At 43.4% G+C, this 121,896-nt stretch overlaps 1 protein-coding gene across 1 annotated transcript; it reads right to left on the minus strand.

Annotated features, from left to right (window-relative positions):
• Positions 1-19,597: 19,597 nt before the first annotated feature.
• SNX3 (sorting nexin 3) lies at positions 19,598-115,938 on the minus strand. The gene is made up of 4 exons (XM_029595308.1): positions 115,651-115,938; positions 37,357-37,452; positions 34,522-34,646; positions 19,598-20,352 (listed from the first exon to the last, which is right to left on the minus strand). The coding sequence occupies exons 1-4, from the start codon at positions 115,810-115,812 to the stop codon at positions 20,247-20,249; spliced, it is 489 nt and encodes a 162-aa protein (XP_029451168.1). The 5' UTR covers positions 115,813-115,938; the 3' UTR covers positions 19,598-20,246.
• Positions 115,939-121,896: the final 5,958 nt, after the last annotated feature.

Consider the following 121,896-nt stretch of genomic DNA (forward strand, 5'->3'; position numbering starts at 1 on the left):
AGAACGTCTGAGAGAACGCAGAGGATGCCCAGTGGCCAACAGAGGAGAGCCAGAGATCAACTGGGGTCCATGGTATTACACCAGAAATGCACTAAACTAGATGGGCCTGATGTGTTGTCATTCTCTATTACAGCAGTAGGAACAGGGTTGGGAGATTGCAGTATGGCAAACAATTCTCTTTATTCACTTTACAAAGGAAGCACAACCTAGAGCTTTACCTGCAGGCCATGGGGTAGCCAAGCTGGTACAAGCGGAAAGACAGAATAAAAATGGGAATATCACTATGCCACACTTTGTGTGAGTATCGTGCACAGTTCTGGTCACCTCATCTCAAAAACAGATAACAGAACTAGAAAAGGTGCAGAGGAGTACAACAAAAATGGTACAGGGGATAGAGGGGCTACCTTAGGAAGAAAGGCTAAACAGATTTGTGCTCGTCGGATTGGAAAAGAAACAGCAGAGAAGGCTGTTAGAGGTTTACAAAATCATGAGTGATGTCGAACAAGTTACACAGTAACACAGGACTGGAACTGGGTGACATTTCATGAAACTAACTAGTAGCATATTTAAAACAAATTTTAGAACGTATTTTTTTCAGTCCGTGCGCAGTTGAGCTATGGAATTTGTTGCTGGAGGATGTAGTCAAGGTTAATAGCACAGCTGGGTTTAAAACACATGGGGGTAGATTTTTAAAAACAGTGCGATCGCGTACTTTTGTTTGCGCAGCAGGCGCAAACAAAAGTACGCTGGATTTTATAAGATACGCGCATAGCCGCGCGTCTCCTCTAAAATCCTGGATCGGCGCGTGCAAGGCTGCCGATTTTGGGCAGCTGGCGTGCGCCGAGCCGCGCAGCTTGCCTCCGTTCCCTCCGAGGCCGCTCCGAAATCGGAGCGGCCTCGGAGGGAACTCTCTTTCGCCCTCCCCTCACCTTCCCCTCCCTTCCTCTACCTAACCCCCCCCCCGGCCCTATCTAACCCCCCCCTTACCTTTGTCCGTAGATTTACGCCTGCGAGAAGCAGACGTAAATCTACACGCGGCAGCGGACTGCTGGCGCGCCGTCCTCCAACCCGGGGGCTGGTCCGGAGGCCTGGACCACGCCCCTGGGCCAGCACCACGCCCCCGGTCCCGCCCCCGAAACGCGTCATCGGGTTCCGCCCCCGGCGCGCCCCCTTCCAAAACCCCAGGACCTACGCGCGTCCCGGGGCTCTGCGCGCGCCGGCGGCCTATGGAAAATAGGCGCGCCGGCGCACAAGGCCCTGCTCGCGTAAATCCAGGCAGATTTACGCGAGCAAGGCTTTTAAAATCCGCCCGATGTTGTACAATTAAACAAATGCTGAGATCTGCACTGCAGAAAGAACCAAACTAGGTTAAAAAAATTTCTTTATCTCTGTTTGGTTGACAGCTTCAGCTGTCAAATCTGACCACTCACTGCCTCTGTTTTGACAGCTTCACTCTTTCCAGTTTTGACACTTCTACTATTTCCTGCCAGCAGATTGCCCCTTGCAGTCATGTGAGCTTATTTCTGATTGGTCCCTCCTGCTTGCTTGGCACGAAAGCTTCTTTAAATACCTCCTTTAAATGGATTACTGTAGGCACTCCTAATCCTGTTGCACTACTTTAAGATATGCATTGTCACTCCATTAGCTGCTTTTATAGTGTATACATATACCTGTCCTTATTCTGTTATGCTACTCTTCATGTTTTTTAAATAATTCTATTAATCTGCAGGCGTTTTTGATTTACTACGGTTCCCAATGTGAATTTGATTCATCCCTCCTGACACAGCCTTTGGGCAAAACATGGAACCGTGTTGGGGGGACTTGAATGCCATATGAATTATACTATTTTGAACATTTGGAGCTTCTTGCAATAATAAAATAATTTTGTCACTTACGTTATCAGTACTTACTGAAAAGACCAATAGTTTCTCTACGCTATCATTCTGGGTAATAAAAAAAAAACAAAAAACCTATCTGCCCCATTCACTTATGGAGGAATGGTATGAAGGAGGACCAGATGAGGGCTATGAAATTAAGACTCCCCCACTTTACCTCTCTGTGCTTCAGTTGTGATCCCATCTCTCACACCAACTCTTCACAACAGTATTTCCCAACCCTTTCCTGGATGCACACTTAACCAGACTGGTTTCAGGTTATATATTTCAAGCTTATTTCTTACGGATTTCATAAAAACCAGACTGGTTAAGCAGAAAAATGTAAGGTTTCTGAACTTTTCTTGATCACTTATGATCCTTCATTCTGCCCCCCCATCCCAGATAGGTTCAAGAGAGAAATATCAGTGAGATTCTGAAAGTATCTGCAGAAACTGTGCCACCAATTTACAGGGCATGCTTGTTACCAGAGGACAGACACAGGAGATGTGAAGAAGAAATATCCCCAGTAAGTCAATTCTCATTGGGTAGATTAAGTTTGATTCAATTTCTAGAAACTGCCTTGGAGGAAGAAATCACTATGGCAACCTTGAATGTATATTTCCAGCCAGAGCTGGATCACAATGTTATGGTTATTGATGTTTGGGTGGATCCTTGGACACTGTGGCAGCTGACCACGCTCACAGGGGGCAGTCCCATGAGGGACCACAGTGTCAGGCTAGACTCTGAACACACAAACACAGATTTGAATCTTTTATTAAACAGTTTTGGAAACCACCAGAGGTGGCAGTAGTGAGTAGTAGATGTTGAGCCCAGCTGAGCAGGTCTCCCACAGAATGCTGGAACAGCGAATCCTCTGCTAGGTTGTGATGTAGTGGAAAGAGACTGAGAGTTATAAGTACACGATAAGAAGCATTCAGAGTCCCAGATAGAATTAGGAGAAGCACCGAGACAGGGAGAGCAGGTTCTCGAGGAGCGAGTACCTGATCCCTTAGAGCAGAGAGACTTAGTTGTATTGTACTCACGTAGCAGTAACAGAGATTCCACTAGACGAGAGGTCTGGCAATGGAACAGAGGGCAGGCCCTCGATGAACGAGTACCTGGTTCCAGTGAAGCAGTACTGTGGAATAGATGGTAGTTGTACTCACAGATGGAAACTGTTCGTGAAGTCTTCCAAGTAGAAGGGTTTGAAGATGCAGGCAGCGACTCAGGGATCATGGGCCCTCGAGGAGCGAGTACCGATTTCCTGATAGCACCTGAAAGAAGCAGAAGAGGCCCCCGCGGAGCAGGTACCCCGTTAGTAACCCTGAAGGGTGGAAGAGTTCCAGATAGCACTGGAGTGGCAGAGCAGCTTCGGTACAGAGAGCGAATTCCATCCGTAGAGTTACCGCTGCTAACTTGATCAGCTAGCAAATACTGTAGGCTTAAATATCCGGGCAACGTGACGTCATATCAGAGGGACGCCTCTGAGGCAAAAACTCATAATAAAAACTTTTTAAAATATATCCAAAGCAAGAAACCTGTGAGGGAGTTGGTTGGACCATTAGATGATCTAGGGGTTAAAGGGGCTCTTAGGGAAGATAAGGCCATTGCAGAAAGACTAAATGAATTTTTTGCTTCCGTGTTTACTAATGAAGATGTTGGGGAGATACTAGTTCCAGAGATGATTTTTAGGGGTGATGAGTAAGACGAACTGAATGAAATCACTGTGAACCTGGAAGATGTAGTAGGCCAGATTGACAAACTAAAGAGTAACAAATCAACTGGACCGGATGGTATGTATCCTATGGTACTGCAGGAACTCAAAAATGAAATTTCTGATCTATTAGTTACAATTTGTAACCTTTCATTAAAATCATCCATTGTACCTGAAGACTGGAGGGTGGCCAATGTAACCCCAATATTTAAAAAAGGCTCCAGAGGCGATCCGGGTAACTATAGACCAGTAAGCTTGACTTCAGTGCCGGGAAAAATAGTGGAAACTATTCTCAAGATCAAAATTGTAGAGCATATAGAAAGACATGGTTTAATGGAACACAGTCAACATGGATTTACCCAAGGGAAGTCTTGCCTAACAAATCTGCTTCATTTTTTTGAAGGGGTTAATAAACATGTGGATAAAGGTGAACTGGTAGATGTAGTGTATTTGGATTTTCAGAAGGCATTTGACAAAGTCCCTCATGAGAGGCTTCTACGAAAACTAAAAAGTCATGGGATAGAAGGCGATGCCCTTTCGTGGATTACAAACTGGTTAAGAGACAGGAAACAGAGAGTAGAATTAAATGGTCAATTTTCTCAGTGGAAAAGGGTAAACAGTGGAGTGCCTCAGGGATCTGTACTTGGACCAGTGCTTTTCAATATATATATATATAAATGATCTGGAAAGGAATATGAGTGAGGTTATTAAATTTGCAGATACAAAATTATTCAGAGTAGTTAAATCACAAATGGACTGTGATACATTACAGGAGGACCTTGCAAGACTGGAAGATTGGGCATCCAAATGGCAGATGAAATTTAATGTGCACAAGTGCAAGGTGTTGCATATAGGGAAAAATAACCCTTGCTGTAGTTACACGATGTTAGGTTCCATATTAGGAGCTACCACCCAGGAAAAAGATCTAGGCATCATAGTGGATAATACTTTAAAATCATCAGCTCAGTGTGCTGAGGCAGTCAAAAAAGCAAACAATGTTAGGAATTATTAGGAAGGGAATGGTTAATAAACAGAAAATGTAATAATGCCTTTATATCGCTCCATGGTGAGACCGTACCTTGAATACTGTGTACAATTCTGATCGCTGCATCTCAAAAAAGATATAGTTGCGATTGAGAAGGTACAGAGAAGGGCAACCAAAATGATAAAGGGGGTGAAACAGCTCCCTTATGAGGAAAGGCTGAAGAGGTTAGAACTGTTCAGCTTGGAGAAGAGGGGCTGAGGGGGGATATAGAGGTCTTTAAGATCATGAGAGGTCTTGAACGAGTAGATGTGACTCGGTTATTTACACTTTCGAATAATAGAAGGACTAGGGGGCATTCCATGAAGTTAGCAAGTAGCACATTTAAGACTAATCGGAGAAAATTATTTTTCACTCACGCACAATAAAGCTCTGGAATTTATTGTCAGAGGATGTGGTTAGTACAGTTAGTGTAGCTAGGTTCAAAATAGGTTTGGATAAGTTCTTGGAGGAGAAGTCCATTAACTGCTATTAATCAAGTTTACTTAGGGAATAGCCACTGCTATTAATTGCATCAGTAGCATGGGATCTTCTTAGTGTTTGGGTAATTGCCAGGTTCTTGTGGCCTGGTTTGGCCTTTGTTGGAAACAGGATGCTGGGCTTGATGGACCCTTGGTCTGATCCAGCATGGCAATTTCTTATGTTCTTGTGAGATGAAGAAACTAATCAAGAAAGCAAAAGTCAGGCGGAAGAAAGGATTGCAATAGAGGTAAAGAGAGGGGACAAAACATTTTTCATACACATCAGAGAAAGCTCCAAAATGGTATAGTGAAATTGAACGTGACAAGGATAAATGTGTGGAGAGAGACGAAGAAATAGCGGAAATATTTTTAAAAAAATACTTCAGTTCAGTATTCACTAAAGAAGACTCTGGAGAAGGACCATCGCTAGTTGACAAGACAGTGGATGACTGTGGAGTTGACGAAAATCCATTTACAGAAGAAAATGAATGGGAAGAACTAGGAAAACAAAGTGGACAAGGCCATGCGGCCGGATGAGGTATATCCCAGGATACCGAGGGAGCGCAGAGATGTGCTGGCGGGTCCACTGAAGGACCTGTTCAATAGATCCCTGGAAACGGGAGTAGTGCCGCATGATTGGAGAAGAATGGTGGTGGTCCCACTTCACAAGAGTGGGAGCAAAGAGGAGACTGGAATCTACAGGCCGGTTAGCCTCACCCCTGTGGTGGTAAAATTAGGGGAGACTCTGTTGAAGGAAAGAATAGTGAACTATCTACAATCTGGTGGGTTGCTCGACCCGAGGCATCATGGATTCACTAGGGGAAGGTCCTGTCAGATGAATCTGATTGATTTGATGTCTAGAGAATTGGATCAGGGAAGAGTACTCAATGTGATTTACTTGGATTTTAGTAAAGTGTTTCATATGGTCCTATATAGGAGACTTGTGAACAAAATGAGAAGCTTGGGAGTGGGTGCCAAGATACTAGCATGGATTGCAAACTGGTTGACTGATAGGAGACAGCGTGTAATGGTAAATGGAACCTACTCAGAAGAAAGAACAATGTTAAGCAGAGTGTCAACAGGGATTGGTTTTGGGACAGATTCTGTCCCAAAACAAAAAAAAAAAAAAAAAGCCTCGAAATAAAAAAATATCATTGGGGGCAACCTGGTGGAAGGATAAAAGGTAAAGTTTGTCTATTTGCAGATGATACTAAGATATGCAACAGAGTGGACACGTCTGAAGCAGTAGAGAGAATGAAAAGTGAATTAAGAAAACTTGGAGAGTGGTCAAAGATTTGGCAGCTGGGATTCAATGCCAAGAAGTGCAGGGTCATGCATCTGGGGTGCAACAATCCAAGAGCTTTATGTGATGAACAGTGAAAGACTAATGCGCATGGACTGGGAGATGGACCTTGGTGTGATAGTGTCTGATGACCTGAAGATGGCGAAGCAATGTGACAAGGCGATAGCTAAAGCCAGAAGAATGCTGGGTTGCATAGAGAGAGGAATAACCAGTAAGAAAAAGAGGTGTTAATGCTCTTGTATACAGGTCCTTGGTGAGGCCTCACCTGGAGTACTGCATTCAATACTGGTGCCTTTATCTAAAAAAAGAGGTTAGAGGTGGTCCAAACAAAAGCGACCAAAATGGTGAGGGGTCAGCAGCTTTGGAAGTCTTATAAAAGGCTGAAGGATCTGAACATGTTCACCCTGGAAGAAAGGAGGTGCAGGGGAGATAAAATACAGACCTTCAGATATCTGAAATGTTTTAATGATGCACAATCAAACCTTTTTCGTTGGAGAGAAATCAATAGAACTAGGGGTCATGAAATGAAACTCCAGTGAGGATGACTCAGAATCAATGTCAGGAAATATTTCTTCACAAGGAGGGTGGTGGATGCCTGGAATGCCCTTTCGGAAGAGGTGATGAAGATGAAAACAGTGAAGGAATTAAAGAGGCATGGGATAAACACTGTGGATCCCTAAAGGCTAGAGGTTATAAATAAAGAAAAGAGTGCGTGGGGGTAACTTGCTGGGGTGGCAGTTGATACCCTTAACAAAGAAGCCTTGATACTCCTAAAGCAACTCCATCATTGCTCTCCGCTGCAACTGCAATGAGAAGAGAGGAATTGGATTCAGCCAGCAACCAACGAGGGCCACGACTTTCACGGTTGGGGAACAAATAAACATGGGGTAACTTGCTGATGTGGCGCTTACTGCCCTTAATCACTAAACCTGATACTTTTGATGCAACTCCAACATTGCTCTCCTGTTTCACTTCAACAGTTAAGGGAAATTGGATTCAAACAGCATCTGAGGGCCCTGACTATTTCAGTCTGGGAAACTGATAAGCAAGGGGTAACCTGTTTAGTGCAGCAGATACTGGTATAAGCTTGCTGGGCAGACCGGGTGGATCATTTGGTCCTTTTCTGCCATTTATATTTGAGTACCCTCTGATTTGAAACTGACAATTTACATGTATTATAAAATTAAAAAAAAAAAAAAAAAAGATTTTATATATAAAAAAAACAAACAATAAGATTTCACATCAAAAACTGTACATAAATATTGCTAGGCACAGCTATATAGCAGGTGCCTAGATACTGCGCATTAGAGATAGCCAACAAGGCATTAACACCCTTTTTTTTTGTGATTTATTCATAGAGGGGCTGTTTATAAGAGACAGAATCATTTTTTGCAGTATATAATAAAGTTAATAAAAAGCACATTTCATAAAACACACGTACATTGCCAAACAACTTTAGACTTGTCAATGTCATGGGTATGAAAACCCCCTGTAAGATGAGGCAATCCTCTACTGAGCAGACTGGTGGGACAATGATGTAGAATTTACATCAGGGCTTATAGGTCTCCATGATTTTGTATTATTATCCTGTCAAATGCTATTGATAATAATGTTGCTTCTATAGAACTGAACAGGTCTGGTTAGAATGCACAGTAGAGGGATTTTGGAAGTTCTGTGATCATGGCCCGAGTTTTTTTTGTAATTAGGCTCCAACATTTTATGTTCACATGCAGGACCCAGTGTCACTTTTTAAGTACACCTGATGGAGTGAAACTTTCTAAGAGAAGAGAAAAAAGAAGCAATATTAAAGCAACAGCAAACAAAAAAAAAAGCCAGTGAAGGTTTTCTTATAGCCCCTGAATTCCATTGACAGTAATGTTTCTTCGACAGCAGATGCGTTTCTCATTTGCTGTCGGTAACAGGATAGCCTTTATCTGGGTGGCTGAATATTCTGGGGAACCGTCCCGGGTAGCCACATTCCAACCCCTCAGATTTGCACAAATCCATCCTAGCGGGCTGCTGTTTGGAGGAGTTCCCTGAGCACATTAAACAGATTGCAGACAATTGGTGCAGTGGAGGGGGTGAAGGGGGGAAGGCTGGGGGCATTGAGATGCCTTGGACTGGATTTGTATTTAAAGTTTAAGAATAGGATTTAAACTGACACTTCACCGTGTTCACACGACTTTTCTGCCTAAGGAGATTGAAGGATTTACATATTTACTCCACTGGAGTCACAAATGCTGTCGATTCCTGGAAACGGCCAGGGTTACAATATAGGAGAAAGGGAAAAGCCAGGGACATGCAGAACTCTCTAACAATCTGGACCATGGAATCCAAATCAAGGACATCAGAACATGCATAAAGATGTAGATCAACTTGACTTTTCCAATGCCCAAGGAGCCTGGGCTTTTTTTTTTTTTTTTTTTTTTTTTTTAAACACATCTGATTTTCTTGTTTTCATCACTAAAATCTGCCTCAATTGCTTTAATCCAGAATCATGTTAAAATGCACCTGCCACAAAGCATTGAACAGAAAGCACAGCCAGAGGGCATGTGAACCATCACTGCAACGCCACAAACCTTTCTTTAATATAGCCGAAAATGGCCCAGCATGGCACTACAAAGAAGAGACTATAAAGGGTGCTAAGTCTATAAAGAGCTTTACTGAGAAAATGTCAAATGGCAACACAGAGAACAGAGTCCCCAGGATGGTGATATGACATTAAAAGCCATGCAATGTCTGAAGTGCTGGGGATACCGTGCACAGAGAACACCAGGTATGCAGGCTACAATGACGACACTCTAGATCATGTGCATAGTGAGCTCAGGATGGTCTAGATGCCATGAATATGCTATGCCATGTCTAGAGAGATCAGGGCCTATGGAAGGCAGCAGGAGAGGACCGGAAGGCTCATCTGCATATTCTACCCAGCAGCCCCCGGGAGAGGACTCCAGAGATCACAGCAAGCAATCCAAGCTTTGAACTCCACAGCCCAGCTCCCAGAGGCCCTACAGAAGAGGACTGGAAGTACACCTCAAACTATCTTCCTTATTATACTCTATACATTTATCTTGCAATACTTTCTCTGTTTACTAAACCTTATCTGTTTTTATCTCTTTTGATCTTTCATGATAATTGTTTGGTAGGAGTAATTTATTGTAGATTTTATACATAAGGAATCTAAGTGAAAACAGGAGTCAATAGGTTTGGTTACTAGAAAGATATAGGTAGATTAATTGTAGTGTTTTGAGAGTCATTACCACAAATAAAAACAAATTCAAAGAGTAAAAGTACTTTAGGTTAAACTTTACATCCTTGCTCCTTAGACATTTTAACTCGATAACAAATCAACTAAATTAAGATGCAGAAAGTCCAGCAGCCAGAGGGAAGCTTTCCAGTCTTTTGCACAGAGTGCCACATGGACACATGTATGATTATCTCCCAGCTGGCAAAAGGTCATGTGTGTGCTCTAAGTGCAAAGAGCGCCAAGCCCTCAGAGAACGAGTCCAATCTCTGGAGGCCAGAGTGGCAGACCTGGAGGAACTAAAGGAGAAAGAGAGGTATATAGAGGAGACCTTCAGGGACAGAGTAGAGAAGTCCTATCTCCAATCTCTTAGGCCCTGTGCTGCTTTGGAGGAGAAAGGTCACATGGAAGGAGATCATCAGCTTGATGAGGCAAAGAAGCAGTCCTGTAGTTAGGACCTGCCCTCAAGGTGATGTAGCATCCTCTCGCACAGAGGATAGGTCTCCAGGGGCACGTGCCTAGGAGGGAAGGGTTAGGACGGTCATTACAGTTGGTGATTCAATTATTAGGAAGGTTGATAGCTGCATGGCTGGTGGATGTGAGGATTGCTTGGTAACTTGCCTGCCTGGTGCAAAGGTGGCGGACCTCATGCATCACATAGATAGGATTTTAGATGGTGCTGGGGAGGAATCGGCTCTCTTGGTACATGTGGGTACCAATAACATAGGAAAGTACAGGACTGAGGTACGGGAAGCTAAATTTAGGGTTTTAGGTAGAAAACTGAAATCCAGAACCTCCCGGGTAGCATTCTCAGACATATTCCCTGTTCCATGTGCAGGACCCCAGAGGCAGGCAGAGCTCCAGAGTCTCAATGCATGGATGAGACAATGGTACAGGGAAAAGGGTTATAGATTTGTTAGCAATTGGACTTCATTTTGGGGAAGGGGGGGGGGGGGGGGTGGCTTTTCCGATAGGTTGGGCTCCACCTTAACCAGAGTGGAACCAGGCTGCTGGCACTAACCTTTAAAAAGAAGATAGCACAGCTTTTAAACTTTATGATGGGGAAAGCCAACAGTTGTTCAGAGGTGCATGGCTCAGAATGATGTATCTTAGGACACTAAGAGAACAGGGAAAATAGGGAATTCCAGGAGAGAGGTTGCAATAAGTGCTAAAGGGGATCAGGCGCCTTTAAGTAAAGAGCAGAAAGATTCCAAAATTACCCCATCAACTGGCGAGCAGGCTGTTAATACAAAGAAAAAAATACGTTGACATGTCTGTTTACAAATGTTAGAAGTCTAAATAATAAGATGGGAGAGTTGGAGTGTAAAGCACTGGATGAAGAGGTAGATATAATTGGCATCTCAGAGACCTGGAGGAAGGAGGATAACTAATGGACACTGATACCGGGGTACAAATTATATCAAAATGATAGGAGGGATGGCACTATATGTTAGAGAGAGCATTGAGTCAAACAGGATAAAAGCTCTGCAGGAAATAAAATGAAATGTTTAATCTTTATGGATAGAAATTCCAGGTGAAAAGGGGAGTAAAATAGTAAGGGGGGGGGGGGGAGTCAGTGCCCCTAGTGTTCCCCTATTTTCCTGTGCAGGACCCGACTAGGCATCTGGTCCACCTTAAATGCCTCAAGGAGGCTATGCTCTGTGGGCAGGATCCTGCGGGGCAGGTGGGGCTCAGAGAGCGTGACCAGAGACTGGGGAATAATATCCAGGATCCAGGTGGGGATAACCAGACCAGCCCTGGTCTCCACCAGGAAGGCTGCTCCTGTATGCAATATTGTCCAGACCCTGAGCTGAGACGAAGCAACACACTGTAAGTAAAGAGACTACCCTGTCTGAGGAGAAGACAGTCTATGGTTGTGCATGTGTGAAGTTATAATAAAGAGGTACTGTCTTAAGAAGGCTGGAGTCAGTCTAGTTTGTCTCCAGGTATGTGGGAATTGCCGCTCGTTCCCACATATGGTGTCATGTGAGGATTTTTCTAAGCTTTGCACAGAAAAAAAAGTGCAGAGGGCTGTGAAGAGGACCTGTGGTTCTAAATGTTGTACAGAACCGAGGGGGGCCTGTGGCTCTAAAACTAAATACAGAGTACAGGAGTGCACAGTTGTTTGTGAAAGGTTGTGGCTGAAGCTGCACTGAAGGAAAAAAGAACACACAAAGTTTAAAGTTTCAGCTAGGGAGGGAACTGTGTATGGGCCTGGTTGCAGGGACAGCCAGGAAATTTTAGGGGTGAACCAGATAAAGGGAGAAGCCCTGCTGGGAGAGAGAGAGAGATTTAACAGTAAGTTATCGCTGGTCAAGCAGGGTTTTTTTAAAAAACTTTTTTTTGCCTTGAAAAGAAAAGTAAAAAACACCAGTGCAGCAGGGCTGAGCTGAGCAGGGCGCGGCCCTGGAAATGCTGCCAGAGTGGGCTGAGAGTGTTGTAAATGGAAGCCCGGCAGGACCCTCTTCCAACAAGCAAGCCACTCTGCAAGGGAAGTGTGCAGCCACAGGAAAACCCGGAGTGGAGCAGCCAGCGTATTGCAGCCCAGAAGACAGCAGTCTGAGAACATGAAGGAAGGAAGATGGCAGGCCTGATCCAGAATCTCCAGGAGGGAGATAGGAGGTTACAAGAAAGCATGGCAAGAAGTCAGTGTGACTGGGCTGAGCAAATACAGAACCAGGAAGCACATTGGGCCACCATCAACTTATGTGGAGTGGAGCTTCGTGGCCTTGTCAAGAACTGGCGACACAGAGTGCCCAGGAGGGGGCACTACCGAGAGGCATGGGCTGGACAAGAAATACCAGCAGCTCATGAAGGAATTGGATGAATGGTCAGCAAAGGTGTCCAGTAAGCAGACTGAGTTGTGGCAACAGTGAGTCTGGCACTACAGATGGTCGTGAAGAAGATGCTGTAGGGTGCCCAAACACTACCAGGAGACAAGAGACTGCTCCTGTGAGAAGCACAAAGAAGGGAGCTGTGAAGAACCCTGAGAGGGGGGTCACAGAGTGCCCTAAAGAGAGTAACAGACTGCCCAGGAGGAAGCAGCAGCAAGAAGCTGTGAGTCGGCGCTACAGGTGGTCCGAATGAAGACCCTGTAGGGCGCCCAAACACTACCGGGAGCCTCAAGAGAACTCCCATGAGAAGCCCAGAGGGAGAGAGGGCATGGAAAGGCAAGTGAGAACTGTCATGGAGAGCCCAGAGGGTGGCACTGCAGAGACCCCAGTGAGTGAGGCTGCAGAGGAGCCAGCAACTGGCATGGGCAAGTGGCCAGAGTGTACAGACAAGGAGACTGCAGAGAGCCCAGAGGGAGGTGCTGTGAAGAATTTAGCAACAGAGGATATAGAGGAGCCAAGAAGGTGCTCTACAGCAGAGATACCAGATGCCAGGAAGCGGGCGCAGCTGGTGATAGAGGAACCAGAACTTGTGATTCCCCAGTCAGTCCTTATAGCTCATTCAGGCTGGAATTCGAACCTGGGGCCAGCAAAGGACTGGGGATGTGCACAGCATGAACAGCACACTGGGTGGTGGTTGTGATGCTGTCAAGGGTAACCCTACGAGAAGGGGATTGGCACGTCTCAGACTCTCCTGGATGGGATCCAGGAGGGAGTAGGAATGCTTGGCCCGACAGGTCCAAACTGAGGGGAGGGGGTATGTGAGGCAACGCCCCTAGTGTTCCCCTATTTTCCTTTGCAGGACCAGGCTAGAGGCCCAGTCTACCTTAAATGCCTTAAGGAAAGTATGCTCTATGGGTGGAATCCTGCAGGGCAGGTGGGGCTCAGAGGGGGTTACCAGAGAATGGGGAGTAAGAGCTGGGATGCAGGTGGGAATAGGCAGACCAGGCCCAGGTCTCCAGGAGGAAAGCAGCGCCTGTGCGTAACACTGTCCAAACCCTGAGATGAGATAAAGCAACACTAAGTAAAGAGTGTACACCATCTAAGGAGAAAAGACAGTCTGTTTCTGCATGTGTGAAATTATAATAAGAGTTACTGTTTTAAGAAGGCTGGAGTCAAGACTGGTTTGTCTCCAGGCCTGTGGGAATCGTTGCTCATTCACAAAGGGTATATTACAGTCCACCTGGCCAGAATGAACTGACAATGAAATGCTAATAGTAATTAGGGAAGCTAACAAAATCAGCAGCACAGTAATAATGGGTGAATCAATTTCCCCAGTATTGGCTGGGTGAATGTTATATCAGGACATTCTAGAGAAGTAAAGCTCCTAGATGAAATAAATGACTGCTTCATGGAGCAGCTGGTACAAGAACCAACGAGAGGGGAGGCTATTTTAGACTTAGTCCTTAGTGGAACACAGGATTTGGTGCGAGAGGTAACAGTTTTGGAGCCACTTGGCAACAGTGATCACAACATAACTCAATAACTGGAGGGAGGACACTTAAGAAATCTGTGACAGCATTTAACTTTGAAAAAGGTAACAATGATAAAATGAGGAAAATGATTAGGAAAAAAAACTGAAATGAGCAACTGCAAAGGTTAAGAGTTTAGCTCAGGCATGGATGTTTAAAAATACCATCTTGGAAGCCCAGAAGGGATGTATTCCATGCATTAGAAAAGGTGGAAAACAAAACGGCTACCTGCATGGTTGAAAGGTGAAGAGAGAGAGGCTATAATATCTAAAAGAACATATTTCAAGAAATGGGAAAGGGATCCGAATGAAGAAAACAAGGAACTGCATAAGCACTAGCATGCCAGATGCAAAGCATTGATAAGGAAAGGCAAAGAGAATTTGAAAAGAAGCTTGCTGTGAAAGCAAAAACTCATAATAAAAACTTTTCAAGGTACATTAGAGGTATATATGAGCAAGGGGTAAAAGGGGCACTTAGGGATGAAAAAGCCATAGCAGAGAGACTAAATTAATTCTTTGTTTCAGTATTCACTGAGGAAGATGTTAGACATATACCCCTATCTAAGAAAAAAAAATCCTGCAATCAACTGTTCAGTATCCAAATCAAAAATAGAAAAAGGATCAGCATATAAATAAATCTAATAGTGGTGAACAATTCTTTTACATGCAGAGTCGTTAGTATATGGGTCTCAGCAAGCTGGGAACCAGTGTAAGACCATCTCAAAAGGTTCACCCAAATACATATAAGCTGTGAACTGTGTTCTAGCAAAGATTTATTTATATGTTGATCCTTTTTCTATTTTTGAGACATATACCTATGACAGAAATTATATTCAGAGGAACTGAAACAAGTCTCAGTGAACCTGGAAGATATACTAGGGCAAATTGACAAACTAAAGAAGAGCAAATCACCTGGACCAGATGGTATGTATCCCAGAGTGCTGAAATAACTGATAAATGAAATTGCAAACCTATTAGAAATTTGTAAACTATCAATATCATCATCTATGGTACCTTGCCAATTTTTAAAAAGGGATCAAGGAGTGATCCAGGAAAATACAAACCAGTGAATCTAACATCCGTGCCAGGCAAAATGGTAGAAACTATCATAAGGAACAAAATTGCTGAACATATAGAGAGGCATAGCCAAGGGAAGTCTTGCCTCAAGTTTGCTACATTTTTTTTTTGAGTATGTAAAACATGTGGATAAAGATGTGTCAGTTGATATAGTGTATCTGGATTTCCAGAAAGCATGTGACAAATTCCCTCATGAGAGACTTCTTAGGAATTTAGAAAGTCATGGGGATAGGGGGCACAGTCCTATTGTGGATTGCCACTGGTTAAAAGATAGAAAACAGAGCTAAATGATAAATTTTCCCAGTAGGGAAAGGTGAATAGTGGAGTGCCCCAGGGATCTGTTCTGGGACCACTGCTTTTTAATATATTTATAAATTACCTAGAAATGGGAACAAGTGAGGTGATCAAATTTGCCAGACAAAATTATTCTTGTCAAATCATAAGAAGATTGTGAGAAATTGCAAGAGGACATTGCAAAACTGGGAGACTGGGCATGCAAATGGAAAATTAAATTTAATGTAGACAAGTATAAAGTGATGCACTTAGGGAACAGTAACAAATTATAGTGACAAAATGTAAAGTTACACATTAGGAGTCACCACTCAGGAAAAGGATCTAGGTATCATCGTTTAAAATACATTGAAATCTGCTCAGTGTGCAGCTGCAGCCAAGAAAGCAAATAGATTGCTGGGAATTATTAGGAAAGGAATGGAGAATAAAACAGAGAATATTATAATGCCTCTGCATCACTCCATGGTGTGACCTCATCTTGAGTATTGTGTTCAGTTCTGGTCACATCTCAAGAAAGATATAGCAGAATTAGAAAAGGTACAGAGAAGGGTGACCAAGATAAAGGGGATGGAACAATTCTCCTATGAAGAAAAGCTAAAGAAGTTAGGACTCTTCAGCTTGGAGAAGAAAGGACTGAGGGGAGATATGGTAGAGGTCTATAAAAGAATAAGTGGAATGGAATGAGCAAACAATCAGTTTACTCTTTTGAAAAGTACAAAGACCGGGGACCCACAATGAAGTTACTGGGTGATACATCTAAAATTAATAAGAAAATATTTTTTTTCACTCAATGCATAATTAAGCTCTGGAATTTGTTGCCGGAGGATGTGGTGAAAGCTATTAATATAGCCGCGTTTAAAAAGGTTTGGACACGTTCCTGGAGGAAGAGTCCATTAACTATTATTAAGGTACAGGTACAGAAATCCACTGCTGGGCTTGATGGAACCTTGGTCTGACCCAGTATAGCAAGCCTGATGTTCTTATGAAGGTGGAGGGTAGGGATGCTGTCATGGAGGGTAGGAAATTCTGTATGCTGTGCCTGGTGGGCAGGGATACTGAAGATGTCATGTGCAGAGGGAAGGAACTGTATGGATTTCGTGTCTAGAAGGTGGGAGATACTATGGATACCATGTCTACAGAGCTGGAGATGCTGCACCTGGAGGAAAGGAGGGTATTAATGCTAGGTCTGGAGGGCTGGGGATGCGCTGTGCAGAGGGCTGAACATACCTTTGTCTGAAGGGCAGGAGATGCTGGGGATGCCATGAGTGAAGGGTGAGGGATGCTTGGGAGATTGTGTATCTTTCCTCCTAAATTCAAGAGAGTAATGGTGGGACCCCCTCCTCAAGCATCTTCTGGTTCTCATCACAGTTATAAAAGGATCATATCTGTTTCTGACCCCATAAGGCCAGTTTCCCTGTAGGAAATCTTCCTATAAGGAAAAGCTTCAGAGCAGTGAAGATAAAAATTAAGACTATCACAGTGGTGAAAGCGGTCTAAGAGGACAGCATTGGTTTCATGCTTGTGTCACTTGGGTGACTTCTGCAAAAGATAGCTCTAACTGTACAAGCGTGGAGACTGAGCTCGCAGCTGCCCTTCAATGTGAGCAGCATGTGCCGAAGCTTACTGACGCACAATACCTGAATGGTTACACCTTCCATTATGCTGTTTGTACCATTAATCAGTTTTGCATATCCCCATTTAAATCACAGTACTCAGTGGAATGATAATCACTATCATTTACTTTTATACAATATGATTTGCTTAAACATGAGACTGACCCATATAATTAACCTTCGACTTTTTTCGCCATCTTCCCTGCTGACAGATATGCAGAGTCCCTTTGTAAGTTAGTGCATCTTGCAGGCAGGTACCTCTTACTGTAGAAGTGCTGTGTTATGGAGAGATCTGAATGATAATCACAACAGAAAAATGGAAACTTTGCCCATAACTTGTTACAAAGCAGTCCAGCCACTACTGCTCATTATCCAGTTTTGAATGCAGCCTTTCCACAGTAAAATCCCTTCCAAAAATGCTTCTGAAGAAGGGACCTGTGAATCTTCAGTTCACGTACTACAGACCATTACATCTTTTTTTTTTAAAACAGTAACAACCTACAAAGACTCCAGTTTTATCCAGAACCCAGTAAAGCTCTACACTGTTCACAGAAGGAAATATCTCTTTGTAGAGTGGTAGGTATATGGAACAGCTTCCCAGGGGAGGTGGTGGTGGTGGTCAAACCAGCAAAAGAACTCGAGGTGGCCTGGAAGAAGCAGGGCCAATACTGTGGCAAGCTGTACCCAACAATTGTTATTACGAGATTCTAAGTCCCTCTGGAAACAGCTGAAAGCTCTTATTTCAAGAAGTCTCTAATACTATTTTGTAATTGTTATGTACCTGTATTTATTTGTTTTTATATCTAATTGCGTTTTATGTGATTTTGTACACCGCTTAGATCAATTGTTTTGCCATAAGTAGTTTATGAGAAGCTCTAAATAAATAAGTCAGAAGCTACGTCGATGCAGGGAAGAGAGGGTACAGCCTGAGAATGGGCAGGCTCTGGGGTATTGCATCAACAAGCAAACTAGATGTGCATCTGCAGTCATTTCTCAATTTCCAACTCAAAAGGGAAACCAAGAGCAGTGTTAATTTATTTATATTCCGCTTTTCAGCACTTCAAAGCAGATGCCATTCAGGTACTGAAGGGATTTCCTCACAGTCTAAGTTTGTACCTGAGGCAATAGATGGTGAAGTAACTTGCCCGTGGTCACAAAGAGCAGCAGTGGCATTTGAAACTTGGCTTCCTACCCCGCTGCTCTAACCACTAGGCCACTCTCGATGGTGTCATGATGCAATAAAGTCAAAGAAAAATCTCAGCAAAAGACAATTTGATCTTTACAGCCAGGGGGTGGGATGGAGGGGACTGTGCTTTAGTTATGCATTTCTTACTCCTAGGGGGAGTTCCGCATTACTGCACAGCGCAGAATGTGTGTAGAATGTGTATTTTTAGCACAGAATTTATAGAAAGGCTTGCGGGCCACGAGCAGAGTACATCCCGCTCAAAGCAGGAAGAGGTGGCTGCCAGGCCGCAAGCGGAGCCCATCCCGCTTGCCGCAAAAGTGGGAGGCTGCCGTGCCATGAGTGGAGCCCATCCCACTCACAGCCAAAAAAAAAAAAAAAAAAGAGAAGCAAGAAAGGCCTGAGAGTCAGAGGTGTGGTACTGTGCACGTTGCTAATGGCAAATGTGGGTGCCAGACAGGGACCCTGTGTCAGGGAGTGTGTATGTAAGTGAGAAATTAGGAGCCTGTATGTGTTGAGAGGGATTGGGTGTGTGTATGTGCACGTGTGAGGGCAGGCAGATACATGTTTGTGTGTAAGAGGGGGAGCCTATGTGCAGGGGTGTGTGTTTAAGAGAGAGGTAGCCTGTATAAGGATGGGTGTGTTTACAAGAGAGAGGGTGCCCCCGTGTGTGTGTGAGACGGAGGGCACCTGTATGAGGGAGTGTGAAGGGCTGTATGAGAGAGGGGTCAAACTGGGGGGGGGGGGGGGGGAGATAGAGGGGAAGATTTTGAGTGTGAAGAAGAACGGGAGAGCTAGCGGAGAGCAAAAGAGTTGGGGCCCGTGAGGGCAGAACGAAAGGGACCTGACCAGGGGAGTAAGGAGAGAGTTGGAAGGGACACTTACAGTGTACTTTTAGGGGGAATTCTGCTCTAAATATTTAACACTCTGCTTCTTCAGTAATTTTTATGCATTACATTTTAAATTAAATATTTTGACCAACATAAAAATATGCAGAAGTTTGCAGAATTTTTAATTTTTGTGGACAAAATTCCCACAGGAATAATTTCTATTTTATATGGTGTAAAACAAAGTAGTTAAATGTAGGCGCAAACAGAAAATGATGTAAAGAGAACAAAAAGCCTAAAAGTTCTGTTATTGGTGCTCCAAATACCTTTGTTTTAAGCAGCAGTTTCTTGCTGGTTTCTCTTGACCCAGAGTCTGGAGGTCTGATTTTTTAACATGAAATCTTCACCCCCATACTTCTTACTGGCTATTTTTCTATGCTGAATCTGTCTGCATTTGGACTTTAGAAGGCTTTTGTCTAGCGTGTCTCCAGAGTGATATTCATTTCAGTTTGCAAAGCAAAAATGAGGTTCTCTTTCCCCCAGAACGTCGATTTCCTTGCGAATGGCTGCATGTAAATGGTACAAAGACTGAAAACCCAGTCTGCGCATGAACTCACATTTTTCAGTTTTATTTGAAAACAAGTACATTTTTAGACAAATGGTATTAGTATATAAATTTGGTTTTGTTTATACACAATATAAAGACATTTCCTTCATTACTTTTCAGTTATAAAGGCTTGAAGGAAGATACATAAGCAGGATAGAATTGTCTCGGGCACAGGAATAATTAAAACTCATATAAATGCTTCAATACACACATCAGAACGGGTGACCCATGTTAGTCACAAGGACAGATACTTTCATTACCAGGGAATCATAAGCAAAAAGCAAATCCATTCTATTAGAGAAATGCAGACATGCATCTAATGGAAGGTCAGCTCGATAACTAGAATTCAGCATGCCAGAAGAGGCGGCGTAGGTGTGCACACGCCACAGCTACACAGAGCTGCGGACCAGCTTAAGATAGCGGTTTGAGAGGGTCTTACTGAAGCCCATCCAACTATTCTCATCATTCTCATTTTAATTGCCCAAAAGTAAACGCAAAATCATTTGCAGTGAATGAGGTTGTTAGTTCCCAGGATGCTTAGTGTTTGCCAGGTTATATGATGCATGCTGAAATTACAGCGGAACAGGCTTAAACCAAGTTTCATAAATCCGCGTTTATGCCCGGCGCTCGAGTTCATTTCTGCAGCACTCAGGCATGCCTGATTTTGGATGGGGTGTAGTTCTTATCTATCACTTCGTCTTGTAAAAACATGTGAAGACATCGCTCATTCTGTGCCAATGGATGGCCAGCAACTCTGGGAAGAAAACCAGAAAAACTTCAATTAGTATTTTGGAAAAGTTGTGCTCCTATTTCTGGAGATTTGCTTGTGTGACCTGGTAGCAATTAAGACAGCCATTTTAACAATATTTAACAATATTCTTTCACAAGTGCTTGATGACAAAGAAATCCTTATTACCGCCTTTCTCCACTCCACCCCCAAGGCAATTCAAACCAAAGGGACACTGCATAGCTGAAATCCAAAACTGGCCAATCCTCTCATCCAAGTCAGAGTGGCACAAAATATGCAGAAAAATACTGACTCTCCAGTATCCTTAACTTAATTGCAGAAGTCTGGTTTTTGTAGCTAAAGAGTGTTTGCTTTTCAATAACGGACCACCACCTCGTACTTATTCTCTGTGTCAAGTCAGGTTCATTCCTTCTTGTTTTTGAAGCTGGGGCTCCATGTCAGGTCTTGAAATCTCTAAATCAAGGTGTTCTGTATGAAGGAGACAGTTACTGCCATTCTTTGCAATTCTGCTTGCATATATTGTTATTTCCTCAACAAGAAAACATGGATATTACAGACATCTTGACCTTATAGTGGCTCTGGATTTTCTGTATATTGAAAGGTGAAAATGAGCTAATGTTAACATTACTTCGTCTCCCCCGCAAAAAAAAAAAAAAAAAAAAAAAGATCACAGAATCCCCTATTTAGGCTGCTTTTTCAAACATTATCCCCCCTGTTTCAGTCTGTTACTTAGAAAAGTCAAAGTACAAGTAAGGAGTTCTTTAAGAAACTTTCCAGATACTGCTTCTTTCCTTATATTTCTACAGCAAGATACTTTCCAATACAATCTAAGTTCATGGAGAGAATTCTGCAGGTGAGCTGTCATTTTTGGGTTTGCTGTGTATTATCTGTGCCAGGAAGACATGAATAAATTAATTTCCATTAATGATTTACTTTACCATTTCTCAAAACTCATTAATAAATATAAACAGCACAGTATGGCCAGAAATAGAGTTGCTTACCTGTAACAGGTGTTCTCCTAGGACAGCAGGATGTTAGTCTTCACAGTTGGGTGACATCTGATGGAGCCCAGCACGGAAAGCTTTAGTCAAAGTTTCTAGAACTTTGAATGGCACACTGAGCATGCCCAGCATGCCACTATCAACATGGGGTCCCCTCTTCAGTCTTCTAACATAGAATTCAGAAGCAAAAAAATAAAAAACTGCAGGACCACCCAACTCCGTGGGGTGGTGGGCGGGTTTCCTGAGGACTAACATCCTGCTGTCCTAGAACACTTGTTACAGGTAAGCAACTCTGCTTTCTCCTAAAACAAGCAGGATGGTAGTCCTCACACATGGGTGAATATCAAGCTACAAGCTGCTCCCGGCAAAAACCATGACCAACAGGCACCAAACTGGGTGCCAATGGGTACAAAAATAACTGTGGTGCTGTTGGTTAACATAGGGAGGCAGCCTGATCCCAAATAATGGGCCCTAGCCAGGAGAGTTGGGTTTAAGCCTGGAAGAGTTTGCAAAGCACAGATTGGCCAACCATCACTGTCCAAGCAGTAGTGGGCAGCAAATGTGTGTAAGGAACTCCACATTGTGGCCTTGCAGATTTTGCAATGGGAACCACTTGTAAGTGGGTAACTGATGCCGCCATGGCTCTCACAGAGTGAGATTTTACGCGGCCTCCAAGCTGAAGGCCTGCCTGTGCATAGCAGAAGGAGACACAATCCGCCAGCTAGTTGGACAGAGTTTGCTTGCCCACTGCAATGCCCACCTGTTCCTGTCAAAGGATATATAGAGCTGTGAGGACTGCCTGTGGCCTGCTGTGCATTTGAGATATAAAGCTAAAGCCCTCTTGCAGTCCAAACTGTGCAGAGCCCATTCGCCCTAGTGAGAATGAGGCCTCAGAAAAAAGGTGGGCAGAATGATGGACTGATTAAGATGAAAATCAGTCACCACCTTAGGTAGGAATTTAGGTTGCATATGCAGGACCACCATATCATGAAAAAGGTTTCCTGTAGGGTGGATATGTAACCAACGCCTGAAGCTCACTAACCGTGTGCGCCGAAGTGACCGCTACCAGGAAGAGAACCTTCCAGGTCATAAACTTAAGATCGCAGGAGCGCAAAGGCTTAAAAGGGTCACACATGAGCCACACTGAAGGGAAAGCTTCAGCTGAAGCAAGCCCCATAGAAACCACCCCACAGTGGGTTGCACAGAGATGGATGTATCATCAACACCCTGATGGCATTCAGGTGCACTTGGACAGATTGTTTTCTAACCCAGCCTCCGAGAGGTTCCACAGATAGTCATGCAACATTGGAGTAGGGCAGGCAAAAGGATCCAAACCATGACCCTTGCATCAGACGGAGAACCTCTATTTCAGTTGATAAGACTTCCTGGTGGAAGGCATCTTGGAAACTACCAACACCTGAGACATGTCATCGGAGAGGTCAAGGGACTGCAGTTCTAGGCACTCAAAATCCAGGCCACCAAGGCTAATAATGCCCGGAGGTTTGAATGGCACAGTCTGCCCTGATCCTGTGTGATTAGATCAGGAGAGGTCCCTAGATGGATGGGTTCCTCTGACTGACAGGTTCTGAAGAAACGGGAACCAGATCTGTCTGGGTCAATAAGGGTCCGCGAGAATCATGGTCCCCTGGTCCTGCTGGAGCTTCAAAAGAGTCTTCATGACCAGCAGAAGAGGAGGTTACATGTACAGGAGACCCATGCCCCAATGTCGGGCAGAGACGTCCGAGTCTGGAAGACCATCTGTCCTGAACAGGGAGCAGAATTTGCTCACTTTGTAGTTGTAGGGGGGGAGGCAAAGAGATCCACATCTGGAGTTCCCCACCAGTGGAAGAGCCAAACTGCCACTGCTGGATCCAGTGGCCACTCGTGTGGGCGGAACACTCAACCCAGAAGGTCTGCCACCAAGTTCTCTGTTCTGGCTAAGTACATCGGTCTCAGAAACATGCCCTGCGACAGAGCCCAGGACCAAATCTGTACCACCTCTTGATAGAGGAGGAATGACCCAATTCCTCCCTGTTTGTTTATGTACCACATTGCTACCTGATTGTCTGTTCGAATCAGGACTGCCTTGTGGGACAAACTGCCTTGAAACTCCCAAAGGGCATAGCGAATTACTTGAAGCTCCAGGAAGTTGATCTATCATAGAGCTTCCTGAGCTATCCACCGACCTTGCGTACAGAAGTCATCCATATTCACCCCTCAACCCAAGGGGGAGGCATTGGTAGTGAGTACTACCTGAGTCGGGGAAACCTGAAAAGGGACACCTTGCTCCAGATTGGATAGATCCTCCCACCAGGACAGAGAGACTCAGAGAGGCAATGAGATGTGGCCAATGTGACCGCAAGATCCATTGCGCCATGCACAGGCAGGCCAAGGGGGTGACATGGACAGACGCAGCTATGAGACCCAGAAGACAAAGCAGCTGACTAGCATAAACCTGTTGACGGCTGTGGACCAACCTCGTCAGCTATGACAGGGCAAGAGCTCGATTGCGGGGCAGAAATGCCTTGGCCTGAACCACGTCCAGCCTGGCCCTGAAGAAGCCCAAGTATGGCGATGGGCTGAAGTGGAACTTGGGGTAATTGATGACAAACCCCAGAGATTTCAGTGCCTGGATGGTCAGATGTAAGCAGCAAAGCACCAGAGTGGCGCTTTTGATCAGTTGACCAAGTAGGGGAACACGTGCACTCCCTGACGTCAGAGGTGTGCCCCCACCACCACCAGCCACTTGGTGAAGACCTGGGGGGGGGGGGGGGGGGCTGGCACGAGGCCAAATGGCATCACTCGATACTGGAAGTGATCCTTTCCCACCACAAAGCAAAGATATTTCCTGTGACCTGGGAAGATCGCAATGTGGGCATAGGAATCTTTCAGGTCAAGGAAGCAGAGCCAATTTCCTTTTCTTAGCAACGGGAACAGGATGCCCAAAGAGACCATCTTGAACCTTTCTTTTTGAAAGAATTTGTTCAAAGCTCTCAGGTCGAGAATAGGGCGTAGGCCCTCAATTCTCTTTGGTATTAGGAAATACAGAGAGTAGAACCCTCTGCCCCGTTGGTGGAGGGGGAAGGGTTCCACCGCTCCAGCCATTAGAAGGGCAGAGTGCTCCATTAGAAGTATTTCCTGAGCTGCAGATGAAGCCCATGATGGATGTGGGGGAGAGTCCGCAGGGACATCCCTAAAGTTCAGCCTGCATCCTTGGCGAACGATACTGAAAACCCACTGGCACGACGTAACATGGGGCCAGCGGTAAGCAAAATGATGCAGCCTGCCTCCGGAGGGCAGGATGCAGAGGATACAATAATCTGACTCATGTTCCCTTGCTCCCAGTCAAAACCCTGTGGCAGGGCTCTGCTGACGGGAACGACTCCTGGAACCAGCACGGGGTTGGCGAGCCCAAGAGGCAGGAGGATAGTATTTCCTCTGGTGATAGAATGATTTCCTTGAGCTTTGTCTCAAGGATTTCCTGACCGAGGATGGCAGGTCGGAAGCACTAGCTGACAGATGTTGAAGGGTCTCATAGTGGCCCTTCAACTGAGCCACTGTGTCCCTGACTTTATCCCCAAAGAGATTCTCACCCATAAAGGGTAGATTTGCCAGCTTTTCTTGGACCTCCATCCGAAGGTCCGCTGCATGGAGCCAGTTCATCCTGCAGGCACAGATATCCGCTGCAGCCACTCTTGCTGTTTTGAAAACATCGTAGATGGATCCCACCTCGTGTTTTCCTGCCTCCAGACCCTGCTGTATTACTGTTGAGAACGTATCTTGTTGCTATCAAAGCAGGCACTCTGACAGTTCCTGGCCTGCTTCCACAGGTTCTGGTTGTACTGGGTCATATATAGTTGGCAGGAGGTGATATGGACGATGAGCATAGCACCCTGAAAAACCTTCCTACCCAGGGCATCCAAAACCCTGTGCTCTCTCCCTGGAGGGGCAGAGGTGTGAGTGCAACAGCTTGGCCTTTTTAAGGGCAGACTCCACTACAACAGGCTGGTGTGGAAGATGATGCTTCTCAAAACCCAACACTTGTTGGATCAGGTAGATTGCATCCGCTTTCAGATTAACCGGAGGGATGGACATGGGATGTTCCCAGATCCTGAGAAATTCCTTACAAATATCATGGGTCAGCTATTTCTTTTGGAGCATCTACAAACTGGAGGACCTCCAGTATTTTGTGACTGGCATCCTCTTCCATGAGGAGCTGAAATGGAATGGCTTCAGCCATGGCCCGGACAAAGCCCGCAAAGGAAAGATCCTCCGGAGAAGATCTATGCCTCTCATCCAGAGGAGAAGACTCTGAAAAAATCTCAGGAGTCCTCAGAAGAGGATTCCAAGATATCATCTCCCCAGGGGTCATACAGGACCTCTTCCTCATTAAGGTCCTCTGGGGGCTGGCATGGATAGTCCCTGCCCAAGCCTCTTGGTTTGGTAACCAAGGGCATTGATGGCACCGGAATCCCCAATGGCCCAGGAACGGGAAACTCTGGCTGTGGGCCCTGTAGCACCGACGGCCATGTTAAGTCTTCCTCGGAGGAGGAACCAATAATGAGTATCGCTTCAGAGGGGGGCATCCAAGATCGCTGAGGAACAGATGGTCCTCCTGGCACCAGCTGCGTCAGGATGCCTAGGACGACATCCAGATGCTCTAGCAGGGGCACCAAAAGAGACGGCGCAGGCTCCAGCATGAGGACAGATGCTGGTGGCAGTTCAATACCCTGCAGGGCTCGGAGCACCGCCATCTGAACCCTGTGGTCCAACTCCTGAAAGTCTGGTGAAGTTAGGACAGGAGGAGGAGGAGGAGGCAGCGTCACCAGAGCTTCCTCAGAGCCCTGAGGAGGCTCTGTGACCAGCATCATTATCGGTGAGGGAACACCTGGGACTCCCAGGTTTGAAAAAGGACAATGCCTCTTCCCCATGGGGTTGCTTCAGTGGCGGTACGGTGGCCACCAATGTCGTATCGGTTCTGGGGCTGTGCGTCGATGGCAACAGGAGACTGTTTGTGGCAGTGCTTGGCCCAGTCTTTCCCTGGCACCGAGGAAGTTGAAGATCCTGTCTTGGAATGCGACAATATCGGAGATGGCCTATCTCTGGCTCCTCTCGAGAGAGATGGGCTCACTGGAGAGTGGAAAGGGATGGTGTATCCAACAGCTCCCCTCAGCCTCTAGGTGTCAACACCCCCGACACTGGAGTGGATGGATCAGACTTTTTGGCTCCAAAAAGCTTTTCCATCTTATCCAGCCAGGCACAACGACCCTTGGGGGTCACCTGATCTGTGTTGTGCATTGTGCAACACCCCCAGGCAGAGGATACAGACCTCGTGCAGATCAGTAATAGACATTGTCCATAGGCACTGGGGGCACCATCGAAAAACAGACGCCATGCGAGCGGTCAATGGATGGTGGCCACTGAGGAGCGACATGCCGTGAATCGACCACAACGAAGGGAAAAACAGCACTTACCATGCCGCTGGAAAAGCAAAGACCAGAGAAGAGGGATCTGGAACAGAAAAAAGTTGAAAAACGACCGGGACCACTTTGAAGAAGATACGAAGAGCAGAGCTCCAGAACCCCAAGGCAACTACTTCGCGGGAAAAAAGACCGAAGAGAGACCCCACGTGGGGTTCTAGAAACTTTGACAAAAGTTTTCCCGTGCTGGACTCCATCTGATGTCACCCATCTGTGAGGGTTACCAACCTGCTTGTCCTAGGAGAAATAAAGATCATCAGATGTGAACAAATGCCATAGATCACGGACAATCACCAGGGATTTAAAAAAATAAAAATAAGATATTACAAACAATTAACTCTTGCTCAGAGAAAAAGAAAAGAGCATACACATGAATTTTAAGTAATATCTTCAGCTTTTTTTTTGTGCAAACATTATGGATCCAGCTGTACATATCTGGTCTAGAAACAGTCTGACAGGGGGTCTCAGCTCTCTACTTTGTGCTATGGAACATGCACTGCTCCTATCACTTGATAGGAAACTTGGTTCTCACACCTCTTATGCACAGCTGAATTTTGCTAAGTGCTCTGAGAGATACCCAGAATCTCTAAACACACTGTAGAAGCTTAAAATGTTTCAGTTTTTGAAATGGTAGATTTTGCTGACTTCTTTATATTTCTGGCTCAGTCAGAGCCAGGACTCAGATCTGCCATCAAGTCTTCACTTGCAATTAATTAGGGAATTTTACCTCCCTTTCTCTCACTTATGCCAGCCATTGTGGTGACAGCCCTCAGTCTGGGATCATACAAACATGTCCTAGAGTCTGGCCTCTAGATGCAATTGCTATGTGCTTACAGAGACTTCTCTTGCCCTGGGGAGTGTGAATGTGGCCTTCGCAGCAACTCCAGTCCCAGATGGTGGGAGAGTAACAGAATCCTAGCCCAGGAATCACACCCAGGTCCTTTTTAAGGCAGTGTAAAACACTGCCACTGAGTCACTGATTTCAAAGTTTCTAAAACATTTTGGGCATGCTCTACTGGGTATGGCCAGCATACTATACTACCATATGTCTATACAGGGGCCCCTTTGCTCTATAGTTTAGCTTCAATTTGGAGAAACCAGCTCCAAGAGGAGGTGGGCAAGCTTTGTGAGGTCTGGTAAACTGCTGTCCTGAGAACATCTGTAAAAGATACCAACTTTGCTTTCTCCGAGAACAAGCAGGTTGGTAGTTCTCATACATCTGGAATCCCTAGCTACAGATTGCCCCCAGAGAAAAAAGGGAAAAACCTAATGGGTAAAAACTAGCCATTTTTTAAATTTTCTGTCATTTTTTTCATAGGGACCTGAAACCAAAATAATAGGCTCAAGAGGAAAATGGAGTTGGGTTGTATACTTCAAAGAGAAGCCTCAGGACAGACTGGCCAAACCTATGTCTCATCAGGAATCCCTGTCCAAGCAACAGTGTGATGTGAATGTGTGGAAAGAACTCCATGTCATAGCCTTGCAGATTTTCTCCATGGAGGCTGATCTAAGGTGGGTTCCTACCATACCATCTGATTTAAATATTTATTTTGGAAGCTGCATATTACATCAAGGTTGCTACATTAATTCAGTGGAAAGTTACACAGGGGCAGGCAAAGAGGCCTGCAAAAAAAAAAAAAAAAGAGGAGTTTGAGGAGTGATGGGGGTAAGACCAGAGGAGGAACTTTTGTCGGTCTTTTTTGGAAGGGGGTGGGGCTTTTTTTGCTTTAGTTCTAATTGACTGGCACATTTAGTCTTAAAAACAGGGTTGCAGCCGCCAAAGAGGCAGCTACTAATTGCAAAGACAAAGGAAATTTCCAAGCATGCATCCAAGATGCCATACGATTAAGTTCTGTAATAATAATATCCCAAAAGATAGCGGGAAAAGCTTGAATCAAGGAAATAGTAAAAAATATTGCGCTATATGTGAAGGCTCTTATTGTACATGAAGAATGACCATCATACAGCGCCCTTGCAACTGGTGGCTTAAGTGTGTAAGCCTTTATGAGCGCTGGGGCTTTATCATCATAGGTCACTTCTTAAGTTCAGCATGTATGCTGATACTTCCTCTGCTGAAGCTAGTCCTCCTACACAGGATGCTTCCACTCGTAATTTGCTGGCATTATGGCATATGCATTAGAGCCATGACTTAAGTAGAGCATCCACTGTGAGAGATGCCAGCTAATAAGATTCCCTCAGGAAGCAGGTAAAGGAACTCCAGGCGGTAGCCAGATTGAGGAACAACTAGAGGAGAAAGGTTTAATTTGACAGGCTAAGGTTTCAAGTTGCAAGCAAGCATGATGATAGTTTCTTCTGGCAGCAGACAGCCCACCACCAGTGTCCCTATCAGTTCAATAAAGAATGGATGCAAAGTCCTAGAATCGCACTCCACAGATGAGGGTAAGCTGAGCACTTCCTGATGTCACAATGAAGGGGAAGAGGATTGCTGTTAGTGTCTGTGTTCTATGTTGCATTTAGTCCAATGTGTCGAGCCCAATTTGAGACATAATGGTAAGAATGCTGAAACTCATTGGGCCATCTGATTACTGCTGCATGCTTTTCATCTATGTTGGAATCACTAACAGTCAGGTATGATTCCTGAGCGAACCAACAAGACAATGTAGGGCTTCTGATTTTAGGGTTAACTGAAAACCCCCCAATAAAACACCCATGATGCAAATAAAAAATGACAGGTGTTTATTAGATAAAACACCACTTCCCCTAGCACTATCACCCCTCCTTCGGATGTTCTGCTTGGTTTTTGTGTCTTTTTCATGCTAATGACTCCTCAGCTGTACAAATGTTATATATTTAATTCAACAGGAAAAAGTACCCTACAATACGTGCGCTACAAACACACCAATTTTTAGTACCCCCAAAGAATCCCCACTTAACTAGAAAAAAAATACCTAAGTTTACAATTTATAAACATCTAAAATCAGAAACCCTAACTATATGGTTGAAAGAGGCATTCCAGCACAGGTGATGCGTGTCTATCTTTCTAGTCAAGGATAAAGGCATGGCAAGGGAAAGCAGAGTTTACCATCTGTAACAGGCATTCTAGGACAGCAGGATGTCCGTCCTTACACATGAGTGACATAATCTGACGGAGCCTGGCACGAAAAACTTGTGTCAAAAGTTTCTAGAACTTTGACTGAGCCTCACTGAGCATGCTCATGTATGCAATACAGCATGCATCCATGCAGCGATCCCCTCAGTCTTATAACACAGAATTCAAGAGAATAAAATAAAGGAGAAAAATCCTACATAGTGGAATCAAACTCTGTGGGGTGGCAGGCGGGTTTGCTGAGGACTGACATACTGCTGTGCTCAAACACCACCTATTACACGTAAGCAACTCTGCTTTTGCAGAGGACAAGCAGGATAGCAGTCTTCAACACATGGGTGAATCCCTAGCTAGAGGCTGTCCAACCCCCCCCCCCCCCCCAAAACATAAAAGACTACAAACAAAACACTAAATAATTGTCAAGAGGCACAACCACCACCAGTTTTGTTGTTAATGGGGGTGGGGGGGGAAAGCTTGAAGAAAAACAACAGGTCCTAGGCGGGAACAGAGTTGGGTTCTATACCTCAAACAAGTTCCCAAAGACAGATTGGCCAAACCTACTATCATGTTGGCCATCCCTATCCAAACAATATCATGATGTAAATGTGTGGAGAGAAAGCCACGCCATAGCTCTGAAGATCTCCTCCATAGGAACTGCTCACAAGTGGGCCACAGACACTGCCATTGCTCAAACAGAGTGAGCCTAGGCATGACCCCCAAGATGCAGTCCCACCTGGGTATAACAGAAGGAGATGAAGTCTGCCAGCAATTGGAAAGAGTCTGCTTATTCCTATCAAAAGAAAAAAAAAGTTGGGGAACTGTCTATGGGCTTCTGTCCACTCCAAATACAAGGCTAAGACTTTTATAGTCCAAATTTTGCACAGATTGTTCACCTTGGTGTGAATGGGGCCTGGGAAAAAATGTTGGCAGGACAATGGACTGATTAAGATGGAAATCTGACACTTAGGGTGCATATGTAAGACCACTTTGTCATGAAAAAATTTTGTGTAAAGTGGATAAGTCACCAAGGCCTGGAATTCGCTGACCCTGCGTGCTGAAGTGGCCACCACCAAAAATATGACTTTCCAGGTCAGGTACTTCAGGTCATAGGAGCGTAGCAGCTCAAAGAGAGCTTTCATCAGCTGAGCCGAAATCAAGCTAAGGTCCCAAAACACAGCAGGAAGACTTACAGAAGGCTTCAATTGAATCAGGCCCTGCATTAAGCATACAACTATAGGCTGTACAGAGATGGGCGTTATCATCTATACCATGGCAATAGGCGCCAATTGCATTTAGATGAACTCTAATGGAGTTGGTCTTCAAATCAGCTTCCAGTAAGTGTGGAAGGCAGTCTAGCAGTTTTTATGTGGAACAGAAGAAGGAATCTAGGGACTTCTGCTCACACCACACAGAAAACCTTTTCCACTTCAGTTTATAGGACTGTCTAGTGGAAGGCTTTCTGGAAGCCACTAGAACCCAAGGCACATTATCTGAGAGATCAAGTGGTTGCAATATCAACTGTTCAACATCCAGGCTGTCAGCGACAGTCTGTAGGTTGGGATGGCGCAACCTGCCTCGATACTGGGTGATGAGATCTGGGGAAGTCCCCAGCCTGATCCGTTTCCGGATGGACATCGCCCTGAGGAGTGGAAACCAGAACTATCATGGCCAATGTGTGGCTATGAGGATTATAGTGCCTCTGTCCTCACAAAGCTTCAAGACTATACTCATACAGGAGACCCTCACCCTAGTTGTAGGTGAAAGCATCTGAGGCTGGTTTGCCACATGTCCTGTACAGGGAGCAGAACTGAGGAACCTTCCTGTTCCAAGGCGCTACAAAGAGATCCACATCTGGGCTTTCCCAAAGGCAGACAATCAGATTTACAACTCCTTTGTCCAGAGACCAATCATGGGTCTGAAGGTGCGATTCAGTCTGTACGCTATCACATTCACCAATCCAGCCAGGTACATGGTTCTGAATACCTTACTATGGAAAAGGGCCCATGACAAGATCTGGACTGCTTACTGACAGGAGTTATGATCCTTTATCTCCCTGCTGGTTGACCTACCTCACTGCCACTTGGTTATCAGTCTATATCAGAACAAATGTTGTTGGACAGTCAATCTCTGAAAGCCCACAGTGCATACCTGATAGCCCAGAGATCCAGGAAATTGATTTAATAGAAACAGTCCTGGGCAGACCAAACACCATGGATGCTGAACCCATCTACATGAGCTGCCCAGGGTGGATGCATCTGTGGTTAAGACAATTTGGGTGAGAGAACTTTCGAAAGACATCCCCCTCTCCAGATTTAAAATGTCCCACTGTGACTCAGATGTAGTCCTGGAGGTCCTGGGTAACTTGTTGCACTGAGACCACTGGATCAATTGGACTGATTGCATGTATAGACATATCAAGAGTGATGAACTTTTGTGGACATATGGCTCAATAGCCTAAACATGTGCTAAGTGAACACCTGCTGGCTCTGTTAAATCCCACCACGATGGTCATCAGATTGATGGCCCTTTGCTGGGGCAGGAAGGCCTTGGCCTGAGCCATGTTTAGCAGGGCTCCAATTAAGTCTAATTGCAATGAGAGGCTGAGATGGGATTTTGGGTAGTTAAACCCTAGTGTCTCCAGCACCCAGATAGTCAAGTGCATAGACCAGTCAAGCCCCTGCCCAGCAAGTGCTCTTGAGCAGCCAATCATCCAGATACGAGAAAACGTGAACTTCCAGTCTGCGAAGGTGCGCCACCATCACACCTAGGCATGTTGTAAACATACGTGTGACTCTCGCAAGCCCAAGTGGCAGCATGCGATACTGGAAGTGCTGCTTTCTCACCACAAATCTAATACTCTTCCGGTGACTTGGGAAGAACTCAAGGTGAGCAGACATGTCAGATCCAGGGAGGATAGCCAATCCCATTTTTGCAAGGGGGGGGGGGGAAATCAAGGTATCCAGGGAAACCATCTTGAACTTTTCTCTTTTGAGGAATTTGTTCAAGGCCCTCAGAGTCCCTCTGTTTTCTTTGGTATCAGTAAGTACTGGGAGTAAAATCTCCGCCCTCTTTGCCCTGGTGGAATGAATTCAACCACTCTGGTTGTTAAGAAAGGAGAAGAGCTCTGCTATTAGTATTTCCTGATGTGCTAACGGGCCTCAGAATGGGCTTTGGGGGCAGTTTGGTGGGGTACCGAATAGATTCAATCTGTTTCCTTCACAAACAATAGAGAAAACTTACTGGTCTTAGGTTACACTGGGCCATTGATTTGCAAAGAATCAAAGCCTTCCCCCCACCAGCAGGCCAATTAATCCAGGTACAGGAGACTTGGCTATGTGCCAAGTGATCCAGTCAAAAATCCATCCCTGGAGTTAACTGAGATGCCGGCTAGGGCTTCAGGGCTCTTTGTTGCATGGGACGGCCATGAGATCCCTCATGTAACCGATGGGAAAGAAGAGGTGGAGGATAGTACTTCCTAGGCCCGGACCGCAATGACATCCTGGCTGAGGAGAGGTCCTGAGTGCCAGTGGTGGTCCCAGATTTGGGTCACCGCATCCTGACTATCACTGAAGACATTCTCACCTGAACACAGCAAGTCTTTTTTTTTTTTTTTATTGGCCTTTCCAAATCCAAGCTCAAGGTGAGTTACAAATAAGATACAACAGAGTATTTCCTTGTCTCAGAGAACTTACATTCTTTGTATCTGAGGCAACGGATGGTGAAAATTTGTCCCAGTCAGAAGGAGCATTAGTTGGATTTGAATTCTGGCGTTCCTTGGTTTTAGCCCCCTCTAACCACCAGGCTACTCTTCCGCTCCAATATGTTTTGCTGTTTTTCTAGGAATACAGATCGCTATTTTTTTTTTCTTTCTATAGAAGTGTACCTTCACACAACAAATGTCAATAATAGCTGCTTCTGCAATCAATCTAAATAAGAAGCACAATTCAGATGGAGCCTACCTTAAAATCAAAAAGCAGCTTCAACCTAACATCTTCCCACTAAACGCTGTAATTTCAGTGATAATTTGCATAAATTATCTAAGCAAAACAAATACAAAACTCGGGTCAACATCAGGATATGCTCTTGTTGACATCATTCCAGAAAATATGTTAATCTGTAATGTTCATGTAATCTCAAGCATGTAGTATGTGGGATAGCAAAGCAAACCCTATAACGATATTTTTCTTGTTGGCAGGAGAGACAAGAGACTGTGCATTGCTGCAAGGAGGATTGTTTGATGTCCAAGATCCAGCACTGTGAGAGCACGCATGGGGCACCTGGGTCTGATTTCTAGGACAGAATTCATCTTGGGTACCAAGGCACAGCCATAGCCACTGGCGTACTCCAGAACATGCTGCTGTCTGGACTCTTATGCTGCAGCTGCTCAAGCCAAATAAGTTGGGAGGTAGAAATTAACAGGGCAAAATACCGAGCGGCTGAGATGAAAGCTCCAAGCACCTCACGTACAAGTCTCTCATCAAAACGGTGACAAACAGGACAAAAGCCATGGAGTTGAAGGATGCTGGTTGGTGAGACATTTAAATATTGTGTGTGTGTAATTCAAGAGGCATTTTTGATAGTCAGCTGGAAGGTTTAGTACCTGTAGTCAAGCACTGGGAATACTTACTTGTTAATAAACTGCTCAAGCCCTTGCTTCCTTTCCTCTATAAATGCATCATCAAATATTCCATCATCTCCCCTGAAAGGGAGCTGCCGTAAAAAAGCTTTTCCGGGTAAGGGCGGTACTACCACCTAGAGAAAACCAACAATGAACAAACACACAGTTAGAATCCTTAACCATCTTTAGCACATTTTTGCAATGACGACACAATGGGACTCAATTGTTATTTAACTCCCTGTACTTTTCTCGAAATATCCCAAATCCCTCTATTCTAGTCACTAGGCCATAAGAAGCTTTTTGATGCTCTTCTGTTGAATCCTTCACTTAATAGAAAGATAAACACCTTTACTAGACATACCTTTGCCTTGGCTATTGACCTAATTTAACCACCTGTTTACTTGTACACATCCTTTGCTTTTTTCTAACTTGGATTAAAAATACTGCGGTCAATATTCAAATGGTTTGTCCAGCTAAGTTTGGGACTTAGCCAGTCAAACCAACAACTTTCAAAATCTCATGTTCTGACTGCCTCCATGTTATTTGGCTAAGTAGTTAGCCAGATAAATCTTATCTGGATAACTTGGAAATGGTCTGGGGGCATTCCAGGGCCAAGTTGCGTTGGCTGGATAAGTTATCTGGCTAACACCAATATTCAGAGTTATCCAAATAAGTTATCTGACTAACTTTAGGACCAGGGTTTTGGGGGAGGGGGGGGGAAAGGAAGAAGAAAGATCACTTTGATTCCCATGTATAGGAGGATCTTGCACAAACAAGCGAGACGGCAGAAAAGAACTGATGCAGCAGGACCTGTCTGCAGTGCTACACCTTTACTTTCAGGTTTGTTGGCTGTACCAGGCTGCTGCCTCCTTCTCTCCCTCCTCCAGGGGGGCTGTTTGCAACCACCCAGAGACTTCAGGGTTGTGGCACTGCCTTATTGCATCCGAGGGAGGGGAATGGATGACACCTCCCCCCTCCCCGAACTCCGGTGGGGAGGGATCTGCTCAGTCTTACTTGCCCCAAGCTCTGCAGCCCCATAGGGAGAGTCCTGTTTAGGACTGCTGGACAGCAGGTGTAGAGCTAACTCGGCCTTTATCCAGGTATATTCAGCGGAGGGCTTAATCGGCAGTGCTCGACTGAATATTCCAGACAAGTTATCTGGCTGTCTGCTGCCAGTGCTGCCGAATATTGAGCTCACCAGGTTTACAAGCAAACAATACTGCTGTCTCTTCCTCCCACACATTGGAATAACCAGTTTACTCATTCTGCCCTGCACATCCTCATCTGTGATCATTCATCCGATAAGCTCTGCAGCTTCCTTCACAATCGTGCTCTACTCCATGTTCAGTAACCTTCTGCTCCCCACTGAAGTCTCCCCTCTCACTATGTCCCTTAACCTCCTCCAGCTCACACTTAAAGACTGCTAGCAGTAGCCCTGTGGATTATTTGTGCAGCACTGTGTACACTGATCACCGTACAAGATTATAAATATCATAATTATAAAGAGAAAGTGCTACAGTTTCATAAGATGCTCTTTCATGCTTTTCTTTTTAATAGCTATTTCTAATTGTGATTAAAGCTTGCAGATCTCTCTCTCTGGTTTCTTACTAATTCATCAGAAAAGGGGTAAAAAGAAAAGAATTCTCTGCCTGCAGGCACCGTCAGGTCATTGTCACTAGGAGAGCTGCCAGCATTCTCCCAGGCCGTTTGTTATTTTGGGGCTCTGCTCCATCCAGTGAAAGAAAGCTTCTGGGAGAGGGTCATGCTGGGGCTCACAGTTGGCACCAGCAGCGGAGAGCAAGCCACCTTGGTGGCATACATTAATAATTCACAGGAATGTGTAGATGGAGAAAAATGGACTGAAAGTTTGGCTGCTAACAGCACACCTGGAATGTGGACTTAAAAAGTAGATTTCCTGGCAAATACACTACGAACAAAGCCCTAAAACATTACATTCAGAATTTTGAGAGACAAGCTGCCATTGTCATGTATTGCTACTAAAACATATAATATAATTCATCCTTGAAGGGATGGGACTGAAAGCACGTTCGGCTGAAAGGTACTTTTGAAGCTCCATGAGGAAATGATGGCAGAAAAAGACCAAACTGGTCCAATCAATCTGCCCAGTTGAGATTCTTCTACTTGGTAGATGAGCATATATATATATATTCCCATATGCACCCCAAACACCAGCCCCTCTCCCACATATTGTCTTTTATTTGAACTTTTAACCCTTTATCTAGCACTGCCTTCCATATCAGTCCCACGCAAGCCTCCATCACCTTAACTGGTAAGCTATTTCAGACCTGGTCTTCTTCCTCTAGGATTTTTACATGACATTAAATCCAATACCCAGTTTTCTAATTATACACACAACCACTGAAACTAGCAAAGCCATTGTCCAAAACATTCAGCCCCATGCTCACTAAAGTTTGGTTTTAACCATGGTTGCTCCATGCAAGCTACCCCACTGCCTTCCTGGAAGCCCAATGCAGCCATACCACTGCTGTGACGATCTTAATTGCTGCTCCATGCAGGTTACCCCAATACTTTCCTTGAAACATAGGCTGTTAGGGTCACAACTTGATCACAAGTACTGAAACAGAAAAATAGCAAAGAGCGAATAGAAAATTCAAAGTCAATATTCCACATGGCTCTCAGTGGTGTTGGGGAAAATGGTTTGGGGCCATCAGATAAGAGATCCAATTAGCTGGTTAACCCCCCATCTCTCCTGCAGCCTCCCTGCTTTAAAATCTTCATTGTGGTGCCTTCAATGGAAGACACCTACAAGTTTCTTACCAATAGAACACCTGGTGTGTCACTTACTCTGGAAAATAGCCTCACCTTGCTTTCTCTCTCTAGTTCACTTCGCAACCACTCAAAATCACTGTATCTTCTTCTGACACAAGACTCCTTCAGCTTGAAAATTGGAAGATTGGTCTGAGAAAGAGAGATTTCAAAGTTACTCTTTTTAGTTTAAGCATAAAAAATTAAGTATGAACACCACCACATTTTCACAAATAGATACATTGATCAAGTCTCTTATTTCTCTGTCACATCTTCTAAAGCAGAGGAATGACGACTTACAAGAGGAAAGAAGGAGATCTGTCAATCTTATATCACCATGTCACATCAGAATTGGTAATACTTATGTTATACATCCATCTTTTGAGTTTTTTTTGCTTGCTTTTATATAAACAGGCAAAAGATGCCACAGAAAGGAAAAGAGATGGAGTAATGGTGAAGGGGTGCTTTTCTACATACAGCACACTTACATTTCATCCAAATATAAGCGGGACAGCTATGCTCATTATTCAGAGGCAAGTTATTGCAGAGCAAAGAAAGCATCACATGCAAGAACTGGGATCTACAGCATTGCACCAGGAAATAAATTGGGCAGACTAGATGAGCCTTACAGTCCTTATATGCAGTCATTACTCGCTGTTTAAAATGAGACTTATCCATGGTCACAGAGCAGAGGGGCATCAAACTCATGTCTCAAGAAGTGTCTTGAATCTTAGTTCAATACTCTAACCAAGAGATTCCACATTTACTCTGATTTTATCAAGGGACAAATTTTTTTTTATTAAGTGTCTAGTAAAGTAAAAAATGTTTCCACAGAGAAAGCAGAGTTGCTTACCTGTAACAGGTATTCTCCAAGGACAGCAGGATTTCAGTCCTCATGCATGGGTGACATCATCAGAAGCAGCCCGGCATGGAAAACTTTTGTAAAAGTTTCTAGAAACTTTGACAGACACACTGAGCATGCCCAGCATGCTGCTATCCACATGGGGTCCCTCTTCAGTCTTATAATATAGAATTCACGAAAAATAAAACAAACCTAAAGAAACCCAACTCTGCGGGGTGGCGGATGGGTTTTGAGAGGACTAAACTCCTGCTGTCCTTGAAGAACACCTGTTACAGGTAAGCAACTCTACTTTCTCCAAGGACAAACAGAATGGAAGTCCTCACACATGGGTGAATATGTAGTTAAATGCTGCTTCCAAACATAGGCAGCATTTAACAGGTGCAAACATGCACAACAGCTAGTGCTGCTAAAACACAGGGAGAAAACCTGCACGAAGAAAGGGCCAGAGGCAGGAAGAGTTGGGTTTTTATGGCTGAAAATGATAACAGAGGACTGAGTGACCGAACTGTCATGTCGTCCATCTTTGCCCAAACAATAATGAGAGGCGAAGGTGTGGAGGGAACTCCAGGTCGCCGCCCTGCAGAATACCACACAAGTGAGCCACCGAAGCTGAAATGCCTCGAACCGAATGAGCCTTGATATGGCCCTCAAGCTGCAGTCCCTCTTGTGCATAGCAGAAAGAAATACAGTCCGCTAGTCAATTGGATAAGGTCTGTTTGGACACTGTGACTCCTAACCTGTTCTTGTCAAAGGAGACAAAGTTGAGTGGACTGGCGGTGAGTTGCTGTCTGTTCCAGGTAAAAGGCCAGGGCCCATTTACAATCCAGAGTGTGCAAGAGACACCTTGGTAGGTGTGTGGTCTTGAAGAAAAAAAAAAAGGTGGGCAGGACAAAGGATTTATTGAGATGGAACTCCGTGACCACCTTTGGAAGAAACTTCGGATGTGTACGCAAAACCACCTTATGAAAAGATTTTGTATAAGGTGGATTCGACACCAAAGCCTGAAGCTCACTGACCCTTCGTGCTGAGGTGACCGCCACCAAAAAGATGACCTTCCAGGATAGATACTTCAGGTCACAAGATCTCAGGGGCTCAAATGGTGCCCTCATGAGATGGGTGAAGACGACACTGAGGTCCTAGAAGACCATTGGGAGTTGTATCGGAGGCTTAAGCTGCAGGAAATCTAACATTAAATGCCCTACGAGCGGATGGATGGAAATGGAGGCACCATCCATCTCCTGATAATATGCTCTGATGGCACTAAGGTGAACTCTCTCAGAGGTGGTCTTCAAGCCAGCCTCGGCAAGATGCAACAGGTAGCCCCAAAAGCCTTGGTGTGGAACATGAGAATTGGTCCAAACCGTTCTCACACCAAACCAAGAACCTCTTACTTGAAATTGTAAGATTTCCTCATGGAAGGCTTCCTGGACTCCACCAGGACTTGAGACACGTCGTTCAAAAGGTCTAGGGTCTGCAAGGTTACCTGGTCGACATCCATGCTGTGAGGGACAAAGCTCAGAGGTTGGGGTGGCACAGCCTGCCCTGATCCTGCATGATCAGGTCTGGAGCAGTCCCGAGCTGGATTGGAGGACAGGTCCTGCATAAGTGGGAACCAGATCTGGCATGGCCAAAAAGGTGCAATCAGGACCATGGTGCCTCAGTCCTGTTGGAGTTTTTGAAGTGTCTGAGACTAATGGCAGCGGAGGATAAGCATACAGGAGGCCAGTGCCCCAGTGATGCGAGAAGGCATCTGACACTGACCCTTCGCCCTCCCGGACCAGAGAGAAGAAGCAATCCACTTTTGTGTTGTCCGGGGAAGCGAACAGATCTATGTCTGGGGTTCCCCATAGGCAAAAGATGCGGTTCACGACTTCCTGCTTCAGGGACCATTCGTGGGGCTAGAAGGTCCACCTCAACGAATCTGCCAGGATGTTGTTCATCCCTGGGAGGTACATGGCTCGGAGAAAAATGACCTGTGAGAACGCCTAGAATCAAATCTGCACTGCTTCTTGGCAGGAGGAATGATCCCATTGCCCCCTGTTTGTTCAAGTACCACATTGCCACTTGATTGTCTGTTTGAACTAGGACTATCTTGTTGGTCAAGTGATCCCGGAATGCCCATAGGATGTATCGGATCACCCAGAGCTCCAAGAAATTTATCTGGAGATGGTGCTGCTGCTGCACGGACCAGTAGTCCTGGGTACTGAGGCCCGCAAAATGGGCCCCCCCCCCAAACCCATGTGAGACGCATCTGTGTTGAGAACGAACTGGGGTTGAGCGACCTCGAAAGGCATAGCCGTCTCCAGGTTGGACAGGATCTCCTACCACACAAGGTATTGTCGAAGTGAAGTGGTGACTAAGATGCGAGCCTGAAGGTCCTGGGTGGCTTGGCACCACAGAGCACAATGTCCACTGCACCCTGCGCATGTAGCTGAGCAAAGGGCGTGATGTGAACCGTTGCCAGCATATGGCTCAAAAGGCACAGAATCTGGTGTGCCAAGATACAAGGACAGCATGAGATTACCCTCGCCAAAGAAATGAGGGTTAGCGCTCTGTCCCAGGGTAAGAAGGCCTTCCTCTTGGCAATATCAAACCTGACTCCGATGATGAAGTCCAACTGTAGTGACAGCTGAAGGTGGGATTTCGGGTAGTTGATTAGAAATCCCAGGCCCTCCACAACACGTATGGTGGAATGCAGGGAATGCAACACCCCCTGCCTGGAGTCGCTCTTGATGAGCCAATCGTCGAGCTAGGGGGAAAACATGTACCAGTTGCCTCTTGAGATAAGCCCCCACCACCACCAGGCATTTTGTGAAGACACAGGGTGCCAATGCAAGGCAGAAGGGCAGCACTCAATACGGATAGTGTTCCCCTTCTACCATGAAGAGAAAGTACTTCCAATGTTCGGGAGAAATGGAAATATGGGTGTATGTGGCTGAGATCGAGGGAGCAGAGCCAGTCTACAGCCCTGAGGAGAGGGATCAGAGTTCCCAACGAGACCATCTTGAATTTTTCTCTGATAAGAAAGCAGTTTAATGCTCTTAGATCCAGTATGGGGCAAAGGCCACCTGTTTTCTTGGGAATCAGGAAATACATACAGTAGAACCTGTCTCCCTACTGATTTGGCAGCACTGGTTTGACCACTCAAGCCATTAAGTGGGTGAAGAGCTCTAATCAAAGTATTTGCTGGTTCTCTTAACATCTCCACCAAGAACTCGGAGGAGAATGTGGAGGAGTCCGCTGGAAATGCAACCTGTATCCCCCACTGAAGGATGGATAGGACCCATTGGTCTGAGGCGACGGAAATCCACTGGTTGGCGAAGAGCTGCAGGTGACCCCTAAAACGGGCATTTTGTGTATTGCCGGGGCGCCATCTTGCCCGAGAACTGGGGGTCTGAGGTGCTGGCCGATAACTGTTGAAGGGTTTCGTGATAGTCCTTCAGTTGTGCTACCGCCTTTGATTTTGTCCCCAGAGATTCTCCCGGTACAGGATGGGTCTGCTAGATGAACCTGTACTTTGTGTCAGAGGTCTGAAGCGTGAAGCCAGACCATACGACGAGCCCAGATGCCGGCCGTTGAAACTCTCGATGCAGTCTCAAACATGTCATATGCAGAGCAGACTTCGTGTTTGTCATATTCCAGGCCCTGTTGAATTACCTTCTGGAAATCATCCTGAAACTGTTGTGGGAGGTGTTTCACCATATTCTGGACTTGCTTCCAGAGGTTTCTGGAGTATTGGCTCATATAAAGCTGATAGCAAGCAATCCTGGCTGCCAACACTGAGCCCTGGAATACCTGCATTCTGAGAGAGTCCAGGGCTCTGTGCTCACGACCAGGAGGAGCCGATGCATGAGTACATAACCTCTTTGCTTTCTTTAACGCAGATTCCACCACTACCAACTGGTGTGGAAGTTGATGGCATTCAAAATTTGTGGTGGGTTGGACTAGTTAGACAGCATCAGTCTTCCAGTTCACTGGCGGGATGGAGATGGGATGTTGTGCACCGGCACAGCTACCACTTCTTTAGGAGCATCAAATTGTAGGACCTCCAACATTTTATGCCTAGAATCCTGTTCTGTTAAGAGCTGGAAAGGCACTGACTCAGGCATGGCCTTTATAAATCCAGCAAAGATCAAATCCTCTGGCAGGGACTTATTCCTCTCCTCTGGTGGAGAGGGTTTGGAGGGAAAGTCCTCACATTCTTCTGTCGAGGAAAAGGATGCCTCTCCCTCCCAAGGAACATAAGGGGCATCCTCTTCACTCTGAATGCTCAGAGACACTTGAGATGGAGCCCCCAATGGGGTTTTGTGCCAAGACCCCGGTCTCGGGGGCATCAGTGGAACCAGTGTAGGCACTGAAGGCACCAGTGGGAGATGGGGGCACATTGGCACCATAGACATCAGGAGCACCAGGGGAACTCAGCAGCTCTGGAGGCATCGGGCCTGAAGGCCCTAGGAGGGCTAGCGCTGGCTGGGGTGCCTTGCACAGCAGGGGTGCCATCGACCCTGGACCTTCCTCAGAGGAATCACTCACCAGGATAGGCACCGGTGGCAGCCGCATCGATGCCCCTTTCAGTAAGGAAGGGGCTCAGGGCATTTAATACCCTTATTCAACAAACACACACGGTTAATGTGACTACAACATTGCTCTATGCTTCAAAGGCAAGAGGAAATGTGGAAAAAAGGATTTGCATTCACAAATAAGCGGGGGAGTAGCTTGCTTGTTGTGACGGTTACTACCCCAAACTAAATAAGCCTGGTACTTCACTTGGAATACATATCCAGTGCAGCTCTCTGCTTCAACGGGGGAGGGGGGGATGAAGATAAGAGGATTTACATTGACAACCAACAAGGACTGGATTACATAGTCTGGGTAAACAAATAGTAGTGGGAATAGCTTGCTTGTTGCGGCGGTTACTACACCGAATCAATTAAGCCTGATACTTCACTTGGAATACATATCCAGCGCAGCTCACTGCTTCAACGGCAAGGGGAAATGAATAAGAGGATTTATATTCAGACAACAACCAACAAGGACTGAATTGCACAGGCTGGGTAAACAAATAGGAGTGGGAGTAGCTTGCTTATTGTGGCGGTTACTACCCCTAACCAATTAAGCTGGATACTTTACTTTGATACAGCTCCAGCACTGCTCTCTGCATCAATGGCAGGGGGGAAGGAAATTAGAACCAAAAAGTTACCAATAAGTGCCAAGAGTAACAGATAAGTATGAGAAAAATAAGAGTGAAAGCTTGCTGGGCAGACTGGATGGGCCATTTGGTCTTCTGCCATCGTTTCTATGTTTGGGCAGGCTGCGTGGTAAGACACCGAGCAACAGGTCCAGCTGCACCAAAGGCGCAAGCACTGATGGAGCTGGCTCCTGTGGTGGTGGCGGTCCCGGTGGAACCAGAGGCAGATGTGTGCAGAGCCCGGCCGATCGCCAGCTGCACACATCTCTCCAGCGTCTCTCTCAAAGGCTGCTGAGGACAGGACAGCTTGAGAAGGCAGCAAAATCGGGGGGGGGGGGGGGGGGGGGGGGGGTTTGTACCCTTCACCAGTATTTGAGGGGATCATCATGGTTCATTGGGTTGTTTGGAGAGCAGAACGTCCTCATCTCGGAACTGCTTCGGGGAAGCATGGATGATGATTGTGCTTTCCCATGGTCAGATGCCCGCAAAGACAAGGACTGGTGACTGTTTCCTGGACTTTTCCCGGTGCTCAGCCTGGTCCCTCCACCGGAGCCGAGGGCGATGGTGAGGAACTCGACCTGGAACAGGACGACTTCAATCTTGGACGGGCCCCACCCTTATTTCTAGACCAGGAGCCGGTAGAGGCAGGTACACCGAGGGGGTCGTGACAGATTTTCTTACCCTTGGTGTTGAAGTCCCAGATGCCGATGTCAACTGTTCCAATCTCTTGGTGCCAAAAAATGTCTATATTTTATCCAGGCACGCCTGACAACCCTTGGGGCACAAAGGTTGCAGCCATGGACATCATGCAATGCCCCCAGGCACAGAACACAGACCTTGATGGACATAGTCCAGGGGCACTGGGGGCAACGGCAGAAGTCAGGTGATGCCATGGGAAAGAACATGGCGCACGGTCAATGCCCGGCAGCTACCAGGAGGTGACAGTCTGTAATCAATCACAAACCACAAGAGAAGCTTACCACAGATGTAGAAAAACCACAAAAAAATGCAGAGTGACCCAATGGGACTCAGGAAGAAAAGGAAGATAGTTTTCCCACAGCTGCAAGGCTTCAGCTTTACAGAAAAAGAAAGACTGAAGAGGGACCCCACATGGACACATGGATAGTGGCATGCTAGGCATGCTCAGTATGTCTGTCAAAGTTTCTAGAAACTTTTGTCAAGTTTTCTGTGATGATGTCACCCATGTGAGAGGACTACCATCCTTGCTTGACCTTGGAGAAATGGTGTATTTGCAGATAGCCTTTGTAACAGCAATACTAAAGGCTCAACAGAATGTTTTGCTTGTTTGTGAGCTGTCCTGCTTCTTCAGGACCTTTTATTTTCAAAATTCTTATATTCCATCTAAGCAAATTGAATTGAGAACACCACACCACAAATATTTACATCAAAACAAAGCTAACAAAATTTAAAAATTCTAAAAAGTACAATCAGAGATAAAACAGCATCTGTTATCCTTAGACTTTCTGGTCAATATCACTACATCAGTAGTCTAAACAAAAGCCTCCTGGCAATAAAAACACCTTAAATTTATAATCAAGTTCCTGAAGATCCTTGGGAAATGAATTCCACAGTGCTGGAGAATGCTTGCCTGCAAGCGTGCACATCCTTAATAGAAGAAAGTTAGAAGACTTGTGTCCAGAATGCAGTGCCCATCCAGGTATCTCTCTAATACCTCAGCTAAATATCTGGGACCATCTGAATGCAGTATTTTAAAAATTAAAGTCACAATCTTGAACTTGGCGCTATACTCGACTGGCAATTCATACAGGCCCTTAGATTGAAGGGGAAATTTTTCCCAAGGAGGATAAGATGTAATGCAGCAAGCTGATGCATTCTGTATTCACTTTGTAGTGCTCTGACCTGGTTTCTTAGGTAAGCCATCTTCTCAGTTTTCCTCCGTTCCTTTCCTGTTTTGTCCCAGTTCATTTAATTTGTAATAGCTTTTTGGAATAAAGTCTATACACATAATATAGTCACACCTTCGTGGTTTAAGTAACCCTCTCCATTGAGCAGGTACATTTTTCCCAAATTGTTGACCGCAAAATATTTACCCATATGAAAAAAAAAAGGAGGGGCTGCAGGCATTCTCAGAGCATAGAAAACTTTAGCCAGTCAGTGTTATCCAGCTAAGGTTATGCAAGTAAGCTTGGTTGAGCTGAAAGGCTGTCCTAAAGTTATCCAGACTCGTCTGGCTTGCTGAATATCAGACACTTTTCCTGAATCCACTCTTCAGCTGTCTGTGCTGTATTCATGTTGCATACCTATTGGTGGGATGCCTGCATAGCGTTATGATGAAGATCAGTACAGTACCGCCCCTGACTTACATTCATTGAACTAGACAGCAGGAGCTGCCAAAAAACTTTCAACACCAATAGCTCCCTGGGCATGAAACATAAATCAGAATGCTAATGACTTAACTGCCAACAGACTTTTCTCAACAAAGTTGATACTTATTGCAGCTTGAAGAGCATTAAAATACTACAGGCTAGTCCCGTGGTTTGATCGATTTCATGTCTCCAGCCTAGAGCCACAACACATGGTGTGAAAAATCTCTAGGACTTGGCTTATCACTGGGCCTACCATAGTTATTTCATCATAGATATAGCACTACAGAGGTGCAAACTCCAATAATGACAAGGCTGAGTGTTTGCCTTCTATTCACTGCTGGGAATCTCTGCAACCAACCAGAAAATCCACAAAGGCTGCATACCCTGTCCTCCCTCTCTTCTGCTCAGTATTGTTGCACAATACCCATGCAGTCATCAGTCATTTAACAGCAACTTTCCAATGTCACAGTGGGCCAGTGCTCAAATATCATCACTTGTCTGCCAGGACAATTACTAGCCCTAGACAATGGTGCCTAGGATTTTTCACACTCTGTTAGCACTAATTTCAGTCTTTTCTGGCAAGCATTTTTTATTCTCATGCTTCCATTTTTTTTTAAAGAGCATTCTGCCCTGAACATGAATATATTAACCTCTTGTTTTTAACAGGTCAAGAGATCCTTGTGTGTGACCAGTAATCAGGGGCATTAATTTATGGTAAACTAACCAATTAAATTATGGCCCCATGACTTTAAATTCCAGCCTGGCAGAACTGATTTTGATTCCTAGTCCCACTTATGAAAATTCTGTCATTCTGTATGGAAATACACTAAAAGATGGCTGACTCACGTAAAATTAAACAAGAGCGCAGGAAATAATTCACAGCAGAATACAGGGAAAAGCCATGAGCAATTTGAGGCTTTCTATTGGTTTGCAGGCAGTTGAATTACTTGTGTATGCGCGTGGGGGGATGTAAACACCATAAACCTAATTCTACATGCTATGTTTTGCTTTAACTTAAAGAAGTGAAGGACAATAAATGCAAACTGTCACTGCAATTCAAAACCAGTGAATATCCCTAAATAAACTATGTGAAACTAATAATTTATGAAGATGGTACAAGATAATAAAGTGCTTCCAAATCATACTTGACACTAAAATCACCAATGTAGGGAGAACCTCCACCAGATTAGACTTCAAGCGCAATAACTTAGTTTCCATCATTCATGCTTTAATCACCAGTCAGCTAGATTACTGGAATTCCCTACCTCATGGTATTCAAGACCAACTTGCAACGTCTACCAACTCATACAAAACACCGCTGCCAGATTCTTGGTAGACACCAAAACCTCAGACCATAGGAGGCCCATCCTATATGACCTACACTCGCTCCCCCTGGAAGCCGGGATAAAATTCCAAGATTCTCTCACCCCTTCCAGAAGAAAGTGAAAGCATGGCTGTTCAACCAGAGATCTTCCTTCAGTCTGATCCTAAATGAAACCAATCCTACCAGCTAGAACCCCTATCGAAAGGAATTTAACCCATCCACCCTGCGTGACAGCAAATCTACTCAGAGAGAAGACATGTAGTAGATATTCTTTTCGGCACCACTCAATCACACCTAATCTCTTTCCAATTGGGGAGCTTGTTTTAGGACGGTGAATATCAAATTTCAACTGCAAATGAATAGAAGGCTTCAGAACTCACAAGTCCTCCTAATCTGTCTCAGTGCTAACCAACATCATATGGCTTCTACACGACTACATTACTTGTCCTGCTTTTTAACCCTTGTTTTATGGTTTCTTTTAATAGTTCTTCCAGTTTGATGTCTTCATGTTCTATCTGATGGACATCGCGCTTTGAGAGATTTACTGTAATCTGTAAGGCGATTCATAAGTGTTCCTAAATAAATAAAACAAACAGCACCAAGATATAATCTACCATGTCTTAATCATTGCCTTGTTTTGTAATTTTGATTTTCAGTTGCATCTAAAATAGTCCATATATAACAAAATACTTTGGAAAAATGGCTACAATAATATTCAAAAATAGGGAGCAAGGCTCAAGCAGGGAGATGAATGAATGGCTGCAGAAATTTGGTTTTCTGGACTAGGGGATTATATTTCAAGAACTACTGAGCAGAGAGAGGACCCACTGTCAAAGAAGGGGTGCAGTATCTTCTGGCAAATCTATTGGGGGAAGGGGGTTGTAAACTAGGATCATCAAGTATGGGTGAACAAAAACCTAACAGAAGTAATACCTTACTTTATAAAAATGGGGAAAAAAAGGGCAACAGCTAGAATGCTAAGTACATCAATGCTCATAGTATGGGAAAAAGTCCCTGATCTAGCAGTAGTCATAGAAGAAGCCGATTTAGATGTAGTAGCTGTCAGACGTAATACATAGGAAATCATGACTTGGATATAGTTATACTGGGTTACAATCCATTCTGAAAGGTCTGGGTTGGAAGAAAGGGAGGTGGTGTGGCACTACATACAGAAAATATTAAAGCAATTGAATTGCAGGACTTGGGAGGTAAGGAGGCAGCACTGTGGGTTAATCTGGAAAGAGTGAATGGAAATTATTTATACTGGTATAATATACAGACCTCCATTACAGAAAGAAAGGGTGAACAAACATGTGGACAAAGGTGAACTAGTAGATGTGGTGTATTTGGATTTTCAGAAGGCTTTCAATAAAGTCCCGCATGAGAAACTTCTAAGAAAACTAAAAACTCATGGGATAAGAACTGATGTCCTTTTGTGGATTGCAAACTGGTTAAAAGACAGGAAACAGTAAAATTAAATGGTCATTTTTCACAGTGTAAAAAGGTAAACGGTGGACTGCCTCAGGGATCTGTACTTGGACCAGTGCTTTTTAATATATTTATAAATGATCTGGAAAGAGGTATGACAAGTAAGGTGATCAAATTTGCGGATGACACAAAATTATGCAGAGTAGTTAAATCTCAAGTGCATTGCGATAAATTGCAGGAGGACCTTACAAGGCTGGAAGATTGGGCTTCCAAATGCCAGATGAAATTTAACGTGGACAAGTGCAAAGTGATGCATATAATATAGGGAAAAATAACCCTTGCTGTACTTACACAATGTTAAATCTATCTTAGGAGTTACCACCCAGGAAAGAGATCTAGGTGTCATAGTGGATAATACATTGAAATAGTCAGCCCAGTGTGCTATGGTGATCAAAAAAGCAAACAATGTTAGTAATTAGGAAGGAAATGGCAAATAAAATGGAGAATGACATAAAGCCTCTATTTCTCCTTGGTGAGACTGCACCTTGACTACTGTGTGCAATTCTGGTCGCCGCATCTCAAAAAGGATATAGCTGTACTGGAGAAAGTGCAGAGAAGTGCGACCAAAATGTAAAGGGGCATGGAATGGCTGCCCTATGAGGAAAAGTTAGAGGTTAGGGCTATTCAGTTTGGAGAAGAGATGACTGAGGGGGATATGATAGACATCTAGAAAACAATGAAATAGAAGGACCAGGGGGCACTCCATGAAGTTAGCAAGTAGCTCATTTAAAACAAATCAAAGATTATTTTTTTTTCACTCAGCACAAAGTTAAGCTCTGGAATTGATTGCCAGAGGATGTGGTTACAGCAGTTAGTGTAACTGGGTTTAAAAAAAAGGTTTGGATAAGTTCTTAGAGGAAAAATCCATAAACTATTAATTAATAAGCAATAGTAGCTTGAGATCTATTTAATGTTTGGGTACTTGTCAGGTACATGTGACTTGGATTAGCCACTGTTGGAAACAGGATGCTGGGCTTGATGGACCCTTGGTCTGACCCAGTATGGCATATCTTATGTTCTTAACTTTAGGTGTAATGTTTCAGATTGGGGGAATCTGCACGGAGAAGCAGGTACTACCCTTAACATAAGGCTTGGGGTGACTAGCACAGAGATGGGATGACTGGCCCACACAATTGAGGCCACAAATTCATGACTAGGTTGTAGTATAGAGCAATTATTTGAGTCACTTGTGCACTTGCAGACCAATCAGTCTTGATGCTTTTGACATAATTGCAACATTGCTCTCCACTGTGACGGCGGGTGGAAAAAGGAGAATTGGAATCAGATATGGCCAACGCTAGGTCCCCACTTTTACAGTCTGGGTTATTGATTCGCAGACATTAAGGATAAAGCACAGGACTGCTGCTCAAGCAGCATTGTCTGAATTAGCAAGAAGGTTGTTCACCCTGTAAAAATGTTGCTAGCTTAATTTTGTTATGGGTTTGACAGTTGCTTGGTTTTGATTGTTAACATTTCCACTCTTAATATAAGACTTGAGGGTAATATTCATGGAGCACAAATTACTATCCTTAATTGAACCACCACCCTAAGTTTTACAATCTAAACTATCATCTAAACTAAACTAGTCAGGCTGTTCCCTAAAACTAACAAGACTGTAGCTGCCTAGATCCCAAGGCCTTGCCGGATCATACCCAGCCATCGCCAAGCTGCTGACACCGAGCTTATCGGTCTCTGGGGAAATGCAGCCTGCTTGCAGTGTGACAGTACCAGGTTTCCTTTATCTGCTCAGTACCTCTCCCTTTTAGGGTGTGAAAGACAGCTTGTTTGCAGTACTGCAACCTCCCAAGCATGCTTGAATGCTGAAGGGAGGTTCACACTACTTATGAAGTCTCAATACGGACCTAAAGGTAGGCAATACTATTTCCTCTTTCTCTATTTATACAACTAAGCATACTGTTAGCTTTCCCCATTCCTTTACTACACTGACTTTCCATCTTCATGTCATGTGAGATGATATTTCTACTTCTCTTTTCTAAGTTTCCAGTTCTTTTCCTTCTCATGAAGGATTTTATACTTTTTAGCATTCAAGCTCATCTGCCATACCTTGATCATTCTTGCAGTCTTCTTTCAAGGCCCCCTTTAATTTTTTTTCACCCATCTATTCTGTTACAGACTTTTCTATTATCCTCAAACATATTTCCTTCAAGTCCTCTGAAAAAACCCAGGTCCTAGCACTAGTGATAAAACAGAATTGGGAAAATGCAAATATCACTATATTCTGTAGCACGCTTGCAATATGTTTATTAAATAAAGAGACAAAACTGGCCTGTTTAGGCAATAGCTGCAGTGCTATTTTGTCATAATGCCCCATACTCTCAGCCTCCGTACAAACTAGAGATAATGCTGTGCCCTGCTCACTACAGCTTCTCTGTGAAACTTAATCTCAGGAAAGGTTTTCAAGCAGTTGAAATTTTTTTTTCCCAGGTAACCACATTTGTTCATTGTATTAATGACTAAGAGCAAAATTACACCTAACAAAACTCTCATTATGCTAAAAGTCAAGCTTATACTCAAAGAAGCTGGTTCGCTGAAGAAAAAGGGATCCTTATCCACAGCAAGGGATGAAATGAAGTCCCCCCAGAGCGCAAGACGATGAGTCAGAGAAATAAAGCATCAGATTATTTGTCTCTAATTGCACCTATTGGCTTTTTACCCGACTTCAACCTTCCGCATTCAAACGTTAAGTCCCCGAAGTGTCTAAAGCCAGAAAAGGCTTTACAGCATTGAGTGTTTTCTCCAGGTGAGAGTTTGCATGTTCAATTCCTTCCTCTCAAGTTACCTTCCAAAAAGGATTAACTGCTCTCTTTTATTCAGCATGTAAAGATCAGGCCTGTGAAGAAAAGCGTTCCCTCCGAATATCCATACTTCTGGGTACGGAAGTTTATAAAGTTAATCTCTGAAACAACATATCAAGCTTACAGGTGCAATGTTAGGGGACGAGTGCCAACGCAGTTCAGGTTACCTTCCATTTTCCCTTCTGAACTTTTGACACAACTAAGATTACACCCAGCTCATTCTATACAATGCAAGGGGCTGAAAGCTGAAGTGCCTTTGCTTATATTAACTTAATACACAAGTAACCCAAAAGGGTTCTCCCTCACTTCACATGGACGACAGAGAGGGCACCACAGGATCGGGCTTGCAGGAAGGGAAGTTTAGCCAAAGGGCACTTCAATAAAGGAGAGTGGCTGGAGCCGGGTGCCCTTCCTCATCACCCTCTCCTTAGACCAAGCCTGAATTCAGGGTCAAATGTTACGTTCTAAATGATCCTTAGGACAAAGCCACCTTTGTTCTTAGACCACATTAATAATACCTGAATGTAATCTGCTGTGAATGCCTGGAAGGTGAAATATAAAGTAAAGTGCATACATTTCTTGGAAAACAACAGAAAAGTGAAAAATGTGTTGCAGGAGCCCCTTGCACAACGTGGGGTATCATGCAGAGCTAGAGATAGTAATTATGACACTTTCATGACATGACAGCTTACGATACAGAACAGATACAGGAACATCATCAGAATAGACAAAACAGATCAGCCTGAACGGAAGCTGCTCTTAGGTGGCACAGTAAGAGTCAGTCTCCGATTTTATCCCTGGAATTTCAGTCCTTCGATAGACGGAGTTTGTTGCCCCAAAGATGCAGGTTTTCAAGGCTGTTTGTTTTTTGTTTAAAGGCCTTGGTGTCAGACACGACTGAGCTGCTCAGGCATTGTGTTGCATATTACTGGGCCAGCCACTGAGACAGCATGGTCTCTGAACTCCCCTAGGTGGGCCTGACGTATGGTAGAGACCACCAAAAGATCCTTCTTTGCTGATCACAATATATGCTGCAGATTAAACATAGGCAGTACCGCTCCCAACGATAATGAACCTGTATCAGTAATGTTATGTTATAGATCAACATGCAATACTTTAACATTAAATTCTAAATTGGACAGGTGACAAAAAAACATTTTTTTTTTTTGCAACAAATTGTTTTATGTCAACAATGCTTTAAAGAATAGATACAAAAATAGAAAAATATTTCATTCACATGCACTTTGCTCACAGACTTCCAATCTAAAATGGCTGCATCCAAAGAATAGCGTAAGCATTTTGAACTTTTGTCAAAATTCAGCCTCTTAACTTAAACCGCTTTGTAGGCTGCAGCCATTTTAGACTGGAAGGATAGTCACTTTCACTACATGAGCTAAGTATATTTGAATACAAGATGTTTTGCATTGGGTTTTTATCTATTCTTTAAATTTTTTTGACAAATAACTGATATAAAACATTGCATTCCTTACTCATATATATATATATATATATATATATATATATATATATATATATATATATACACACACATATATGCACTCTAAGCGAGATACATATGATCTGGTATTTATGTATGCTTTTTGTAAACCGCCTAGTATTGGAGATAGTGCAGTCTATATATTTTTTTTAAATACAATAAAATATATACAATGAATAAAACAAATATTTGACCATACCAAGCATAACCTAATACTGGGTGTTAAGAACATAAGAAATTGCCATGCTGGGTCAGACCAAGGGTCCATCTAGCCCAGCATCCTGTTTCCAACAGAGGCCAAACCAGGCCACAAGCACCTGGCAAGTACCCAAACACCAAGATCATCCCATGCTACTGATGCCAGGGAATGGCCTCTGCTATTATTAAGTCAACTTGATTAATAGCAGTTAGTGGGGTTGCATAACCTTTGCCTCCCCACATTGCAGCAGTAACCAGAAATCTCATAGAAACATGCAATATACCATTTTAATCAGCATTCAAAACGGAATAGTTGGTGTTCTCAACATTAGTTTGCAAAACTGCTTCAAAACAAGTTGGGTAACAGCATTTTTCTGCTTGTTGCTGGAATTTTAAATAATGTTTTGGGTTTCCTGAGATAATTTAGCATCGACTGTCACCAAGTTCTGTAAAACTGTCATCAGCAGTCTTGCCCTATGTTCTCTGAACCCATCATTCGCTTTCCCCTGATTTTTCAGCTATCCACTTTTTTGTAATAAAGATTACTCAAGCATCACACGCCTCAACATGCAACACACTTAATACGGTTAAGCTGACACTGTTTTTCATCATCATATGTTCTGGCCATAAATAATAAATTTAAGTAACATGTAAGGTACTGTTAAATTCCAAACTGAATGACCTACAAAATGGTACAGAAATTATATTAGTGGGATAATCCAGTGGGGCACTGGAGGGAGGGGAGGCAAAGGTTATGCAACACCTGATACATTCAAAACAATAAGTCACCCACTTCACAACAATCATAGTATAGCTATCTCCAAATCTACAAGGCTGTAATATAACACGGTGCCACCGCTTCCTTTGCACTACTGCCCCTTTATTATTTTTTTTTTAAGTGCGCAATGCTTACCATGTATAGCAAATGTTGCTTACCTGTAACAGGTGTTCTCACAAGACAGCAGGATGTTAGTCCTCACATAAGGGTAACATCACAGGATGGAACCCAATCACAGAACACTTCTGTCAAAGTTTCTAGAACTTTGAGTGGCCCCTACTGGGCATGCCCAGCATGGCACTAAACCTGCAGCCAGCAGGGGTCCCCTTCAGTCTTGTTAAACAGCTACAGGTAGTGCTGAAAATAAAATAAGAAAACATTACGAACCCAACACCGCGGGGCGGCGGACGGGTTTCGTGAGGACTAACATCCTGCTGTCCTGTGAGAACACCTGTTACAGGTAAGCAACATTTGCTTTCTCACAGGACAAGCAGGATGGTAGTCCTCACATATGGGTGAGTACTGAGCTGAGGATGTCCGAGTATGCACCAAATGTACACAGGCGTGCAAGGCACTAGGCCTGGGATGAAATTTGGCAGAGGGCATCCTGAACCCCACCGGGCAGGCAGAAGGGTGTTGGTACATCATGTTGTAAATAGGTTGCACAAGACAGACTGGCCGAAGATGGAATCTTGTCTTCCGGCTTTGTCTAAGCAATAGTGGGCTGTAAAGGTATGGAGAGAACTCCAGGTTGCAGCCCTGCAAATGTCAGGAAGCGGCACAGAGTGTAGGTGTGCTACTGAAGTTGCCATGGCCCTCACAGAGTGTGCTTTAACACGGTCTTGAAGTGGAATGCCCGCTTGCTGATAGCAAAAGGATATGCAGTCCACTAACCAGGAGGAGAGAGTCTGTTTACCCACAGGCTGCCCCAATTTGATAGGATGGAAAGAGACAAATAATTGAGTGCTTTTCCTGTGGGCAGCTGTACGGTCTAGGTAGAACGCTAGAGCCTGTTTGCAGTCAAGGGTATGCAGAGTCTGCTCTCCTGGATTGGAATCGAGCCTGGGTAAAAAGGTAGGTGGTATAATGGATTGATTGAGGTGAAACTCCGAAACTACCTTAGGCAAGAATTTAGGGTGAGGGGGGAGTACTGCCCGGTCCTGCAGAAGTTTAGTGTAAGGCGGATAGGTAACTAGAGCCTGTAGTTCACTAACTCTGCGAGCGGAAGTGATTGCCAAAAGGAAAATCACTTTCCATGTGAGATATCGAAGGTCACAGGATTGAAGAGGCTCGAATGGTGGTTTCATGAGCCGACCCAAAACTAGGTTGAGGTCCCAAGAAGGGGGCGGAGGACGCAGAGGAGGCTTGAGGTGAAGCAAGCCCTTCAAAAACGTGACAAGGGGTTGTACAGATATGGGAACATCCCCGACATCTTTATGGAAGGCGGCTACCGCACTGACATGCAACCTGATGGAGGAAGTTTTTAGACCCGACTCTGACAAGTGCCAGAAATAGTCCAGAAACTTTGTGATTGGACAGATAAAGGGGTCAAGGGACTGAGAAGAGCACCATGACGTAAACCTGGTCCATTTGTAAGAATAAGATTCTCGTGGAAGGCTTCCGTGAAGCAATCAGGACACGGGAAACTGGTTCAGAAAGGTTAAGTGGTTGAAGGATTAACCTTTCAACATCCATGCCATCAGGGACAAGGCTTGAAGATTGGGGTGGCGTAGGCACCCGTCGTTTTGAGTGATTAGAAGCGGGTCTTTTCCCAAGGGAATGTGCCTGCGAATGGAGAGATCATGAAGTATTAGCACCTCACTGGCTGCGCCAAGTGTGGTTTCCATCAGGATCATGGTTCCCTTGTCCTGACGTAACTTCACGAGAGTCTTCGAGAGAAGTGGAAGTGGAGGGAATGCATATAGGAGACTGGTTGCCCATGATAGGGAGAACGCATCTCTTGGCTGATAGTGTTGGCTGCGAGTGAGAGCAGAAGTTGTCTACTTTGCGATTTTGAGGTGACGCAAAGAGGTCTATTTGAGGATAACTCCACTGTTGGAAGATCAAGTTCACTACTGAGGGGTTGAGAGACCACTCATGCAGTTGAAAGGTGCAACTCAGCTTGTCTGCCAACACATTGTCCACTCCCGGCAAGTAGGTGGCCCTGAGGTACATCGAGTGGGAGAGGGCCTCCGCCCAGATCTGCGCAGCTTCCCAACACAGAAGGTAGGAGCCGTCCCTCTCTGTTTATTGATGTACCACATGGCCACCTGGTTGTCCGTCTGGATCAGGATGACTCAATTGGAGAAGCGATCCTGAAATACCCTGAGAGCGTATCTGATTGCTCGAAGCTCCAGGAAATTGATTTGGTGTTTGGCTTCCTCTGGAGACCAAGATCCTTGTGTCTGCAGATCGGCCACGTGGTCTCCCCAGCCGAGGTTGGAAGCATCGGTGATGAGTTATTTGAGGGTCTGGAGCCTGAAAGGGCAAGCCTTGGAGGAGAATGACCTGATTTTTCCACCAGGCGAGAGACTGGCGGAGTGAGTCAGTTACATGGACAATGGTTGACAGGGGCTGAATGGATTGAGTCCATTGTGACTTTAGAGTCCACTGCATGACTCTCATGGCCAAGTAGGCCATTGGGGTGACCTGAACTGAGGATGTCATGAGTCCCAGGAGGATGAGAAAGTAGTGTGCAGTCGTGGAGTGCTGAGACTGCAGCTGATGTGCACGAGACACAAGAGTGAGAGCTCGCTGTCGAGGCAGAAAAGCCTTTTCCTGCAAGGTGTCCAAGTCTGCCCCAATGAACGATAAGGTTTGAGATGGGACTAAGCAGGATTTGTCGTAGCTGACGAGAAATCCGAGCGAAATTAGAGTGTATAAGGTAAGATGTAGGGACAACAGAGCAGCTTGCCGAGTGGTAGCCTGATTAACCAATCGTCTAGATAGGAGTAGACGTGAACACCTTGAGTCCTGAGGAAGGCTGCAACTACGACGAGGCATTTTGTGAAGACTCGTGGTGCAGAAGCGAGGCCGAATGGAAGCACTCGGTACTGATAGTGCTTGGGGCCTACTAGAAACCTCAGGTATTTGTGATGGGATGGAATTATCGCGATATGATTGTATGTGTCCTGGAGGTCTAGAGAGCAAAGCCAGTCTCCTCTTTGTAGAAGAGGAAGAAGAGAGCCCAAGCTTACCATTTTGAACTTCTCTCACTGGAGGTACTTGTTGATGGCACGTAGGTCCAGAATTGGATGAATACCCCCCGATATTTTGGTGATTAGAAAGTACCGGGAATAGAACCCTAGGCCGTGCTGAGAGTAGGGTACTGGTTCTTTTGCCTTGGACTGGAGGAGGAGGAAGACCTCCTGTTCCAGAAGGATGGAGTGATCGGATGTTCTCCACGTCGGTAGAAATGGGGAGTCCGGTGGAATGGAGAGAAAGTTCAGATGGTAACCCTGAGAAATTATCGCCAGGACCCTTTGGTCTGAGGTGATTGTGCCATTTCAACAACAGGTGGCACACAATCAACCTCCCACTGGTATGTGGGGCAATGGAAGCTGGCTGCTGTTCTCTACACAGGAGTCCAAAACCGGAAGCAGGGCCCGGCTGAGGAGCTGCTTGCGGTCTTTGTTTTCGTGTCTGACGAGACTGGGCTTTTTGAAACGGTCTCGTAGAATGGGTTCTAGTTGGTGGCGGGTAGGATTTCTTCGGGCGGAAGAATGACTTCTTAAGAGTCCTTCCGGAAGAGCTGTTTTGAAGAGTACTCAGAAGGCATCAGAGAGAGCTGTCTTAGGGTCTCATGAAGGTCCTTGAGGTCCACCACTGTTCATTGAATCTGCTCGCCAAATAGATTATCTCCTACACAAGGCAGGTCGGATAATCTGTCTTATACTTCAGGGCGAAGGTCGGAAGATTTGAGCCAGGCCTATCGTCTTGCCGAGATAGCAGCTGCAGATACCCTGATAGCAGTGTCAAAGATATAGTAGGATGATCTGATCTCATGCTTGCCTGCCTCAAAACCCTTGTTTACTAGGGTTTGGAGTTGATCTTGAAATTGCTGAGGCAGGGAGTCTGTCAAGTCTTGTATCTGCTTAAATAAGACCCCATTATATTGGGTCAAATAGAGCTGATAAGAGGCAATTCTGGAGATGAGCATTGATCCCTGGAAGACATGGCATCTAGAAATTTCTGTTCCTTGCCTGGGGGAAAGGAAGTGTGAGGTTTTGATCTCCTTGCTCTTTTCTGGGCATATTCTACAACCACAGATTGGTGATCCAATTGAGGCTTGTGAAAGCCTGGAGCTGACTGAACGAGATAGGTGGTGTCAGCTTTCCTGTGGACTGGAGCAACAGAGCCAGGATGTTCCCAGTTCTTTTTGAGGAGATTAAGAAGAACCTGGTGGATAGGGATGGAGGTTATTTCCTTGGGAGCATCCAGGAATTGTAGCAACTCCATCATTTGATGCCTATCGTCCTGTTCTGTCTAATTGGAAGGGAACCAATTCAGACATCTCCTTCACAAAATTTATAAAGGAAAGGTCCTCTGGAGGAGAACACTTTCTGCTTTCAGTAGGTGAAAGTGGCAAAGGCAAATCATCGGTGTCTGGTGAAGAATCATCAGTCCAGGTATCGTAGGGATCAGCACCTGCTCCTCTAGGGACTAAAGGACGACGAGGCGGTGGGAACTCTGAAGGTTCTGGTCTAGGAGTCGAAGGAATAACTGGAGGCACCGATAAAGGCATAGAAGGCAACTGTGCAGGCATTGAGGGCGCCGGACGTGTCGGCATCGATGGCTGAGGTATCGGCAGAACGCCCGATGGAGGGATGCGGAATGGTGTTTCTCCTCCAATGACAAAGTAAGCGGGGAGGGCACCGGAGCCATCGGTGACCCGGGGTCCATCGGTGGAAAAGCGGCCATGAGCGCTTCCATCCTCGAGAGCAGGGGTGCCAACGCTGCTGGAATCGTGTCGATGGTCGGTTCCGCAATCGGTACCGGTATCGGTGCCGGAGGAACCTGGAATCGATGCATCGCCTTGTCAATGGCCTCCTGAACCATCCGGTCCAGTTCTTCTTGGAGACCTGGAGCAAGCAGCCCCGGCTCCGAAACAGGAGGAGGCAGAGGCATAGCCGGAGGGACCACTGTTAAAGGCTGAGTCGCGGCTCCTGATACCCTGTCGGGTGAGGGTTGCCTCGGTGACCCGGTCGCTGAAAAGGTCTGTGCCTTTTCTGGACGGGGTTTCTGCGACGGCAGCTTGGATGATGGCAAGGTCGTTGATTTCGCTCCCTCGATGGTCCGAAATTTTCGATGCCAGTGGGGATGTTTATCTCTACGATCCCCACGGTCCTGAGGGGGAGTAGAGGGTGTTGAAGGCCGAGAAGTCGTTGATGCCGGACGGTCACCGGTGGGGGGGAGGTCGATGCTGGCGCGAAGTTGACTGTGCCAGTTCTGACGACGTCGATGCAATAGACAGCGTCAGGGTTTGAGCACGGAGAGAAGTTCCATCTTCTCCATTCTAGCCTTGCAACCTTTTGGTTTCATTAGGGCACATTTGGTCCAGGTTAGGACATCGCGCTCACATCCGAGACACATTACATAGACTTTGTGAGGGTCTGTGATGGACATGGTGCGATTACAGTCCAGGCACCGGCGGAACCCTGACGCCATGGCCATGAAAAAGTTGAGCTGTGGTACGGTTGACGGCCAGTAAGCCGCGAGGGCCAAACTAGACAGTAATTGACGGAAAATGGGTAAAAAAAACTTACCAGAGTACCGCAGCTTGAAAAAGTTGAAGAAGGGACCCCTGTGGGGTAAATTAAATTTGAGTAATTCTGTGAGGAAAATTCCTGTCAGGAATCTCTGTAGAGCTCCTTTACCACGAGGCTACTGCTGCACGGAAAAAAGAAGACTGAAGGGGGATCCCTGCTGGCTGCAGGGTTAGTGCCCAGTAGGGGCCAGTCAAAGTTCTGGAAACTTTGACAGAAGTGTTCCATGATTGGGCTCCATCCTGTGATGTCACCCATATGTGAGGACTACCATCCTGCTTGTCCTGTGAGAAAACTCTATACAATACCCCAAGTTATGTAAGTTCATGTAACTATTATAAACATACTTTCATTTTTCTATTTTTTTCAACAATATTTTCTAATTACAAAAGTGACTTGCTCTGAAGGCTTATATAATTTTAGCTAAGGAGCCTCTTGCTGGAAAACTTATATTGTCCCGATTTTTGGACTGTATGGCCTCATGTTTGTACTGTTACTTTAAATATTAGAGAAACCCTCTTCCCTGTACTTATACATAGAGTCCTACATTTTCAGTTTAAGCTGATTTTTACCCATAAATTCCTGGATTTTGCCCAAATGTGACAATCTGTTTAAACAGATATTCACCCTAATTTTAGGCTGCTCCAGAGCTGCAAAGGCAGCATTTCAAGACCTCCAGCCACTGCTGGAAGCCAGTGTGGGCCAAAGCAGCTGCCAGGTTTCATGTCCCACTCCCCACCAGTGAAAGAGCTCCCCCTCCAGCACGACCCATGCCGTGTTTCGAGTCCCAGCTCCTCACCTCCCCAGGTAGCATGTCGGAAGCAAGCCCTGTCCACCAGAAACACTTTCTGGCTCTGGATAAAAAGCAGAAATGCAGCGCTGCCGAGCATGGGAGCCTCAGTAAGCTGCTGCTGAAGGAGAGGGGAAAAGCCTGAAAGCTGGTGCAGTGCAGGGGAGTGGGTGGGAAACTTAGCAGGGAATGAGAGTAGAGAGGTTTCTGAGTAGGTAGGTGGGAGAATCTGTTTAACATTGTTTTCTGGTCCTGACTTCTCAGACGCGTTCTCTTTGGAAAGTTTAAATATTGTACTTTCAGCCTGGTGGAAATGCATGCACATCCCTTATGTGTCTAATATTAGTACATAGTGAGACTAACAGGTCCCTATAATTGCAGTGTTATCTTTTGTTTAAACCAGTAATGCAAGTGTGCAAATACATCAATAAATGGTGGGGTAAGTCACATTTAATGTCTGAGTTTTTGCCCTTGGTAGGAAACAAGGAGTTTGCTCCAGGCTTAGATACTAGGCTTTTGATTGAATGGAAATTTAAGGTATTAAAATTGTGTCCATTTTTTACAGCAAAGCTTGTGATACTGTATTTTCATTTGAACAATTATAAGAACAATATCTCGCACCTCAAAGAAACGTTTATGCTTTTTTACTATCTATTCTAGATATTACATTAGCTCATTAAAATACTGTCTCTATTTCAGGCTGATTCTTTAGAAGGGAAGATGCCGGTTGTGGGTGAAAGGGAATAAACTGTCACATTGGCATGAATTATAGCTACTTAAATGTGGACCCAAAATGTTAGATCTATCTGCTTATTGGAGCAGAGAATAGGGCTTGCAGGATTCTTCTAAAGATACAATGTTCTTCTCTATCTTAAAGTATGTACCGATGCTTGCTTTCAAGAGCTGCGATTTAAAATTTTACATCATTCCTACAGTGAAAGCATATAAGACGGGTATTTCACATTCTGATTCCTGTAACAAATGTCACATAGCTAATGGATCACTGATTCATAATCCTGTTTTATGTCCAAAGATATTTTTGGGAGCTTGCTTTTACAATTCTTGAAACAATCATCTCGTATAAGACCCTTTTTTGTGGTAAAGGTTCGATACTAGGCTCTCTCACCTGGGCAGTTGCATTATCTAGTGGTAACAAAACATTTGTAAAAATAGCACTATTGATGGCTTAAGACTACTGTACCACCCTTCTCTGGTATCAACATCTGACAAATTGGATGCAAACTCAACATATTGCTGTTCTTCATACATCTAGGAAAATGGCCAAGGACTATGTATTAGCTTGGGAAAAACTGTATTTGTTGTCATTAAAAGACTAGAACCAGATGACAAGAATTGCATCTCTCTATATGTTGGACAGATTAATGAATAGCTTTTTCTATGTTTTATTTGTTTTTCTGTATGAATGTGGGTGAATGGTTGTCTTGTGTTTTTATGTAGTTACTTGGTAGCTTATCTATCTTGATGTTATAAAGTTGTTGCGATATTAATTGCATTGAGAAATAAGTTATTGCCAACTTGTGTGCTATTACAAATTCTGTATCTTTTGAATTGTTTAGCATATACGGATGTACAATATGACATCAATATATCTATATATATACACTTAGTTGAAGGTTCTTAAGACGAGTCCAGGTATGAAAGAGTTAACTAATTCCACTCTCTCTCTAGGGGCCGATGTAATAAGGTGCGTTAAATCTGCCGCAGGTTTGTGCACGGACATATGCATATTTGTAGGTGCATTTTCCCACACAAAGCTCTACACAGGGATGTAATAAGGGTTTGTGCATGGGAAAAAAAAAAAAGGCGCGTTCGAACGCACTTACAAACGCGCGGTTTTTCCTGCACAAACGCTTGCTAACAGCATGCAAAGGAGGTAATTAGCTAATCATAGGCAATGCAGGGAGCCACGCTAATGCTAGTGCAGGTTTTTCAATGCCATGGTCAGGGCACGAGTTAAGTGTCAGCACCAACTAGGAGAGGGACCCTATGTCTGTGTCAAAGCATCCTGAAAACCACCTAGCTGAGAGCCTATCTCGGCATCCAAGCGGCCAGCTTAGCTAGGTTCCTTTCTGGTCGCCCGATCGTACAGATTTGCGAGCAACTAAGTGCCTAGCTCAGCACCCGAGTGGCAAGGTAAGCTAGGCGCCTTTCTGGGCACCCGATCATATAGATTTTTCTGCCACGAATAGTGCACAAGTGGCCTGATAAGCACCTAGCTGAGTGCCTATGGCCAGCTTAGCTAAGCACTTTTCTTGGCGTCCGAGTGGCCAGCTTAGGTAGGTGCTTCCCTGGGTGGGTAGATACACAGCCAGAAGAGTGGCAAGATTGTTAATTAACTTACATACAAACTGAGCACCTCTTTCACTGCTATGCCAGTGTGAATTAGCATGCAAAAATATTTACCATGTTTTCTGCAGCACAGTTATTGGAAATATTAAAATTACTTTCCAAGGTCATACTTTCACTTAATAGGGAGACCCGTTCGCTCACTCGCTTTTATGCGTGGATTTTGAGCGTGGATGCAGCAGATTACATAGGCCCTTACCGTGCTTAGGGACACGCATTTTCCCTATGTATGCGGATTTCTGCGCGCAAATCATTTGCATAATTTTTTACATCCCACTGAAGCAGCAGCTTCAGCCGCGAGCAGTGATCAAAAAACGCGCTCATAACTAGCACCTGTTTTGCTGTGGGTCTTATTACATCGGCCCCTAGGATAATTCTTCTGGTGTTTCACTACTCCTAGAAAGTTCTGCCCAATGCCCAATCTCAACCTTGCCTGTTGTAAGACAGACCCATTAATCCTTGTACTAGAAGTTACAGCTTCATGCTATGGATTTCTGTTTTACTCTATTTTATGCTGCCTGGAGCACATGGCCATCGGCGCCATCTTGGGCTCCTACCATGTGACAGGGGCTGACCAATGGCACCGGTAGCCCCTGTGACATAGTAAGGGCAAAGGCTATCGGCGCCATTTTGATTACTGGCAACAGACGGCCCGAGTGCAGGAGATCGCTCCCGGACCCCCGCTGGACCACCAGGGATGTTAGCAAGTCTTGGGGAGGGATCGGGATGGTGGGGGTGAGGTTGTATTTAATGTATTAAAGTACATTTTAATGCTTGGGGTGGGTTTTTTTTAGCTTCGCTTTCCCGTGTCGTTTTTTGGGCCCATTTCGTTTTTCCGTGTTTAGTTTTTTGTTCGTTTTTCCAAAAAACTGAGGAAAAACGAACTTTACCCCGAAGTGTCTGACTCAAAAAACGACCCGGTAAAAAAAAAAACGAAGCTCATCTCTACTAAATATTCATAATCAATCAACAAATAAAAACATCAACAGATAACAATGTTCCAATGCATCCTACGTTCCTGACTATAAAGGAACCTTTGCATGTATCGCTTACGTTTGCAACAGGCCATACAGGCTTGCTGGCTGCACTTTACTAGCACTGCTTTCTAATTTAAATCTAACTGATGAAGACCATCTTTGTCGAAAAAGAACTTTGCATTGACCTATCATTTAGAACAGTGGTTCTCAACCAGTGTGTCACGACACACCAGTGTGTCGCCAAGAACACGCAGGTGTGTTGCCACACTTCCCGGTCCCTCACTGACCCAGCTGCTCCCCGGTCCTCCTCCACCCGGGCTTAAAATGTTGTCAGCCCAGGCGGAAAGCGGCAGGACAGCTGGAGACAGCGGCATCGGCATCCGCACGGTCTCTTCTCCCCCCCCCCCCCCCCCCCGGCCCGGAAGAGGAAGTGGTGAGCATCGGGTGCGTGTGCGGGAAGAAGAGACCACGCTAGTGTGGTCAGAATCGGACTGAAGAATGTGCAGCGCGGCTCGGAGGAAAATAAAGAAGAGCGTCAACCCCCGCCGCCGATGGGACTCCTCCTCCGCGAAGGCTGAAAATGAAGGAGGTTAAGGTTGGGAGGAGGCTGCTGCTGCTGCTAGTTCCGGGGGAGGGGGGATAGAGAGAATGAATGAGCAAGCAAGCATGTGTGTTTGGGATCCTGTGTATGTATGTGTGTGAGTGAGATAGCATGTATGTCTGTGATTGAGAACATGAATGTAAGTTTACAATTGGGAACCTATATGTGTAAGTTTGTGATTGAAAACCTGTTTGTGTGAAAGAGTATGTGTGTATGATTGAGATCCTTTGTGTGTGTGAGAGATCATGTGTATGTATGATTAAGAGCCTGTGTGTATAAGAGAGAGCATGTGTGTGTGTGTGTGTGAGATTGAGAGCTGGTTTAGGTGAGAGAGCATGTGATTGAGAGCCTGTGTGTAAATGAGAGAAAGAGAGAGAACGCATGTTTGTAAGCATGTGAAAGAGTGTGAGTGAGAGAAAAAGACAGCATGTGTGTGATTGAAAGCCTGTGTGTAAGCTTGAAAAGATAGACAGCATGTGTGTAAATGTGTAATTAAGAGCCTATATAAGTGAGAGAAAAAGCATGTGTATATGTGAGTGACAGAGCATGTGTGTATAGGTGTGTAATTGAGAGCCAGTGTGAGAGAGCGCGCTGGTATATGACAGAGAGAGGAGAAAGTTCCAAGCAAACAACCCCTCCCTCCTGCTAATTCAAAACAATCTCAGGACACCTGGATATCAAACGTTTCCAGGTATGCAGAGCAAAATAAATTTTGTATCCTTATTTTTCATTACTGGGTCTTTGCGTCTGCTATTTTGAAATATTTTATTGGTATCTAGAAATTTTTTTTATATGAGTTTTTAATTACTGGATATTCCACTCATCTGTTTCGAAATAATCTGTTCTTTTTGTTAGTATGGTTTTACTGCTACTGATTTTATATTTCTTGATTTGTTTTAAGGATGGGTGATGTTTCTTTTTTTCCTTTGTTACACTGCATACAGAAACTCTGGCTTGTTGCAGTTTCCAATTCAGTTTTTTCTGCATGCTTCTAGTTATGCGTTTTGGTCTCTTTATTCTTTGTTAGGTGAGGGTCAGCACATGTGTTTTAGGTGAGGTTTTCTGCTGGCATGTAGTTTCTGTGTAGGGCTCTATAGCAGCCAGACTTGGTCTGTTTTCCTAATAGGAGGTGTATTGGTGTCTTAAGGCCTGGTGTAATATTTCAGTGTTGCCTTTTCTTAGGTAAGGTCGTTACTGTTTAAGTGCTGGAAATTGGTGCTGTTTTGGTGTGGGATGTTTACTATCTGGAAATTTTGGTTTGCTAGAGCGTATAGGAAGGAAGCATGGAATTAATTCAGTGGACAGGTTTATCTCTCTCTACTTTATTGACCCCTGACTGACCTGCGTGAAAATGTTTTAGCTGTTGTCATTCTACCAAAACCTTCCCCTTCCATTTCTTTCCCTCAGCCAACAAACCCTACCCTACCCTTTCCATTAAAGAAGTGGATGCCACAGAGAAGTCTTTTTCAATTCTTTAATAAAGGAGACGTGTAAAATTATTTTAAAATTGCCCAACTCTGGCCGAGTTTCGCCACAATTAGTGGCTGCCTCAGGGGCTACAAACAAATAAATCTAATAAATCATAAATACAATAAAAAAATAAATAATGAATGTCAATCACAAACATATACATATCAATAAAATAGATATATACATATATAAACAGACAATATTTCAACCTCACAAAAAATTACATAAATGTAACAATTACAAAAATAACTGAAACAGATTAATTAAAAGTGAGAGAGGAAATGAAAAAAAGAGAGCATGTGAGCATCAATATAAACATCAATATAAAGAGAGCATGTAAGCAACATCAATATGATTATTTTATTTTATTATTTTAGTTTATTTTATAAGAATATACATTAAAAAAAGGGGTTGTCCAGCTGACATTTTGTCCAAAAATTTTATTGTCCAAAAATTTTTTTTTACAGTATATACCACTAGCAATTAATACTTACAGAACTACACATATAACTGACTGTAATGTATGTGTTTTATTTTAATTTTTAATGAATAGTTTTGGTTAACTTATGAGTTGTTTTGATGTCTTTTTAGATATATGTGCACTACGGATGTTAATTTGGATTTCCAATTTTTCATTACTCTCATACTTAAGGTATCATTTTATTTCACTATGTGTATAGGTAACTCCATTCATATTGATGTTGCTTACATGCTCTCTTTCTTTTTTTCATTTCCTCTGTCACTTTTAATCTAATGTTTCAGTTATTTTTGTAATTGTTACATTTATGTAATTTTTTGTGAGGTTGAAATATTGTCTGTTTATATATATGGCAGTGGTTGGAACACCAATCACTGCCAGTGGCCAGTGGTTGGTGTTCCACCTTCACGGAGCGGAAGGATGGAGGGCTGCCATCTCCCAATTAAAAAAAGAAAAAAAAACAAACAAAAAAAAACAAAACAGGGATGAGTTCATGGGCTATAGGTATTACCAATTATTAGGCTTATTCAATTACCAATTATTAGGCTTTTCAATATTTGATGATAGTTAATGTGACTTTCAAGGCATACTTCACTTTCAATGCATATCCAGCATAGCTCCCTGCTTCAACAGCAGGGGAGAAGAAAATCTAATACTTCACGCATATCCAGCATTGCTCTCTGCTTCAACGGCAGAGAGCTATGCTGCCGCTTACCCAACTAATCAAACTTAATATTTCACTTGGAAGCAGCTCCATCACTGCTCTCTACATTAATAGTGGGGGTGAAAGGAAAATAGAACCTAAGGTTACTAAGAGCCAAGAGAAACAGATAAGTGAGAAAAAAGTGTGAAGCTTGCTGGGCAGACTGGATGGACCGATTGGTCTTCTTCTGCTGTCATTTCCATGTTTCTATGTCTATATCTATTTTATTGATATGTATATGTTTGTGATTGACATTCATTATTTATATTTTTATGATTTTTTATTATATTTATGATTTATTAAATTTATTTATATGTTTGTTTGTAGCCCCTGAGGCAGCCACTAATTGTGGCGAAACTCGGCCAGAGTCGGGCAATTTTAAAATAATTTTACATGTCTCCTTTATTAAATAATTGAAAAAGACTTCTCTGTGGCATCCACTTCTTTGTTGTTTCCTCACGGCTTTATTGGATCGCCTACCTTGTTGCTTTTTGGGCCCTACCCTTTCCATTGCCATCTTTCTTCTAAATCAGTGGTTCTCAACCTTTTTCCCCATCGTGACACACCGGACAGGCCACGCTCACATGTGTGACACACTGCTCATTACAATTCACGGCAGAAATAAAAAGTAAAGGTCAAGTAATTATTTTTGTTTAAAATGACACAAGGATACATATTCTGTCTGAACAGAAATTGCATAATTTCTTAGGGTGGGTTTTTCCACATTCCCAGATTCAGAATGCCATATGAATTCATCTCCCCTCCCCCAGTGCGATCTTTTCTGCAATCCTGTCTTCAAGCTGCAGGCTTACTGTGCAAGGCGCCAGCCCTGCATTTGCTTCCCAAGGCATCCATTCACTTACAAATGTAAATACTTTTGTACATTCAAATACAAACGGAACAGACGTTAATGGGACTTATATTACAGTAAAAATTATCACCAGAGGCAACATGTTTAAGTATTAACAGAAACAATTACTAGAAACTGTCTCTCTCAACTAGACTGTAAGCTCCATGGAACAGGGACAGTCTCTACTTTATATGTACAGTGCCACCTACATCCAGTAGCACTAAAGAAATATTAAGTAACTGTAGAGGATCAAAAGGGGCTTTATCAGCTAAGAACAAGCAAACCCCCTACAATTTTGACAACTAGAGGCTGTATGAAATGAAATTTTATTTTTTATATTTTTTTTTTATATACCGACATTCGATCTGAGATATCGGTTTATATTCAGGTACTGTAGGTATTTCCCTATCCCCAGAGGGCTTACAATCTAACGGGCCGATTCAGTAAAAACACCGGAGAGCGGACGAATGCCCGCTCTCCAGGCTTCCCTAGCGCCTCCTTTTGACCTAGAGCGGCGGATGTCAGCGGGATTGACAGCCGACGCTCAATTTTGCCGGCGTCTGTTCTCAAGCCCCCTGACAGCCACAGGCTCGGAAACCGGACACCGGCAAAATTGAGCATCCGGTTTTCGGCCCGACAGCCGCCGGCCCAATTTAATTTTTTTTCTTTTTTACTTTTACACCCTTCGGGACCTCAGACTTAATATCGCTATGATATTAAGTCGGAGGGTACACAGAAAAGCAGTTTTTACTGCTTTTCTGTGCACTTTCCCGGTGCCGGCAGAAACTAGCGCCTACCTTTGGGTAGGCGCTAATTTCTTAGAGTAAAATGTGCAGCTTAGCTGCACATTTTACTTACTGTATCCCGCGCGCATACCTAACAGGGCCATCAACATGCATTTGCATGTTGAGGGCGCTATTAGGTGCCGTAGGTTGGACGCGCGTTTTCTTCCCCTTACTGAATAAGGGGTAAGGGAAAACGTGCGTCCAAGGGCAGGTTAACAGTGCGCTCCGTCGGAGCGCACTGTACTGTATCAGCCTTTAAGTTTGTACCTGAGGCAATGGGTAAAGTGACTTGCCCAAGTAAACAAGGAGCAATAGCAGGACTCAAACCCTGGCCTCCAGGTTCATAGCCCACTGCTCTAACCACTACATCAGTCTATGGGAGGAACTGGAAGCAAAATCGGGTCTCGAATGAGTGACCACCACATTTTGGGTGGTGTTCCCTTGGATTCCTGTTTTCAGAATACATTCCACATTTTTTGCTCTAAAACTGAACTGTCAACCACTTGACCACTCCTCTAGCTTTCTTAGATCACTTTTCATTCCATCTAATCCCCGAGATGTGTCCACTCCGTTACTGATCTTACTGTCACCTGCAAAAGGGCAAACTTTACATTCTAACCCCTCTGCAAATTGTCCCACAAAGATATTGAATAGACCCAGCCCCAGGACAGGGCACAGACTTGCATAAATGACAGTAAAACAAAGCTCTCAAAGTCTCCTTTAATTAAGAGAAACTGCTGTCACTACCTAGTGAGAAGAACGTAACCATTTTCAACTGGAACCCTAAGGCAAGGTGCCAGAACACGTTGTTAAGACATTTATATGTACACAAATGATCAATACTTTTCTCCAGAACTAGGAAATCAGAAAATTAAAAAAAAAAATTAACACAGCTCCTTTATTCTCCCCAGAGGCAGGCAATGCATACACTAAAACAGACACTCCTTTCTCTTGAAGTCTGAATGATTAACCATAATAAGAGAGAGTTCAACAATGACATTAAGTACTACACAGTTCTGCTGATTGGCAGCGATGCCACAACAATACTGTATTTCTTTCAGCAGAGCTTAACAAACAGTAATTATGGTTCTAATAGCCCAACAGCATTTAATCACACACACACACATTGCTACATTTCAGATTCCCTGCTTCCCTTTTCTAAAAAAAGAACTTGGGAAAATTTGTCTTATTACCTAAAAAAACAACCCCCCCCCAAAAAAAACCCAAAAGAGCAGGGAGGGGGAGGGTTTACGCAGAAATGCCCAGTGAAATAATTCCTACCACTTCCACTGTCCTTTCATATACCTTCTCATTTAAGGCCTAAGCTCACCTCGTTTCAGTTCAGACCTTTAGGGTTACATTTAACTTTATTCTGTGTTTTGTCCATTCTGTCACCAAATATTCGCTCTGTGCTCTAAAAACTTAAATTAAGAAACGGCTTCTGACCTTCGATTCAACAAAAATTGCTATGGATGCCATCAATTTAGACTTTATCCCACGTCCACCAATTCATCTGAACTTTGTTGTTCCCTCATCTGTACTCATACCAGGACCGGAAACATTCTGGGCACCAGGTCACCCAAGCACGCAGAGCATTGTGGCAGATGAGGAGGCTGAAGAGCTGTTCCTGGGGTTGGGGGAACTACCCTGTGGCAGGGGCTGGAGAGCCACCACCAAGGCCAGATCAAACATCTGCCATTGCAGGGCCACGGACAAGCGGCTGAAGGAATGGAAAGGGAGACTGAGGCGATCAGAACTACACACAATATCTCAAGGTGCAGTTGCACCCTGGCTTGATAGAAGGCAATATATTTTCTGTTTCATTTGCTATTCTTTTTTGGATCATTCCTGTTAGCTTTTTTTTTTTTTTTTTTTTTTTGACTGCCACCATGCACTGAGCAAAGGATTTCAATGTACTGCCCAGAAGGACACCAAGTTCATCTTCCTGGGTGGTGTCTTCCAATATAAAATCTAGCATTGAGTACCTAATACTTGGGATTTTTTTTCCCCATGTGAATCACTTTGCACTTTTCCACATTAAATTTCATCAGTCATTCAGTTGCCCAGTTTCCCAATCTCACAAGCGGGCCGATTCAGTAAAGTCCGCGGGAGAGTGGGTGAACGCCCGCTCTCCCAGCGCGCACACAGGCCACTCGCCTTTGTGCGCGATTCTGTATTTAAGTGAGGCCTGGCGGTAGAAACAGGCAAAAGGAGGCGCTAGGGACACTAGCGCTTCCCTAGTGCCTCCTTTTGGCCCGGAGCGGCGGCTGTCAGCAGGTTTGACGGCTGACGCTCAATTTTGCTGGCTTCGGTTCTCGAGCCCACTGACAGCCACGGGCTCGGAAACCGGACGCCGGCAAAATTGAGCGTCCGGTTTTCGACCCAACAGCCGCAGGCCGACTTCAAATTTTTTTTTCTCTTTTTTTTTTACTCTTTGGGACCTCCGACTTAATATCGCCATGATATTAAGTCGGAGGGTGCACAGAAAAGCAGTTTTTACTGCTTTTCTGTGCACTTTCCCAGTGCCCAAAGAAATTAGCGCCTACCTTTGGGTAGGCGCTAATTTCTGAAAGCAAAATGTGCAGCTTGGCTGCACATTTTGTTTTCTGAATCGCGCGGGAATACCTAATAGGGCCATCAACATGCATTTGCATGTTGAGGGCGCTATTAGGTTCGGCGGGTTGGACGCGCGTTTTCGGCCCCTTACTGAATAAGGGGTAAGGGAAAACGTGCGTCCAATGGCGGGTTAACAGTGCGCTCCATCGGTCACCTCACTCAATTTATCAATGTGTTAAGCAGAACCAATTCCTGTGGTACTCGTTACAACCTTTCTCCATTTGGAAAACTGACCATTTAGTCCTACCCTCTATTTCTTTTAACCAACCAGTTACCCAATCCACAATAGGACACTGCTTCCTATCCCATCACTTTGTAATTTCCTGATGAGTCTCATGGGGGGATTCTATTAAATGCCTTCTGAAAATCCAAACACATACCATCAACCATTGTTTATGGTATGGTTTTTAAAATCATGTTTAAAATCATGAGAGGTCTAGAACGGGTAGATGTGAATCGGTTATTTACTCTTTTAGATAGTAGAAAGACTAGGGGAAACTCCATGAAGTTAGCATGGGGCACATTTAAAACTAATCGGAGAAAGTTCTTTTTCACTCAACGCACAATTAAATTCTGGAATTTGTTGCCAGAGGATGTGGTTAGTGCAGTTAGTATAGCTGTGTTTAAAAAAGGATTGGATAAGTTCTTGGAGGAGAAGTCCATTACCTGCTATTAAGTTCACTTAGAGAATAGCCACTGCCATTAGCAATGGTAACATGGAATAGACTTAATTTTTGGGTACTTGCCAGGTTCTTATGGCCTGGATTGGCCACTGTTGGAAACAGGATGCTGGGCTTGATGGACCCTTGGTCTGACCCAGTATGGCATTTTCTTATGTTCACATTTATCTACATGTTTATTTACATCTTCAAAAATATCTAAAAGATGGAAAGACAGGTTATCATCTTGCTAAAAACATTTTGACTCTTCCCCATTAAATAATGTCTATCTATATGGCCAGTGATTTTGCTTTTAAGAATGGCATTTCCCATTTTACCTGGCACAGATGTTAAGCTCACCAGACTATAGTTTCCCAGATGACCCCTGGAACCCTTTTTAAAACATTATCACACTGGCCAATTTCCAGACTTCAAGAACCATGGCTGCTTTAAATGATAGTCATCTGTAACCTAAGAATAGGTTGGGAATTTAATGTTTTAAGTTTTTAGAATTCTGGGATGGATGCCATCTGGTCCTAGTGATTTGTTACTCTTTAGTTTAACAATCTGATCTATTACATCCTCCCTTGTCACAGATACTTGTTTTAGTTGCTCAGAATTTCCACCATTAAAGAATATTTCAGGTGTAGGTATGTTCCCAACATACTCCCCCGTAAAGATCAGTTGCAAAGAATTCAGTTTTTCTGCAATTTCCTTGTCCTTCCTGAGCATCTCTTTTGCCCCTTGGTCATCTAGCAGCCCAACTGATTCACTCACAGGTTTTTCTGCTTTCTATATAATTGAAAAAGGTAATTTTTTTTTTCTCACTGGTAAGCTTTTTTTCAAAGCATCTCTTGTCCTAACTCCTGTTTTACATACAAAGTGCCTAATTCATCATTTGGGTTTGATTTTATATTTTTATCATGCCTTTCTAGCTTTTACTTCCTATTACCTCACCATTACACTATGCTGGCAATCATTTGGTCTTCTTTCAACCTTTAATACATGGAATACATTTTATCTGGGCTTCCGAAGTGTTTTTTGTTTTTTTAAACATCCATGCTTCATGCAAACTTTTAAACCTTTGCAACCGCTCCTTTTAGTTTTTCTTCTAATTTCCTAATTCTATCATAGTCTTTCTTTTTAAAGTTATATGCTGATGTAGTTTGACTTCACTTCATCCCTCCAGTGATGTCAAATGTTATTGGCATTAAGATGATCACTATTGATTAGCAGCCCCACCATAGTAATCCCTAACACCAGGTCATGCATTCCTCTGAGCATTAGATCTAAAGTAGCTGCCCCTCATTTGTTCTAGGACCAGCTTCTCCATGAAGCAGTCATTTATGTCATCTAGAGACAAACTCTCTATCATGACCCGATGAGACAATGACCCAATCAATACCAGGATAATGAAATCTTACTTTATTATTGTGTTGTCAAACTTTCCTTTTATAATTTCAACTAGCATTTCATAGTTTGAATCTTCATTTTGGCTAGGAGACTAATAGTATACTCCAGAAGTTTTAAAACTTTTTTATTATCAGGGTACACTTTCAAGTTTGTTTGATCCTCGTGGCTCACTGTATCCAATTTTACCTCACACATTCATACCCTCTGGTCACTGGTCATGTGACTGAAAATATGAAATGTACTTTTAACTAAATTGAACACTATCATGCCTGCCCAAGGGTCAACACAAACAGCTCTCTCTAAACCCAACCTCAATCTCCTTCTCCCCTATGGCTCAGTGCTCCCTTTAAGGATTGGTTTGCTGTGTTCAAAAACATTTGGTTACATTAAACTTGTGAACACTACTTTTTTTTTTTTTTTGATACACAGCAACTCAATCCTTTAAGGGAACACTGGCTAAGCCCATCCCTTGCTTGAAATAATCGCCTAATATCTACTAATAGCAGAGAAAATAAAATGTGTATGAAAAAATATTTTTAGCAACATTCAAAACAGCTTTCTGCATGCAGGTAAAATTAATAAAGAGCAAACTTTTGTTAAAATGGAAATGAAGAAGGAATGATCATAACACCGTAAAAGCCAGTGATGATAATTACCATCATTTTCACAGCAAGAATTAAAGTTACACAAGACAGACCCTCACAAAACAAAAAGGCCACATCTCCTACTGTCTATAGCTGATACTACTTGGGCCACAAGCGGAATTAGCTATAGACACCTGAAATTTCATTCATTTGCCAGCTCGAATTCCACATTAATCTCTTAAACTAAACTAAACCCACCTTTCCAACAAACAACAAATAAAATTAAGTGCATCTCCCACCACTATCACGATGAATAACCTCAACCAAGTATTAAATTTACTTATCTTGCTGAATCCATGAAACACGTGAAAAAATGAATGGGGGGGGGGGGGGGAAGTGTCCCTTTCTGCTGACTCTTCAAAACTCAAAGCACCAGACATGAGCTCATATTTTGGCAGATTGTGCCACCTACCTCAGGGGTAATGTGAATCAGGACAAATATTCCAAGACGCTTGGTTGTCCACAAAAGGGTCAGCAATCTTAAAATGCTCTCAGGCTGCACATCTAGCAGGCTGCAATGATAATGGCGAAAAAATAAGTGGATAAGTAACTAAATGTAATACTTAGTTAAAGTTATTCATCATGATAGTGGTGGATGAACCCAGAATTTGCTGCCACTTTTTTAGTATGAACGATGGTATACATATGGGTATTGTAGTGAAAAAAATATAAGAATCAGGGAAGGATGTTCATTTTGACAATTGCCAGTCTCCCCAGCCAAGAATGAATATGTTGAAGCCATTTTTCTAGATTCGCTTGTATGGAGGTAATGAGCGTTGATAATTTAAGGCAAATAGTTGTTTAGTGTGAGAACCTAATCATACCCCTAGGTATTTAAGTGAGGTAGTTGCCCATTTAAATGGGAATTTCTGGCTAAGGGATTGTACGTCCGTTTGGAGCAAGGCAAGGTTGAGAATTTCTGATTTTTCATAATTTACTTTCATGTCTGAAACGGAGATAAACCATCTTAATTCCACCATTACTCCCTGTAATGAGAGTTTTGGTTCCGTAAGGGTGAGCATGACATCATTAGCAAATAAAGAGATTTTAAAATGGGTGTCCCCCTTATGTACACCTCGTACGTTAGCAGCCCTTCGTATCCTTTTGGTGAAGGGTTCTAAGAAGAGGGCAAACAGCAGGGGAGAAAGCGGGCAGCCTTGTCGAGTCCCTCACTTAATTGTAAAAGAGTTCCCATAGCTACCATTGGCCTTGACCCTAGCATAAGGTTGTTCATATAGCTTCATTTACCAGGTAAGAAAGGATGCAAAGGACATGTTTTGTAGAGTCTTAAAAAGAAATGACCAATGGACAAGGTCGAACGCCTTTTTGGCATCCAAAGATACGACAGCAGGTATTTTATTATGATGTACCAAATCTATAATGTCCACTATTCTATGGACATTGTCCACCGCTAGACGCCCGGGAACAAAACCCACCTGATCATTATGAACCAGTCCAGATAAGACACCATTTAGTCTGGCAGCCACTACCTGCACCAGAATTTTCAGATTTATATTAATCAATGATATCGGCTGATAGGAACTGTACTTGGTTGGATCTCTTCCCGGCTTGGCCAGTACAGTGATTCCCGCTGTATTGAAATCTTTAGTGAGGGAAACGCCATCTAATAGTGAGTTAAACTTATTGGTTCAAGGGCCCACTAGAGTCTTAGCAAATTTACGGTAATATGAACCAGTATAACCATCCAGTCATGGCGCCTTCCCAGGCCTTAATTTTTTTTTATGGCTGCCAGCCCTTCAGAAGTCTCTATGGGTCTGTCTAGAAATTCCTGCTGCGCATTTGTGAGTGTTGGTAATGTTACCGACTGCAGGTAGTCATCAATAGCCCTGTCCGATATGGAGGTATCCTGGGAGTACAATTGAGAATAGAATTCAGTAAAGAAGTTACGAATGTCTTCAGATGTGTTTACTAACTGTCCTTGGTTATTATGAATTTTGGACACCATTGTGAGCCCTAGCAGCCCGCAACTGTCTTGCCAAATATCGCCCCACCTTGTTACCCCCCTCAAAAAATTGTTGCTTCAGCAAGATGAGATGTAACTGATAGCTGTGTCATCTAAGGATCTCAGTTGGTCTTTGATCTTCAGTATTTTCTGGTATGGCGCTATGTTGTTGCATCAGGGTTGTCAGTTCCAGTAACAGCGATTTGCACTTTCCCTCCCGCTCCCTATTGCAGTAGGCCGCTCATGCGTAACATGAACCCCTTACAACCGCTTTTGAGCATTCCCATATTGTCAAGGGGGACATGCCGTCAGTCTGATTCTCCTTAAAGTAATTTGTCAGAGAGGAGAAGGAGTTTGGCTGAGAACAACGCATTCCGGGGGTAAGGGCATTTCCTGGCCCCGACGGCTGCTGCCTAACCACGCCCTCCTTACCTTGTGACGTTGACCGGAGGCTTCTTTAAAATTGAAGAGCTGCTTGCTGAACTTTGAGAGGAGAAGGAGTTTGGCTGAGAACAACGCATTCCGGGGGTAAGGGTATTTCCTGGCCCCGACGGCTGCTGCCTAACCACACCCTCCTTACCTTGTGACGTTGACCGGAGGCTTCTTTAAAATTGAAGAGCTGCTTGCTGAACTTTGAGAGGAGAAGGAGTTTGGCTGAGAACAACGCATTCCGGGGGTAAGGGCACTTCCTGGCCCCGACGGCTGCTGCCTAACCACGCCCTCCTTACCTTGTGACGTTGACCGGAGGCTTCTTTAAAATTGAAGAGCTGCTTGCTGAACTTTGAGAGGAGAAGGAGTTTGGCTGAGAACAACGCATTCCGGGGGTAAGGGCACTTCCTGGCCCCGACGGCTGCTGCCTAACCACGCCCTCCTTACCTTGTGACGTTGACCGGAGGCTTCTTTAATATTTCACTTGCCTGCGGCAAAAACTTTCATATTATTCCGTGACAATCATCAGAAAAACCGATATGCTAAATTCAATAGCTGTATCCATCCATTATTGTAGACGCGATCCCAAGCCGGGATCGCGTCTACAATAATGGATGGATACAATAATGGATGGATACAGCTATTGAATTTAGCATATCGGTTTTTCTGATGATTGTCACGGAATAATATGTTTTTGTCCCCTGAAGCAGGACCTCAAGAGTGGGGGTCCGAAACGCGATCGTGTTGGGCTATGCAGATAAGTACCACTGCTGAATTAATTGTTATTGGGATTGAGAAAAGTGACAGCTAATTGACTTTCAAATGTGACCTTTGGAGTTCTCACCAGTGTGATGGAAAGTAAAAGTTATATAAAAAATTATAAAAAATTACAAAAAAATATATAAAGTAAATTGGACCAGAAACCATTAAAGAGTCTGGTAAAAATACCTTGACCCTATGAGCAGTGGTCCTACAAAACTATAGTGTATTGTGAAGACAATAGCTATTCCTAAATACTTAAAGAAGGAACCAGGTGTACCAGCATTTTGGGATAAAGTAAAAGATCCACCATATACACCGGTTTGTTCTGCGAAAATTCGGGGTTATAGCACCGAATTGTTGGGTTTTAGGGCTCGTGGGGAACAGAGCTCAGCAGTTATGCGTCTGCTCGCATCGGCTGCCAACAGCGCCTCCCAGTCTGTGAGCTTTTTAAAAGTATAAAAAGAGAAATCCCTTCTCCTCCCCCAAATCACCCTATAAAAGAAAAATACAGAAGCCCCAAATTGGCATGGACAAATCCACTAAAACTTCTACTTCCATAATTAACTGTATCCCCAATAACCAAACTTACCTACTACACTTATATTCCCCTCTATAAGCATTCCTCTTTTCCAGATAATTAGCAATTCAATACCAAGCTGCAGAAGTGTACTGGGAGGCTCTGAATATGTTCCTAGATAGCCATAAAAGGATCTTCTTTATTAAAAAAAATAAAATAAAAATTTGCAAGAAGCCTCAATCTCCATTTATATCAGGCTATGCAAAAGGTTGTGCCAATACCAAAACATAGGCAGGTCCTTACCCTTCCATGCAAATCTCCACCTATATCTTTAATTCCTAACAGAGAAATATTATAAAACAGTATTGTAGGGACAATTCATGCCAACATTTTCTAAGTATACTTTAAAGGAGCTTGTTCCTATCAAAAAAAGAAAATGGAAAGCGGCCAGCAAAGCTGCTGAAATTTGTTAAAAAGATTGGAAATACGGGAAGAATATTAGCTTTACAGCACCCCTAGAGAATCCAAAAGCTGGATTCCCAACTATGTGAAAATGTTATCTTCCCTCTTTAAAGGAGAATTATCCTCCTACCAATCTCTAATTGATCTAGGAAAGGCCGAGACCTCTGACTTAGAAGTGTTTAATTTGAACCCCAAAAAGAATTCAAACTGAGCAAAGATTTTTAGCAAGGTGACCAAGGAGGCTTTGGGGTTAGTGAGAAAGATCAAGAGACTACCTATCTACAAAGGCTGCCAATTTAAAATATGAATAACCTGTTTTACCTCCATGCCTCCCTCTTCTTGAATATATTTTAACAGGGGTCCCAATAAGGGGCATCCTTGCCATTTCACCATCAAATTCCTCAGAGAACTCACCATTAACGAAAACCATAGCCTTGAGTTCAGAGTACAAAAATGGAACAATTTTAAGGAAGTTTACTCACAAGCCCCACTTGCTTAATAAGTAAAATAAATAAATTTCATGCCACCCAGTTGAAGGCCTTTTTGGCATCAAAACTAATCAAAGGCATCTGATGTCTCTGGGAAATTTCCATTACCAGCAGGATAATACGAACTCTACTGGTAGAACTTCTCTGGCGCACAAACCCCATCTGATACACCTGCTTTAGCTCAGCTGCATATAAAGCACACAGTGAATATTGAGGTTATGCAGCTTGGAGATGATACATACAAATTATTGCCGCTGAGCAGACAGATGGGAAGAGCAGTCTTGAAACATCAGTATTTGTTTTTTGTTTTCATAATGTAGTTGTTCACCATATACCACTTAAACTGCTGCCTTGTGAGCAAAATTCATAATACAGGCAACCACTACCTGAGGATTTCCCCAATAAGTCCTTCTTTGAGCCTAGTCTATGGGCTTGCTTGATCCTCAAACAACCTTGTGACCCATCTAGACCCAGCTTTCAGAAGCCATATTTCTAAAAACCCTTGACGTTTGCTTTCTGCCAGGCACTCCAGTAAGCCCACAAACCTGATGTTGTTTCTCCTCAACCTATTTTCTAAGTCCTCCAGTTTCTATCCAGCCTTCTGCATCACCACTTTCCAATTAGTTAGATCTCCCACAGCTCTCTCTAAGTCACCCTGCAGGCCCTCTGACATCTGTTGTCCAAATGCCAAAATAGAGAAGGTAACTTCTTTGAGTTTATCATAAATGTTATCAAACTTGAGAGTCTAATGCTTTGACTACTGCTGCTATTAAATCAAGTAACACCACCATGTTCAGAGGCCCAGAATCATTTTCAGCAGATGCAGTCATCTTGGGGGTCTCCAAACTTCCCTCTCTCTTTCTTTGCAATTCAGGATGACCTATGCTCTGCAAATATATATATCCACTCGATATATATTTAGGGCATAGGCTGTCTACTCAGTCCTTTGGGGATCTGATTTATAAGGTTGGGGTGGGATAGAGAAAGGCTGCACCTGGAGCCAAGCAGGATCACATCCTACCCAGGCTACATCACCACATGGCCTCTATCTACTGTTTAAAATGTTAGCGCCAGCAGTCTGGATCCACTCTGGTTCAGATGCAGCCCATCTCGTTAGAATAGGCTCCCCTTCCCCAGAATGTTTCCCAGCCCCTAACAAATCTAACACCCTCTTCCCTGCACCATCGTATAAACCACACAATGGGGCCGATGCAATACCATGAGCTCAGGCAAGCGCACCACTTACAACGCAACTGGACACACCAAAATAACTCCCAATACAATATGGGGATTAGAATGAACAAAATGTGCATAGCTAATAGCGCTCATCACATGTAAATTGCATACAGATGAGGCTATTAGCTATTACCCTGCGATTCAAAAACTTCCCATGCAGCCAACGCGCCCATTGTAACGCAGCAAGTTTTACGCCAGCCCAGGAGCTGGCGTTAAGGCATGCCACGTGCAAGGTCTCAACCACTAAAAAAAAAAATCCTCTGTGGTTCCTCCTATTAATATTGTAGTGATACTAAGTAGGTAGGAACCACAGAAAGCAACAGCACGCCAACATTTTTAAAAAGTCTGAAAGAAATAAAATTTCTGGGCATGGTGTCTGGTGAGATAGACAGCTCAGTGGCCACCCTGCAGCTCGAACTGAGAGGGGAGCGCTACCCTCCGGCAGACCCAGTGTAGCGGGCTTGGTGGTTCCAGTGACTGGCAGAGGGAAGGTATCAACACTAAAAATTCATTTATTCACCATCACAGTGCCGAATGATCCATTCACTGTCACATGTTAGTGAAAGGAACAATCCCCTTTCAGAATGTCAGTGAAAAAAGACCGACCGGGGAATAGCCCTGCCAGGAGTGGGTAGGGAACGCTGGCCAGGTCAGCTGCTAGGCCCATACTGCTGTTATGGGTGCATAGCCACACTTCCTGGGCGCCCGATGCTTGAACGCTAGGGACACACAAGTTTTACTTTGCACATCCCTTTCAGTGCATCAGAAGCCCAGAAGAGAGATGTGGGTGCATTTAAAAAACCATGCGCCCAGTTTGGATGCGCTTGAAAATGCGTCGGCCCCCATTGAGACACTGGAACTCAGCCTGCCTCTGGGGTTCTGCAAATGTAACAGGGAGCCTAAATGTAACCTCCAGAACCTCCCTCCTGCATTTCCTATGCCATTGTTACCCACATGTGCCATGACAGTCAATTCCTCCCCCGCAGTCTATTATGCTACCTCTTTCCAATTATTCTATTTTGGAATGAGCCTCTCTTTTCTGTTTCCTGTCTTTTCCCTAGCCATCTCAACTCATTTACAGTTCTCACTCACCTTCGACTATTACTTGTTCCTGCATAAGATCATTTATATTTAGGTCATACCTTGTTTTTCATTTGTAGTGCAAGTCAAAAACGTAATTAAAATATTTCTAGGCCACATTATCTAAAATTTTAAGTGACTTACATCAGCAACAGAAATACCCAAATGAAATCACATACTACAAAAATGATTAAGTTTTGTGCTCGTTGCAATTAAAACATCTACATCCACCCTATCAGCATCTTACCAGAATTCAAGCCCAGCAAACTAGCTCTGCTATATACACTAAATCAGAGAGAATGTTTTTACAAAACAGTTTTGGGTTTTAAAGCCCTTTTAAAAGTTTTAACACATGGCTCTCTTCAGAGAGCATCCAGTTTATAGTTTTACAGCAGAGAGCCTGACACAGCAAACATCTTTTTTCTAGAAACTGTTAACCTCACTGAATGCATGAATGATACATCAAGCAGACATTGCTCATAGGATCTTAAATTCCTTCCTGGCCTATATATCTTCAGCAGGGAACTGATACATTGGGGAGCCTATTTATTCATTGCTTTATGGATTAAAATAAGGATTTTACACATTGTTCTCTATTCTATCAGCAGCCAATGGAGTGAGAAAAGTATAGGTGTAATATAATCGTATCGACAAGTTCCTGTAAGGATTCTTGCTGCCGAGTTTTGAACAACATGTAGGGCTCTTAAAATAGACAAGGGAAGACTTAAATAGATTGCATTACAATAATCCAAACTCATAAGAACCAAAACATGAAGAACTGTGCAAAAATGGTTTAAGTTCAAATACGGTTTAAGTTTCTGCAGCTCTCAAGGCTTTAAAAAAAAAAAAAAAACAAAACAGATTTGACATGAGCTTCAAAAGATAATCTACAGTCACATATAGCCCCCAGATTCTGAACCTCATTTATGACTAAGTCCCCCAAACTGCAAGCTGTAAGAGAATAATCAGGATTCATGTCTGCTAATTCTAATCTCAGGCTTCCCTAAATTAGGGGCAAATTTATTGTTAATTAACCAAATTTCAATTGATTTTAGACAGGAAGAAATCAATTCAATCCAAGAATTGTTTTGATATCAGATGAAATAGGGAAGAATACAGAATATATGCAGATGATATCCAAGTTACGTAGCTCAAGGCCAGAAAGCAATTTACAGATCAGACTGCGGTATATGTTAAATAAAGTAGCAGAAAGGGAGGACCAGTTGAAAGCAGAAACCAATCTGAGTTAAATCTGACTTGACACAAATAGTCTGATAAGACTAATCATGCCAAAACTGTCCCAGTGATTCCAATTTCACATAAATAAGACAAAAGAAAACTGTGAGCAAGAGTGTCAGAGGTAGCTAAGATATCAAGTAGTAGCAGAATAAAATCAGTACCAGTATCAAATCCCCAATTACCAGGGTTTAACTGATGCTAATGCAGTTTCTTCAAAGGTCGTGGAATTGAAGCCCACTTCAGCAACGGTGGTAATTAACCTTCAGATAGATGACGACACATTAACTAAATGAATCAAAGGGGCTCAGATGTCCTCAGCCTTAAGTTTCAGCACTATTGTCTCAAGTTTCAAGGGACAGGTCTGCTGAATTCATAGATTTCACAATATCAATTCTTTTCTGGGAAACAGTTTCAACTTTTTCCCAGTCAGACTTTGAGATCCGTGTGTGAACCAAAGCAGTAATAACACATCTGAATCTGGTATACAGATCTGCAATCTTTTTCTGAAAGAAATTAGCAAAATGTATCTGGATGCAATTGGACCTGAGAATTAAAAGGACTTAATTGTACCGTTAAATATGAGACAATGTGAAATAATTCATGTGATCTATTACCTGCCTCTCATATAGATTTATAAATGTGTTTTGTTATTTTTTGCCTCAGTTACCTGAGCCATGTAAAGATTGAAGGCACAGTTGTACTTGCTCAAGGACTCAGTTTGTAATTTATGCCATCGATGTTCAAATCATCATAGATCAGCTTTGGATGATCTCAGCTCAGTGAAAACCAAGGAACCCCATTAGTTCTTTTGGATTTCATAAGTTTCAATGGAGCCACTTCCATCCACTGCTTCTTGTAAAGATTCATGCCAGAGCACAACTATGTCATCTGCATTTCTAGAGGCAAAAGCAGCAAGTTGTGATAACAAAGTAACAGTGAAGACTACCAAAATCATCAATATATGCCCACTTCAAATACTGAAAAACTAAATTATTTGTATTATGTTGGACTAAAGAAAAACATGTTTCTATGAGGAAAGTGCATAGTGAAAACACCCCATAGCCAGACAATGAAGAATTGAGGGGCTGAGGTTATGAAATATGTGCTCAGGGACATGTACGAATTTATTAGAATGTCTGCGCGGTTCCTGGACAGGAAGGTCATTGTGACTGTGGTGTCCAGAAGTGTTGTATAAGGATTTATGGCAGTGACAGTAATCCCAGATAGTAAATTTATAGTGAGTCATGAAGAAGTTAGAACTCCTTGTGTGGACTGACTGTGGTATGCAGCTGTCCATGCAAGGAAAGCGTGAATGATGTTGCACTCCGTAGAGAAACAGCAGTCACCGATAGTGATTCAATGAAATAGCCAAGTTGCCGAAGCTGGTGCAACTGGCAGAGCTTGGGATTGTAATATTTTTGGCTCACCATGAAGCACATAGAAAGATTAGAAGTAATGTACTTACTGCGATATGGAAGCAAGGTGATGAGAGATACCATTTTACCTGTGCCTTCTGAAGAAATTTGGTATTTTTGAGGTCCAGGATGGGTGGAGAGTAACTACTTTCTGTTGAAAGAAAGAATAGTGTAATTAAAACTCCCCAACCCCGCTCCCTCCTGCGCTTTGTAGCGTCTGGGGGAGTGTACTGGGAACCTTGGTACAAAGTGGGGTGGCCCCTCTGATATCCGGCCAGTTGGGAGACCTGGAGGTGTCCAACTGGAGGGGCTGATGTAATCTGGATATCATGTAACCTCCCACGGGAGCATGAGCGGTAAAATCTTACCCACATTTCTGTGTGCTGTACAAGGAGATATCAAGACCTGTCGTCAGGCTTTGAGGTGGACTTGCACTTGAGGTAGTATTTGCTGGATCTCGTGTTTAGCAGATCAGCGAATGCATCTGGAACTTTGGTTCTGAATTAGGAACCATAAGCCAGAGTATTAAGCAATACAGAGCCCCGTTGCTGAAAACGGGAGTATGTCCTGATGCAATCCCAAAGAAATGATAGAGAGGTTCTCTTGGTATTGTGGCTGACATAGATGGCATAGCGATATGTGACACTAATACGGTTCTTCAAAGGTACATGACCTAGAACTTTTCGAACCATGTGGCCCGAATTAGAGAACACATCTCAATGGGAATGCCGCAAAAGCGGGTACTTACCATCCGACATGGATCGCCGAAGGACGAGCTGGTGAAGATTGCTGGCTCTGTGGATTTCAGGAGTCATCGAGGGGTAGCCTGTCGGCCGTAGATGCCCGTCTCAACTCTGATGCCTGGTATGGTGGCGCAGGTATAGAGGAGACAGGCTGAGCGTGGCTGGCGCTACCACAGTAATTTTGTGGAGGGCCACAATCCCGCACCGATGTCGGTGGGGCACGCCTTGGGAACAGAGGAGCCAATTAATAGCTCGTGAACCCGGCCCTCATCGCAGCGGCTCGATGTCTCATGACGCCAGTGCAGAATTCTTCGGAACTCGTTCTGGTGTTTCTGGAGCACTAAGGACTGCCAGCACTGTGCGGAACAGTGGCGATGGCAGTGGTGATGTTGCTTGGCCCGGGCGTTCTCCAGCACCGAGAAGGATAGCACCGATGTGCTGGATGGCGTCTGTGGTGGTCACAGTGTCTGTGACTACGCGTGCCACGGTGCTAGACCCGGTCTTTCCCCAGTATCGAGATGGATGCCTCCGCTGTCTTGGATGGCGACTGATGGACTGTCAGCATGCCTGCACTGTTCCTGGCACTATGTAGTGTCGTAGGCTAATACGGGGCTTTAATAAGAACACAAAGCATGGAGCACTGTGTTTAGGCGAGGGCATTACGGGGAGGTGCTATGTCGGTATTGACGTGTCGATGGCAGCCGAAGCGGCCTCGAGAGTATCGTCAAAATATATATGAAAAAACGTCGATGACCCGGGCAGAGCAATGACGACAGTGACAGAAGCACTGACGGCATCAGCGTAGGTATCTATGGAAACGATGTGGCATCGAATAATTGAAAAAACATTGTTGACATTGGAAAAATGATACCGGCATCGACGGAGTCGATGACTGCATCAATAGGAACGTCGAGGGCATCGATGTATGGAGGCGGGCGTCGACGGTATCAATGCCACCGGTGGAATCAACCCTGGCATCGATGAAAATGTCCTGGGCATCGATGACCGATAAAATAAAGGATGGCATTGATTGAAATGACCCTGGCATCAATGGAAGTGCCCTGGGCGACGGTGGCATCGACGAGACAAAGGTATGCATCGATGGTATCTATCCGGGCAATGATGGCACCGAAGGAAAAATCAGTGCCATGGATGAAAAACAAGGATGGTACTGACAGAAACTATGCAGGGACCGATGGCATCAGTGTACCGTGGGGGGAGGGGTACCGGATGGCATCGAAGAAACCAGGACGGTCTAAAGGGGGTACAGACTGTAGCGATGGGGGCATAGACTGTGCGAGGGTACCAAGGAAATCAAGGACCTGAAATCGACAGGGGCCCTGGCGGCAACGGAAACTGTGGAAGTCCCTGTCCCAATAGCGCTAATAACCAAGCAGAGTGTCACAGAGGGACACTTGCAGGCTATGTGTGGCCAACTGAAAACATAGGGAGATGGAAGGCCGCAGTCGGTTGGCAGGCCAGGGAGGTGACAGGAACCGACCGAAAAAACAAGGCATAGTACTCACCGCGCGTCGAATAAACGTACGCGAAGGGAGACCCATGCAGGGAAAACTGTTTGTGAAGTAAAAGTTTAAGTGTTTCTGTGCAGAAAAAGTATTAGAATTTCTCACAGAGCTCCTAACCGCTATGCTTACTGCACAGCGGAAAAAAGAAGACTGAGGGAGACACCTGTGGTTCACAGGGATAATTGCAGGCTGAGCATGCTCAGTGCACTCAGTGTACCAGTGTCTGTCAAAGCTTTGTAGAAACTTTGACCGAAAAGTTTTCTGTACAGAGCTCCATCCTGTGATGTCACCCATATGTGAGGACTACCATCCTGCTTGTCCTGTGAGAAAATTAAGTCCAAAGTGAGACCAAGATTGTAGATAGGTTCATGTACAAGCTGCTCCTATCCCAAGGTGGACATGGTTGTCAAAAAATCCCTACAGGGAGCCAAGAATGGAAGTTCATCTATATGGAGATTAAAAACGTATTTAAAAAAAATTTTACACCACATATCTGCAGCTCGAAGCAATTAAGAACATTCATAAAATTTGTTACAAACAAAGCCATGCAAATAACTAGAACCATCTTTGCACATAAATATTGTTCAAGATAGAAAACTTAAGTGAAAATCTGTTGAAATAAAAAGGTCTTAAGTAAACTCAAATGTTTTTATGCATGTTGACAACCAGAGATACTCAGGCAAGAAGCTCCATAAAAGAGGGGTCTGCAATGGAAGAGGATCTCTCATGCATCTCCAGGCGTGCTTGACGCACAGAAGATGCATCAAGCAGGCCCGAGTGGGGTTATAGATGTGCAACCCCAATTCTAGCTTAACCTCCAAAAGAGACTATTACTAGGGAGTAGATGGCAGTCAGAACTCCAGGGAAGCAATAGTACAAACAGATTTCTAAAGACTTGTTACAAACAAAAAGAACCTCAGCTGAACCAGATATAGAGTTCAATAGGAGATAAGGAGATGGCGTTATCTATTATTAAATCCACTACTACAATTAACTGACCCAGGCTTAGAAAACAGAGTAATTGACAGACATAGCTGAGAAAAAAAGAACAAGATCAGTATCAAGAAGCCAAGTCTTAGTTATGCACAAAATTTCAGGTTGTCCTATTAACAGTTCAAAATAGCATGCAGTTTTGCTCCCGACTGATCGTGAACAACATTCAGGTATATTAGGTATTTCCCTGTTCCCAGAAAGCTCATAACCTAAGTCTGTATCTGAAACAATGGAGGGTAAAGTGAATAGCCCAAAGTCACAAGGAGTGTCAGTGGGATCTGAACCCTGACTTCCCTGGTTCTTAGCCTCCTGCTCTAAGCAACAAGCCACTCCTCCACTCATTTACAAGTTTGTACTACAAATATGTTTTTAGTGGTATAAAGATTAGCTGTTTTAAGGATCATGGTATTTGTGATCTAAAAATGCAGAATTCATTTTGAGGTAGGGGGAAGAGGGGAGCACACCTGGAGTGCAGTAGGGACATTATTTGTTCATGATCTAAGATTAGATTTTTTTTCTCTCTTTTTAAAAAGAAACTCTGGATGAGGACTTCCAAAAGAAGCTTTTAAATCCTACCAAACCCCTGAATGGAACTCCATTTACATCCTCACACCCCGGAGCCAGGACAGTGGCTGAGTGGCACTGCTGTGCTCAGTTCTTTCACTCGGAGTAAATGATGCAGAGGCGGCAGCATTCATGGCCCCTGTGGGGAGGGGATCAGAGAAGTGGGAGTCCCCATCACTGCTCAGTAGCAACACCTAGTGGCCAGATTTATGATTGCAGAGCTCCAAAAGGAGGCCTCCTAGTGTATGGCTCCTGGCTGAGGACTGTTGGTGCAGTGACGGGACTAAAGTGAGGTATAATTTGAGATATTCTAATGCTCTCTCTCAGTCAGGACTAACAGTAGCAACAATGTGACTAACAATGCTAATTAACGCATTGATTCAAGTCTGCTACATTCCAGTAAACTTTCAATACTGCATGAATCAAGGGATTTATATTTTTAGAATATCTGCAGCTACCTACAAGAGTCCAAGGTAGATATTCAGAAGAAATGTAAAAAAATAATAAAAGCTTCTGGAAGAATAGCTTTTGATTTAAGTCAAGATTACCGCTTTCTCAAATCTTCATGTCTAAATTGCAGCTCTTGTTAATATGCCGCAATGCGGCTACACTTTTACTCCCCAAATCACTTGGATATACTAAAGATATTCAGCTTCCAGCTTTGTTTTTTTTTTTTTTTTTAAACAAAAGTTTTGAAAATAATTTACTTAACACAGAAAAAACATTAGAGACTATAAAACTTGCTCTTCAGCAAAAGACTAGTTACTGTCTTGAAACCGACCGCCTGCTAAAGCCTATTCTATTGATGAGAAATGGAAAGCACAGGTCAGAAGAGGACATTACAAAGCACACTGTAAACCATGCTCCGTTAACTCTTCATCTACCACCTCCCCCCCTATTCTTGTTATTTCTCTGAATCAACTGGTTTTAGTTTCCGATCTGTAATTTCAGTTTAGGATTTGTTTGATTTTCAACTTTATCAAAAGCCTATAGGAGGAGAACGAGGCTGGAAAGCTATTTCCAAAGACAGCCTTTATGACCAATTTTCCTCTCATTAATTGTATTTATTCATTTGATTTATATTCTGCTTTCAACACTTCAAAGCTGATTACATTCAGGTACTGTAGGTGTTTCCTCACCCAACCAGTCCTCCTCTCATCCCTGAATTGATCCTCAACTTACCAGCTAATATCCTTGAATTCCTCCTTACATCTTCCAGCTGATGCCCTCACCTCAGCAGCCACTCCTGACCCTTCACTCCAACAGTCCCTTTTCAGCATCCCCTTTCCAACCTTTGTTGCTGATCTAAGCTAGCAGCAGGCAGAAAAAAGTGATTGTGCCTCAGGCCGTGCCCTCCGCCTAGGGCAGCAGCGATGTTTTAAGCCATGAGGGAACCACAGTACTGCGTGGTTCAAATTAAGTCAGGACCTGGGCAGCAGAGGGGGTAGAGACTGCCCAATACACCACTGCTCTCCTCTTTCTACCATCAGTCTGGACTAATAGTGCAGCGAGGTATCAGGGGTGGACAGGGAGAGGGGGACAGGTGGCAATTTTTAGTGGCTCAGCAGGATGGGCTCCACCAACAACCTTGGCAGAACTGTGAAGTGACAGGAAAAGAGTGGGTAGATCAGTTAAAAGATGTAGGTGGAGGGAATTGGTGTTGGACTGCATGTGGGAACTCAAATGTACAGCTACCCAAGTACACAAAAAATGAAATGGGCTATTTTGATCTTTATTTGCCATCCATTCACAGTTAGTATGTTTTCTTGAACCAACTTCATGCATTTGTGACTAGCTTTTCTTGAGGGGTAACTTCTCATCTGCACCCAAGCATTGTATATATAAATTGGAATATCATTCCCTAGTGTATCACTTTGCACTTATCCACATTAAAACTTCAGTTTGAAGATGAGATGGATGTTTATAAAAATCATGAATGGTATTAATCCAGACTAAGGCACAGTCCATGAAAATATCTAGTAGCAGATTTACAACATATTTTAGAAAATATTTTTTCAGTCAACACCAATTAAGCTGTGGAATTTACCAGAGAATGCTGTCAAGGCCAGTAGTATAGCCAGGAATATTTAAAAAAAAAAAAAAAAAAAAAAAAAAAAGGTTTGAACAATCTCCTAGAGAAAAGGCCTATTAGCCAGGTAGGCTTGGGAATTGCCACCTTTTACAGTGAGGAGGTGGAACAGGAAGATGGGGAATGGATCGGCCTAGACTGGCCACTGTTAGAGACAGGATGCTGGTCTCCAATGACATCGGTGTGGCCGAGCATGGCACTTCTTATATTCCTTTGAGGACAGCCAGTGTTTAAGATTCAGTTTCAACATAGTATATACACTGTTACCAAATGACAAGCAGTTCACATGCTGCAATTAGAAGGGGCTGATGACCTGCAGGGGTCCCCTCCAGTGAAGTGCAATAGGTAAGAATGGAGCCTGGAGATCTCTAAATCCTCAGGCCTCCTCCTACTCACGGACTTAGCTGCTGGAATTAATCCCAAAACTGCTGTTGCTGCACTAAGATGCGCAATTATACCCACGCACCTGATAATTACAAAAGGCTTGTTTTTTCTAAATGCTTTAATCAAGAATTCACAAAATTATAGGTTCAAGTTTCAGCACTCACACACTAGATAAGACAAATTTTCCCATTCACCCAAAAGGTCCAAACTGCAGGTAAAACTAAAGGCTGAAACTTCAGAAACAAACAGTGAGAGAAAACACAAATCTAGTCCTCCCTCTTCAACATGCAAGCAGTTTTATATTACATAGGGCAAAACCGATCTCACAGTGAGGCAAAAACTGATGCCCTGGCGGGGTGAATTCTGACTAAAATAAGGGAGACAGTCACAGAGCCTCTGAATGCCGCTGCATGTGCTGGCAGATTGTCTTCTCCATAGATTTAATGCTGTGTGCTCTGCTTACTAATTAAATAAGCCCTTCTGTGAAATTTAATATTTTTATAAGGTGCCTTTCTGATCTTTGTTCAAGACTGCCCAAAGCGGTTTGCAACTATTATAAATACATCATAAAACAAAAATGTAATTACCAATGTTCTCACTTCTTCTAATTACATTTAAGCATTGCCCAAAATCAGCCATCTATCCTTTTTCAGCTCTTCCCTGCAGATCTTCAAGGAATAACTGTATGGGGAAGCCTCCTTCATGCCATCCATCCTAAATAAAATGTACTTACTGATGAATCCTAGCACAGAACTAGGAAGTATCAGGAGCAACACTCACAGCTGCACCACCTCATACTATTTAGGGAACTAATTTCGTTTTCAAAAGAGATGGGGGAAATGACTGGATTTTCTACCCCACTCCCAATCAGTTGTATACACAGGTGGCGCTGCTGCTCCAAATGGAGCAAACGTTACCGAAACTGTGTTTTGACTGCAGGAAACCATAACCATCCCCTTGAACACACTACATCCGCTCTTTTTATTAGTGTCAAAGTCTCTACACCCTCTTGCACTTTAGTGCATGCCAGCAACACGTAAATATCAGCACTCATGTGAGCACTCTGCATCTCATGACAGAGGATTAAAAAAAAAAAAAAATCCCAAAAGCCAGGTAACCTGATACCTAAAATTCAAAAACAGCACACAAAAATAAAAGGAAATGCAGCATAGAAAGGTATAAAATGGAAAGGAAAGAAGATTTTTAAAAAGTCAAATAAGTAAGAGAAAAATATGAACAAAGTTTCACTGGTATCTACATACAGATCCATCTTGCTCATGACACTTGGCATATGATAAACTTACGGCAGCTGCAAAACACTCACCATCATCACTAAATATTTTCACCAAGTATGGGACAAAAACAGGTCAGGTAAGAAGCTTCCTTTATAAATTTGTTAATGGGAGCTGTCGGCCCTCTCTCTTTATCTGCCTATAGCTTATTGACTGGTTTGTCTTTTTGCACAAAATCAAAGCCACGCACAGATCTAACTACATATGCAGACAGCAAGTAATATCACAGCTAAGTTTTACAGAAGCCAGACAGCATATTTACCAATATTTTTTTAGTACTACCCAGCTCTAATTACCATATGCTGGGTGGTACTTTAAAATATCACTTTTCCTTATGCAAGGTTAAAACAGTGATCCCTTATAACATCACATGTGGTAATCAAGTACAAACCTCTGACAAGTTTTTGGGGTTTTTTTTTAAACTGAATTTTAATTTACAAAATCAAACACAATCTTGAAAAGGAAAAACCATAACATTGAAATCATCTCATTAAACAGGCCAGAAAACTAAGAAAATACATTCATGTTAATTAGATCACAAGTTGGAGGGATTCAAGAAAATTATTTCCTGTTTATATAGTATTAACATTCTCATTTAATCATATAAGCCGTCTCAAAGAGTTAATCATGTTGCTTGATTATTTAGTTAACAGGAAAAATAGCCACTCTGAAGAGACATTTTGTTTAGTATGAAAAAACATTTTTAATGTCCAGTTTTTATCTGGCTCCAGCACTAATTTTGTTAGCCACCCAGAACAGAAGTTGCTAATTGGGTAGAATATATATTGTTGAAAATAAAGGCTGGGAACTACCTATAAGAATTTTGCAAAAAAAAAAAAAAAAAAAATACAAACTACATTTATATTTACTAAAATTTATGAATCGCCTAACACCAACAATAGGTGTTGGTGTTAGGCGATGTACAAAGTAACAAAATTTAAAAATAAAACTTGATAAAAAGGAAATAAAATTAAAATAAAATACAAAAGTAAAATATACAAAAACAAATATACAATGTAGAGATTACTTACCTGATAATCTCGTTTTCCTTAGTGTATGCAGATGGACTCAAAACAAATGGGTATAGTGTGCTCGGGCTAGCAGTTGGAGACAGATCTGACGTCAGCACGGGTACATATACCCCCACAGGAAGTGCCGCAAATCAGCTGTAGCTGACCGATCAATTAAATGAACATGATTCCCCTGACTGATTGATAGTAGCTGGAGACCGCCAGTGATCACAACCGGAAGGCATCGACACCCGGCAGGGTGGATGGCCTATTATAAGAAAACATGGCTTACCGTGAGTCGGTGAATCCCCATGTATGCCGGCAGCCGGGCGGGATGCTGAGTCCATCTGCATACACTAATGAAAACGAGATTATCAGGTAAGTAATCTCTACATTTCCTAGCATGTAGCAGATGGACTCAAAACAAATGGGATGTACAAAAGCTACTCCCGGACTGGGCGGGAGGCTGCCCGAGGACTGTGTAGGTTTGCCCTCGCTAATGCTGTGTCCTCCCTGGCCTGGACGTCCAGACGGTAGAATCTGGAGAAGGTATGGAGGGAGGACCACGTCGCTGCTTTACATATCTCTGCAGGCGACAGCAGCTTAGCTTCTGCCCAAGAGGCCGATTGTGCTCTGGTAGAATGAGCCTTGACCTGTAGAGGCGGTGGTTTTCCCGCCTCCATGTAGGCTGCCTTGATCACTTCTTTAATCCAGCGGGTGATGGTTGGCCGTGAGGCCGCTTCCCCTTGCTTCTTCCCACTGTGCAGGACGAACAGGTGGTCTTGTCTTTCGTACTGCTTCTGACATTTCCAGGTATCTGGACAGCAGTCTGCCGATGTCGAGATGGCGTAGCATTCGACCTTCCTCAGACTTCTTCAAACCTTCCGTAGTAGGCAAGGATATGGTTTGGTTGACGTGAAAGTGTGAGACCACCTTGGGTAAAAAGGATGGCACTGTGCGAAGATGGATAGCCTCTGGAGTGATTCTGAGAAATGGATGACGACAGGATAGTGCTTGTAGCTCTGAGATGCGGCGTGCGGCGACCCGGGCGGTCTCCGGCTGCGGGGGAGAGTACCTTCAACCGCCGCGCATAAGGAAGTGCGCCCGCTGCCTCTAGGCCGCTCCCGAACTCGTCTCGCTCGGGGGCCAAGTCCACGCCGGGACCGAGGCTGCCTCCAGTCCGCGCCCAAACTCGTCTCGCTCGGGGGCCAAGTCCACGCCGGGACCGAGGCTGCCTCCAGTCCACGCCCAAACTAGTCTCGCTCGGGGGCCAAGCCGCGCCCGAGCTCTTCTCACTCGGGGGCTAGGTCCCTACCGCGAACCGGCCACCGGACCGAGGCTCTTACCTCCGAGGGACCACGGAAGTCAGCTCGGGAAACTCAACTGGGCGAGTGACCGCCAGGTATCACTGCAGGAGTGCGGGGCTTGACTTCAATAGGTTTCTTCTAGGAATTTAGTCATTAGAATTTGGAAACACGCTCAGCGAGCGTGAGGTAGCTCCAAACTGCTTTGGAGACAGAAATTACTGATTTGCGGCACTTCCTGTGGGGGTATATGTACCCGTGCTGACGTCAGATCCGTCTCCAACTGCTAGCACAAGCACACTATACCCATTTGTTTTGAGTCCATCTGCTACACGCTAGGAAATCATACTATATTAAAACAGTTAAATAAAGTTGAAAAAAATTTAATAAGCAATTTTAAACAAAAAGGTTTTTAGAAGTCCTCTAAAAATGTGAACGATTCACACTGACAAAACAATTGGAAAAAAGTTCCAGATGACTCGTCTAGCAACTGAAAGAGCATTCCCGGGTAACATGTAAATGGGCAACTCAAGGTGATGAATATCTAGTAAGCCCCGCTGAGAGGAGCATAAATTTCTTGATGATTGATAGAATTTTAAGATGGAATAGGCCCATGGACAAGACTGATCATTGATTAACTTAAAAATAGTCATGCCAACTTTATATTTGATTCTTTCGCCAATTGAGAGCCAGTGTAACTCAATCAAGACTGAAGTAATATGATCAAATCACTTCAAACCATCAAGTAAGCGAGCCAAGGAATTTAGCAATAACTGTAATGGTCGAAGTGTTGAGTATGGAAGGCCAACATAAAGACTGTTACAATAATCAATGATTGATAATATTAAGGCTTGCAAAACAGTACAGAGTTCTGAAGCATGTAAGTTTCTTTAGGCCAGAAAGAACGTGTAATCTAAAGAAATAAAATCTAAATTATTGTGGGAAACCTCAGCTCTTCTGGGTTTACCCCTCCACAGAACCTCCTCTAGAGCCAGTAGGCAGGTAAAACACATTTGTCATAGATGGATAGAGCCCAATGGAACTTTTAAAATTTCCCAAAAAAATCTTAACATGTCCATTAGTGTTAGCACTGGAGATTTGTGGAAATTCAGCAAAAATTCTCAAGAATCTCCATTTTACTTCTAAACTCCTTTTAACAGGAATGGAAAATTCCAAGCCCCAGGAGGAGACATGGAGGTCAGACCCAGAGCAGATAAAGAGCCTGGTATCACAGGCCTAGGCCAGAACATGCCACTCCTGCAGTCAGATCTTAGTAAAACACACTGAAGTTCAGTCCTGGTCTGGAGAGAACCACTGCCAGCAGTGAAGAGAGTCTAGAAGGGAAAGAGAAAAGAAAAAAAAAACAAAAAAAAAAGCTAACACACACTATAACAAAAAGACCCCCCCCCCCCCAAAAAAAAAATAAAATTTCAGGAATGACCGAACAAAAAAGAAACTAAAAAAAAAAAAAAAAAGCTAGAAAAACTGAAAAAAGAAAACCAAAATACTACTAAAACAGACAAAAAAAACAAAACAAAGCTTACAAGTAAAGAAATTTGCCTTGCAATCCTTTTCTACCCCTGCCTTTTAGGCAGTGAGTTTGCAGGAGGTCTACAAATGACATGACAGCAGACTGCCTCAGTGACATCTCTAGCATAATGGACCAATCAAATCCAGTGAGACAGACTTATCACCCTTGTCAATAAGGCTGCCCCCAAGTAAGGGAGAAACAGGCAGAGATACGCCAGGCACAGCTGTATGAAGATCTGCAAAATCAATTGTGCAAAAGTAAAATGGTGAACTCTGCAAAGCAAGTATGTTTGAACTACACCAGCTTTTACATTCTTTTGTAGAAGCACTAGATAAAGTCTGTGATATGAATAAACATGTAGAAATGATATTGATCAGCAATGGCATAATCATGAACACTCCTACTACAGAGACCAAAACATTTCAGGCTCGCCATACAAGAGAACACCAAGAGTGTCCCACTCTGTGCTAATTTAAGAACTTAAGAACATAAGATATGCCACATACTGGGTCAGATCAGGGTCCATCAAGCCCAGTATCCTATTTCCAACAGTGGCCAATCCAAGTCACAAGTATGTACTGTATGTTCCCTGGCATTACTGGAATTTATTGGCACCATGGGTTTGCCAATAACCTAGCCAAACTAGATGGCTTCTTATCTGAGCCTAGAATATATTAATATGTGTTTTAAATGTCAGATATTAGAAAGCCATTTGGCAAGATACTTACCTTGATGAAAGGGCAGGTTCTTTAAATCCATTACTATGGGGTGTGAGAAGCCCTAGTCTCAATTACTATCACTCACATCATCTAAATCACTTACAACAAATGGCAGAAAATGAAAATTATATACCGTGCTTCTCTGGATACGGCTTAAGATTAGTTAAGTGGGAATAAAGAATTAGCCTAGTTTATTCAAGAATACAATTTTTCAATTTACTTAATACTCACTTTTCCTTTTTCCTGACATTCATGGCTAGACACTGAAGTTAAAAGGCTTGTTCATTGCATTCATTTTCTCACATTTCATGTCACACTTCTATCCTAGATGAACAGCAGCAAAAGCAAGATACAGAATTCTGTACGTGTTTCAAAAGCAGTACTAGAACTACACAAACCAAAGCCTGATCCCTAAGAAAGGATGCCAAACAAAAAAAAAATTGTTCCTGCCACTTATAAGGCTATGAAACTCACAGACCACCTTGGTAGTAACACAGTAACACGTCAGTCCAAACTGGCCCATCCACTCTGCCCTGTTGGGAATCAAGAGCACATACGTTTCCCATATGCAAACAGACACCAGCTTTCCCTGCACCTTCCCTTCCATCACATTACATGACCCTTTACCCAACACTGCCCAAAATATGCTACAAGTGCTGACTTCCGCCATATGAAGTCTTATCTTCTGCTTTGATTCGTACAAGATCAAAGCGTCATCCAACTCCCAGGGCCCTTTCCATTATTAGTAGGTTTTCTAATAACCCCCTAAAGACAACAGAATTTGGGAAGCTATCCAAAATACAAAGAAGTCTGATCTCCCCATGCGCACAGAAGTTTGGATTTAACCAAGGACCCAGTCATCTTGGAAGCTCAGTTAAGTCACAGCACTACTGTTTTGGGTGGTAACAGTTTCTCCGTGCAGGATTAGCCCAGTGCTTCTTGCCACTTTGTTTCTTCTATGATTATCCCATACTTTGTTGACTCCATGTCCTCCTCTGGAAGTTCATTCCATGCATCCATCTCCATTTCCATGAAGAAATATATGTGGTGCCCCTCACCTCTCGTCTGAAGTGCCTCCAGCATCATGCTGCATCCCAAGAACATGGCTGAACTGCCAGCAGTCCCTAAGCCTTTTTTTTTTTTATATATATATAGGGCCTGCTGGCTGGACTTCCCGCAACTCACAAAGGTGATATCACATTCTGCCTCTTTTAAAAGGAAGCTCAGAGCCACCTTCCAGTGCCTTTGCAACAGGTCTCCTGCTTGCTCTGCAGTACTAGTGGCTACAGTGTGTGTTCCTGCCCTACCCTCTTCTGTCTGCTTGTGTTCCTCCCCCTGGCCTGATTTCTTTCATTGCCTTGACCTCAGCCTGGACCATGATTTTGCTTTGCTCTGTGCCTGCCTTGACCTCAGTCTGTCCACCGACTTTGCTTGGAAAGCCCTGCCGGCCACCAGAACCTGCAGGCTTAACCCAAGATGACTGATCAGGCAGAAAATCTTGTCTTGCAGCGTATCAGCTGCCGCCTGTTAAGGCCTATCTTGTGCAAGACAGGCAGTACCAACTTAACAGCAACCAAAGGGCTCTCTACCCTCACTTTGAGACAAAATATTTTCTGATCTTGCACTTGAGTTTACCCCATGAAGTTTCAAATTTTCCTCCGACAAAGGGCTTCTTGTGCCCAATTTATATCTGAGATATATGAATGTCTCTCATATTCATCCCTCCCATCTATCTCCTCCTCTATGGTATACACATTTAAGTCCTTGACAATCTCATTTCATATGGGTTTTGTTGCAAACCCTGCACTATTTTGGTAGCCTCTCTCTGGACCACCTTCAGACAGTCTATATCCTTTCGGAGGCATGGTTTCCAGAATTCAACTCAAATTTCTAGTGGAACTCTCATCAAGGCCTTGTACAGATGCAGAAGAACCTTTTTCTTACTGGTTATGCCTCTCCCTATGCATCCTCTCACTCCTCTGGTTCTGGCTACCCTCTTTTCTTTCACATTGTTTCGCTACCTTGAGATCATCACACATGACAGGTATCTGTCCCCCTACTTGCTCCACCGTATGCCTGGGATAGAGTTCCTGAGTTGGTGCATCATTCCCACCTTCCTTAGCCTTATTCAAATCCTTTTTGAGATGGTTTTTAAATCTTAACTGCTAACTCTCCTGATCATAACCTTAAGAATACTGGTCAGACTAAAGGTCCATCAAGCTCAGCATCCTGTCTCAGGCAATGGCCATTCTAGGCCACAAGTACCCAGTAGGATTTCATAGAATAGTCCAATCCTTCTTTCTCAAACCAGGATAAGTAGTGACTTCCACAAATCCACATAGCTAATAGTAGTTTATGGACTTTTCCTTCAGTAACTTGTCCCAGCTATAACTGCTTTCACCACATCCTCTGGCAAACTACACACTTAACTGTAGATTGAGTGAAAAATACTTTCAATTTGATTTTAAAAAGCTATGCATTAGCTTCATGGAGCATCCCCTAGTCCTAGTACTACTGGAAAGGGTAAATAAGCATTCCCTGTTTACCTGTTCCACACCACTCTTGTTTTATAGATCTCCATTATATCTCCACTCAGTGATCTCTCCTCCAAGCTGAAAAGCCCTAACCTGTATAAGTCTTCCCTCATAGAGGAGCCATTCCTTCCCCTTTATCATCATTTTAGCAACCCTTTCATTGTAAATTGTTTTGGTTATTACCTTCTTGTTCTCCTATCCTTCCTACTGCCTTTCTGTTCTACCCCCGCCCAGTTACATTCCCCGTTGCAATGTATTTTCCAATCTTTCAGTTACTATGTGAACCGGTATGATGTCCCCACAAATACCGGTATATAAAAGTTTCTAAATAAATAAATAAATAACCCTACTCTGCACTTTTTATTTTCTGCTATATATTTTAGGATGGGACAACCAGAACTGCAAAGCACCATGAATCAATACAGAGGCATGATATTCTCTGTTTTATTTTACAGTCCTTCCCTTATAATACCTACAATTCTATTTATTTAGCAAAGGATTTCAACTGTCTTCCATGATTCCAAAATCCTTTTTCAAATTAGCAACAGCTATTTTTCCCTATATGCATTACACTTTGCACACATTTATATCACATTCCATTTACATGCCCAGTCCCAACTCTAGCAAGCTTCTCTTGCAGTTCCTCAAAATTGGCTGATTTAATTACATGCAACAATTCTGTATCATCTGCAAGTTTGACGACCTCACTCATCACTCCCTTTTTCAAGAGCATTTATAAACATATTAAAATATGCTGGTCCCAATACAGATTCCTGGGCATGCCACTGCAGATGTAAAAGTATTTATTTGCCCACCCAAATAAAGTTTGGGGTAAGGTACAATAAAATATGTTAGATAAATAATTAAAGTTTCTCCACAGAGAAATGACAATTCAGTCCTACTCCGTTTCCTCTCTACAATAGGCCAGGATAAAAGGTCTACAGGAAACAAAATTCCAAGCGCAAGAGAGAAGATTATAGTAAAGGGGATATATTACTGCCCGCCTGGTCAAGATGAAGAATCAGACTGCAAAATGCTAACAGAGATCAGACTGGCTAGGTAAAATGGGCAACAGTAATAATGGGAGACTTCAGTTACCCGAGTACTGATTGGGGAAGTGTCACATCAGCACAAGCAAGGCAGGTAAAGTTCCTAGATACCATCAATGACTGCTTCATGCAGCAGTTTATCATAGAACCAACAAGGAGGGAACGATATTACATCTAGTTTTCAGTGGAACACAGGACTTGTGCAAGATATAAAAGGGTGTGGATCCACGTGGCAACAGTGATCATAATGTAATAGAATTTAAACACCAAGGTAACTACTGCAGCAGCATTTACCTTTAAGAAGAGACTATGATAAAGTGAGGAAGTGTGTTAGAAAAAGCTAAAAGAAGGAATGGACAAGGTTAAAAACTTGCAGGAGCCATGGACACTGATTTAAGTTACTATCCTTGAGGAACAGTCAAAATGCATTCTGTGCATTAAAAAAGGTCAAAGTGTCATGGATTGAGGTTAATGAGCCCTTGGGCGGCTGCTGAGTTTATACAGCCTATCTTGTGCAAGACCGGTCTTAACAGGCAGCAGCTGATGTGCCACGAGACTACATTTTCTGCCTGACCAGCCACCTCCCCTTTAGGTTGAGCCCACAGGTTCTGGCAGTTAGCAGGACTTTCCAGACAGAGTATCAGGAAGACAGAAGCAAGGTCGATGGCCCGGCGGAAGTCAAGGTAGGCAGAGAGAAAAGTGAAGTCAAGGGTCAGACTGGGGACAAGGCAATAGGACAGACAGAACCAGGCAAGGCAGAAACAAATCGGGAGCAAAACAGGAAACCACCAAAGCATTGAGCACTGCAGCCCTGTTGTGAAAGCACTGAAGGTGGCTCTGAGTTTCCCTTTATACAAGGCAGGATGTGAGGTTATCTGAGCATGTCACACGAAATCCAGCCAGCAGGAGCTGCAGGAAAGTTCAGCTATGTTGCTTGGATGCGGCATGATACCAGAGGCACTTCAGATTAGAGGCAAGGAGAGTTACACAAAGGAAAACCAAATGACTACAAGCACAACATGATTTAAAAAAAAAAAAAAATTCAGATGAAAAAGGCAATTTAAGTCAAAAGGACATCACCGAAAACACGGAAAGCAGACCCAAATGAGGAAAATATGAAAGAGCATAAGCACTGGCAAGTTGGATACAAAAAATTAAGCAAGCTAAGAGAATTAAAAAAAAAAAAAAAAAAGCTTGCAACAGAGAGAAAAAAAAAACAAGTAATAAAAAAAAAACATTTCAAGTACAAAGAAAAAAAGCCTGTGACTAAGGGGTAAAAGGAATGGACAGGGAAGACAAGAGCACCAGCAGAAAAACTGAATGAATTACCGTAATTGTCTGTCTTTACCGAAGAGGATGCTGAGGTCACACCCACACCAGAAACATTTGATGGCGATGACTCTTAAGGACTAGATGGAATCACTGTGAAACTGGAGGACGTAGAACAGACTTACAGACTAAAGAACAAATCACCAGCACTGAGCAGTATTCATCCCAGAGATCCAGAGAAACTAAAAAAATGAAACTGCACACAGGTTGCCAATCAGCAGCCACAGTGCCAGAAGATTGGAGAGAGGCCAATCTCATGCCAATTTTTTTAAAAAGGCTCCAGGAGTGATCCAGGAAACTATAGACCAGTGAGCCTAACATCTGTGCTAGGCAAAATGGTCAAAATGAAATTTCAAAATGCTAAAGCAAATACATAAAGCAAAATAAAGAATACTCAAAAAACAGTATCTGTAGCTCAAGTCCACAAAAATGGGAGATCTAATTAGGTTATGAGCTAGAACAGGAAAAAAAGATCTCCCACACAAGGGAAGGAAAGAAATCACCAGAAACAAGGCAGTGAGGCTCAGGCTCTCTCATTTAGGTTCTCAGAGATTTCTTGGAACTAAGAAAAAAAACACAAATGCAAAAGGTTCAAAGAAAATATATTTAACATTGGTTAACTACAAAAAGCATTTACAAGGAAATTTTTATCACAAACAAAGCACCAAGAGCCAAAGCGTCTTGGCTCATTGCTAGAAATTTCTAGGGGCCCACAATTAGCCCTCGAAAGATCTGGAAAAAGCACAACCTTCTATTCATAAAATTAGGCAGATCAGAGCCTAAAAAACAACAACTTCATAACTAAATCTCTGTCTTGAGAAAAGCAAAGTAACTAATAATGTTCCAATAGATGATGTCACCTCAAGTGCAGCTGACATTTCCAGAAAATCAGTAACACTTAAAGTAGCTGCTTGATCCTCATCTCGAGTCCCAGCTGGTTCGGACCCTCTTTCTACCACAGAGAGTAAGAAAATAACCTTAAAGGGAAGTAGGACTTCTGAGGGTATTAAAATATTTGAAAGATAGATATTCCTTAAAAATACCAATCGGAGAGTTCAAAGAGTTCAGGAAAACTTAGCAGATGTAAATGTCTTGAGGTATTCTCCACATTTTCTTCCTTCCTCTGAATTACCAAACTGGACTGACCCATTTCAGTCTGAACTGTTGACACAGTATCTACACTTTCCAAGGCTCCAAATTTTTCCTGATATAAATTCAAAGACATTTCACTGGACGTAATTGTTTATAAATAGCCATATTAAAGAAGAAACAGACTTTTCAAAGTAATCCATGTTCCAGAGGGAATCTAAAGTGATTACACAGGGTTTCTTCAAGCCAGCAGGCAAAGGTAACAAATCATCTCCCATAGGAGAACTCATGGCATCAACACCCCTTAAGTCAACCTGAGACACCAAGATCTCATGCTGCTCCTCTAGACTGGTCTCCCCACAAGGGCTCGCTCACCAGCCCCCCCCCCCCCCCCAAAATGGAGAAAAATCAATCCTCTCTGTGCTCCTCTCAGCATCACTGGAGACAACGAGTGTATCTCCTCCAATGTCCTAGGAAATGGAAAGTATCATGATCTGGCAGGCTGGAGTCAGGGAGCACCCCCAGAGAAGTGGTACAGGGCCATAGGTCAGGACTGGAGCTGGTCTTCTGCTTAACCAGAGTCCTGCCCCACAGACTGAGCCCTTGGGTTCTGGGAGCCAGAAGGACTTGTCTCCTGCAGAACAACATGGCTGGAGCAGGCCTGGGCTGGGAGCTGTGTATAGGCTGAGATCTGGCATCAGACACAGGCTGGGAGCTGGAGTCCAGGCACTGGAAGTAAAACTGGTACATAAGAAAGGCAGGGGCTAGATACAAGCAGGGCTGAACCAACGGCAAGGCCTGGGAAACTGATAAGAGGCTGAACTGGGCCGGGCAGAAGAACAGGACTGGACGAGGATAGAACTAAGACACACCACAGCAAACAAAAAAGCTCAACAAGGCACAAGACAGGGCTAGAAATCCTAGTAGGCTCAAAGGCCACAAGGTGGGACAAGTAGGCCCAATAAGCCACAGAGCAGGGCAAGGAAGCCAAGACAGGTCATACAGCAAGCAAGGAAGCCCAGGTAGGCTGCAAGGCAAGGCAGAACAAGGCAAGACTGGCCACAGAGTGCCAAGGTGACTCAATGAAGAGGCACAGAGGGAATGGACAGGCTGGGTTAAGTAGGGCTGCGGCATCAGGTGATCAGTGAGGAGGTAGCTTGTGCAGCTGCGAGTGGGGCTAAGAACTCCTGGTGGAGGGAAGGCTGCATGGCAGGCTGAACTGTGGCAAGAGGAGGCTGCATAGTCAGGGATTGTTGCAGCATCTGACTAAGAATTCAAGGTCCAACTGCAAATTAACCCAACCACCACCACAAGTGAACCAGACATTGCCGAAGCCAAAAAACCTTCAATCGTTTGCTGCCTCAAGGGAGTACTTCCAGGTATAGCTGAATTACTAAATTTGTTTGAGGGTGAAAATGAAAATGAAGACAAAGGTGAGTCATTGATAAACTGTATTTGGATTTTCAGAAGCATCTGACAGTCCCTTATGAGAGATTCCTCAGAAATCTGGGAGGTCATGGAATCAGAAGCAGTGTCTTTTGTGGCTTTATAAATGAATAAAAGACAGGAAACAGAGGATGGGATTAAGTGGTTAGTTTTCCAAATGGAGAAAGGTCATTAATGGAGTGCCCCAACAGTCTGTATTAGGACCTGTACTATTTAACACATTCATAAATTATTTTGAGAAAGGAACAAGTGTGACCAGATTTGCAAAGGACAAAATTATTCTGAGTTGTTAAAACAGCAGCAGAGTGTGAAGAACTACAGAAGGACCTTGTGAGACTACGAGACTGGGCTTCTAAACGGCAGATGCTATTTATTGTGGACAAATGCAAAAGTAATGTACATAGGGAAAACTAATCCCCAACTACAGGTACTCTATGGTAGGTTCTGTGTTAGGAGTCACCACCCATGAAAAGGGCCTTGGAGTCCTTGTGGACAATACCTTGAAATCTTTGGCTCAGTGTGCGGCAATGGTCAAAAAGGCAAATAAATGTTAGGAATTATTAGCAAAGGAATAGAGAACAAAACTGAGAATATTATAATGCCTTTGTATAGATCCATGATGCAACTGTACCTTGAATATTCTGTGCAGTTTTGATCGTCCCTTCTCAAAAATAGAGAGTGGACATAGAAAAGGTACAGAAAAGGGCAAAAAAAAAATTATAAATAGGATGGAAAAGCTCCCTTGCTGAGAAAAACTGAACAGATTAGAACTACTTAGCTTGAAAAAGGGATGACAGAGGGCATATGATTGAAATTCATAAAATCATGAGTGAGGTAAATTGGGAACGGTTATTTATCCTTCCAAACAATAGTACTAAGGGGCACGCAATAAAACTAGCAACTGGCAGATTTAAAAAACAAATCTTTGAAAATATTTTCACTCAGCACAGAATCAAGTTATGTAATCTAATGCTGGAGGATGTGGTCAAAGCAACCAACAGTGGGGTTCAAAAGAGGACTGGACAAATTCCTGAAGGAGTAAGTCTGGTTTTCAGCATATTCACAATGAATATGCATGAGACAGATTTGCATACAATGGAAGTAGTGCATGCAACTCTCTCTCTATATCTAATGTAATATCAGTATCTTGAAAACTAGGTCTGTCGTTGGCTCGAGGACCAGATTTTGCCGCCCCTGCCATATGCCAACATTTTTCTCCGCACCATAAAAATCTTGGATCAACTCCTCGGTGATGAGAATCTGGAATTCCATCTCATGCCTTCCCCAAACTAAAATTTCACAGAAGCAATATAAAAGGCAGGCTCACGCTTTAGAAACAAGCATGGTGAGAAGCAACAATCCCAGCCTTTACAGTCAGAGTAGATACAAACACTATATATATAACCCACCTTCTCTTCCTCTCCAGCAACAGCAATGAAAATATGAAGCATGAAACAGAAGTTGTCAGGCACCTCAAATTGCAAATGAATTCAAAACATATGATATACTAATAAATCCTAAAGATCCACCAACTTTTTTCAATGGATAACTTTCCCAAGGGTGTCAGTGTGCCAGCGAAAGAGGCATGCAGAGAGACACTGACTCTCCCAGTCCTTGCTTAGACTAAGTATTTGCAGATTGAAAAACAAAAGCTGCAGCCTTGTGATTAAATGGGCTCAGCAGCATCTGCTTATCAGATTACTGAGCATGCTTGCTTCATTTGCTCCTCTTTGCCCCTTTTTGTAACTTTAGTATTAACTAGTTACTAGAATGAAACTGGTGTGGAACACTGTGTACTTACTATCTAATGCAAGCAAAAATCTGACACAAGCACTCTCACTAACTCTAATGAAGATCCATTTTTCAGCCACCCTTGCTATATTTATGTTTTGGGTGTTTGAGTAGGATACCTGCATGGCACTGATACAAACAGCACAGCAGCACCATCAATCTGCTTGGATTCATTATGGCAGGAGTTAACTTAAGAGGTGCTTTCAAACACTTTAAACATTTACTTCTCAGAAATTAAACAAACACTGAAAAGCAGCAGGGGGATCTTAATGACTGCTTTAACTACCATCTGAATTATGTAAAATGTAGATAGTGCAGCTGGAGAAGCAGAGACCTAACATGGATTGCTGCCTTAGACACACAGAGCCTCAGTCAAAGACACCTATGCATGCACCCTTAATCAAAAACAAAACAGCTACACATACACAAAGCCTCCGTCACAGACATCCCCAAGCCCCATTACCCTACTCATTCCACTCCATGAGCCACGCCCACCATCCAGGACTAGATTAGCTTAAAGGCAATGTCATGTCATCTTAGAAATGCTGAATAGGGGGAATCTAAGATGGCCGCCGTCTGATGCGGAAGGTGAAGTCGCTCTCTCCTGATTTCTTGGAAAGAAATTTCTTTAACCATGCCGCACTCTAAACGAAAGGCTAAACTCAGAGAGATTACCGCCACATCATCGCCGGTTGCTGAGAATGGCCAGACAAGGATTGAGACGTTCTTCGCCACCGCGGTAGCAAGAGAAATGCCGGTGGAGGGGGCCGCTGCAGAAGCTGACTTAGGGCGGATTTCGGCACTGCTGGCCAACGAGATCACGCTCAGTCCCGGCGCTCCGATTACCCCCCCATATCCTCTACCACCCGACGCTGTGGCAACTGGGGTAAGTCCTCAAAGATTATATTCTTCACTTTCTGGGACTGAAATCGATTTGAACATTGAAAAAATGAGTGACTTACCCAAGAGCAGCGTGGAAATGGAAATAAAATCTTTAGAGGAGGTGGTGAAAGGGAACGCAGCAGGAGGGGAGAAGCAGGCCCAGAAGTTAATGCTGGAAAAGTTTATACCAACGGAGAAGCCAAAGGTTATAACGATGGACTCCTTGTGGCAAATTATGAAAGGCCTGGAAAATGCTATATTGAATTTAACAGTGATAACAATGGAATCAAACAAAAAGTTTCAAAATATAGAGAAAGAAATTGATATTCAAACAACTAAGATGCATCAGTTGGAAAATCGTGTAGAAAAGGTGGAGACTGTTCAGACTGAGATTTTAAGGGTTGAAAATATCAACTTGAAAAAAATGGAAAATATCGAAAACCAGACAAAGTTCTTGAATCTACGTATACTGAACTTTCCCTTTATCAGGGAGATATCAGCATATGAAATGTTCAAAGATTATATGCTAAAAATATTGAAAATACCATTGGAAGGACTCCCAGTAATTTCCAGAATTTACTGTCTACCAGAAAAAGGGGGAAGCCGTAAAGAAAATCTGGACCAAGTGCAAGAGAATCAAGTAAATCAAGAGAATCAAGAAAAGGAACTTAATTTGACTCAAATACTAGAATTGTCCATGGATTCTGAAGTTAAGAATAGGATGACATTATTTCTATCGTGTACTTTTCCTACTGATAGAGATATGATTATGAAGAGATTTATGCGTAATCGCTCAGAGTTATACTATGGAAATAAGATCTGGATATTTCCAGATATTTCTCGCATAACACAAGAAAGGCGAAAGAAGTTTCTGTCCTTAAGGCCAGGAGTAATTGCGAGGGGTGCTAGTTTTAGCCTGAGGTACCCAAGTAAATGTATCATTAAACATCAGGATGCAAAGTATGTTTTTATAGAACCAACTCAATTGCAGAAATTTCTAGAGCCTGCAAACCCGTAAACACCTGTTGTGTAAAATCAGAGTTTAATAATGATTTTTTGCTACACTCATGCGACGAACCTTAATGCTTATTATATTGTTTCTTGTATTGCCGCCTATATAAGATTCCCCCAAGGATTACTTGGAACAGTAGATAGCTTTAATGACTCTGTATAAATGGTTTATTTGTTGGAAATTGTTTATTGGTTCTACACACTGTATGATATTTACTCTGGTGTAAGTATTGAAAAATGAATAAATAAATAAATAAATAAATAAATTAAAAAAAAAAAAAAAAAGAAATGCTGAATACATTAACTATAGGCCTGGTATTTCCACCAGAAACTGTGTGGCCTTCCTTTTATAAGAATATAAACCAACTCCTTGGAATCAATGTAGTGCAAAGGCTTACAGTGTAGGGGAGTCTTAGAAAAAACGCAATTTTAATAGGCTGTGACATTTCTTGAACCAAGATAAAAAGATGTTTTACCACACAAGATTTGGAGACCACTTTGCAGCCTTCTCAAAGCTCATGTAATTAATAAAAGGCATCACAGCCCAACAAGATTGATTTGTAATTCTAGAGATGATCTTGAACTCTCTCACTTGCTGATGAAATCTATAGAGCACAGACACTCACCTTCCCTATCGCATAAAACTGCTGCTGAAACTTTTAGCCCTACCTACTCCATCCAACAAGTGCTCTTGCTCTGCAATGGAAATAGAACTCAAATCTTAAAATAGGGGACTTAAATTGATGGGATACATATTCTAGACAAATACATTGGCTTGGAAGTCTGGGATTCATGATTTAACACATTTAAATAATACATATTATACATGCACATTTGAAGCAGCAGTGGTATCAACATTGTTTAAAATAATTCAACTGGCAAATATAACAGATCCTCATATTCAATTTTTATTTCACATGAGATTAGTCTATCAAGTTTCTGTCATTCCTGCTTAGCCATTACCATCACTGTAAGTAAAACAAGCACTTTTGTGTTCCATACTGTAGTCTGACAGACTTTCTGCTACATAAATACACTCACAGTGCAGGCTTAGGAAAGAAAATCTTTAAAGACAAATGAAACACTGCTTGCAATCAAAGTATGAAAACATTAGGATAATCAAGTAGTGCGCCAAGAGTGGTACATACCAGCAAGCTTCCCTTAATTCACACCTCCTCCATCACCACTGCCTCCCACCCCTTTAGAAAAAGGTTTGCGGGATCTGAAAAGCTGGGGAGCACCAACAGCAGACTGCTCCTCCTGCTCTCCTTCCAGATCCTCAGCTGCCCAACATTTGGAGTGTGGCCACACACGGACACGCAGATGAACAAAGTCTTTAAAGTGCTGTCGCTCTAGCACAATGAGAATATAAAGACAGACAGCAAAGGCAAGGACGTACTATTTTGAAGCAAGCAGCTAACATTGTTTTTGCAAAAGAGGTAGTGTATTTCTTGAAAATACACTACCTCTGTAAATAACTTTATTCTAATGACTAATTTGGTCTATAGAATGATTCTGTAAATAACTTTATCCTGGTTTATTATGTTATGTTCTTACGATATACATTTATTGATTATATGCCTTCTACTTATTCTATTTTATTATACGCTTAATGTATTAGCTCTGTTTCATGTTCAATGTAAGGCCTAGGGCACCCATTTAAAGCCTATAGAGTTTTTCTGTTAAATGTAAACCAAAGTGATTTGTATCTGATACAGGAACTCCGGTATATAAAAATAAAAAATAAATAAATAAAATGCCTAAAAGGACAATTTAATACCCTTGTGGTATGCAATATCAATTTTTTTTTTTTAAGTTTGATGAAATTACTACTACTATTTAACAATTCTAACACACTACTTGATGTGTGCAAACAGAGGACAAAAAAAAACAACTTTGGGATTTCTTTTAAGAAAAAGGTTAAAGTTTTTCTATTGTATGACCTATTATAAGTATACTAATGAGGTTCCATGATGCCTCCTTTCTAAAATATAGTTTCCGCAGAAATAGCTCCAAGCATCAACACCATGACAGTGAAGATCTGACAAAAATATACCAAGTGATATGGTAATATTACCTTTCAGGCACTTCAAAGCAGATTACATTCAGGTACCTTATGTATTTCCCCATGCCCAGGGGGCTCACAGTCTAAGGGCCTGATTCTCTAAGGCTTTTCTCCCATTCTGTGTCTATTGATATGACCCCTGGCTTTCCCGGTTTGCAGCCTACTGCTCTAACCACTGAGCTACTCCTGCACTTCTGATGTATTTTGTTTATGATGTATTGCTATTTATTGTGTTTTCATAGTTTGTGAACCACTTTGAGTTGGACTACCTCTATAAAAAAAAAAAAAAAAAAGCCCAAACTGCATTTTCACCAGGGTTTCTTTCTAGTTTCTTGTAAGGCAGAAGATCACCACCACCACTCTCACACTTATTTAATGGTGCTCTGATAACGTAATACAATAAGGTATGTTATATTTGTATTCTGTTTTTCTCTACACAACAGTAAAGTCTTTCACACAAAAATATTTTAAAGACATGAAGAAACCCTATTAAAGTCACTTCATCAGCTGCTGCAGTCATAAAAACTTACCACTTGACAAGGGAACATAGCTCTGAAAAACTATTCAAAACCTATCAAATTAGTCCAATTAAAAGGTCTCACCTACAATTTATTGTTGACCTTTATTTCTATGTATCCACAAAGACTAATACAGCAACCACATGACACTATATAACTCTTGATGGGAAATTTTACAAGGCCCTATATATTACTATAACAAAATAAATAAGGCACTCTGATCCAAGAAATGAAAAGCAGTAAAACTTTCTAAAAACAAATATCACAGACTTCAATTATAACCTGTAGTACAATTACAGGGAATTTGGGGATATTTCAAATAGGTAGAAACCAGAAAAGGACATAGAAAAATGTGAGTAGGGATATTTCAGTTTCCAGCTTGGCTTCCAGTTTCATAGAAACAGAAATGATGGGGAAAAAAAAGAGGACCAAATGGTCCATCCAGTCTACCCAGCAAGCTTATGGCAGTATCTGCTGTGCGTTGTAGGTAACCCCCATGCTTAACAGTTTCCCAGACCATAAAAGTCATGGCCCTCATTGATTACTGTTTGAATCCAGTTCCCTGTTACATCTTGCCATGGAAGCAGAAAGCAACATTGGAGTTGCATCAAAGTATCAGGCTTATTGGTTAAGGGTAGTAACCGCTGCCCCAGGACGTTACCCCCATGCACACTTCATTTCTATCCTTTAGGGATCCACAGTATTTATCCCATGCCCCTTTGAATTCTTTCACTATTTGGGTTTTCAACACCTCCTTTGCAAGGGCATTCCAGGCATCCACCACTATCTCCTTGAAGAAATATTTCCTGACATTGGTTCTGAGATATCCTCCTTGGAATTACATTTTGTGACCCCTAGTTCTACTGATTTCTTTCCAAAAGAAAATGTTTGCTGTTTGTACAGCATTAAATCTTTCAGGTATCCGAAGATCTGTATCATATCATCCCTGCGCCTCCTCTCCACCAGGGAATACATATATTCAGATCCTTCAGTCTCTCTTCATAGGTTTTCTGATACTGCCCCCCCACACCCTTTTGGGTAGCCCTTCTCTGGACCGCCTCTATCTTGTCTCTGTCTTTTGAGATAAGGATGCCAGAACCGAACACAGTACTCCAGGAGAGAGACAGTACTCCAGGAGAGACCTCACCAAGGATCTGTACAAGGGCATCACCACCTGCTTTTTCTTACTGGTTATTCCTCTCTCTATGCAGCCCAGCATTATTCTGGCTTTAGCTATCGCCTTGTCATATTGTTTTGCCATCTTCAGATTACCAGACACTATCAGTCCAATATCCAGATCTCAGTCCATGCATATCAGCCTTCTCCGTCCCCATCGTATACAGCTCTTTTGGATCTCCACACCCCAGATGCATGACTTACTTAAATCACTTTTCATTCTCTCTACTCCTTCAGGCATGTCCACTGTTGTAGATCTTGGTATCATCTGCAAACAAACTTTATCTTCTATCCCTTCCGCAATGTCGCTCACAAAGATAATGAACAGAACCAGTGCCAACACCAATCCTTGTGGCACTCCACTTAAAAAGGCTCTCTCTTCAGAGAAGGTTACATTTACCATTATACGCTGTCTCCCGTCAGTCAACCAGTTTATAATCCATGCCACCACCTTGGCGCTCACTCCCAAGCTTTTCATTTTGTTCACAAGTCTCCTATTTAGGACGGTAACGAAAGCTTTGCTGAAATCCAAGTAGATGATATCAAGCACTCTTCCTTGATCCAAATCTCTAGTCACCCAATCAAAAAAAAAATCAGATTTGTCTGACAGCATCTTCCTCTGGTGAATCCATGCTACCTTGGGTCCAGCAACTTATTGGATTGTAAATAGTTCATTATCCTTTCTTGCAGCAGCGTCTCCATTAGTTTTCCCACCTCAGAGGTGAGGCTAATCAACTTGTTTCCAGCCTTCTCTCTGCTACCACTCTTATGAAGTGGGACCACAACTGCTCTTCTCCAATCTCACGGCATCACTCCCATATTCAGGGATCTGCTGAACAGGTCATTTAGGGGACCCGCCAGCACACCTCAGAGTTCTCTTAATATCCTGGGATATACTTCATCTGGCCCCATGGACTTGTTCACATTCAGTTTTCCTAGCTCTTCCCATACATACTCTTCCGTAAAAAGAGTTGTGTCTAGCCCATTCCCTTCTATGGTCTTGTCAACCAGCAACGGTCCTTCTCCAGGGTCTTTAATGAACGCCGAATTGAAATATTTGTTTAATATTTCCGCCATTTCCTGTCTTGACACATTGCTCCTTATCACCTTTCAATTTCACTATATCACTTCGGGATTTCCTTCTTTCTGATATCTGAAAAATGTTTTGTCACCTCTGTCTCTTTGGCAATCCTTTCTTCCACTTGACCTTTTGCTTTTCTGATTTCTTTCTTTGTCTCCCTCAGTTTCAACAGGTATTGTTCCCTGTGTTTCTCTTTTTGGGATCCTTTATACTTCCTGAATACTGATCTTTTTGCCTTTATTTTTGCAGCCACCTACTTTGAAAATGAAATTGGTTTCTTTATCCTTGTGCTTTTGCTTACTTTTCTAACAGATCTGTTGCCTTTGTAATAGCCCCTTTTAAAAATTTAGCCCACTGTTGTTCCACTTTGCCCATATTCTCCAAGTCTTCTAGTTCTTCTTCCAGGTACATCCCCATTTTGTCAAAGCACATATTTTTGAAATTCAAAACTTGAGTCTTCGTGTGATTTCTTTGCATCTTATTTGCGATATCAACCCATACCATCTAATGACGGCTTGTAGTCCGGACATTATAGACATTATCCCTATTTGTGAGCACCAAGTCAAGTATCACACCCTCCCTCGTGGGTTCCATAACCATTTGTTTGAGCAGAGCCCCTTAGAGGGCATCCACTCTCTCTCTACTTCTCGTAGATTCTGCAGAAGGGATACTCCAGTCTATGTCCAGCAGATTAAAATCTCCGAGCAAAACTTCTCCCTTCTTCCAGACCTCTGTCCAGCTCTTCTGTCTGAGTTGGAGGCCTGTAAACCACACAGATCTAAATGGAAGCATCTTCTTTTTTAGGCTAGCCCATAATGCTTCTTCCCTGCCCCATGTCCCTTGCATTGCAATTGCTTAGATATTGTTTCTGACATAAAGCACTACTCCTCCCCCATTACTGTCCTCTCTCTCCTACCTTAGGTTATAGCCCGGGATGGCCATATCACAATCATGTGACTCCCATGAACCATGTTTCTGTAACAGCAATGATGTCCAGGTCCGCTTCCACCATTAGAGCCTGCAGGTCTGGGATTTTATTGCCCAGACTACTAGCATTTGTGCTCGTAGCTTTCCAGTTTCTCTCCTTCAAGTTACTGCTCTTCTTGGACTTCTTTTCTGCCTTATTCAGCTGAGTTTTGTAATTATCTTCACCTATTTCTTGGCAATGTCAGGGGTGACATTCCAATTTCCTTCTGCCACCCCCGTCCTCTAGTTTAAATGCCTTATGGCATAGGATATGAATTTATCACTTAGGATTTTTTTCCTGCCATAGACAGATATAAGACATCTTTGGCATAGAGCCTTTTAGTGTTCCATACATGACCCCAGCCCCCAATATATCCAAAATTTTCTTCCTTACACCAAGTTTTGAGCCACGCACTGGTTATCTATATGGCTTAGCCTCTCCTTCCTCTTTCCATGAACATGTAACACTTCTGAAAAGGCAATAGTCTTTGCCATGTAACTAATCTGATTCCCCAGAGTCTGGAAACCTCTCTGTACTAGGGATGTGAATCGTATTTCTGACGAATGAAAATATCGTACAATATTTTCAAAGTCATCAGAAATCGGGGGCTCCCCGAAACAGATAGGAAAACCCCACGAAATTGTTCGTGGGGTTCTCATCGTTTTGGGGGAGGGCGGGAAAAGCGGCACACAAAAACAATTCCTAAACCCACCCCGACACTTCAAAACAGCTCCCTTAGATTCCCCCACCCTCCCAACCCCCCCAAAAACATTTTAAATTACCTGGTGGTCCAGTGGTGGTCCCGGGAGCGATCTCCAGCTCTCGGGCTGTCGGCTGCCACTAATAAAAATGGCGCCGATGGCCCCTTTGCCCCTACCATGTGACAGGGTATCTGTGCCATTGGCCGGCCCCTGTCACATGGTAGGAGTAATGGACGGCTGGCGCCATCTTTAAAAATGGTGCGGGCCATCCAGTACTCCTACCATGTGACAGGGGCCAGCCAATGGCACAGATACCATGTCACATGGTAGGGGCAAAGAGGCCATCAGCGTCATTTTGATTAGTGACAGCAGATGGCCCGAGAGAGGGAGATCGCTCCTGGGACCACCACTGGACCATCAGTTAATTTAAAACTTTTTTTTTGGGGGGGGGGGGGGGGGGGAGTCGGGGTGGGTTTTTTGTTTATCGGCTCGGGCGCAGCCGATAAAAAAACAACAAAAAAACCCGATCAGGCCGCACGAAAAATAATTCACCATGTGAATCGGAACCGGAATCGATTCCGGTTCACATCTCTACTCTGTACCACTTGGATGTTTCTAGCAAGGTTGTTGGTTCTCAGATGGATGATAATGTCAACTACAGAGTCCTTACTTTCTTCAGTCATTGCACTGACTCTCTCATTGTTCTGTTTAGCATTTCTACCAGTCGATAATCTGGAAGGCATTTAACTATAGTGTTCCCCTGGAAAAAGGTTCCCAAATTAGTTAACTCTGATGACTAAGTCAACCAGCACAACAAGCTTTTTCTTATGCTTTTTGATTTATTATGAAATGTGTGCATTGGGTTTCTTCGTTCCTTTTCATTCTAGTACCAGTAACAGCTTTTCAGGATAAAACATGTAAATATTGTTTACAAAGTTAACACTTAAAAACTACAGACATTTAAATAATTATTTAAAATACAAGAGGAAGCTGCAGGGGAGGCAATTCCCCCCTCCTACCCCTAACATGCCCATACGTTTCCTGCCCCTATGTGCTCATGTGCCCAGCCAATGTGGGAAGTCATGCAATATATAGAGAAAAGGGAGCCCAGAGTCAACCATGCGTCCCTGATTTTGTGCCAGCAAATATTAACATTGAAAGGACTAAAGAGCAAGACTAAACTTACTGTTTAATTGAGAACAGTTAATATCATGCCAAGAAACTGAGGAAGGTCTAATTACTTTTTTTTTTTTTTTAAGTCAATGATCATGTTAAGCTGAGAATTTCAGCTCTTTGAAGCAGAATTATGCATGGTTATTTTACTAATGAGGAGATTGTTTAGGTCTTCAGATCATGGATTTTTAGGACTGTGTGTGAGATTATTTGTGTACCTGATGCATTTCATGTTTTTGGTGTAATCTACAAAGGAGGAAGACTGACTATGCAGAATACAAAAATCTGCAAACACACACATTTTATATCTCTACTGGATACAGAGCACCTCCTTCCCCCATAGCAGTCCAGAGAACAGAAAAAAATATTACAAGAGAGCAGATAAGGCCTGTAAGATGCATCTAGTGGGCCCAATTTTACTCCTGGTGCAATGCCAAACACTGTTAATCTCCAGTTTTCCTCTCATTTCTTTGTAAGCAGGCATACTCTGTGCTTCAGACTTTCTCGAGTTCCATTATCCTGGAAGGCCATTCTATGCATCCACTACTGTCTCCAGAAAGAAATGTTTTCTGATGCTACTTACTCCTGACAGTCGGAGCTTTATCCCATGACATCTAGTTTCAGAACATTTTTTCTACTGGAAAATGTGCTTCTATGCATTATTTATATCTTTGAGGAATCTGAAAGCCTATTATACTCCAGGTCTTTAAGTCTTATATCGCTTTGGAATAGACCCATTATCTTTGCTAGCCCTTTCCTGAGCTGCACCATGCTGGAGAGAGGTATTTTAAACCTGGTACGGTGTAGCACAGTCACTGCAACTTTAAGTTAGCATAAGCACAAGTGAGTTTTCCATCTTAGAAAAGTCTTGTTTAAGGTTCCCCGCCTTTTTAGGTGTACCTAAATAAGTTAGCATTGTTTGATAGAGTAAATAAGGGCTCTCCAGCTGCTCCTGCTTTTATAAACTTCTCTCGTACCTTTCCTTGAGCTGGGGGCGAACAGAACCGCTCTTTTCAGGGGCACTACGATATCCCCCGGAAGAGACCCAGGCTGTGCCCCTTTCCAGTTCACGTCCTGGTCGGCCTCCAAGGCCCCTAGAAAGACGGGCTAGAGGCAGGTCCGGCCCGGCCCCTCCCGCGTCGCAGAGAGGCCGAGGGCGGCCGCCCGGCTCTCACCTTCAAGCGGATTTCGTAGGTGGTGAAGCGGTTCCGGCCTACCCCGACCGTCTGCGGGCTCGACACGTCAATCTCCAAGAAGTTGCTGGGCGGCCCGTAGGCGTCGTTCAGAGTCTGCGGCTTGCTCAGCAGGCGCCGGGTGTCGGCGACGGTGTCCGCCATAGCCGCGCTACCGCTCGGAGCCGGCCTGACCTAGCCCACCCGCCCGCCGCCGCCGCTGCTTCCGCGACCCTCCCCCGTCAGTCACTTTCCAAGGCAACCGCAGCCCCAGAAACAGGAACGACGCAACACTTGTCTGCGCGGAGCATGACGGGAGCTGTAGTTCTCTTCCGCCCAGCTCACCGTGGGCGGGGGCATTAATGAACGACGGTGAGGCTCTAGCGGCCATGTTTGATTCAGGCAACATGCCCCTTTATTAGCATCATAATTACTTTAATGTACCACTATTGCTATACGTAATGATGCATAATCATAGGGCTAAGTCTTTCCTTTTTCAGGCATTGTCCTGTATGTTTGTCTTATTAGATTGTAAGCTCTACTGAGAAGTGACTGTCTTTTTGAATGTTTGTACAGCGCTGAGTATGTCAGTTAGCATTAAAGAAATGTTAAATAGAAGTATTAATATAAATCAATATAAGGATTTACAGTTAATATTTTCTTATTTGTGTTGACCAAGAAAACCAAACTGACAACTAGCTCCTTGGGCGGCAGCGCACAGGGAGGTGTTAACCCTGTCAGTGCCGAATTATTCAGGAAAGATTATTTACACAGACCAAGTGGTTTTCCTATTTTATTTTTTATTTTGGTTTGGTTTTTTTTTTTGCTTTTTATTTTTTTTGCTTTTTAGAGCTGCAATGAGAAATAATTAATAGGAAATGAGCACAAATCAATTTAAACCATTTTTTTTTTATTAAAGCAATATATTAAACCACCATAAAACATATAAAGCAACTACAGTACATAAATCAAACAAGCACGGCTTTTTTTCTGGCTGTACCTGCTGAAATGTACTAATATTTCTTCCCTCATAAACCACAACAGTGTTGGCAGCAACAGAGGCGTTGGCCAATGCAGGAGGTAGCACATACATTAGAACATAAGACTTAACATTATAGATCAGACCAAAGGTCCATCAAGCCCAGTATCCTGTTTCCAACAGTGACCAATCTAGGTCACAAGTACCTGGCAGGATTCCAAGTGGTAAAATAAGCAGTGGATATCTGCAACTCCACCTTAATAATGGTTTATTGACCTTTTTCTCCAGAAGCTTGTCCAAACCCTTTTTAAATGCAGCTACACTAACAGCTTTTACCACATCCTCCTGCAGTGAATTCCAGAGGTTAATTATGCATTGAGTAAAAAAATGTTTTCACATATTAGTTTTAAATGTATCACCTAGTAACTTCATTGTATGTCCCCTGGTCTTTGTACACTTTCAGGCTGATTCTCTAAGGTTCGTGGGACAACGGTCACTTAGTGTTGAGCCCCCACTCTCCCAATGCGCGCTCAGCCATCTCTCCTGGAAGCATAATCCTGTGTTTAAATGAGGGGTCACGCTAAAAAGGAGGTGCTGGGGACAATAGCGCATCCCTAGCGCCTCCATGGCAGCAGAAACCCAGGAGAGATGGCTGTCAGTGGGTTCAGAAAACAGATGCTCAATTTTACGAGCATCTGTTTTCTGAACCTGCAGAAAGTCATGGGTTAGGAAAACGGATGCTCGAAAAACTGAGCGTCCGTTTTCCTTACCTGACCGGCTGGCACATTTAAAAAACATTTTTTTTTACATTTTTGTTTCCTCCGACTTAATATCTTAGCGATATTAAGTATTTTCTGCTTTTCTATACACTTTTTTGGGCTGCTCAGAAATTAACGCCTACCCTTGGGCTTGGTAACACTTTTTTTTTTTCATATCCAGCTGCATAACTAATAGCCTTATCAACATGCATTTACATGTCATGAGCACTATCAGTTTCAGGAGGTGATGGACACGCGTTTTCAACGCACTAAACCCCTTACTGTATAAGGGGGTAGTGGAAAATGCGTGCCCTAGGCGAGAACCAAATAATTAGTTTAAAATGAAATGAACAAATAAGGTTCATTTCATTCAGGGGGGGCCCTGAATGAAACAAATTAGTCTTATTCACCATGTTTTGCAGTTTTGTTTTAAACGAATGCACGACTTTTGGCAAGTCTTGTGGCTGTCAGGAGGGTCCCCCAAGGCTTGCCAAAAGTCCAGCTGGGGTGCGGGATCGATCTCCTGCACTCGGGCCGTAGGCTGCCAGTAATCAAAATGGCGCCGATAGCCTTTGCCCTTTCTATGTCACAGGGGCTACCGGTGCCATTGGTCAGCCCCTGTCACATGGCAGAAGCACAAGATGGTGCCGGCCATCCATTGCTCCTACCATGTGACGGGCTGACCAATGGCACCGGTAGTCCCTGTGACATAGTAGGTCAAAGGCTATCGGCACCATTTTGAATACCGGCAGCCGAGGCTCCTGGACCCCCAGCTGGACCACCAGGGAGTTTTGGTAAGTCTTGGGGGGGGGTCAGGAGAGTGGGGGGTTTGTTTAAATTGGCTCCTTTAGATGGCAAAATAATTTGGCAAAGATTTGTTGTATTCGTGGGAAATCGTGATACTTTTCGCTTCCCCACGAATACAACGAATATGGCCCTATACGTTGCGGATTACAAATACGTAGGAAACAAATGCACACCCCTACTATATTAAACATGACAAAGGGAATTCATGTGCCTAAAATAGAAAGACATGGCTTTACTATCTTGTTCAAAGACAAAAGAAACCAGCGATATAGAGCATTCTATCACTTCGTATCCAGACTGTTCCAGGAAATTAGTAAGATTTTGCAAATCCAAGGAAACCCCAAATGAGACTGGTAATCAATGGTTGTCTCCAGCCAGTAAGGAAGGAAAAAAGCTTTGTCAATAGAGGGGATCTCATTGTCTGGAATAAGAAGCACCTCAAGAAAAATAGCTTTTTAAAGTGGAAAGAGGAAGTTCCCCCATTATTTTGGGAAAACTGGCCAGCCTGAGATTCAGACGACGATACCAGTTCTCTAAAAGTCAGAATCTCCTAAAGTCATGAAGTTCTTGAATTTCAGATTCCATTTCCCCAATAGAGGATTGGACACTCTGTAAAGTCACATCATGGGATTTTACCATTGGATCCAAGCTATTAGAAAACATATTGATTTTGGCATTACATGCCTTCATGGCTTGCCCAAACTCAGCCATTAACTCCCACAGTGCGTCCAAAATCACAACACTGGTTTTGTAAGAGAAAGACAAAACTCACCAAGTGGTGGAAGATTTACTGTAGAGAGTGAAGACACAGGGAAACCACCTCCAATGACAGATTCGGCAGATCCACAAGGGTCTACAAACACTGGCTCAGTGATCTCGGCCATTTCTCCTCCTCTGTTGTGATTCTGCTTGTGGGATAGGCCCACAAGCAGTCTCTCACCTCTTTACCGCTACCATCCGCAGCGGGCCGTTACCACTGTCATCGACGCCGCCTTCCTCGCATTCTGGAGGCCGCCATCATCGTCTTCTTCCATGGCCAGGAGGCCGCCACCAGCACCGTCCTTCCATGGCCAGGAGGCTTTCCCAGAGCTCCTCACCACGTGGTCAGGAGTCCGCCATCATCTTCTCTTCTCACGGCAGGAAGCCACCGATGTCTGGGCCTCCCTAGCGGCATGGACGCTGCCGCTGCTCTCCAAAATCCTGCCCCTTCTTAGGCACACAGCCGCGCCTCTCTGCCCTATTTAAAGGGCCATTAGTGGGCAGTCCATCGAGACTGTTCCTGATGACGTTCCTAGGCGTCTCCTTCTTAAGCCCTATAAATAGGGCCTTCCTTCAGTCTCTCGTTGCCTTTGCAAGGAGTTGGTTAACTCCTGGAGTTCCTTTGGTTCCAGCTCTTCATTCCAGGAGTCTTCTCTGCTTCACCTCGCTTCTTCAAGTGTATAAGGTGTTTCCTGACACCGATCTAATTTTGTTTTGGTTGCATTAATAAATCTGTTACATTATTTGTCTCGCTGACTACTGACGTGTAATAATTTTCAATCTCAAGAGTCTCATCTTAGTTCTCTGGAGAAGAAGGTACTTGAGGAAGAAATGTCTATTGCTAAGGTTCAAGAAGTTCAGGTTAATATTATTAAAGATCTATCGTCTACTCATAGAATTGAAAACATCAAGAATTCTCTTAGATCTCATAATTTGAAATGTGTGAATTTTCTACAGACTTCTCTCAATTCACCCTCTGAATTATTTTCAACTTACTTGAAAGAAGTTTTAAAGATTCCAGAGACTGCATTGCCTCCTATAGAAAAACTATTTTTCCTTCCAGCTCCAAAAAGATCTAAAGATAATGCTATGATTGATATACCAGTTAATGTATCACAATTTATTGAAAATTCTAAGGAAGGAAATGTGACTGGCTATGCTACTCTATTGGAGACTTTTTTTTTTTTTTTTTTGAAAGATCGTGATAATATTTTCCATCTTTATTTTTGCAATAAGGATGTATTGTTTAGAGGTCAGAAGATCTGAATGTTTTCGGACATATCAAAAGCAATGCAGGAATGAAGGAAGACATTTTAGCCATGAAAGACTCTGTTATTTCTTTAGGAGCATCTTGCGTTGTTCGTTATCCTTGCAAATGTGTAATAACTCTTGATTCTTCCAGATTAAGACTAATCAGAGAAAATTCTTTTTTACTCAACGCACAATTAAGCTCTAGAATTTGTTGCCAGAGGATGTGGTTAGTGCAGTTAGTATAGCTGGGTTCAAAAAAAGTTTGGATAAGTTCTTGGAGGAGAAGTCCATTAACTGCTATTAATCAAGTTTACTTAGGGAATAGCCACTGCTATTAACTGCATCAGTAGCATGGAATAGACTTAGTTTTTGGGTACTTGCCAGGTTCTTGTGGCCTGGTTTGGCCTCTGTTGGAAACAGGATGCTGGGCTTGATGGACCCTTGGTCTGACCCAGCATGGCAATTTCTTATGTTCTTATGTTCTTCGTGGGAATTCCCTTGTTTTTATCTGTGGTTCCTGATTCTTCGTCTTCACCTTTGTTCCATGTCCTGGTCTCTTGTCGGATCCTGTGTCCTCGTCCGTCTTGTCTTCAAGATGTTCCTGTCTTCAGATGCTCCTCCCTCCGGATACTCCTAGTTCCGATGCTTCTGCTCCAGAGGTACCTGAGGATCCTTGCTCCTTGTCGCAAATGTCCCAGATGTCCTTGTCTCCAGAGGTCCCTGTCGTCTAGTGGCTCTGATGTCCTGATGTTCCGATGTACCAGATGTCCTTCATTCCTGTCCTGACCCTGATGTTTCCTTCGTCAGCTCTTCACCCAGCTTCCAGGTTCCTTTCGTCCACTCTTTACTTTGCAATGCAAGCTCCGATGGACCCTTGCTTTTAATGTTCCTGAATTCAAGTTCCAAGGTCCGAGTCTTGAATCCTGAGTCTTGTATCCTGTCCCCGGTCGTCGGAGTCCTTGCCTGCTTCCGTCCATGCTTAAGACTCTGCCAGAACCTGCTCCGCTTCAGCTTGGTCCGCAACCAGCCATGGGCAGCTGTGTAGGGCGTGCCCTGGTGCAGTCATCTCCTGAATCTTCGTCATGTCCTGGCTTCACCTTCCACTTCTTCACCTGGAGTCTGCTTCACATTCAACGTGATCCGCGACCAGCCATGGTGGCTGTGTAGGGCGCGCTGCAATGCAGCTCCCATCCAGTACTTTCGCCCGAGTCCTGAATCCTTGTCTGAGACCTTTGTGTACCCTCCCGGTACCTGAATCACGACCCCCCTGGGATAGCAGTACAGTGGGATCCCGGGCACTTCCAATGTAACTCTGGAAATAATGTTGGAGGCATACTCTATCCACATACCTAAGATCAGCTAATAAAGCTTTACTGACCATCCCCTCAATCAAAACAGCCAAACTAACCCAGGTAAGAGAGAGAGCACTTGCCTTAGCAGGCCCTATGCTATGGAACTCCATGCCTGTCGAGATCCGCTTGCAAAGAGACATCAAAACCTTCAGAAAACATTTAAAAACATGGTTATTCAAACAAGCGTACAACAAAGAGAAAGGTGAGTAGAACACAGGGGTAAAATGGCGACTGGCAAAAACACCCATACTCAATACCCAACTATACCCGGGTATTTTGCTCCATTTTTAATTTTTTATTATTATCTCTATACTAAATCCGGTTCTATAAATACGGACAAGTT

The sequence above is a fragment of the Rhinatrema bivittatum genome, chromosome 3 (assembly GCF_901001135.1).
Source record: "Rhinatrema bivittatum chromosome 3, aRhiBiv1.1, whole genome shotgun sequence".
In the NCBI taxonomy this organism is placed as follows: Eukaryota; Metazoa; Chordata; class Amphibia; order Gymnophiona; family Rhinatrematidae; genus Rhinatrema; species Rhinatrema bivittatum.

Bases quoted from the DNA above. Each gene is read 5' to 3' on its own strand.
- SNX3 (XM_029595308.1), bottom strand. From the start codon at position 115,812: ATGGCGGACACCGTCGCCGACACCCGGCGCCTGCTGAGCAAGCCGCAG. The intron at 34,647-37,356 runs GTGAGGCTATTT...GGTTTTCTCTAG, and splicing joins AACTAGAGAGAGAAAGCAAG to GTGGTAGTACCGCCCTTACC. The intron at 20,353-34,521 runs GTAAGTATTCCC...TTTTCTTCCCAG, and splicing joins CTTGAGCAGTTTATTAACAA to AGTTGCTGGCCATCCATTGG.